The sequence below is a fragment of the Rhinichthys klamathensis genome, unplaced genomic scaffold, assembly GCF_029890125.1.
Source record: "Rhinichthys klamathensis goyatoka isolate OS25496 unplaced genomic scaffold, OSU_Roscu_1.1 h1tg000613l_1, whole genome shotgun sequence".
NCBI lineage: Eukaryota > Metazoa > Chordata > Actinopteri > Cypriniformes > Leuciscidae > Rhinichthys > Rhinichthys klamathensis.
The window spans coordinates 1,660-141,640 of record NW_026607066.1 but is presented as its reverse complement, the minus strand read 5'-3'; the positions used below and the strand labels follow the sequence as shown (position 1 = coordinate 141,640).

General features: G+C 38.2%; 3 protein-coding genes across 9 annotated transcripts; 2 read left to right on the top strand and 1 right to left on the bottom strand.

Moving 5' to 3' along the window:
• The first annotated feature begins 3,283 nt into the window (after window positions 1-3,283).
• dido1 (death inducer-obliterator 1) lies at window positions 3,284-31,992 on the top strand. Of its 6 annotated transcripts, XM_056240808.1 has the most exons (17): window positions 3,305-3,428; window positions 5,576-5,619; window positions 11,208-11,321; window positions 11,659-12,556; window positions 17,774-18,119; window positions 19,484-19,702; window positions 20,109-20,319; window positions 23,063-23,633; window positions 24,208-24,367; window positions 24,494-24,610; window positions 24,702-24,857; window positions 25,083-25,239; window positions 25,372-25,858; window positions 25,954-26,101; window positions 26,189-26,278; window positions 26,421-26,616; window positions 27,686-31,992. In XM_056240808.1, exons 3-17 carry the CDS (start codon window positions 11,240-11,242, stop codon window positions 31,477-31,479), a joined length of 7,632 nt encoding a protein of 2,543 aa, XP_056096783.1. In that variant the 5' UTR covers window positions 3,305-3,428; window positions 5,576-5,619; window positions 11,208-11,239; the 3' UTR covers window positions 31,480-31,992. The 6 variants fall into 6 exon arrangements, with proteins under 6 accessions (XP_056096782.1, XP_056096781.1, XP_056096784.1 ...); XM_056240810.1 differs by lacking the exon at window positions 11,208-11,321; XM_056240807.1 differs by lacking the exons at window positions 5,576-5,619; window positions 11,208-11,321 and having other exon boundaries at window positions 3,284-3,428; window positions 19,487-19,702.
• Window positions 31,993-32,636: 644 nt separating this feature from the next.
• LOC130075957 (serine/threonine-protein kinase pim-2-like) lies at window positions 32,637-35,095 on the bottom strand. Its single transcript, XM_056240801.1, has 6 exons — window positions 35,003-35,095; window positions 34,274-34,324; window positions 33,794-34,172; window positions 33,422-33,598; window positions 33,091-33,179; window positions 32,637-32,952 (listed from the first exon to the last, which is right to left on the bottom strand). The coding sequence occupies exons 1-6, from the start codon at window positions 35,063-35,065 to the stop codon at window positions 32,941-32,943; spliced, it is 771 nt and encodes a 256-aa protein (XP_056096776.1). The 5' UTR covers window positions 35,066-35,095; the 3' UTR covers window positions 32,637-32,940.
• A 28,061-nt stretch (window positions 35,096-63,156) lies between these two features.
• On the top strand, window positions 63,157-111,707 carry fgd5a (FYVE, RhoGEF and PH domain containing 5a). 2 transcript variants are annotated; one of them, XM_056240781.1, is made up of 21 exons: window positions 63,157-63,744; window positions 65,157-67,843; window positions 74,151-74,268; window positions 76,633-76,691; window positions 77,141-77,171; window positions 83,958-84,109; window positions 85,121-85,277; window positions 92,713-92,803; window positions 95,521-95,571; window positions 95,673-95,731; window positions 96,029-96,100; window positions 96,272-96,340; window positions 102,414-102,497; window positions 102,621-102,700; window positions 102,793-102,886; window positions 103,652-103,789; window positions 104,603-104,705; window positions 105,312-105,448; window positions 105,593-105,694; window positions 111,157-111,311; window positions 111,441-111,707. In XM_056240781.1, exons 2-21 carry the CDS (start codon window positions 65,229-65,231, stop codon window positions 111,475-111,477), a joined length of 4,404 nt encoding a protein of 1,467 aa, XP_056096756.1. In that variant the 5' UTR covers window positions 63,157-63,744; window positions 65,157-65,228; the 3' UTR covers window positions 111,478-111,707. The 2 variants fall into 2 exon arrangements, with proteins under 2 accessions (XP_056096756.1, XP_056096755.1); XM_056240780.1 differs by having other exon boundaries at window positions 105,593-105,721.
• Window positions 111,708-139,981: the final 28,274 nt, after the last annotated feature.

Sequence of the window (139,981 nt, the reverse complement as noted above, 5' to 3'; positions counted from 1 at the left end):
ACAAGTGTTTTGTTTTTGCCACAATATGTTTGTGGTGGCTTGTTGCATAATATTTTGTGAATATCTCTGTTATTATTGCTGTCAAATCTTGTATCAATTTGAAGACTTGCTGGATCTAAAGGAAGGTAATAAGGCAAGACCGAATCCAATGTTTGTGTAATAATGTAATGTGGGGTGTACTCAGAAACGAAGGAGGGTTGGATCCGATTCCAAATGCTAATAAGGTTTATTAAAGGAAACAAATGTAAAAGGAACCAAAATAAACAAAATAACAGACTCCAGGAACACATAAATGGAACAGAACTGAGCACGCCAACAGATACTGTAGACTTGACAAAAAAACACAGGAAACACGTGTTTATATACACAACATAACAAGGGACAGGTGTAAACAATGAATCACTATGTAAACTAATGTGGGTAACTATAGAAACAAACGCAAACAAAGACTAAACACAGGAAGTGAAATACTGGAACTATGGGTACAAGGAATTCTGGAAACAAGACAGGAATCAACCAAGCAGATTCTAGACTCTCCAAAAATAGAAACAAGAGTCTAGGAGGGTGATGGAGCGGAGGCAGAACAGGGGAAGGATGGAGGACCAGGCCCGTGGAGTGGTAAAGGGCCTGGAGACTGAGACAGAGCAGATGGAACTGAAGACCACCAAGGCAGACCTGGAGACCACGGCGGGGTATGGAAGCACAGAGGGTTCAGAGGTGGCCTCCTTAGCCATGGCGGGACATGCAAAGGGGTTCAGAGACAGCCTCCTTGGCCGTGACTAGGCAGAAAGAGGGTTCAAGAATGGACGCCGCCGCCTCTGGAGGAGCTGAGAAAGTATGTGTGGCCCAAACACACAAGATGGCGGTTGCCATCTCAGGAAGTGCGGCAGACAGTGGAAGAATCTCCAGGACCACCGGACTTAGTTGGGACCACCAGACTCGGAAGTGCTAAGACCACTGCTCCTCGGTGCTCTGTCACAGCAGCAGGCAGAGATAGATACAAAAGTACTCATGTCTCATTTAGAGAACTTAGGTTTCAAAATTAACAAGACTAAAAGCTGCTTGGTGTCCATACAATATATAATCTACCTAGGTCTCAGATTAAACTCACACCTAAATAGTCAGACCTCAGATCAAGCATTTCTGTTGGAGGAGTGCATCAGCTCAATTCACGGCTGTTTATCCCTTTTTCAGAAGGGGAAGAAGGTCCCATTCAGACTGTTCACATCTTCTGAGACTGATGGCCTCAACCTTCACATTTATTCCACTGGGACTGTTGTGAGTGAGAGGGTTTCAGAACTGGACAGTGGCGCTGGACTCTCCATCCTCAGGTAGTGAGCCAGTTGTGGAAAAGATTTTGCCAAGCTGCTGTAGATCCCTTCTCCTCGCACAAAAACACTCATTGCCCTCTATTTTTCTCTCTGGCGAGAGACTGTGGCTGTGGAGGCTTTAGCGCAACTACGGCCAAACGCATTGCTTTACGTGTTTCCTCCACGTACCAACAGTCTGATCGTACCAACACTAAAATATGAACGAGAATGCGGTCACTCAGTCATACTGATCGCCCCAAACTGGCCCGGGAAATTGTGATAATCCAGCTCCTGTGTGACCAGCCCTGACCTCTCCTGCTGCACAGGGACCTCCAGGGATTTTTTTCACCCAGCCCTGGACAAAGTGACTCTTTGGGTCTGGCTTGTGAGAGGTTAAACTTGAGTGTTACGGGTTTGCCTTCAAGGGTGATTAAGACTATTCAGAATACCAGGGCGTCTTCAGAGTGCATATGATCGGAAATGGAATGTGTTTGAGCAATGGTGCACAAATTAAAACAAATTAAGTTATTTGTTTCATGGCAGAGGGCTCAGTCTACCAGAAGTATGGCTACCTCATGGGCACTATTTAAGGACACATGTGCAGCAACAAGCTGGGCTTCGCCTCACACTTTTGTCCAATTTTATTGACTGGATGTCACAGAACCATAACTGGCTCATTCCATCCTACGTGTGTAAAAAACACTTATTCATGAGGTGTTTTTTTGTTTTTGTTTTATTCAAGAATTCCTCCTTGCAGTTGCACAGAGATATGCTGAAAATGAAGTGGAGACCGCTAGCAGCAATATATATTAAGGAGGCGGGAATCCTGCATCACTGTCGTGATTGGTCAACTGACAGATGTGGTGTAATTGGTAATTCCAGGATTGGTCACGCCTGAGGCATCTCCCATAGTGCAATACCTTACTTCTGTTCACAGAACCGTGGTTAAGTACGTAACACAATGTTATTTTCATTAAAGATTATAATTTTAAAATAATAATGATGTGCACGGAAAAATAATTTATAATAAAATTGCCAGCAATACTCCATAAAATATTAGAATGGTCAATTCTGATTTCATGGTGACTTTAGCTGACAAAGTTCTGCCAGTCATAGGGTCTGTCCTCTGCACTTCTTGTCTGGTTTGGCCAAATACTTTAGAAAGAAGAAAGATTGTGCACTGGTATTACTATGAATGGGAGAAAGTGCAATGCATATGGTGGAATAAGTCCCACCTTCTAAATGAAAGAGCCAATCAGCTGCTTTAGATCCTGTGCATTGGCTGCTCCTGCCTGAAATGAAATGACTTGCCTGAAAGGGATTGGTTTGGCTCAGCTACCAATTCAGACCTCAGAAGACTACAGCGGATAGTCCAGACTGCTGAGAGAATCATCGGTACAACTCTTCCCACACTCCAAGAATGAGGAAAGTCATCCAGAGTGAGGAAAGGGGCTGGAAAAATCCCTCTGGACCTCTCACATCCAGGCCACTTCTTCTTTGAACTGTTGCCGTCTGGTTGGCGCTATGAGCACCTGAACAGCCAGACAAAAGAAAAGTTTCTTTCCTCAGACCATCTCCCTTATGAACCGTTAAATGCCCCCACTTTACAATAAAAACATGTGCAATACCCAACTCTATTTATACTTTTTGTAGTTTAGGATATCATACCTCTTATTCACATTCCCTTATAAAATTGGTGCATATTTATCGTAGGGCCTACATTGTCAAATGCCTTTTTTGTCTATTTTTATATATTTATTTTCCTTTTATTCTTATTACCCTTGTCTTAATTGTTGTCATTCTGACTGGACACTGGAAGCTTCTGTCACCGAGACAAATCCCTTGTGAGTGTAAGCATATTAGCAATATAGGCCTATTCTGATTCTGAAAAGTAGAGGGCGCACTTCTGCATGTCAGATATCTGAGGATGATGCAATTTCACCCCCACGACACTGCGTCGCTGTCCTACATTGTAACTTCAACGTCGAATGTGCTTCGTCTCACGCTATCTGGACCGGAGCACTACAGGCAAAAATTCGCCGCCATCATCAACAAGAAAAGAAAATGGAGGTCACACCGTTGCATTGACCGTACGCCAAACGACGTTAATGCTAACAAGTAAGTATGCATTTCCAGTTGTAATGAGCACTAGTGCATGCTATTTCGCTGGTCATTTGTGCTTAATAAAGGCAGAGATGCAGACACAGTTTGCCATATTTACATCAGTGCAACTCGCGCTCCAGTAATGGCGCCACGAGCCTCCGTATTTATTTGATATAACGTTACGATAAGAAAAGATTATTTCAGATGGAGAAAACCAACCCGGGACAGAAAAGTACAGCTGTATTTTGATTAATAGCTGTTGCAATGCGAGTTTAAACGCATGACTGTTTTATGAATTGGTAATCTTATTTTATTAAAATTTGACTGTACGTTATTGTCTAAACTATTTACATATTGCTATGTACCCGATTGCATTATTTACGTATTTATTTGTGATTGTTTTATGCGAATTTTAATGCAGTGAAGTTTTGATTTGTACTGTGTCGACAAAGTGGGTGTGTGCGCTTCTCTGCACTAACGTATAAGTTAATGTTGTGCACAATATTTTTGTGCTTTTATTTGGGTCTAATTTATTGTAATGTTAAGGTAGTTTATGTAACGTTATTTTGCTGCATGAATGGAAAGTTAGCCCTTGCAGATAATGATATGTGTGACATACTTTTAAAACCTTGTTTAAGTATTTTAAATCTTTAGCATTTATTCCATGATTTTGAACTCTCTCTAAATTATTTAGTCATTTAAATAATAAAAATTACGTGTAGACGATAACAGCTTCTCACGTGGCAGCTCTCCGTGACTGAAACCCACCAGTGCGCTTACTACATGCGATTCGTAAACGAGTCGGTATGATTCTCTCGCGACACTGGGGCACACTAAATAATATACACCTACAAACGCATATTTATCAATAACATAATAATCAGCAACATATGCGTACTTAATGTTTTATTGGAACGCCGGGATTTAGGGACCACGTGATGGCGTCATTGCTCGATGACGAAAAACGGCAGCAAGGGCTGTTCGAAAAAACCGATTCGCAGAAATGTTAGATTTAGCACCAGTAGTACGTACAGTCCAATCAGAACTATATTCAGTAATATTCAACGCCATATACACACAGCCTCGTATGTATAAGTTTTAGGAACAAAATAGCAGGAGTAAAATTATCTCTAGTGTGAGAGACAAGATATGGAGGCCGTGCGCTAGCTATGTGCGCTAGCTATTAGCTAAAGCTAACGGGCAAGTAACAAATCTCAATTTAATCCTGGAAAAGCGTTTGTTTTATCTCATTTTGTCGCCTTTTCTTTGTTACGCTTATGTGTATTTTACAGCAGGTAACGTTAGGGCTTATAGTTTTGCTTAGTTGCTCGTGTCAGTTTTGTTGGCGTGTAACTTAAGCTAACGTTAGCTAACGTTACTTGTTACTGTGGGCGGCCAATGCAGAGCACAGTATTTCTTATTTATTTAGTTTAAAACGACCAATGTAGTATGTAGGAATGCTGTGTTCATAAATATCACTCCTTCTGACAATGCATAATCTTTCTTTAAGTTAGGCCTACACTAGACAAGGTTAATTTTTATGCCTCAGGCACGTTTAATAACTAAGGCCTTGAGCACACTTGTAATGTACATTTTCTTTTCATTATTTGTTTTGTTTCAATATATCTCAATATTTTGGGTTAATGCATGACATGTTTTCAGTAATATTTGCTTTTAATATTTGGTCTATTGCAGTAGTTGATGAATATTTTTGGTGTTTGTTTGAGCTACTAAGTAAGGAGGATTCAAATATATGGCATATTTATTTATGTATAGAATGTCCATTTGCTTATTGTATTCAGGTAAACTGGTTATTTTTGAAAACGTATTAACTGTAGTTTTTTTATTGATTTGTAGACATAATTAGCAATTTGTCACTCATGGACATCGATCTAATGTTTTTTACCTACAATGTGCAAAATTGTGACAAACATGCAGATTTTTGTTTAATTGATCTTGTGTAACAGTTTTGGTACATGGTTGGAGAGCTTTTTTTTTCTTTTTGTATAACTTGGACTAAACTGGCTGAATAGGAACATAGATTACATACAGAAAGAGTTATGTTTTGCTGAAATGACAACCTAGCACATTGAGTTAACTTCTTAACATGAGAGGTCAAGTTTTCATTGCTAATTTTTAACTATTCTTTTCGTTGTTTATAGATCAGTATCTTAAATAGAAGAGTTCCAGTCATCATAGCAAACAGGTACAGCATTTCACTACTGTTAGTATGAGAGACGGCATGTTTTTTGACAACTGAAGTCCTACTGTTACTGTTTATCGTAGTGAGAATGGTAATTGTGTCCTTGAAACTTATAAATATGACTTATGCCACTTTACCTGTTAGAGGATGCCAAATGTATGTTAGAGAATGCAGGTGTCTTCTTACAGCAGATCTGGTTTTCTCTAGATTGTATTGTTAAAGATGTATACAGCCTTTATTTATTGTTATTAATGCAGCTCTTGCCATTGAAATATCTTCATTGTGATATGCTGCATCATGCTGAGTTCTGTATGCCTTAAACCAGATATATTTGATATAACTATCACGTCATACTAAAGTCCATCAAAGATGGCATGCAATTGTATGAAGCCCCAAATAATCAAAAGTAGTTTTTGCATAGTAATATGAAATTAATTCCTAGTGTGTAAACATGTCAAATGAATTAAACTGAATGATGAAAATTCAATGCATTGACTGTAATTCAAAAGTGCATTATAATTAGACTACTAGAATAATACTCTATGTAATAAATGTATTACACTGTTGTATGAAACTTAAAATACACAATTCAATGGTGGAGGTTTTCAGTAAAACTTGATATATGCATGTCTATTTATGTCTACTTGAAAGAGTGTATTGCTTAGTCTTAAAGGGTTAGTTCACCCAAAAATGAAAATTCTGTCAGTATTTACTCACCCTCATGTTCTTCCAACCCCGTAAGACCTTCGTTCGTCTTCGGAACACGAATTAAGATATTTTTGATGAAATCTGAGAGCTGGATCACTCCTCCATACTAGTCCATAGGCTTCTTCAGGGATTGAACTTGCCGGCCTCGAAAAGTTATTAAAGACATCGTTAAAATAGTCCAGGTGACTACAGTGGCTCAATCTTAAGTTTATCAAGCGACGAGAATACTTTTTGTGCGCAAAAACAAAACAAAAATAACGACTTTATTTCAACTATTCATTTCCTTCTCTGTGAGCCTCGAGTCAGTTCACTAGGGGTGTGCAAAAAAATCGATTCACATTTGAATCGCGATTCTGAATCGGTAAAGATTGAATCGCGATTCAAATGTGAATAGATTTTTTTTTGGATTCATAGATATATTTTTTTTAATGGCGTGCACGGGCGGAGTGGCAATCGGGTGAGTCGGGACTTTTACCGGTGGTCCGGTAGTGTTTCGAGGCTGCGAGGGCCGGTCTGATAAATAGTTACATTGCAAGTTCTTGCCGCCTGCTGGTCAAACTGTGCAGCCTCTCTGCTCAACCCGTGAATAAATGCATCGATCTCGATCCGCAGATCTTATGTTTGAGTTCTTAATGGTCTGTAGATCTTTTGCCAAGCGTGTCAGAGGTTACGGGTTCTAAACCGCACTCGTATAGTTTTTTCTCTCTCTCATCATGATAACCGAATATGTTCATCACGTTTGTCTGCATTTTATTTTGTGATTTTACCGGAGTCTCCACAACGGCGATAGATTGAAGCGCGCGTCCGAGTGAAGACTGCGCGAGCCACAGAGAACACTGTATCCATGACACTGATAGCAGCGGCAACGAGCGCACAGCTTAATTTAAAAAACAACAGATCTCTTATTTAATAGCGAACTGAATGAATGCTCTGCTAGTTAACTGGAGATACCCGCAAATTACGCCTATGAACGACTTCACTGGATCTAAATAAATCAATCTAACCATAGATGTTACCAGTAGCGGTGGCTTTTTAAAATCTATTTAAAATTATTTCGCAAGGGTTCTATGACATTAGTATATTTTTAGGAAGTTCAATGTTCACATTTCAACAGTCAACCTGGTAGCTGAAGTAGTCCTTAAACCAAATTTAGCATTTGTTTGTTTGATCTGACTACAGCACTGTTAAGCTAAATGTAAAAGCTTTTTATTTGAGTTTTATTTTAAACTTGAATTAAATGTATTTGAAAGCTGGCCAAAGCTTGGCACTTTGCACTTTTTAGTTGCTAAAAAGTAAAAAAAAAAAAAAGTAAAAATAAGTTTTTATTTTTATATGAAGAAATAGCCTATAAAGTAATATCAAACTACATTTAATTTGTTGTGTTTTTTTTCTTTTAAATTGTGTCTACTGCAATCAATCACATAGGAAAAAGTAAACTACATTTATATACTGCGAATCGTTTTTTGAATCGAGAATCGTTTTTGAATCGAAAATCGTTTTTGAATCGAATCTTGAGACAAAAAATCGGTATCGAATCGTGACATTTTCTGAATCGTGCACCCCTATGTAATAGCGTAAGGGCCCTTACATAGTCAACGCATCGGTACGCATACGCGTGCGCAAGGCTACACATCGCTACGCTTCGGCCGCCATTATGCGTGGATGCGTAGCCAAATGTGTCATCCTAGTTTTTGATACGCGACGCGCCGATGCACGCAATACTATGCGTTGTCGGTGGGGGCGACATTGCAAGTAATGTACATAAAAAGGTATATTATTATGTTTACAGAAGAAGAAGATTTGAATACAATGGCGGGCGAAGAGGAAAAGTAATGTGAGCTTGTTCGTTTACATCCTTTGTTGCCGCCGATGTAAAATCAGCAATATGTAGGGGTGTGCAAAAAAATCGATTCACATTTGAATCGCGATTCAATCTTTACCGATTCAGAATCGATTCATAGAATTCCAAAAATCGATTCATATTTTTTTTTTTTATGGCGTGCACGGGCGGAGTGGCAATCGGGTGAGTCGGGACTTTTACCGGTGGTCCGGTAGTGTTTCGAGGCTGCGAGGGCCGGTCTGATAAATAGTTACATTGCAAGTTCTTGCCGCCTGCTGGTCAAACTGTGCAGCCTCTCTGCTTAACCCGTAAATAAATGCATCGATCCGCAGATTATGTTTGAGTTCTTAATGGTCTGTAGATCTTTTGCCAAGCGTGTCAGAGGTTACCGGTTCTAAACCGCACTCGTATAGTTTTTTCTCTCTCTCATCAAAACCGAATATGTTCATCACGTTTGTGTGCATTTTATTTTTGAGATTTTACCGGAGTCTCCACAACGGCGATAGATTGAAGAGCGCGTCCGAGTGAAGACTGCGCGAGCCACAGAGAACACTGTATCCATGACACTGATAGCAGCGGCAACGAGCGCTGTCAGCGCTCAGCTTGATTTCAAAAACAACAGATCTCTTACTTAATAGCGAACTAAATTAATGCTCTGCTAGTTAACTGGAGATACCCGCAAATTACGCCTATGAACGACTTCACTGGATCTAAACAAATCAATCTAACCATAGATGTTACCAGTAGCGGTGGCTTTTTAAAATCTATTTAAAATTATTTCGCAAGGGTTCTATGACATTAGTATATTTTTAGGAAGTTCAATGTGCCCAGTCGAGTTCACATTTCAACAGTCAACCTGGTAGCTGAAGTAGTCCTTAAACCACATTTAGCATAATTGTTTGTTTGATCTGACTACAGCACTTTAAAGCTAAATGTAAAAGCTTTTTATTTAAGTTTTATTTTAAACTTGAATTAAATGTATTTGAAAGCTGGCCAAAGCTTGGCACTTTGCACTTTTTAGTTGCAAAAGTTTTTATTTTTGTATGAAGACAAAGTAATATCAAACTACATTTAATTTGTTGTGTTTTTTTTTTCTTTTAAATTGTGTCTACTGCAATCAATCACATAGGAAAAAGTAAACTACATTTATATACTGTGAATCGTTTTTTGAATCGAGAATCGTTTTTGAATGGAAAATCGATTTTGAATCGAATCTTGAGACAAAAAATCGGTATCGAATCGTGACATTTTCTGAATCGTGCACCCCTAATATGCACTCCTCTTCAGTTGCCATTTTGATCTGAATATTACGTGACCCGACTCTAGACTCTTCTACCCCCTGCTGCGCGATCGGTGTATTGCATTTCACGCATCGCCGGTGACGCTTGTGTACTATGAAAAGGAGCGCGTAGCTCGCGTTGCTTGCTCGCGTTGCTCGCGTTGACTATGTAATGGCCCTAAGCTTCTGTTGTTGTACGTCACACGCATCACGCACATGACCAGCGTCGGCCAATAGTGAGCCTACGTGTGACGTAGCTCTACGGAATCACACTACGTTAACTGACTAGAGGCCCAAAGAGAAGGAAATGAATAGTTGAAATAAAGTCGTTATTTTTGTTTGTTTTTGCGCACAAAAAGTATTCTCGTCGCTTGATAAACTTAAAATTGAGCCACTGTAGTCACTTGGACTATTTTAACGATGTCTTTAATAACTTTTCGAGGCCGGCAAGTTCAATCCCTGAAGAAGCCTATGGACTAGTTTGGAGGAGTGATCCAGCTCTCAGATTTCATCAAAAATATCTTAATTCGTGTTCCGAAGATGAACGAAGGTCTTACGGGGTTGGAACAACATGAGGGTGAGTAAATACTGACAGAATTTTCATTTTTGGGTGAACTAACCCTTTAAGTCCTTTTCAGAAAAAATATATTCAAACTCAAAATGCACAAACTTTTTATGATGAAACATTTGTCTATAAATTAAGTAGATATGTTTTCAACTGATCCTGCTTATTTTTTAAGAATAAAATAATTTTATGGAATATTTTCTACTACTATTCCACTGATGTGGTATTTTATTCTAATTCTTGTTGTGTGTTTGTGTGTGTGTGTGTGTGTGTGTGTATAGACTTGAAATAAGTTGTTCACCAAGGCTGCATTTATAGTTGAAATAAAATATAGCCTAGTTAAGTGTAATATTATGAAATATTACATTTAAAATTATTGTTTCTATTTTAGTGCAATTTAAAATGTAATTTTTTATTCTTGCCATGGCAAAACTGCTTTTTTTATCAATTCAATGTTTCCTTGCTGAATAAAAGTATTAAAATATTTTTTTTAATCTTTAAAAAAAAAAAAAAAAACTTTGAACTTTAGTGTGTTCATATATGTTCAGTTCAGTGTACCTATTTGATGCAACACTTACACAATTCATAAACTATTTAGTTTTACTGTATAATTGACAATGCTGTGAGTAAAGTTTGGAATTTACATGTGGGAAATGGTTAATATTAGTATTATTTGTATATGCAAAGTTGTGTATTTGGTATACAGTTTGAACATGTTCTAGATATTAATTATATTAAGATATTTAGAAATATTTGTTTAATGTGATTTAGTTGAGAGAAGCCCAGTGTGATTTGTTTAATGTGATTTAGTTGAGAGAAGCCCAGTGTGCACTGTATGAACAAGAAGAGAAATAGTTTCCATCAGTGTCATGGTTTTGTTCTTGTCGTCTAAATGGTTTAGAGAATATTTTACACATCCTTAAATTTGTATATAGTGTATTTTAATTTGACTACACCCTGAATGCAATAGATCAAGGATGGAGCACTTTTAGACATCTCAAGCATGTTAAATCCTTTTTTATAGGCCTCATCAATACAATTTACTAAATGCATGCATGGCACATCCAAAGGAAAGACTCATTAGCACCTTCTACTAGGATTCCACAAGGCTTCAGCTGAGAAGACTATTCGCTTAGGAATTTGTAATACTATTTGGGAGTTGTGCTCTCCATTAAATCTTTGTTCTTTCTTAATTATAGATATTCTGTTTGAAAAATAGTGTCTCTCTGCTATGGAGGAGAGTGTGAGCCCTGAGCTGGCTCAAGCCCATGAGCCTGAGCCCAGCCAGGATCCTGTGGATACCAGTTCACAAGGTACCCACGGCCCACTCCACCATTGACTCCAATCAGGATTTCAAATTGGGAAATAATTGAAACAGGATGTAATCATTGAGATTTAAGAGTTCCTATCTATTCTGTGCATGCACTGGAAAGTATTAAATGGCTAAAAGCTTTTTTTTAAAATCTTTTTTTCAATGTGTGGTGTGACGTCACATCACCAAATCAATTAACATGTTTTTACTGAAATTGCACCTGCATTTTGATTGATTTATCAGCTTGGATGTACATATCACAGTTTTGTGAATCAAATTGCATATCTCTAGCATTTAAACATTTATTGTCAACTAATTTTGCTACGTTTCACACACAGAACCAACATCGGTCTCAGACGAAGTCAAAGATCAAAAAGACCAAGGTGATGTTAGTGAAGACAAAGTAGAGGACCCTGACAAATCCACAAAGCCCTTACGCGAGTTTAAGAAGACTTGGGGCTTTCGTCGGACTACCATTGCTAAGAGGGAAATCCCTGGAGAAATGGCAGCGGAGACTCCAGAGGGCAAGGGCGCCCCAGTGCGTCGTAGCGGCAGGCAGGCAAAGCGCACGGACAAACTGGAAGAGTTTCTGGTCACTGTGAAGCGAGGAAGAGGAACGGGCAGGAGAAGTTGTCCCTCACGACTTGAGGGAGGGGATCCTCCATCCCAGACCCCAACCGATGCTGAAACTGCTTCCGAGGCCAGCTTTGACGGAAATGCCGAAGCCAAATTAGAGGAACAGAAAGTGGCCTCACCAGAGAAAAGGGGCCGGGGAAGGGCGAGGAGGGCAGTGACACCTAAAGCAGGCGGAGACTCAGTGAGTGATGATGGCAGCTCTGAAAACGAAGATGAGGCTGAAAATGAAGTAATGAAAGAGACTGAAGAACACGTTGAGACTGAGGCCAGTGCTGAAGATGGGAAGGATGTGGAAGCAAAAAAGGAACAAGCGATGGATGTGGAGATGAAAGAAGAGGAAGATGTGGAGGATGGTAATAAGAGCAAAGAGAAGTCCTCAAATGAGTCCATAAATAGACGTCCTACCAGAGCAGTCAGTAAAGATTCTAAAAGAGACACTAAACCCAAAGTAGGAGTGAAGCTCCGCAAAGAGAAGAAAGAGAATGAGGAGGACGATGACGATGACGACGATGATGATGAGTCGTCGTCCAGTGATTGCGACAGTGATGGTTATGACCCTAATGCACTTTACTGCATCTGCAGGCAGAAACACAACAAAAGGTACGTGTCTTTGTTAAAGGTGCATGCAGGGTTCCCACGGGGTCTTAAAAAGCCTTAAAAGCATTGAATTTATGAATGTGGAAATAATACCTTAAAAAGTCTTAAATTTGGATGTCTGGGTCTTAAAAATTGTGCTGTATGTCAGTGTATTTCATTGACGAATATAATGCCGAAAACTTTTCTTCAACGACATTCTTCACTGACGAAAACGAGACGCTAGTAAATAAAACCTAGCTTTGAATGACGAAAATCATTGACTTTTTCAATCGTTGACATTTTCATCAACGAATAAAAACTAGATGAAAATGTTAGATAGTGTCGATCTGGGAAGCGATCCAGTCAGAACTGATGTCCTGCGTGTGTGCTAGATGCACACATTTGTACTGTAACGTGCTGATCTACCCCGTGGTCTCATAAAATGTTAAAAATGTAAACCAACCTGAAGCGTGGTGCAGCCGTGCACATAGACACCATACAGCCAGTGGCGGCGCCAGGGGGGGTCTTGGGGGGTCTCAGGCCCCTCCCAAAAAAACGCTTTGACCCCCAATTTGACCGCCCACTTCCTTCCTGATTAATAAATATATAAAGATTTAAAAATGTTTCTCTTCAAACTACGCAGAACAATAGTAATTAATAATTTATTCGACATATAAAAAAATATAAACATAGAATCACTGCGACGGCCCATGAACGTCGCTGCGCCTTGCGTCATTGCGTTCAAGGCGAGCCCGCAAGAGCTGCTACGCCACAGCGGGCACGGATGGTGGGAATCCTGACGGCTGAGTGGATTTAACGGGGGATTTAAGCCATGGCCCAGCAGAGAAACCAAGACAGCCTCAACTAAAATCATACCCGCGTCGTTCTTTTGGATCGCAGGGGGAGCTAGCATCCAGGGGTTTTAGTTGCTCGTGATTCAAACCGTACCAGTGGCTTGAATAGGCTATTCTGTGTCAAAAGACGCGGCTTTTTGTTTTGCCTGTCGTCATTTTTTTTCACAGTGTGCATGGATCTGGTGGTCACTCATTATATCCAGTCTCCTCAAAAAGTGTCAATTTTAACATGCTATATAAAATTATCTGTGGGGTAGCCTATTTTGAGCTAAAACTTCACATACACACTCTGGGGACACGACTTATTTTACATCGTATGAAAAGGGCATTATACCAACCCCTTTAAACTTTAGGTTTTTTTTGTGAGTATAAGTATTTCAATCCTGATTCAAGACAATTCTGTAATTACAGCTACAACTTTAGCAGGCACAAGACAAAATTTACGAAATGGCTGAGACATCAAGATTAGACCGAGAGAAGCTTGAAAAAAGGAATGAGGTGATCTGTTTTATGACACAGATTAAACACTGTTAGGTACATTACCGTTCAAAAGCTTGGGGTCTGTAATATTTGTTTTATGTTTTTGAAAGTCTCTCATGGATCACCAAGGATGCATTTATTTGATAAACTGTAATATTATAAAATATTATAATGGAATTTAAAATAATTAGGCTATATTTTAATATATTTAAAAAATGTAATTTATTCCTGTGATGGCAAATGGCAGAGAAGAAGACAGGAGGAGACTGGACAGAAGTAGGGTAATCAAAAGGTAGTGCGAGTATGACAATAGATACTATTTTGTAAATATGTTTTCTGTCAGGGGTGTGGCTATGGCAATTAAAATTCGAGCATATTGTTTGCAAAATGCAATTGATTAATTAATTAAAAACAAAGTAGTTGATATGCTGTGTTGTTTTTGTTGTTAAGTAGCAGTAATATGCAGTTATTAGCCGTGTCCACTGTATTTTTTGTTGGTTTTCATGAGACCCCCCTTGAAATGACCAGGACCCCCCATTGCCCCCCAATCAAAATTGTCTGGAGCCGCCACTGCATACAGCGCGCGAGTACTGAACTGATGAGCTCTCTTTCGTGTCTGAATGGACAAATACAAACAACATTATGTCTAAATGTCCGGTATGGACAGTATTCATGTAAACTATGTCGGTTATGTTAAACAGTTGTATCGGGTGTGCATCAGTGCAATCGTATCCGCATGTCATGATTGGACATGTCTTAAAGTCCAAAGTCCCATTGGCCGATGTCTTAAAGTGACAGTGGCAATAAACATAATGCGGTCTGTGTCATTAATTTTGATCAAGCAACAAAATAAAAAGAGAAAAGCATTCACTGTTTGTTAATAGCTTTAATAAGGATTAATTATATTTAATTCATACAAATAATTGTCTACTTGAAAGAATAAAGGATGATGTATGTAAGTTGTTATAAAGAATGCATATATCATTAATTGAAAAGAAGACTGTGTTTTACTTTAGGAAAAGTGGTTTTATTTAATTTTAAGATATTTTTTTAAGTCACAGTAGTTAAATCTGTATCTGTATTGCATGTTCAAACTTAAAAATCATTCATATTAATAGGTTAATAAATGTTTTCTCCGGGAGTGTATGGGTTTGGAAATTTTAGAGAAATTCTAAATTAATGCATTACAATTTACCTAAAACCATTATATTTTAGTCGACTAAATCTACTCTAGATTTAGTTTACAGTAGATTTAGAAAATCAAAAAAACTAAAATCAAAAATCACTAAAATCTTGATGTATTTCGTCAACTAAAACTAGACTAAAACTAAAAACAATTCAGATGACTAAAATATGACAAAAATTAGTTTTAGTCATATTTTTAGTCAAAAGACTGAGACTAAAACTAAATCAAAATTTGCTGTCAAAATGAACACTGCATATGTAACTTCTCCGTATTGTATTTTTCCTCAAATTCATTTGTCAACCACGATTATTATGATTTTCGATGTTTATTGTTCAGGGGTCTCTCAGTTCCCCATATTCCCAGCATGGAATAAGTAGCTAGCTAATGTTAAAACACAACTTAACATTGTTCGGCAAACTTTCTTGTGGCCTACTGAAATGTTTTTATTTTTCACACCTGCTTGGCTTATCATCTTTTACCCATTCCACATTTGAAAAATAAATGAACACAAGTTGAAGGAATTTGTTTTTCTTTGCTGGTAGGGACGTGAAATAGGTATTAATTTTTTATATAAATGGTCTTAAAAAGGTCTTAAAAAGACTTGAATTTAACTTGAAGAAACCTGTAGGAACCCTGTGCATGAGATACTTTTTAGCTGATATGTTGTTTGCTGGATACTGGGTGAATTAAATTTTAACTGATGCATGTTGATTTAGAGGGAAAAAACGACCAAGAAACAATGTTTTTATGAGATGTAAATTATTTTAATAATATTTGTATATAAAATGTATAATTTTATATTAAAGTTATAAAATATCTTTAAATTAAAGTTATAAAATATCTTTAATATAATATTAATATAAAATATAATACATATTTTATACATATCCAAGTTATTATACATATACGTATTATAAAATAACTAAGCAAATTAATTAAATAATAAATTTAATAATATTGGTATACATATTAATTATATACAGTATATGTAGTTTGTTTATTATACACTTTAGTGTTAATGTATTTATCACTTGCATAAAATATTATATAATTAAAGAGATTTTACAGAAGTTTACACAGTGAAGTACGTACTAAACATAAAAGGAGCTCTCGTCATCAGCAGAAGATTGAGAGCACAAAGGAACAAAACTCGTGTTTTTATACCCTGCAAGTTTGTGCACATGTATCGCCTGGAGTATTTTAAACTAAATCATGAGTTTCACAGAAAGCCTAAACAGTCTTTTTTTAGGCCAAGGAGGAATCAATATAATGAGTGATAGTAAGTGTTTTGCTTGCTAAAACTATTAGGTCTTGTGCAAGTTATTGGTGTCATGTACATCTTAAAACTAAACTGTATTGGCATTGCCCATAATAAGTATGAGTTTGACACAAATGACATCTGTATTTGATTGACTTGTGCATCTGAGAGTTTTCGCACAGCAGATATAGTTTGATCTATGTGGGGCTCACACTGTACGTGTGTTGCATTCCAGTACAGACATTTCCAATAGGGATGGAATTTTTTTCTAAACATGCTCATGATTAGCAAATATACACAACAAGCTTTCATTACATCTTGAGGTATTCTTTTAGTAGAAAACATTTAACAATGTGTGTAAGCAAAAAATATACAGATCGAAAGCATTTAAGCAGAAGCAGACTGCGCCAGTTATCGTGCAGAACGTACATTTACACTTGAGTCAGCATATGGTTATTGTTTTTATATTATTATGTTGAGGAAAACGAATATCCTCATGCTTAGGTGAAAGTTGGCTCCTCAGTCTGATAACAATAAGGCTGGATGCAGAGAAAATGCGCTCCGCCGAAAGACTCTGCAGGGACACAGATAACGGTGTGCTAAGCAAAGTTTCTTACAGCACTTTGTGTTTTCTGTTCTTAAACCTGTCTCCCTCGACGAAACTTAAAGGAAGCATATGTCTCGGTAATTTTGCTATCAGATAAGTTATCTTCACGGCTCACTCGTTAGGTACAACTGTGCTTACCTGCAGTTGTGAATGTCTTTACTCATTCGACTGATGCTTGGATTTCATTTGATTTCAGGATGGTGATGTGTATGATAAATCTGTTTCACCCGACAATGTTTCCACACGACGTGTTGATCCATTTGATCAAAAGTAATTCCATTTTGTAAGGTCATTTAGTAAAATTATTTTGATCAAAGACGACGACTTTCTGTGATCAAATACAATCAACTTAACCAGCTCTACAGCGCCACCCAGTGTATTTAGTTATAACTGAGTTTTAGCAAGGAAAAGCAACATGTAGCGCAATTCAAATAGTTTATTTCGTGCACACCCCTAATTTCCAATGATACATGACCTATACTTTTTAAGTTGCGTTTTTTACTGATTTCTATAATTGTTTCATAAATGATCAGCAGTAAGGAGTTTGTCAGATTGCAGAAAGTGTTTTAAGCCCAAGTTGAAAGGGTCAAAATTATGAGTATCCTGACAAGAATTATTGATATAGGTGCCACAATTCTGTATTGGTCCATCCAATTTCTTTGTTAGTAGTTAATTTAACACTTGAATAATGTTACACACTGTCCTTCTCAGGCAAGATGCAAAAAAGTGGCATGTGTTTGTTAGCAAGTAGCAGAGATTGTCCTTTGCTTGCTTTCTGTTTTTGTCAGCAGAGGTTCTGTCTCTTGTGGATTTAATGATTATTGAGGGTGTTTGGTCATTGTTTAAATCCTTATAGGTTTATGATCTGCTGCGATCGCTGCGAGGAGTGGTTTCATGGCGACTGCGTTGGCATCTCTGAGGCACGTGGCCGACTGATGGAGAGAAATGGAGAGGACTATGTCTGTCCAAACTGCTACACACAGAAGGGGCAGATTTCCAAGGCCGGCTCCTCCACAGCAGCTGCAGAGAATGGCAAACGGCCAGTAGCTGGCCTTCGTAAAACTGAGACCGGTCTCACTACAGCATCTAGCACTTCTGCAGCCACCACAGAGGACAAAACTTCTGATGACCTGGGTATCAAGGGCAGGATCGAGAAGGCTACCAATCCTAGTGGGAAAAAGAAAATAAAGATTTTCCAGCCGGTATGTCTACGTATGAAACACGTAGGTTTAAAAATACTGCACTTTTTTTTCTTTTTTTACATTTGATTTCATGGTGTTGAAGAATACAGGTTCTGGATACAGTTATCAATGCTTGGTGTTTCCATGCTTGAATTTCGACAGTTTTTCTCACAGGATTTTATTATCAGTGGCATTTTTAAAATGCTTAAGTTTAACTTTAATTTAATGTAAAATTGCAACATCAATATCTGATTCAGATTATTCATACACTTGCTTTTTTATGCCAATATTTGGCATTTAGCAGATTTTAAAGCTGTCATATCTGTGTGATTTTCAATGTTTCATTGTATAATATAAGCATGATAACCAGGTTTGGCCACATTTGTTTTAAGCTAATGTTGGGAAAACATCAAAAGGAAATCAGATGGCAGAGACAACATTTGAGAACCACACTTTTTAGCGCCATTGCAAAGCATGAAAAATGTTTTTATTGGGTTTCATGTTGTTTTCTCAACTGAATACCTTTCCTGCTAATATAAAGGGGGTTTGTAACAACCAAATCACTTGAATTTTACCTCCTAAAGGATTCTAATTATGATATTAAGATATGGTAAGTTTTCTTTTTTTATGAATGTAATAATAAAGAGATTGTCTCATTAACAATAAAACTAAAAGGTGTCTGTAAATGAGCCACACTTAAAATACATTTTTGAAATCAACAATATGCTAAGACTAAATACTATTATAGTCTAATAATTAATTCTAAATTATCTTATGTCATAATATTTGCTCATCTTTTTTGCTATCTTATGTATTTCCTATATCTATTAACAAGAATAGCAAAATTCTATTGTTTTTGTTTGATTTGTTATATTTTTTATGCTGAAAAAAAAATCGCTATTCAAAATATTCACAAGTCTTGTGACTTTGTTTGGGTTAGCATGCTACTATTACTATTGCTGCGGTATATAATATCTGTTCAATACCCAAATGAGCTACTTGAGTCGCCAAAATGTGCAGTATACAACTGAGCTTGTTGCTTTTGGATACTGTATTCTGCAATGCAATGACCTTTTATTTATAATGCCATGGATGACCTTGGAGTTAATATTAGCCAAAATCATCTTTGACTCATTTGATCAGGACACAGAATATTAAGACATTTTTACACAAAATTGAGTTTAAAATTATAAATAAGCATTTTTAACTAGATAGCAATGTATTGTTGTCATTTGACCACATTAAGTTCCATTTTTTAAAACTGACAGCGGAAAAATAATACTTGTTTAGCTTGCTTTAAAAAAAAAAAAAAAGACGCTACAAATGGTGTAGATCTACTGCCGTAATGTAGTGGCCACAGAGGTTTGACATCCATGAGTTTTTAGCAGGTGACTGCAGTTCAGGAATCTTCCCTCCCAAAATGCATCGGCCCTGGCTGTGAGAGAGATGCCCTCCCTGACTCTGTCTACTGTGGGAACGACTGCATACTCAGACATGCTGCTGCCGCCATGAAGATCATCACCACGGATGGAAAAGACTCCAAACAGAAGGAGAGGGGCAAACCCAAAACGCAGAAAAAGACCACAAATAAATCACCACAGAAGGTATTATTAATAGCCACCTAATAATAATCCAGCAATATTCATTTTATTAAGGCTTTAATGGTAGGAAATTATTTTACACATGGGTTATGGCTGGATGACTGTTATATGAGGATACACTTACATTAGTGTTTAGGTGTAAACTAAAAAGTTTTTAATCCAGTAGTTGCTAATTCAGGTGCACGATAAAACAGGAAAACAGGTATTGTATTTGCCCTTTTACTATAAAGCTATAGGTTATTTAAATCTTTAATTCTCTATTTTCAATAGATTTTGCTCTAAATGTAAAAAGTATTGTTGCATTTTTAGTAGTGTGAAATAGCTGTTTTTCCTCAATGTCTTAAAAAAAATCTATAATTTTTTTTTTTTTTTTTTTTAAGCTAACAATGCTTTCTGTTCTTGTCTATAGAGGAGTTCTGGACCAGAAAGGAGGTCCTCTAACCAAGGTGAGGAGGAGGAGTCAGAATCTGGGACTGAGGAAGAGGATGATGATGAAGACAAGCATGCAGAGGAGCATCCGCCGCCTCCGGCCATGTCATCCTGGTCCAGTGACCATAATTACATTGCAGTAACGCCAGAAAAGACTACACCCATATCAGCATCTGTGTTAAACAAAGCGTGTATGTATCTCTCTGAGGGTTTTCCACATTTTATTGACATGTCTCTACCAATGATGGGGGTGTTGAACTGTCAAGAACAACTGATTGAAATTGTTGCAGCCTAAGGGGATTTAAAAATAGCAGCTCTTTTCTGGTGTAAATTGGACTGAAATTGAAATTATGTGCCTTTAAAGGATATTAGCGCCAGCATTTTAGCACAGCTACAATTATGGTTTTAAGCTGGACACTCCGTGCTACATCTAAAATATTTTGGCAGTGTTTAAGTAACACTACAAGATGCTAATATTTGAAAAATACCTGTATCAGGTCATTCAGAGATCCAGAACAGGTAAGTTTAAAATAAGATATATATGGTAAGTATTTATGATCTAAACGCATAAAGACTGTATTTTACAGTCTATTTATAAGTACTTAATCTATTTTATCTAACTTTCTCCGGCACTAAAAAAAAGTGATCGAAAAATGTAGATCCTAGGGATCTGAGCCCAAACTGTAGTGCCTTGCCCTGATATGCTTTTGTAAAGCTTTCTGATAAACATCTACAATGTATGTGCATGTGAATTTGAGTTTCTCAATGTGTGGAATACCATTGCCATTTATCTCCAATCTCTGCCGTCATCGGGGCAATAACTTCATCCGAAACGCTGTACTGACCACACACCTGATCAGGTAGGTTTTGGTGTCTTTTTCTCCTGCCCTCCTCCCCGACTAAGAATAGAACATCTCTGATCACATGGACATTTGACTACAGTCCTGTTACACAATAATGAAAACATGTAACTTTTTAACTAACAGCTTTTAGTTTGATATTCCTTTGACTTGCATGCACTGCATTTATAAATCTTGAGTGGACAAAGTGGCATTCAAAATAAAGTGAAATTTCGGATAATACTCTGCTGCCCCTGTGCTTCAATTGTGAGAGAAGTCTGTTTATTGGATGACAACATGGGATGTCATGGCCTCTGCCTGGTTTTGGCCTTTGTCAGCCTCCCGCTAAATGTCACAGTGTGTTTTGCAATAAGAAGCCTACAGTCCTTGGAGCCGTCCTGAGAGAAGAACTGTGGCGTTTCAGAAAAGTCCAAGAGCCCAGAGAGTAAGCTGATGTATTGGGGAACCGTAATGAAGAACAGCTGAGGACATCATTATCACCCCACAGCAGACAACGACAGAATTCACATGCCTCATTATTGCAGCACACAGGGATATGTCAAGCTTTGTTTATACATATACACGGAATGTAGAACAATGCTGATACTCTTGTCTTATTGCATATTTAAATATGAACAAATTACATATTGAGAGGTTAGTGTACTTGTTGAAAGCTGAATGCAGTTGATTTGATGCAGAGATTGAATTTGGTTTTCTGCACTAGTAGGAATGATTGAGTACTGGAAAGGGCAAGTTTTCACTTTTCCATATGCAAAAACAAAGGAGGACACCTTAAACTTAATGTGGGGTATGTTTGATACCTGAAATTATGATTTAGAAAATTAATGACAATCATTTTTGTGCCTTTGTCCCTGCAGCTTTTTTAAAATGGGGTTTAGTCTTATGTATGTGACATTAGTTTATATAAGGTTGCCTTGGATTTTTTGTCTCTTCTGCTTTTTGTGTTGACCAAGATATGGAGAAATTTGATAAGAATAACACATGAATGGGATTACTCTGATGTTCTGTAGTACATTGTGTACCTTCACTTAAAAGTGCTATTTAAGGATGCATTACTGCAATACAAGTGAGCTTAGGTCCACTGGTTTATTGTACACTGGTTATATGGTCAGATCTCTAATCAAATTGGCATGCTTTTTTGTTATGTAGCTGGTAAAATATTAATCCTTTATACCCCTGGTTTCACAGACGAGGCTTAAGCCTAGTCTCAGACTAAAATGCATGTTTGTACTGAAAGCATATCTTAAAATGTTAGTGCTATTGTTTTCTCAAGATGCACACCAGTAATGTTTTTTTTTTTTTTAATTTTTTTTTTTTAAGGCAAGTTTACAAAAGCTACTTAAATGTCCTAAGGCCTAATCCTGGCTTAATGTAAACCCTGTCTGTGAAACCAGGCCATAAAGTCCTTATGTAATGTTTCCTTGAATTATTACATCAGGATTTCCATTTTTATGCTTTATTCACTAATTTCAACATTTTAATTCATATCATTGATCCCCCAAATATTTATTTGGGTTAGTGATATATAGGATATATAATCGAAAATTATTAAAAACAAGGCAGCAGTGAATCTTAATTTGGCTCCTGTGGTATGAACCCTTCATATTTTTCTTCAAATTTGCCAAATATTAAAAAATATACATGTAAATTTACATACCAAATAATAGCTGCTATGTGCTCCAGTTTGTTGGTACATATTTTATGCTACACAGTCACTTGCTGATTATGATTAAAAAATTGTTTAAAGGATGTAATTAAATATATACAAATACATCTGACTGGTCTGAGTCAGGTAGTCTCTTTCAGGTAAACTTTCTTAAAGATTATTGTAAAATATTTTCTAAAATAAAGTTTACATGTTCAACATTTTCTTGTTTGTGTCTTTAATCCAATTCTTGAACTGGTAATGGTGGTCTTCATATTCAGTAACTTGAGAAAATTATTAGAGTTTCAAGGCAAGGCACTACAATTGCGCATAACACACTACAATTTTTCTTTTACCAAATGAAGAGCTATTTTGAGTAATTTTGCTATTTCTGCATTCATGAATCCTTTTATTCCTTTTGTTGTCCAGCAGCTCCCCAAAAAGACAAAGAAAAGGAAGGCAATGAAGAGGTCAAACCAGAGAAGGAGACTGCATCCGCTGACAAGAAACCCCCTGCTACAAATATTGCTCCCAAAGGTGGGAAGAAGTCTCCTGGCTCCAAGGGGACAAAGGCTGCTGCTGCCACCTCTCCTCTTCCCAAAGGCAAAACAAATGCAGCTCCTTTGAGCAGTGGCAGAGAGTTAAGAAAACAGCCCATACCGCAGGGCAAATTGAAGAAGCCGGGACCTCCCCCACCACCAATTCCGGTTTTATCTCCTTCAGGCCCCCCTGGATCTCGCCACCATGCCTCTGGGGCTCTTCGTGTTGGCAAAAGCACCTTTACTATCCCCAAAAAACAGCCACAGGCAGGGCCAAAGGAGTCTGCAGAGCCTAGTCCCTCTCCTACCACTAGAACCCCACCTTCCCCAGTATCATCCACCCAACACCCATTGCCTAAACCAACCCAGCCTGCTGCCACTTCTGGCCCTCCACAGCCACCGCCCAACAACCAGATGAGATCCAACATCAGACGATCACTGACTGATATCCTGTATAAAAGGTGAGCGATGATTCAGATTCAGATTCAGATGATGAGGTAGAACGTTTACTTTGTGCTGATCATTTTTATCTCATGAACTATTGTAGCATCTGTTAATATCTAACCTGATGGTAAACATAAATACACATTAAAATGGAAAATCATTTAGATGAACTTCTAATTAAAGAAGGTTCTAATTAAATAATATTAAAGGTACACTTTGTAACTTTAAGTGCCCTAGTGGTTAATTAACAAAATGCATGGTCTCGTGTCACGCCGGTACTGGGTTACTCTGGTGTGGTTGTCGTCCTGTTCTGTCTAAAATGGTATGAATATAAACACTTATTTTAGGCGTACCATAGTGATTCAGGATAAGACAAAAACAGTTTGGAGATGTATTTATGATGTAATCGCTTATTATATAAATTGTGTACATTTTCAACAAGAAGTTACATGCTGTACCTTTACATTTTTTAAGAGGTTAAAATTTTTGCCTTTTAAATGTTCTCCTGAATAGTGATTAAATATTTTATATAAAAGGATTTTTAATATCATTCCAAGAATTTGCATATTTAAATTCATTATTGTGCCACAGAGTCAGTGACAGTGATGATCTCTCCATGTCTGAGAGTGAAGTGGGAAAGTTGGCCGTCAGCATTGAGAAGGAGATGTTTAACCTTTATTTGAACACTGATAACAAGTACAAGAACAAGTACAGGTCCCTTATGTTCAACCTGAAGGACCCCAAAAACAAGGTGAGTTACTTTTTTTTGTATGTTTAATAGAGACAATTATGATCAATTGTAATATACATATGCATTTTTAGTAGCTTTGTGAAATGTATCAATGGCTGTGTTTTTTTTTACTTGGCTGTGTGGCAGGGCCTGTTCTATCGTGTGATTGATGGCGAGATCAGTCCTTTTAGGCTGGTGAGACTGAGTCCAGAAGAACTTCTTTCCAAGGAGATGTCAGACTGGAGAAAATCTGAAATCTCTGAGGTAAAACTAGATAGAATTTGTTTGGATGAACTCCGATAAAATTATGCTGTTTTCATGCTCTTTGCTTAAACTTATGTACTTATTCCAAAAGAGTCTGGAGTTAAGTGGGAGATCCCAGCCCAAAAGTGGATCTAGACAGGAGGGTGCTCCCCCAGATGTAGACATGGAGGAAGCTCCTCCTCCTATGTCTGATGGAGATGTATGTATGCCTGCCACTTCCCAATCTCCCTACTTGGCTTCTGCTGCTGTAAGTGCTGGCTTTCTTGCTTTCCTGTTGTCTTCTTCCACACACCTCTCTGTATCCCGCTCTCATTTCATTTTCCTAAAGCGACTCCCTGAATGCATAATCTGTTCTCATACCTGCCAACTTGATCTTATTTTGTCTTTTCTTTCACATGGATGAGAATAGTATCCTAAAGTATAATATTGTTCATTGACCCTCTCATTCTATGTTTGTCCTTGTTTTGTGCAGGACTCCCAAGAGGACACACGGCCTACTTCTGCACAGCAAGCACCAGTCTCTGCTGGTAAAGGCAGCTCAATGCCAGATATCTTCAGTATTATGCTAAAAGACACTACAGCAGAGCATAGGGGTCATCTCTTTGACCTGAACTGCAAGATCTGTACAGGTGGGACTATATCACCAAATATAAAAAGTCACATACCCTTAAGACTTCTTGGAAAGTGCCTATTACTGTATTATATACACCTATGATCTGTCTAACAGCTAATAATTAAATTACATGTTGCTAATTTTTCAGGCCAAAAGTCTGCAGATGATGAACCACCATCTAAAAAAAACAAAATGTCTGCACCTAAAAAGCCAGAGCCGTCTTTTAAGTCTAAACCAGAGCCACGACCATCCAAATCCCCCGCTGATCTCCCTCACGTTTCCTCTCTCTCTGGTGTTGAAATGCCTTTGCCTGATTCTACATCTGTGATGGAGGATTCAAGCGGTGTATTTCCTGTGGTTCAGCCCCCAGTCACTGCTGCTGTACCAGCAGTCTCTTCCGTTACAATAACTCGAAGGGATCCTCGTACTGCTGGTCACCGGTCATCTGTGCCTCACATAGTCCCTGATATTCCTGCTATGCCAGCAAATATTCCTATCTCTGTTGAACCTGCGGTTGTAGAAGCAAAAGGTCCTTTGCCTATGCCCCCTCCTGCCCCAGCATCTCTAGCCAGACCTGTGATGCCAAAACCAGCCTCTTCACAAGATCTGCGCAATTATGGCTCAAGTACTACCAGGTGCAGCATATATGACATTTAGTGTAAAATGCTTTTCTTTCTACATTATCATTTTAGTAAGTAGTAATATTTGTAAATCTGTTGTATTTCCACAGTGTGTCAGAGCCCACTCCTGAGGGTGAAACCGCTTTGTTCTTGTCTGGACAAGAGATGATGTGGAAAGGATTCATAAACATGCACGCTGTTGCCAAGTTTGTCACAAAAGCCTATATGGTGTCAGGATCATTTGAGCATATTAAGGAGGTTTGTTTTTTAAAGATTCTTCATAGTAGGTTGGGTTCAAGTTGTGTTATCAAATCATTTTAACAACTGTTTTTATTTTATTTGCAGGACTTGCCTGACACCATTCATATTGGCGGTAGAATATCACCACACACTGTTTGGGATTATGTGGGAAAGTTGAAGACTTCGCTGTCAAAAGTATGAAAAGAAAAAACTAATTTCAGTTGCACTAGAATCAAATTCAGAACTTAGATAGTCAACCCAATTGAAATGGTACTTCACTTTATTCATGTGCATCGTAGTGAGTTTTGTTTTTTGATGCTGAGTTTTCTTTTTTCAGGAACTGAGTCTCATTCGTTTCCATCCAGCGACTGAAGAGGAGGAGGTGGCGTATGTTTCTCTGTTTTCTTATTTCAGTAGCCGTAAGCGGTTTGGAGTAGTGGCAAACAGCAACAAACGCATTAAAGACCTTTACCTCATCCCTCTGAGCTCAAAAGACCCACTTCCTGCAAAGCTTCTGCCATTTGATGGACCAGGTAAGCATGTACAAGGATACTATAAAATCTCTTTTTTTAAAGAATCATTTTAGTGTCTTCCCCAGACTTTTAATAAAAAACTGTTTTTGTTAACATAAGGTAAGCATGATTAAAGTCTGTCTGTATTTTAACTCTTTATTCTGTAAATGGAAAGCTTGTTCCACAATTTACAAAATGGAAAACGATTCTTGGCCATATCAAACGTGCTACAAAATGTAACTCATACAATGAGTTTCTTCCAGACAAAGTTTGTGTGCTTATTTTGGTGTGTTCTTAATTCTGTCTGCAAGTTGTCATGTATTTTATGACTTTCTAATAAAATATATCATGAATCCAAGTTCAATGTCCTAGATATCTGTGTCTTAGCCTTATTTTTTCAGGTTCATATTTCATTTTAAGAACAAGTGTTTAATAATGGAGTTGCTCAAAGTGACTACCCATATTTGTAATATATAACTAAAGGCATATAACATAGCCACATCACTGAAAATTACACTTCAAAATGAAAGTGCTGCCATTTATGCTGTCTGCTCTGTTGGACTAGCTGTAATATCATGGCAACCATGTTAAGTTATATTCTGGACATCATCCTGTCTTATAGCGAAACCAAGTAAATCGTCTGACCAGCCCAAGGAGTGATTATGATCCTGAGACAAATTGCATAAAATTTAGTCGATTAGAATTGTCATTATTGGCACAAGTTTGCCAGAGGAAGAAACTTTAGCAGTGTTGTTAATAATGAAAGGCTGTTCTATCTATAGATTTTATATAATTAAGAGCTTTTATGATGTGTAAGGGAATATTTATGCTAAATTAACAAAGCTTGTGTGGTAATTACTAATTTAATGTATCACAAGGATAATTTGGATGGTACAATAAAAAACTAACATAAGAATAAGTTTGGTATAGGTAAGTTTTAACAGTTCATGTTACCAGTTTGTATTATGTGGAACAAGCTCTCTTAATGTGTATTTCTTACCTCTTAACATTTATATAGGTGTTATATCCTAAATATCCCTTAATCTATAGAAAGCTTATTTTTGAAATAATGTTTCATAATTTTTTGCAGGTCTGGAACCAGCTCGTCCCAATCTCCTTCTGGGGTTGTTGATTTGCCAGAAGGACAAGAAGCGTCCTGGGGCCCCTCTAGAGAATGAGGAGAAACGTTCTAAAACTCTAAGAGATGATGAGACAGGCCTTCCAAAACCATCCATTATTGCTAAATCTGAAATAAAACAGGACAAAGTTCTTCGATCTAGTCTGGATGCCATAAGCACAACTCCCCCAGGCACCCCTCCACCCTTCAGTGCCCCTGAGTCTTTAAGTTCTATATCTTCTGTGTTTTCCATGCTCTCCTCTGTGAAAGCACCTGGTGTCAGCACTAGCACAGGCAGTAATTCTCCATCCTCCAGTGTCTCAGCACCATCTACAGCCACTCCACTTCAGACTATCCTGAAAACACTTTTTGGTAAGAAGAAGCAAGATTCTGATGTCTCGTTATCACCTTCAGATCAAAGTGCTGTAGATGTCTCTGTGCCCATGCTGGATCCAATTGTACAGCAGTTTTCTGTAACCAAGGGTAGAGAAGTAGAAGTACAGGACGATAGACCATATGATCCTGAAGAAGAATATGACCCAGGTGTTGGCTATGGTACTGAAAATACCCATAATACAACAAAAGTATCTGCTGTCATTAAGCAAACAGAGGTCACCTCTATGATAGATGATGTCGCTTATGACCCTGAGGATGACTCTCTTTTTAATGATGCTGGGGTTGATCCAGGTGCTAAAAAATTAACTGAGCATCAAAAAGTGCTTGAAGACAAACAAATTGAGGAACAGAAGCACGAGGATGCAGCTCATCAGCAAAAACCAGAGACTTTGATTTCTCAGCCTGTTACATCTCTGTTAGCTAACAGTCAATTGCTGCAGCTCGGTAAAAAGGTTGAAGAGTTGGTGGCAAAGAGTTCAGCTGCTCCAGTTATTAACCAGAGAAGAGACCCAAGGCAGAGTAGAGACCCTAGACAGGCAGCTGCAAATAGAAGACAGACTTCTGATTCCACAGAGACAGAGGAGGAATTTCCTGTTACTACAAATAAAACATTTCCACAAGAAGCTACAGTGATAGAGACATCACTAACACAAACTTGCTCAGCCGCAGATACACAAACTGCACAGCTGGACTCTACTGAAGATACATCAGTAGAGGATGCAACCGCAGATATTCCCCTTTTGCAAGTTACTGCCACCTTGGATTCAGTGCAACCTGCCATCCTGCACCCAGAAGCATCTAAGTCTGAGGAAGAAGGTGAGGTGGAGGAAGCAAGCAAGAGTGAAGTGGTGCCTTTTCTTGATATAGAGAGCACAGAAGTTTCTATTCCGTTACTAGGAGAAAAGATTGACCCAGAGTTAGTGGAAAGCTACATGGAAAACGAACCTGAAGAGGAACACAAAACGAAGGATGATCCTATTGAATCTGAGATTAAAAGTTTTGAGGAGGTTTGGCCTAATTCTGCCAGTATTTTGAAACCTGATTCATCCATTGGACAGTCTATTTTAAAAGCTGACCCAGTTTCATCCATTGGGCAGCCTATTGAGACCACTGCAACCACATATTATAACATTTCAACAATCAGTACTTTATCTACATCTGTACACTCAGGAGTGCCACATGATGTCATCCAAGACAACTCATCTTATATGGATTCTCACAGTTCCCATATACAGCATATACCAACAACAAACCCTGCTAACATTCCACCTCCAATGTCTTTTCCTCCTCCAATTGGGCCTCCACCTATTCTTGGTCCACCTCCAATGCAAGGCCCACCACCAATGACTGTTCCACCACCCATGCATCTCCCTCCGCCAATGCAGATTCCCTCAATGCAAGGTCCACCTCCTCCCCGTGGGGATAATGATCATTCTCAATATCCACTACCTGCATCATATCCACCTTTCCAGAATCAGTGGGGTAGCAGTTCTCAGTTTGATGCTGCTCCAAGAGGTCCACCACCTCCAAATTTTACCCCACGAGGACCACCTCCATTCCAACCAATTGGTCAGAGAGGTCCTCCTCCTCAGATCTTTGATAATTCTATGAATTCAATGCCTCCTCAGCATATTGGACCAAGAGGCCCACATCCAGGGCCTCCACTACCCGGGCCACCCCCTCCCAGCTTTGATGGACAAAGGTTTAATGGGCCTCCACCCCCCTTTAGCTTCTCTGCACCTAGGGGCCCACCTCCACCATTCCCCAGTCCCCCTCCAAATCCTTTTGTTAATAGAGCTCCAACACCATCCCACTTCCCAGGGCCAAGAGGCCCACCTCCGCTTCATAATATTGGGGATCATGGCCCTCCATCTAACATGTCAAGAGGACCTGGTGATCATTTTGAAGATGGTGGGAACTCTTATCATCAGGGAATAGAGAAGCCCCAGATACCCTCACACGGGCCTCCTTTTAGGGGACCACCACCAAACCACTTTGATGGACGAAGAGGTGCTCCTACAGGTGAAATGTCAGGACAGCGATTTCCACCTCAAAACCAATTCCGTGGTTCACCTCAACACAGGGGATCATTTGAGGAACCACGGGGAACTTCATCTCAAGACTTTGAAAGGCACCGGGGACCATCAGTTCAACAGTTTGGTGGCCCGAGAGGTCCACCAGTAGGACATTATGATAAGGAAGCTGTTGGCCCGCCAGCACGATTTAACTACAATGATGATAGCCCAAGTGATGTTAGAGATGTTAGACCTGTTCGTGGACCTCTGCTTCCAACACCACCTGAAGGTCCCATCCCAATACAGGGTCGTATAGGTGGACACAGCCCAGACACCCACCGCGATGACCACTGGAGACGTCACTCACCTGAAATGAGGAGGCGAAGCAGTTCCAGCAGAGACATTGCAGAGCCACATAACCGTCCAAGTAGATTTGATGGTGGTTCGCGTGACAGAGATGCCCCCTCAAGAATGTCTGAAGAGAGGCAACGTGACTTGTCTGAGGATAGGAGGAGAGACAGAGACAGAGAAGGTGGACATGGTGGAAGATCATGGGGCTGGAACAGGGAACATGAGCATGAACGGGGCAGAGAAAGGGATCGTGAAAGAGACCGGAGCAGGGAAAGAGAAAGGGAGCGGGGTCGCAGCAGGGAAAGGGAAGGAGAACACAGTAGGGAGAGGGATCGCAGAGAGTCTGACCGATACGGAGATGGAGACAAGAGGAGAGACCGGGATCGAGACCGTGGCAGGGAGAGAGATCAAGACCGAAAAGACCATGACCGAGATAGGGAGAGAGATCAAGATCGAAAAGACCATGACCGAGACAGGGACAGAGATCAAGACCGAAAAGACCATGACCGAGACAGGGAGAGAGATCAAGACCGAAAAGACCATGACCGAGACAGGGAGAGAGATCAAGACCGAAAAGACCATGACCGAGACAGGGAGAGAGATCAAGACCGAAAAGACCATGACCGAGACAGGGAGAGAGATCAAGACCGAAAAGACCATGATCGAGACAGGGAGAGAGATCAAGACCGAAAAGACCATGATCGAGACAGGGAGAGAGATCAAGACCGAAAAGACCATGACCGAGACCGAGCAAAGAACAGAGACAGAGATAGAGACCGTGACAGAGATAGAGACAGGAGAAGAGAACGCTCAAGGAGTCGGGATCGAGAACGTGGAAAAGACCGTGAGAGAAGAGATCGGGACAGAGAACGGGACAAAGACAGAGGCAAGGAGAAAGACAGAGACAGACGGGACAGAAGCAGGAGCAGAGAAAAGAAAGAGGAAAGAAAAGAAAGGTCTGACAACTCAAGGGCAAAGTCTACAGAATCTGAAAACCCATCATGAATGTTATTCATCTTGACTGTAGACTGACACATTTTTTGTTTCTTTCTAAATTTGCATGGGTTTGAACGTTGCGTTTGAAAGTCCCTTTTGTACTTTCCTTGCTGAATATTTTATGCTTTTTACTCACAAGTCCTTGTTGTTGATAACATCTTCAGGTGTACTTCTTATGTGGTGATAATTTTGTCAGCACAACATACTCGCCCTGTACTGCTATTTTAATGAAAACTATGGAAAACTTCACAGATCTTCAGATAAAAAAAAAAAAACAAGACATGTAAATATGTATGTTTGTGTATATACAGGTATGTTTTTAACTACTTTTTTTTCTAAATAGAGAAGTCATAAGCCATATAGCTTTAAAATTGTTTAAAGGAAATGTCTTCAAAAGGTCTTTATATGGTAAAAGCTTAACCACCGTTTCATGAATATGTCTGAAGGCTATTGTTATTGATTGACCTGAAGGCACTCCAAATGTTCATTTCATTTGTTCAATAAATTCTGTGATTGTAAAACCTATTTTTGTTTTCTTTTAAGATTTTGAGAAGTTTAAATAGTTTAGATTAGAACATTTTATACATGGTTAACTTGTATGTAGATTAGATTGTATGGATTAAAATAGCTTGCTCTTTAAATGGTTCTAAATTGAGTATATCAACCAGGGCATATTTAAATTCTTTACCATTTTTTTTTGCAAAAAATCATAATCCTATACTGACTGGCTAAATCTCACACTTATTTTTATAGGACAATTATTTCAGTAGATATGGTCAGTTTATGTATGACATTTAAAGCAACTTGCAGTTTAAATTGACTTGAGAACTAAAGTAAAAGGGTTAGTTCACCCAAAAATTTAAATCCTGTCATTTACTAATAACCCTCATGTCGTTCCAAACCCGTAAGACTTTCGTTCATCTTTGGAACACAAATGAAGATAGTCTTAATGAAATCTGAGAGTTTTCTGTCCCTCCATTGATGGTCTACAGAACTACCACTTTGATGCTTCAAAAAGTTTGTGAAGAGATTGAAACCTAATCCATATGAATTGAGCGGTTTAGTCCAAATTTTCTGAAATTCTCTTTATATGACAAACAGACTGAATTTAGGCTTTTATTCACATATAAACAGTCACACACATTAATTATGGTAAATGGAGGCTCAACCATGCTTCATAAGTCAAGTCAATGTAACCTGCAATGAAACTGCTGAAAAATCCCCACCAATAACACACAGACCATTTCTCAAGATCAGGTACACCAATATTATTTATATAAAATATTATTTATTGAACAATAATAGTTGATGAACAATAAGCCATTATACAAGAATAGGAGGAAGCAGCCAAAGACTGAAAATTCTGTGACATCCAGTGCAGGATCCTTTGGAGAGCGCCGTGGCAGAAGCAGCTTTCACAGAAACTTCTGGGGTGGCCAAGAGAGGAATTCTGACATTCCTCTTAATGTCTTATTCTGTGACCTGAAACAAACAAACAAAACAAAAAAAAAACAAGGTTATAGTCATAGATTACAATTAGAAGAAAACATTTTTAAAATCTCTAAAATGAAAAGTGAATATATCTTCAAAATCATTTGTAGCTGATCTTAAGCTCATTACCTTAAACCATTCATGTTGAAGGATTTTCCTCAAACAAATCCGTTCCCGTGGGCTATCCTTCAGGAGGGATCGAATCAGGAGGCAGCATTCTGTGCAGAACGAAAGAAGCGAGTCAGATTATTACCTTATACACCTGCTGTCTTTGTATTAAGCTGTAAGATTCGACTATTCAATACTGTATGGTCAGAAAATCAGGAAAAATTCTTGTATTATCCACATTATCTATCTTTTTTAAAGCCACTTGGCTCAGGTGTTACTTTTTCCTTGTTTCTTTGTTTTGTATGATTTAAATTACAGTTGGTCTTCTTTGTTGTGATGAATGCCATCTTACCGTTTGACAAGCCAGGCTCAGACCAGATGTCATCATCAATCATCTGCCTGTCTCTAGGTTCTGGAAAGCGTCCACACACCAACAGGAATAAGAGCACTCCCAGAGACCACACAGTAGCTGGTTTACCGTGGTACTTGCCCTCTGTGCAGTACTCAGGTGGGCGGTAGTTTAGAGTGCCTGCAGGAAAAAGATTTGTCTGATGGGTAAGTACCATAGCATGAAATACCATAGCGTGTTTTCTCTGTAAAAACATCTGGTGTTTTTAATTTAAAAAAATGCTGCCTCAAAAGTGATATATGGTTTATATGTTACTAATTTAACTAGTCACTAGAACTTAAGTCCCAAACTACAGGTTTGATTCATAATTCATACCACGGAATCTTTCATAGCCAGATTCCTGCAGGAGATCCCCACACCCGAAGTCAATTAGTTTGACCTCAAGCGTATCTGTGTTGATTAGCAGGTTCTCCAGCTTAATATCACGGTGAAACACTCCACGGCGACAGCACATATGAGCAGCCATTGTTGTCTGCGCCAAAATAAATCGTGCTGTGTCCTCATTTAGGATGCCTCTGTGACAAGTCCAAAAACGCCACAGATCTTTACAAGGTGAGGGACGCTCTAAGACCATAATATATTGGTCAGGCTGGTCCTGCCAGTCCAGCAGCTCAATGATCTCTGAAACTTTAGGGCCCCTATTAGCAAGGATTAATAGGCCGACCTCTAATGGCAAGGGTGCGGGATGACCAGGCTGGAAGAAAGATCATTGTTATATGAAGGTGTTGTCATTATGTTGACATGTTTTAATTTGAAAACAGTGAAAAAACAGCATAGCGAGTGTAGCCTACTTACAATGTAGATGTATTTCATGTTCTGCGGCTTTCTGGCAATTTTCACTGCCACCTGATCAACCAAAAAAATAGTTTTGTTACATTTCTAACATGTCAAATGCAGTAAATAGTGAAAAAATACACACTAAAATACTTGAAATGGATACAGTGAGACAAAACAATTTGTTGGCTAAATATTGTAAGAAAATAAATGACAGGAACATCTGTCTGTCTGTGTGTCTGTTATTCGCATATCTCTCGAACCTTTAGTCCGATTGATTTCAAACTTGACAGGTGTCTTGCTACGGGCACGAATAAGTGCAGTGCCAAGTTTGACGTTGTTTGGATTAGAAATGCAAAAGATATCGGTAAATATATCGGTAAAAGAAGCACTTAGAGGGTTGTGGTTTAAAAAGAAACATTCTGACTTAAAACACTGTCAGCTAAACATTACTGTTTACTTCTGAATATTATATTTTATTCACGGCCATCATTTGTAGTAGCGCGTAGCGTTTTTTCCGGAGTTCACTGTGTACCCTGCTCCCTGAATCGTGTACTTCAATTTTCCACATTTATTGTATGTCATTATGTCAGTATCAGTATTTGCTTTCTACCATACACAAATAAAAATGTCACTGAGCTGAACAATTTGGTGTGTTTTGGTGACACTCAAACACAATTAATAATAATTACTAAAAACACACAAAAACTGATTTTGCACGGGCACTTAGTTGTAAGAAAATGACGATACCTCAAGGCCATCCTCCAAGCGTTTCCCTTCATAAACAGAGCCAAATCCACCCTTACCAAGCATTCTGCCGATTTCATACCGGCTCAAAATGTTGTCTGTAAAAAGATTATTCATTTTAGTTGCATGGACAGCAGTGAGTTTAATGTTTGAGGTTATGGCCGTAAACTCACCCTCAGTTGTCACGTCTACTCTGTTGTTGTGACCTGGTGCTGGACTGACTGGACTGGGATGGACTGGAGCTGGAGGGGTTTGAACCTGCTGATCTTCAAGACCACTGGATAGAGCTTCCTGAAGACCATGACCACTGTACTGTAGAGCGTTTTGATCTAAAAGCAGGGAATATCAAACAAAAGCATGTTTCAAACAGTTACTACATTAATTCTTAAAAAATAAAAGTTCTGTTTAAATATTTAAGATAAAAAACAACAACTCAAAATCAAACTTTTGGATTTTGATATAGGTGTGATGGTGTTAATTTGTATGGGTTCCCATTAATGGATACTCATATCTAGCTGAAAATGATGTAGACTTACCGATGTACAGAGCACTAATACACATAGAGCATTTACACATTCTCAACTGGTCATTGGATTTACCCTCAGCGTGTCTCTCACTAATGGTTGCAGTGGTCTGATCCTCCACTTTCTGACCCTGACCTGAGCTACTGCTCCAGTGAAGAGTGAGGAGCTCTCCAGAACTCCAGTGAAGAGTGAGGAGCTCCCCAAAACTACTCTTCTTCCTCTGTCTCTCCTGACTATCACTTTCCTCATTAACAGGCTGATGATATATATAGAGCACATAGAAGAGATTTGACCTTGATTTCTTCCCATATCACAATAAACAAAGAACATTTAAAACAAATGCACAAAAAGGTGACAAAACTATCCAACTACTAATATATATTTAAATTAATTTGTAGCTTATTAGGGCCAATACCTTAAACCAAACCTGCTGGTCTGCAGGAGGAAGGACTTCAAGACCACTGGATAGAGGTTCCTGAAGACCATGATCCTCTAGAGCACAGACACTGTACTGTAGAGAATTTTGATCTAAAGCAGGGAATATCAAACAAAAGCATGTTTCAGTCAAATAATAATACTTATTAAACATTGGAAACTCATATTATGGCTATTCGTCCGTTAAAATATTTAATTTTTTTCAACTTTTATAGTTTTTTAAACAATCCTTGTTTAAATATTCATGACATGTCTTGTCAAACTTCAGTTGTATTTTGATATAATATGGTGTGGTAATTAATGACTCTTCAGTGATATTCTCCAATTGTAATTTGATTTACCCTCAAGACTTCTCTCATTTATCGGTGCAGTATTCTGGTCTGAGATGGCGCCGCTCCAATCACAGTAACGAAGCTTCACAGACCTATCCATCCTCCTCCTCTTTCTCTTTGGCATCTCATTTTCCTCACCAGCAGCACTAACGGGTTGATGGTTTTCATCCGCATCGGTGCTCTGATGAGATTCGTACACCTGAGCGCTAGAACTAAGCTTTCTCTTCAGTGCCATGATAACAGTTGTCCACTTGGGTAACTCTATCATATGAACTGCAGAATAAGCAATGAGAAGACTGAGAAAACTGACAGTATAAGGCGCCACACAACGTTCTATTTCTTTATGACGTCATCGCATACCTGAGTGACTCTTTTCGAATGCGCGTGACATTGTTCACAGCTGAGAAAAGGTTTGTTTTCTATTCTTACCTCAATTATTTGTTATGTAGGCTATATTTAGGAAATGTTTCTATTCATAGACGGAGCGTGTGTAAGGCTGGGGAAGGATTAGCCATGCCATGGGGATGGCTAATCCTTAATCAAAAATTAACTAGGGATTTGGGCAAAAATGCACCTGCACAAAACTAAATCTTGTATAGTGAAAATGGAAATTAAATGAAACGCGAGAGTTCTCGAGTTTTGTTCAGTGCACGAGCTGAACTCTGAATTCTGCACCCTCGCAAATACACTCATAAACTTATCATGAACTGAATTGGTTAACAGATTTGGAGATTGTGCTCTTGAGAGCGTCTACTTTAGTTGTTCTATTTACAACGGGTTTTTTTTTTTTTTTTTTTTTTTTTTTTGCAGCGTTGAGCAATGTAGCCAATCACAAACATACCTGATGATTTCTTGAACGCAATGGCCAATCAGATTCAAGTTAGAATCCCACATCGCCACTAACTAAAATCCTCGAGGGTTTTTTTCCAGTGAGTGCTTGAGATCTGCACAGTGCACACTCAAATCCATTCAGAATTTGAAGTGTAAAAAAAACGTGTGTTTTCCTGCATTAGGTAAGGCCAGGGTAAGGCAATAGCAGGCTATGTATTATTATTCGAACTGACTGTCATAGAATGCCAGTAACCAGATGGGCACCAATGCACCATTGACTTCCATACCTTCTTCCCACCCCCTCCTATGGAAGTCAATGGGGCAGAGCCCCACCAAAATATTCATCCAAAAATAGTACACTGAATTTTTTATTATTATTATTATTATTATTTTAAATCTAGATTTTCTAGACTATCTATTTTAAAAGTGAGGAGGATATATTACAATTAGCGCATGGGCAGGCATACATGATACGAGCCCTCCCCGGCTACAGCGCCGCACACATTTCCAATGTAAATCTGTGGTGAGAAATGGAACTGCAGCGCCACAGAGAGCATTCGAGCATTGGGGCAACTTTCTGACCAAGACGATATCAGTCCGCTTCAGCTCTGTCTGCATCAGGTCAGTTCTTCCCTATGTGGAGTATCAAATTAATTCGAGTATAAATATAAACCCTTTAGTTTAACGTGCTCATCTGAATAACGTTAGCTTTTACAGAAGGCTAGTTATGTTGTGTTTGTTTTGTGTTTCTTCTGAGATTAGACATGACTTGTTTTCCTCACTGGAATTTCTAACTTTTAATATTCTAAACTAACGTTACATTCGGACGCAATAAATACTACATTAAGTCTATCCTTCCTTTTGTCATGTATACTAACGTCTGTCAATCATCATCAGAGCGCCACCCTCAGGCTGAATAACGCCTGAATAAATAAATAGAATTCTGCCAAAAGTGTGTCTGATGTGTCCAGCGATTACGATAATATAGAGCTTACAAAATGTGTATCATTAACTAGCGCTAAGACCCAGAATCTGCCCTACCTAAATGTATGGCCAGGAGCCGCTACTGCTATCATATTCTTCAAAATATCTTATTTTGTGTTCAACAGAAGAAAGAACTTCATACAGGTTTGGAACAACTCGAGGGTGAGTCAATTATGACAGAATTTCTGGGTGAATTATCCCTTTATGCTGCAATATTTTGACATGGTAGAATGTTTTGGGAAATCTTGCATATTCCTCTGCTACACAATCAGTAGTCAGTAGTAGCCTATCGCTTTTTCTTCACAAAAAGAGTAGCCTACTTTATGGCGTAGTATAGTAGGCGAAATGAGTCGCAACAATTTCCTTCTCTTTGTAAGATTGTCACGACTCACTAATAGCTGATGCATTTTCAGTCATCTTAACCGTGTGCTTCTGTATAGGCCCACTTTATTTGTGTCACATACTGGCAATGCTGTTGTGTCATTAAGAGCTTTCTTCATTGAAAATGATCAGCACCATGGGATTAAACAAATGAAAAACAAAACAATAAAATGAGACACAATAGCCTACAGAAATAGATTTTCAAAATACAAACATTTTCAAACAGAAGTATGAATCAAAATAATTGAAAAAATATTTGATCAAATTAATATTTTATGTATCGTATTGTAGCCTAGAAAGGTCAGATAGGGACAGTTTGATGTGATGCTGCCACGCCAGAAAGACATACAGACAGTAGTAATCTAATTTAGACAGAAGATAATTACTACTGTGCATCTGCATCCCTACTAGGACATTTTTCCCATGTCACTGCAATAGCTCGTCAGTAGGTGGTGGTATATGCTCACAGAGGAAACTGAAAGAATGAAATTGCTCCACCCCAGTAACGAAATTAAATCCATCACCCAACAAACCTTCTTAATTTGCAGGTGTAATGTCCAGATGGTGTATGTTTTCATCATCTTTACTCAGTTTGATGAAAAGATAGGATACATCTTACTGGATTAATTATCACGTTGAAAAAGATGAATCTATAATCTCTGATTAAATTTAAAGAAGCAGAATGCACAAAATTCAGTAATTATCTAGCAATGTTTGTCTTTTTGCAAATGTCATCTTATGTATTTTGATATGTAACTGTATATCCTTGTAACAGGATTGTCTTTGTCCTGGTAGCAGCACAATGGCTTGTGATATCTATCAATCCTGCCCTTTTTAAGGTCTTTCAGAATGATACCCTCAATGTCATTTCAGTGCGGTTCAAGTGTCTTATCATTTATCACAGGCAGACTGTGTAAAGAGCAGCAAAAGGCCCACAGAATCCAGAATAAAATATAAACCTCTCCATCATTCTGTTGAGCTGAGCTTTTGTGGTTTGTCTCACGTAGATAGCTGCACACACACTCAGTGTGTGACCTGTATCTGTGCCTGCGAATGTGAATTGTGCCATGACATAGACATAGACAGTGACATTCTTTACTTTGTATTTTTACTATTCAGCATCTTAAAGTTATGTGGATATTATCATGTCCTTGGGGGACACATCAGAACGGCATTAGTGATGTAATTAAACACTGGCAGGATGTTCCCAGACATAATACATTTTTGAAAATGCCACAGAGTGTTTGTGTTTATGATGGTGATGGTTTTTGTTATGGTTTATCTTGCTGTTTTACCCCCATGTTTGGCCCTAAATAGTTAGTTACCCTTAATAATGTTTCTGGCCTTGGACTTGCTCCTACATCTGTGTTGAGAATAAAGGTTGATGATAAAGGTTAATGACCCCCAAAAACATAAAAAACAGCTTTAACCAGTCTAAACTAGTTTTCAGGTCTTTAAGGTACAGTAAGTGATTCATGAGAAACACTGTTGATATTTGAAATCAACCCAAACAAACACAACTCTCCCTTCATTTCTCCGCCCCCAAAATGAACAAACATGCAATGCAATAGTGGATGCCTCTTTATCATAGCTGATGCGAAGCAAAATAATCCTTCGTGAAAAATATAGCTAAGGTGACGAACAAACAAGGAAGAATAAAAAATTGAGGTGAGATACGGGTAAATTAGGGATATGTGGTGATATGGTTAGGTCTAAGGGTGGGTTAAGGTGTAAGTGAAGGGTTACTGTCACGAATTCTTTATGTCTGGGTCCATGGACATTTATTTTGATATTCTTTTGTCTTACTTTGTCTTACTCAAAATAGCAAACTTGACGTGTATTTGCAGTCTTGTGGATTTGCGGGGCTCATTTTCTCACATGCACCATTGTGAACTAGTGAATTGAATTTGTATGAATTTACCTTGACTATTTTATTGAATGCACAAATGTTTTGATTCACTGTTTGTGTTTTGACGGTTAAATTGATGTTTTGTGCCATCCAAGCCCCCATAGATAGGCACACGGCAGTATCTGCAATACAAATAATAATAATAATAGCAAGTTTGAAATGATCTGACACCTTTATTACCCATGGACACTGCAGGCATGCTGCTTAGGCCAGAGAGATGGGAGAGAGAGAGAGAGAGAGAGAGAGAGAGAGAGAGGAAGAAGGGCAGAGCACTGAATGATTGATTATTCTCTTATACCTTTGTGGTTTGATTATAGCGTCCATGATTTATCTGCACCACTCACAACATCATTACACCATGTACAGTATCTCTGTGTGTGAGTGTGTGTAATCTAAAGGTATATTGAATCGCATGCTAAAAATATCACAAAGGCCTGCCAAGAGTGTTTGCATAAATGGCTGTCCTCTCGATAAATATTCTCTCCTCTACTGACACCTAATTTTAAAATGGGAAACATCCCCTGTTGCGCATACTGCACATATTAGGTTATTTAATACTTGATGGATGTGTTTACTTTGAGCAGATGTTGCCTAGAGTGTAATCATTTAGCCCCATCAGTTGCGCATCTGGCCCACTTACATAGGCCTTTACTTCAGCTCAGTTTCATCATTTCAGGGAAGACAGATGTAGTCTGGATGGGACAATGGGCATCAATGCAGTCCCAATGGTTCAATGTTGTTTTGAATAACACTGTTACAATCTGGGGGTCCATGGAAAATTAAATGAAAATTAGATTCATGGAAAAAAGAATAAAAAAGATTTTATTATTATTGTTATTTAGGGCTTGATATTAAATATTTTAGTAGCTCATTAAACTCAAAGCTTCCTCGAAGAAAAACAGTTCCTATTAAGCAGCTTTGAGCCTAGATTAATTAACAAGTTCAAACAAGACAGACATTTAAAGGATATAATAGTGGTGTAATAATAATAATAGTGGTGTCCAATCCTGGTCCTGGAAGGGCCACTGTCCTGCGAAGTTTAGCTCCAACCCCAATTAAGCACACCAGTCTAGGTCTTAATAGGCCCACTATACTTCCAGGCAGGTGTGTTGAGGCGAGTTGGAGTTAAACTCTGCAGGACAGTGGCCCTCCACCAGGGTTATAATGACCATTCATCCAGGTATTTGAGGCCGGCGCTTTTTTCACGTCTCTCGTATCACACCGCAGACTTTCGCAGTCTCTCTCTCTCTCTCTCTCTCTCTCTCTCTCTCTCTCTCTCTCTCTCTCTCTCTCTCTCTCTCTCTCTCTCTCTCTCTCTCTCTCTCTCTCTCCTTTCATGCGAACGCAGCTGGTGCCATCTTGTGTATTAGTTATTGACAATTGCTGCCAGCCAATTCAGAGGCTGTATCCTTCAAAGTCTGTATTCGAAGGCCGAATGCGTCACAGTGGCGTCACGGAGGCTGCCCCAATTCGAAGGCTTGTTTACTCGTGTACTTTGAAAACTGGGTTTGCAACTAAACTCTGCTGGGGTGTGACTTTTGCACCCCTGGGTTAAACAGACAGTTCGCTTCATACATTCAGCTATGCAGGCATTAACAACAACTCCCCATAATCCGCACCTTGATAGCACTCAAATATTCCTACCCTTGCCTTTATCGCCTTTATGTGATTGCAAGCCTGCTGTTCCGCAACAGACTGAAGCTGCTTTGTGCAATATACCGCAATTTTCTGGTGTTGTGATTGGTCGAGTCAGTCTTCAGCCCTTTAATAAACGTTCCAACACACAGCCCACTTCAAATTGCTTTTAATCGATGCACAAATAAAAAAAGAACAATGCTATTGGGTGGGCAAGACAGATGTTTGGGTGGGCTCAGCCTACCTCTGCCCATGCTTAGAACCGGCCCTGTTTCTTGGCATGAAAAACTTCTGAACTTGATTGTAAAATTCCTTTTAAAAGCTCACATAATTCATAGTATGTCATTGCAAAGGTAAAAGATAAATGAAGACATACAGTATGTAATCATTTAGGGCTGTTCAATTTAAGGCCGAAGTAGGCCGAATAGATAAAAGATGTGTAAAAGTTTACGCTAAAGGTCTGTAATTGGCATGCGGGCAAGGTTGAGATTTTTTGTGTACTTCCCGATTGGAGGGGTGGGTTGTGGATGCTGGTTTGCACTTTGTGCTTCCTGTCTCTGATGGGCCAGGCCCTTCGGCACTTCCTGCTTGGAGGGGTGGAGGGTGTACTGTGACCTTGCCTCATGTTTTTCCCGCTGGGTTGTCCCATCGAGCCTCTCTAAGATGGAGACATGGCAGAACTGGCTGTTGGGGGAAAGGAATAAGTAATGGAGGAACAGGAGACATGGTAACACTGTATTTTGATGGTCCCTTTTGAACATTCTGTTGACATTAAGTAACTTTGCAACTACATGCCAACTAACTCTCATTAAAGTATTAGTAGACAGTCTGCTTAATATCTGCTAACACTTTATTTTGATGGTCCCAAACAGACACTCTGTAAGTAACTTTGCAACATCTCAGCTTATTCTAACTAACCCTAACCCTACCAGTCTACTAATACTCTACTAACACTCTAATGAGTGTTACATGTAGGGACAAACTTACTTATACTCAACAGAATGTGTTAAAGGGACCATCAAAATAAAGTGAAACCAAGACTTTTTATTCATTTAAATAGAAAATTAACATAAACTGTCAATTTCTTGCATGTATGTTGGTATATAGATACAATGAGATTTAAAAGTAGAATCACTAATTAGATAAACAAGCTAAATTACTCATGACATACATCATGTGTGATATCATGAGTTTTTGATATGGCATAATTATATTTATTTATTGTTTGTTTGTTTGAGTATTTGTTTGGAGGCCTGTTTCCATCTCAGAGAGAAAAGGTAGTATGCTGCATGATTTGTGGGAAAATCTAATTGCGTTCCCCCCCCCCCCCCCCCCCCCCCCCAGAAACAAATTGCGGTAAAAAAAGCTTTAGGTTTGCTGTGCTTGTTTGTATGGCTGCACAATTTGTCCAAAAATGTTGTGATTATATATCAATATGACCGTAAAATAATAATAATACAAATTAAATAATTAATAATACATTTATTTGAATTGTTATATTGTTTATTGTTATCATATTAAACAAAATAATAAATATTAGGTCTATTGTAACATTTCACTGTAAAATATTAATACAAGTATTATAGAAAAATAATATATAAACAAATACAGTTTTAATATTTATGGCTTAATAAGTCTTAATTTATTTTAAAACATTAAACCAAGCTTTTATTTTGGCGGAAAACAGCAGGGAGCCCTTAAAGCTTCCATATCACAAATTTCGGGTTTTATGCAGCCCTTAAAGGTATTAGCTTTGTTTATTGCAACTGCGACTTTGTTTCTCATAATTTACATCTCACAGTGTGACTATTTATCTTTATCTTATTACCTTTTTAAACAAAAACTACTCTGAGCCAGACTGCTACATGAAATACATTAGCTCTCTAGGATCCCGGTGCAATAAAAGTTCTAGAGTTCTGTAGGGCCAAATTTCCCCCTTCGCTATTTCAGCTCTCATTTATTCCTGCCTCTACTTCCTGTTTCCTGTCTCCCTCGGTCAACTTCCTCTCCCGCCTCACCTATGCAAGCCAGGAGATGTTCGGGATGATCCGCTGAGGAATTAGAGAAGAAAAAAAATGAAGGAACATGCCTTCTAAGACTTATTTCAGTTGTGCTGAATTAGATTCAATAACCCAAAGTATTTATTTTTGGCTTCAAACTTGAATTATGTTTTTTCTTAAAGTGACTAAATAAAAGTGTTTTAAATAAACCAAATGACCGCATACATGAGCACATTGATCGCGCTCAAGCATTTTGCCAAATCATACAGCACAATGCCAGCTAGTAGTGCTCTAACACACAGAGATCATAAAGGAATGCAGTGGACTTCCACTGTTGTGAAGGATCCCACCCTCAGGTTCATTCCTCCGGGACTCTTTAAGCCGAAATGTAATTCTCTCCTCTTCTTTCCCAGTGCGCGATATGCACGTGCAAGGGTGTGGAGCTCAGGGAAGTAGGGTATATCCTTCCTCCCAGTTGAGGACATTTTAAAGGGGGGGATGTTGGGTTCTGAACCATGGATAGAAATGGGGATATAGCTCTTTCTATTTCACATACCTATATATTTTACAGACACAAGCATTATGGTTCTGTTTAAAGGTTTATAAGATGCACATCAGGAAGTGAATGAATTGTGTGAAAAATACGGAGCCGGGTCAAAGTTTTTTTTTTTTTTTTTTAACATTAACCCATAAGTCATCCACAATAAGACCAGGAACATGCATTTAGAAGGTAAATAGTGTACTTTTCATCTTGACTCAAAATCACAACCACTTCTAAAAAAACACCTATTAGTCAATTCCATGTTTGCTTTTAAAATGCACATTACGCAGACACAGATTCAGAATATAATAGCCGACTGAGTGTTAAATAATGCACACACGCACACACACACACACACACACACACACACACACACACACACACACACACACACACACACACACACACACACACACACACACACACACACACACACACACACACACACACACACACACACACACACACACAAACTGACTCAATAAAACAAGTCTGCATAAATGCTTTCTCTTTTGCCTGAGGTAATATGAAATATCATCTTCCCCAACCCACCCACCCAGTAGCGACGAGCCCTTGTATTTACTCTCCTTATTACCTCTGTGGAGCATTTAATTTCCTGGGCATTTAGGGCTGTTATTGCTACAAGCATAGGCACGTCAGAGTTGGCAATCACTCTGGGCAATGCAGCATGACAGTGACACATGGCGACATCATTCAGTCATGGGAACCATCCCTCTCTCGCGCATGTCTATGTGTGCGTGTGCATTAACCCAGCTGCTTATTTTCCCTAAGTACACCAGCTACCATCCATCACTTCATTGATTTGTGTTGAGAAACACCTATGCTTGGGAAAATGGTCCAAATGAAGTGTGTGCCGTGGACAGGATTGATTTTAATCAAAGGTCCTCACAATCGTGCTATAATGAATATGTCATGAGCCACTGAGGAAATCCTGCACGCTGGCACTAGATTTGCTTTGAGTTCTCTAGGGGTCAGGCTGATGATCTCTCCCTACTGTGCTAACCTTAGTTGGAATGGGTTTCCCACGTGTGTAAACGTGTGTTATCTGACGGGCTCGTCCTCGTCTCAGTAGAAAATGTACCACAGCATTCTTAAAGACTTGATTCTGAGATGCATATTCATCTCTTAGAGAAGACCAGCACGGTTATAAACAACTCCAACACTTTTAAGTATATATTATAATTTGAAGAGGTTAAACTGCAGTCAGCCTGTTTTGAAAAAGTAGTCAAAATAGAAACCAGGTAACTAAACTCAAAGCTTCTTAAGGGGCAATTCAATGAATGAACGAATGAATGCTACCATTCGAAAACTTGATAAAAAATAATATTGTTGTATTACATTTTTAAAAAACTGTTTATTCATATAAAATGTAGGCTAATTTAGTGATGGCAGAACAGATTTTTTAGCATCATTACTCCAGTCTTCAATGTCACATGTTCTTTTAGAAATCATTATAATATGCTGATTTGATACTCAAGAAACATTTCTTATTATTATCAAAAGAATTTTCCATATTCTTTGATGAATAGAAAGGTCAAAAGAACAGCATTCATTTGAAAGATAAATCTTTTGTATGTAAAAATCTTTACTGTCAGTTCTGAACAATTTAATGCATTCTTGCTGAATAAAAGTATTCATTTATTTCCCCAATCTTACTGACCCCAAACTTTTGAATGTTGAGTAAGTGTCCATATATTTTATAATTTATAAAAAACAAAACGGTTAGGTATTTAATGAATGACACATTAGGATGACAGTATCAAACTTGGGTTAGGGTTAGGTTAGGGTTGGGGTTAGGTAAATTTATATATAAAAAATATATATATTTATAATAAATATTAATAACAAACAATAATTTTGACAGTTCTAAATTCAACAAAAACCAACACAGTCTCATGAAAGTGTGTATCTATACCACGAATGTCATTTCTCGTGCCATTTACACGCCAAAAATGGTTTTTGCATGCATATGCTACGCACTGAAAACCTCTTGGGTAGGTTTAGGGGGGAGGGGGGTGGGGAGTGCGTGCGTATTACACGCCATATGGTGCGTATCATATGCACGCGAAAACTGCGTATCATATAGACGCAAAAAACATTTTTGGCGTATAAATGGCACGAGAAATGACATTCGTGGTATAGATACGCACTTTCATGAGATCGGGCTGACAAAAACACCCTTACATAACCAAATCAAAAACATGGTAGTATAAGAATAAGAATCGATTAATCTTTTTTTTTTTTTATCTATTTGTTTACCTAAACTCTCCCAACGAATTAATAAACTGAATGAATCAGACTTTCTCCCATTACACAGAGAAAAAATTATTTACCAGAATGACTCTCCAGCATATGAGAGATAGGACCATTTAGGTGAGTGTGTTTTGTTGGAAAAAGTTGCTTGTTACTGGAAAAGATAAATTACTTTGAAAATAGCTGAACTACTAAAAGAAGTTATGTTCGAATGCTGCTTCTTTTAGCTAGTTATTCCCCGTCCCCTTCACTGATCATTTTGTTCTCTGTTCCCGTTAATGTTTCGTTGTGATTAAGCACAATAAATACTTGAAGTGTTTAATATGAGACAATGATACTAACAACTTTATGTTAATGTCATGGTAAATGCTCATAGCTGACTAGAACATATTTTTATAATCCGTTACTTCTCTATTAACTTTAAGCGAGAACACATTAAATATTAAATAGAGTCATTGCTACTAATGAAAATAAAATGGGAAACACCTCTTTTCATTCTTGTGCTGTTCTAATTTAATGTAAGGAAATCTAAGCAACAATCCTGCACAGACACATCATTAAGCCTCATTAAGGGATGTTTATGATGTTTATAAGCTGTGATTTAGTTTAGTACAATACATTAGTTTTATAGTATTGATATGAGGTTTGCCAGTGAATGGATGAAATCAAGTCCTGCTTTATTAATCAGGTTTTTTGGGGGGGATAAATGATCTCAGTTTAACTTAAAAATGTCACATTGCTGAATTAAAATGGGTTTGCAAACTGCAGTTAACATTGCCTTTACATTTATTTTGTGAGAGAAAAACCCTTGACAGTGTTTCATAATTAGGTGATTATCTATAATGGATATTTTCTAACCCTCTTGGGTCAGTCACAAATACAATATATAGGCCTATACAGTATATATATATATATATATATATACTGTATATATACATATATACTGTATATATGGATGGATGGATAGATAGATAGATAGATAGATAGATAGATAGATAGATAGATAGATAGATAGATAGATAGATAGATAGATAGATAGATAGATAGATAGATGATAGATATTTTTATTATTATTATTTATTTATTTTTAAACCAGGAACAAACATATTTTTAGGTTGATTGTTAGTAACGGCTGGCATAATGAAAACACACACAGGCCCTGGAAAAAACAGTGTGAAACATGGTTAATGTTCCCAGTGTTTTGATGCATTTGACAGAAATGCTTTGGAGAGCATCAAGTGTCTTATCGCAGAACAGTTTCCTGCCATGAAATGATGCAGCCACACTCCATTTGCAGGCATCATAACAGGACACCACAGTTATCTTTCGTCTGTCTCTCCTATCTGTTCGGTGTCATGACTGATGACGTTCAACACCGATGGAGACAAAAGGCCTTTGGCTTTCTCTGTGAACACCACCACGACCCACTAAATCATCACAGCCGTGGATGTGGAGGATCATATGAGTCGGGGTTAGTGTGGGTATTGAGTGCAGAGTTGTGAATACTACAGTGGCTGCCATCAATTTTATGATCACTGTATGAAACTATAAAAACAGCAATGGTCAGTGTAAGAAGCTATTGTAAAAGAATGCTGCAAAGTAGGGTTGATCTCTGTAATATTTAGAAGTATTACACATTGGATTGTAATCATAGATCACTGTCAGAGGCGACAGTTAGTGTAAATCCATAACGGCTTGCTAGATTGTACCCTAGTACCCTTACAAGATTATGTTTCTGTTTTTTTTTTTTCTTTTAGCAAATGACCACGGAAAGGAGGCGCTAAACCTTGTTCATTCACTTCTGGAGGTCAAACATATCTAATATATCAACATATATCTAATGTATACCGTTTAAAACTCTGATTTCTGTGATTTTCTTTTTTGTAACTTTCCACCAATAAACATTAAATAAACATCAAAATAATGAATACAATTATTAAACTGCATAAGAAGTAAAATAATGTCAACACAAAGTTTAAAACTAATTTCTGTGATTTTCTTGTTGTTGTAACTTTCTACCAATATACATTAAACAAACATCAAAATTAAATATTTAAAATTATGAAATTAAAAAGAAAACTGTTTTAATAATTAATACAACTAATAAAACATATAAAAACTAAAATAACAATTTTAAATGTTATTCCATGCAGCTGTGTGCTTTGTCTTGTTTATATTGATACAAGAGGTCGAGCAGTGATGTTTTGATCCTCTATTGGTCAAAATACTATAATCTTTGATGAAAATGCGAAAAAATTTTGCACATGCATTCCACTGTTTGTCGAAGGTTATGACTGCATAAAGCTTGATTTTCAATACTTTGCATTTTAAAATAAACTTCTAAATGTCTGTTCAGTATGCAGACGACACAATTCAGTTATTTTAGTGCTTCTAAATAAGTGATTAAAAGCAGTTGCAGATATTGTACTGATCTTTGCACCAATAAATAGGCTAGTGCAACACATAGGCCTGGTTTCACAAACAGGGCTTTGATTAAGCCAGGATTAGTTTAAATAGCTTTTATAAACGGGCCCTAGAAAAAATACATTACTGATATATGCATCTTGAGACAAAACAATGGCACTGACATATTTTAAGATATTTTCAGTGTGCAAGTTGCTTTCAGTTAAAATAGCTCAAAGTTGCATTTTAGTCTGGGACTAGCTTAAGCCTTGTCTGTGAAACCGGGCATTAATGTTTTACAGTTAAATTATAATATCTGTTAACGTTTTCCTCGACATATCGCAGTTTCGGGCCATGTGAGTTCCTGAACATTATGCATTATGGTATACAGCTTAACTTGAGATAGTGAGGTTTAGTGTGCTTTAAGGCCACTGCATAACCTAAAGACTTTGATTATCTGGTTATGCTTTATTAGATTTAACTAACTGCAAGAAGGAGCATCTCCAGAAGCAGAAATGGGCATCTTGCTTTTTAATAAAGAAACAGCAATTTCTGTGTTATGGTTATGTTTGATCTGAAATTTACAGATGATGTTTTTGCGCTAAAAGTGATACTAAATGTCAGACAAATGTACCTTTTATTAAACTGCTGGAGCCACAAGCAGATTTCCATTTCAAATACAAATGAATAAATGATGAAACGGAGTTAGAAATTCAAGATTTATTTTTATCAACAGAAGAAAATTGGCCATCTAGTTATGAGCAGATACACATAAACATTCAAAATGCAGCGTTTTTGAGAAAACTACTAAAACATTCATATTATATGGTTTTTGATGTATACAGTGGCTTCAATGGCAATGCAATATTCAAAAACATCTTAAAGATGCTTTGTCCTACAGTGGATAAGATCATAAGCTGGATGGTCAGATATGGTAATTAATCACTTTAATCGTTAAATCATGATCCCCACCAGCCACCCACAGCATTTAGAAAATGTTGAATTATGAGCGCCCATGTGGTGATGGCTTAAAACACAGTCATGGCATTTTAATCTTTTATTTTTTCATGTCGGGGTGAAATACAGGTCAGTGTTGAATCAGAGCAAATCTGTCTGTGTGCAAATCCCAATTTTGTCTAATCTTTCCTTCGAAAAACACAAATATTTTACATTTCCTCAAATGTGTGTCACTGTGGAATATCTAAAATATTATTTCAGTCATGCAACCATAATCCTGCAATATCCAATAATTCTCCTCTGTGCTTTTCAACAATGTACAAACAACATCCACAGATCTGCTAAACATACAACTTTAATGCTCTGGTGATAATGCTACATGTGTGTGAATCAGTGTCTTTGTAGTAGTACACGCTCACTGTCATTCATTACCGACTTCTTGCTTGTAATAATAGTTTGAGGGTCTACTTGTCATGTCTGTGGCAGTCATAGTGGGGAAATATATTTAAACATGATGCTATTATCTTAATGTCACATAAACCTTTTAAGCAAGGTCTTCCAATCCAGTTTATGGTTGTCAAGTCAAGTCACCTTTATTTATAGCGCTTTATAAAATACAGATTTTCAAAGCTGCTTTACAGGGATAAACAGGAAAATAATGATTCAACAATGCAAAAAGAATTAAATTCTGCTGTAAAGCAGCTCTAAAAAGACAATCAGTTCAGTGTTGATTCAGTTCATTACGGAAGGAGTTTATTTCATCTGTAAAGCAGCTCTGGAGAAAACATTGATGTCATCATCCAGCTCAGTTCGGTTCTCATTCAATAGTGTCAGTGCAGTCAAGTCAATATAATTAAGTGTCCCCAACTAAGCAAGCCAAAAGGCGACAGTGGCAAGGAACCAAACTCCATTGTTGACAGAAATGGAGAGAAAAAAAAACCTTGGGAGAAACCAGGCTCAGTCGGGGGACCAGTCCTCCTCTGGCCAATGTGGGGTTTAATTCCAGGCTGCATCACAAGTCAGATTGTGGATTGATATCATTCAGAAATCAGAATATTTCATCCAGTTCCTTCTGCTTGAAGATGGGGATACTTTACGCCAGCGTTTGGTGGGAGCCGAGGGGAGTTGATGCTGGCCATAGGCCTAGGGTCTGTGCAGAAATAGTCTGGTTGTAAAAGAAGTGAGTGCGTGTAAAGATTCACAGTGTGCTTAGAATCAGGTTGAAGTTAGTTTACAGCAGATCGATCTGTAGGAGCCATATATTAGTTCCACTCATCATCTTTATGTTTGTTTTCTTCTTCGCTTTCATGATGATGAATTCTATTGGCCACAGTCGTCAATACTTGTTTGCAATGACAAATTTGATCTTTTTTTTTTTTTGCCATTAGTGCTATGATATATTTGATAAAATACTATATTTTGCACTAAAATATTTCAATCTGTTTTTAAGATTTACACATTAAAATATATATGAAAAAATCATTTAAATTGAACCAAGTAATGTTCAAATGGTTTACATATTAAATCATGTCATATTATATTCTTTACAAACTGTACTGCTCTGGTTGTAAGTCTCTTCTGCTTAACATTATACCTCACCGCATCATAACATGGTTGATTGATGTGAAGCTGAGATATACGCTATCATAACCACACAGTAAAGACATTCTCAGCTTCAGCTCACTGCGGACGCTTCATTCAGCAGGTAATTAAAACCATGGTATCTGTCTCAGACATCTTCACATACTGCAACACAGCTAGAAAGCCATTCATTTTCTCCTTTGTGCACTCCGTGATGTTATGAGGAGACATTGTTGATACATTCAAGCCTAAACCTGAGATCATGAACCGGCATAATGAAAGATGCATTTGGGTGCTAATGTACTGCAGTGGTCCTCCTTCCCATCGTAGATGTTGCCTAAAAAGAAAAGTTTGAAATGCAATGCTTTATGTGGCTGCATAAACACAAGCTGGAAGTGAGAATGGAGGTTCAATATCAGTTCAATGGACAGTATGCCATGAGAATGGTTTGTGTGCTTTTATGGGTTCTGCTCCCCTTAAGCATTAGAAGGAAAACATTATGAGTGTCATAAAATCATGCTGTTGTTATATACTGAGAGAGCCCCTACAGTGTTTTAACCAGCCTGGACAGGCTCGCATGCTGTTCTAAGAATTGGAAATAAAACAAAATGAGTTTGTCAAGTAAAAGCCCTTAGAATATGATTATGACTTGTTGTACATTTGTAATTTTTAGTGGTTTACTTCCATGTACTGGCTATTTATATTTTTTGCTTTCGCCTCCCTTTTGTCTGAATTTTATTTTCTTTTTCTCCAAATATCATAAATAAATACATAAAAAACAGGGGTGACTCTATTAAAGTTCACCCAAGACTTAAATTATGTCATCACTTGTCACTTCTGTCTAGTCTATTTCTTGGTTTTGTGACAGAGCCCTGACACTCCTGTTTTGTCTCGTCTGTTTGCCTTGTTTCCTTTAGTTTCATGTCATGTTTTGTCTTGTGCTGTGTAGCACGCAGCTTGTGTTAGCTGTGTGCTTTCATGTTGTCATGTTTTGTGTGAACACGTGGCTTATGAGTGTTCGCATTGGCTGTGTGTTCATGTCTCGTTTTGTGTGAGCACATGGCTTGTGATTTGTTTTACTGGCCATGTGCTTGTGTTTTTTCGTCATGGTTGGTGTGAGCATATGGCTTGTCATGTGTTTCCTTGTGCCATGTGCTCTCCTGTCGATTGTCTAGCCCCTCCCATCTTGTTACCTGATTATTGATTAATTTGCCCCACCTGTCCTCCCTCGTTACCTGCTTTGTTTGTTCTCCCTATTTATTCTCCTTGTGTTTTCAGTCCTGTGCTGGTTCGTGGTCTACTAAACCTTGTCTGTTGCATCATGTTTCCTGTCCATGCCGAGTCTAGTTGAAGTCTTGTTTTCCCCCACGGGGTAGTTTTTGTTTTCATTTTTTTTTTTACCTAAGTGCAGAACAATGGGTGTTTATTGAGTCCTCACTACTTTCACCTACCCAAACCCTGACACCTTATTCACACTTATTCATGTCGTTCTGAACCTGTATAATTTTCTTTCCATGGAGAAATTTTGAAGAATCATACTGATTGCTTATTTCCATATACAGTTCAAATGAAGTTTAAATGAAGCTTTATATTTGCTCACCTTAGTTTGGGTTGATATCAAGATTTTCAGTTTGTTCCTCACACAGGATCACTTCTATGCTGCTTTCATTTCCCAATCATTGTAATCAGTGTGATTTTAGTATTTATATATTTTTGTTAAAGGGGGTCATATGATGCAATTTCTTGTTTTCCTTTTTCTTTAGTGTGTTATGTAGCTGTTTGTGCATGTATAAGATCTGTAGAGTTACAAAGCTCAAAGTCTCAAACCCAAAGAGATAAGGTGTGTTCGACATCGGCTGTGGCTGGATGTAACCGATCGGGGAGAATTGCGGTTTAACCCCGGCATCCTGGCCAAATTTGCCCATTGGCCCCTGTCCATCATGGCCTCCTAATCATCCCCATACATACTGATAGTCTTCATCTCCCTGTCTCCTCTCCACCAGTAAGCTGGTGTGTGGTGGGCGTTCTGGCGCAATATGGCTGCCGTCGCATCATCCAGGTGGATGCTGCACAATGGTGGTGTTTGAGGAGATTCCTCCCGTTCTATGTAAAGCGCTATATAAATTGTAACAAATTATTATTATTTGCCAAAATATGCATACTGTATACTGAATTATTCCATAATTCCAAATCTGGATAAACTGTATAATCTGTCTAGAAGAGCTCACACACACATACATTTTGGACTTTCCAAAGAAACCCTACCCCCTACCCCTAAACCTACCCATTACAGAAAACGTTCTGCCATTTAAAAAAATTTTTACATAAAAAACAAACCCTTCTGTATGATTTATACGTGGTTTTCGTTTACCTCATGGGGACCAAAAAATGTCCCCACAAGGTCAAAAATGAATGGCATTACTATTTTTGTGGGGACATTTGGTCCCCGTAACATAGGGTTTACCAGGACCACACACACATACGATTAGTCCATGTGTGAGGTTACAGAGTAAGCTGTGTAAAAGCTGCCCCATAAATCAAATCAGACATGTTTTAGGTTGGGAAAAAATGGGGTTCAGGCCATTTCAGTAGCCCTGAATAATGTGTGAAATGAGCCCCAGTGCTGGCTCAGCACTTCCCCTGTGCATTGTGCAATAAACAGCAGGTAAATAATAGCCTTTCATGTATAAAAACTATTAACACATGATATGATTCCAGCTCTGAGAGACCTTAGTGGTGATAAGACGGTGGTTATTCATATACAGCCTGTGATTGCCCTCATCAGCATATATTTATTGTAGATTCCATATTACACAGATTTAAGTGATCCATAATTAATAGAACCATTACTGTGGTACAGCATATTCAAAGATGTTTTTGAGTACACTAATTAGCATCATCCAAACTTTACAGAGGGTTATTTACAGCTCATTATCAAGTTCACAGAGCATCTTTTTACTCTAATGGAACATATTTAGTGGCTGCCGGCTATGGTGTTAATGTCTTTAAGTTTATTCACTAAAGAAATAAACTAAAGAAATGCATTGCAGTCAAGTGGAATTAATCCACTTCATCATAGGGCGAGTATCATAAAAATGAAATAAAAAAATAATGAAAAAAGGCTTTTGGATGCGTGGCTTGTAATAGCTTTAAATCTTCCTGTAAGTGTTTGTTATTAAGCAAGCATATATGACAAAATAAAGCTGAAATTAATTTAATTGCACTGAAGCCACTTAACCTCAATATGTTGATTACATTATATTGTTACTCCATTCCATTAGTATTTCCATCCATCCATTTCTTGCATCACCTAATGTTAAAAAAAATGTAATGTAATAGCAATTAACCATGGTGGCTTGGATGTAAAATTGCACCCTAAATCGTTACAAATATTTTTTAAAGACGATGTATGAGAGTGTTGATTGAGGTTTACAATATCTGTGTCTTGAAGGTCAGTTTAGGTAAACGCAGCAGGAGTTCATGGCAGGTGAAAAGCCTCTTCACATGTCACATAGACCATCCCTCACAGAGACAGTCATGGACACAATTAAGCTTTATGACGGCACTTCATGAGCCCATGGGCCATTTGTTTAGATGACCCTCATCTAATCATCAACACTTGATCAAATTTGTGAAGCTGCCTCTTGTAGAGTTACACACATTTTTTTGATAACGTCCAAATATATTCAGAGCGCCCATGGGTCTAAATGAATTAGCAGTAGAGGGGTTATAAATGAAGTAATAAATGAAAGAGAGAGAGAGAGAGAGAGAGAGAGAGAGAGAGAGAGAGAGAGAGAGAGAGAGAGAGAGAGAGAGAGAGAGAGAGAGAGAGAGAGAGAGAGAGAGAGAGAGAGAGAGAGAAACTAAAGGGAAAGGGGAGCATAGTCATCCACTCCTGTGGTGCCCAGCTGGCACATATCTAATGCTTTTGTACTTGGGCACACACATAAAAACAAACATACAAAATTAATACAGTTATGTTGCACAAAACCTCTTTTGAGCATGTATATATATGCAGACAAACTCCATAAACTGTCACATGAACTCCCACAGCTACCACTGAAGCTCACAGCACATATATACTTTTATGGGTGGCCAAGGAGACGGTGGACTAGTTTTTTAATCTTACCTTTATTGTGTGGGGTCCTAGGTGTGGGATATATTTTGACAAGATGAACAACATAATAAAGCAGAGGTTTATTTTTATGTCATCTTTATTTCTCTATGTCAATTTCTCGTTTTGCCTTTGTAGCTGATTGACCGATTTGTCCTATTTGCTGAGAGTCCACTTTGTAAACAAATGAACAATTGGATAACATGTAGAGACTGTCTGTAGTTGATAGAACTCACTTTTAACCTGTGTTGCCATTGGGATGTAGGTTATAAAAAGCTTGTCAGAGAATGGAACAGGAAGATGATGTAATCACACTTCAGCATTTTGGTTATTAGTATATCCAAAAATGAAAATGATTTACTTGCTCTCAAAAGGGAGCGTTTTAAGATGCGGCCATTTCTGCAAAATTTTACAGGCAAAAAAGGTCTATTGATTACATGATTATGTGGATTCCTTTTAAAATGACTGGATTTTACTGAACGGCGGTAAATAGAAATACTTGATGACCATGACATCAAAAAGTTGTAACTGAAGAGGTGATACTCTTATAATAATGGATGTGAAATACTTTAAGAAGGTGTAAAAGTAAAAGAGAAACATTGAAAAACTGAAATAGTCTCTGCTGTGCAAGTCCAGCATGTCTATATTATTAATGGTTCTGAAAAAGACAAGAACATGAATAGAAATTCAGCAAAACCTTTCTGCTGATGTGGTGCAAGTGTGTTAATAAAGGATGATCTGTCATTGCCTGTTCATCCTTGACTGTATGTTCAAGCTGGAAAAAAGATGTGTGTGTTTAATGTGTATAAAACAGGCATGGTTTTTAAAGATGACCTCAGCAAAGGTTGTCCCCATCTCATTAAATGGACCTGAGACACTGACTCCTGAGGGAATACCAACAGAGCACTGGTGAGCGTCTCCTTACTTTACCTTCAGTATCTTACACTTTATCAGCTTCCAATCATCTCACCTCAGTTGTGTTTCAATATAGCTGACTGATTATATGGCAGAATTGAGTTTTGCAGAAAGGGACTTCTGATCTGAATCTGTCCTAGTTTCCAATGCAATGATGATAATGCCTTGTTTTGTGCTGTACTTGCTTACGCTGTCTGCTCTTGTCTTTCCCCCAAATAATTTTGATTCCAAAGGATTTATTTCGAAGAAAAAAGAAAAAAAAGGTTTTAAAAAATAAACCGAGCCTAACAATCACCAATCTGTTGCTTAACACTCTGAAAACCAGCTTTACAGTCTATCAATCAAAGCTTGTTTTTTTTTTTTTTCATGTGAACTGGGCAAAATATTATTATCTGTCCAATCTGTAAGAGTCAAAGGCTTTGGAAACAGCCAACCTCGTAAAAAAGAAGTGCATTTAATGTTCTCAATGAGCAATTGTAGTGCACTTCAAATTTTAAAAGTATATTTTAAACAACTGTACTTGCAGATAATGGAATATTAATGAAATACAAGTTCACTTTAGTGTACTAAAAGAGAGTACACTTTCATTTTTAAAAAGTGCACTTTGTAATAATGTGTTATTAAATTAGTACACTTTTGATGTGTTGACTAACATTCTAAAGCACATGTAAAATAGACTGATTATAATTGTAACTGTAGTTAAAGTTAATATATTTTAAATATACTAAATTGCATCTTCATCATTACAAATGTGTAATTATAAATATATTTAAGTACATTACATATAAGTTTCAATAGAAATGACATTAAGTATATTTTAGTTTACCCTCAATGATTGTCAGTACATTTGGCCGTGCACTTTAACCATATTTCAACCAAGACAATAGAAGTAAAAATAAATAAAAAATACAAATAATGATGTACTTAAGTCCTACTTAAAGTGAAAAAAGCAATCAAGTTCAGTTAACGGCATTTAATAAAAATTCACACTATAATACATTCATTTAATTGCTATGAATTATGTCAGAATTTAACAAAATTTACATTCAGTTCACACTAAGTAGGCTATATTATTTCCATAATAGGTAGTCTTTTTAAAAGCATGCTAAAGTGTCAATGCTAAACTTTTAACAAGGGATATGCAACAGCTATTTTATTTTATTCCATTTCCCATTTTAATGAAGTACCAAAAAAATAAAAAAATAAAAATGTACCTGATGCATGTCCAATAAGCTTTGCAGAATATATCAAGATGCTTTGTTTGCAATGAACTATACAGTTTCGTACGTGTCAATAAATTCACATCAAGTATCTATTGAGAAATGTGATTTGCCTATGATGGTGCCTGCCTAATTTCACCTTCATTGGTTAAGACTTTTAGAAAAAAGTGTCTGACAGCCAAGGCCAAAAGAGGTTAGAAAACACAGATATTTTTAAACTTAGTATCTGCATCCGTTCAGTCTCATTTGGCTGAAAGATGTTAAAACAGTCACAGGAAAAAGTAAATTCAGCCTAGGGGACTTTTTTTACACAGTGGTATTGTTCCCCTTAGGACCTGCAGAACGAAAGATCAGCAAATTGGTCTTGCTAATCAGCTTGGAAATTATTCTTTTGCACAGACCTGAGATCTTTTTTGTGTCTTGGATCAGAAGAAATATCATTGTGGCCTAATGAGGATGCAGCTGCAAGGCGCATGTGTTTGTGTTTGCATTAGAATAAGCAAAACAGAATGTGAGAATGAATGTGACGGAAAAGGGCAGCCAGGCACTCTGCACCATTTTTCAAAAGAAATCAAACTCTCCGGGGTCCATAAATCTATTGTGCTAAAGGCTATAGGCTAGTGTTTGACTGGCCCATTGTGCTGCGCTTTTAAAGGCCAAGCCACAAGTCTTTTTATGAGGCTTCTTGAGACTTTTATTTATGAACGGTAAATCGATGTTATTACAGTGCGGCTCTGAGGATTGTGTCTTTCTGAGGAGTATGGAGGCAAACAAGAGACTTGTTATCCAGAATCAAGACCTGCCCTCCTGCTTAGCATAACCTACCTGTTAGAAATCTCACTAATCACTCTATCTCTCCCAACGCAGTTACTTCAGTCATTTTTTTCCCCTCTCAACATCTGAAAATAGCAATATATCTCCATGATAATAATGCAGCCTTCACATAATATCGGAAATTTCTTCCCACTTCTGAAGTCGTGATTACGAGCTCATCGCGTTCAAGTGCTTTGTTGTTGGAAAGAATAGGAATGGCGGACATGGAGGACAACAGCTTTATTTATCCCTACATTTTAAATTAAATGAAGCGTGCATTCTTTGACAACTACTGTATATAAACATCATAAATCCACAGCTTGCTGACGATTCTGGAGTGTCGATCAAATACATGCTTTTTTCGCTGTGTATAAAACATACAATATGCTTCAAATTGTTATTCATAGCCTACTATGGACTACTTTAACAACAAGAAGCTGTCGTGAAAAAACTAATAAAGAATACCATTCACAGCTGTAATTGTTCTACTCTCCCCCAGTTTATGGCACGCACATCTCTAAAACTCTCCAAGTTTTACATTTAACGTAATATGACTTTTTTAGAGCACTGGATTTTAGTCAAATTTGTTTACCAGAAAGGTCTTTGAATTTTTTTTCTGGTTTCATATTGTTTTGAAAAGCTGACATTTTCAAGCAAAGTTTAAATTAAATGTCTAAATTAAATGAAAAAGTGTCATGGTTTAACCCATTAAAAATACAGTAGTAACATCTTTCTTCTAAATTGAATACGAGTAAATGTATCTTAATTATTATTTTATATTATATTCAAGGTAAAAAATGTCTTTTCATTTTTTCCCCATAAATATCAAGTTTCTTTTTTTCTGCATGTTGGTTGAATAATAATATATTGTTAAATATTATTAACATGATTAATATGAATATTATTTTTTTTGTGAAATAATAATAGAAAATTATGTCAACCTACTTAAGGTTTCTCTTTTCAAGAATGTATTCCCATATTGTGGCTTTTTTCTTCATTATGATATCATTGCAGTTGTGTCATCCTGACAGTTTCCGCTTAAAAAAAAATCAATTGATCCTTACAAAAAGACATTGACCCTATTAATGCAAATGAACACAAGGTTAAGAACGGCTGCATACAGATTTTCACAGTTTCTCTATAATCTTTAACTACACATATGCACTCTTCTATAACCCTGCATTGCCAGCGGTGTCGTATTGATTTGGCTTGAGAGGTCTTGGACTCCACAGGGAGAGCAGTCTTTGTTTGCTATTTTTGATGAAGTGCTGACTCCTGGCTTCACCTGTTTTTCTCCGGCAGTGTGTCATTGGTCGAGGGACTGGGGGGAAGGTGAGAGTGTTGTTTCTGGAGCTGTGCTTTTGAGTTGCCTAAGAGTGCTGATACCATTTTTCTTTCATGTTCTCTCCTATAGGGGAATATGACTGTCTGACACCTGGAGATCCCAGACTGGAGTGGAGCAATCTGTTTTCTGTTGTAGAGTACTCTCATATTAATGAGTAATTAAAATGATTGGTGCTAAAAAAAAGTTTCTTAATTAGAATAGCTTATAAGATAAATGGATGGTCAGTGAAGTGATCATCATTTTAAAAATGTAATCCATCAATGGACCCATTTCACATTTCCGGGGTTCTCAGAAAAGGAAATCGTCATAGTTGGGTAAACTTCGATAATTGGGAACAGGAGATGACAGCAAATATAATTTTTGTATTTCCATTTGCTCCAATATCAAAAGAAAAAAAGCTTCCATGCCTTTCCAAAAGAGGGGAAATAATATAGAGAGATTGATTATGTTGTCAAGTTTGTCAAAGATGTCAAATTTGACAACAACTGTTGTATTAGAAATATAATTTACTGACAATATAATATAAAACTTGAAAAACTTTGATTTGCAATGTTGATAACACGTCATCACAATCTGTGAAAGGGGTCCATATAGTTTTCTTGTTTTTTAAAACTAGCCAATATGTCCTAAATGTAATTATGTAACAGAATTTGACACAAATCAGTGAGACTTCCTTCTGTGAAAACATGTTGCAGTTTTAACTGTCCGAATGTACCTTTTTCAGTACAATAATACCCTGCTTTTTTCAGCTCGTCAGAATTTAGAAACATTCAGTGTGTTCTTTAAAAAGGCAGGTGTTATGAGAAGGGTGGTGAGAGACTCATGCGAGCTCTGGGAAAAAAGTCATTGACCCTCTTTCCCAATCAGTTTCCTGTTTAGGTTCAGTTCTGTGAATACATGTGTGTGTTTATGAGTAAAAAAGTTGGTTTCTGACATGTTTTTCCTCTTATCCCAGGCATGTGCCATAATGCAGCCGTCCAGGTGGAGGGGAACAGAGCTCTGCGGATCTGTTCGGTCAGAAATATTTGTTCACAGAATTCTAAAAACATGTTTTTCTCCTGTGCATATAGACCACATCTGCAGGGTTATTTATCCCAGGGCTATTCTTTCAGGCACCCCTTCAGTTACAATGCCTACAAACACACTCCGCTATGTGCCCGTCCCACAGACGAAAACACATTTGTCTGATAAAAACGCAAAAAAGGTCAAATTTAGTGCCATAGTATAGTTTCCAGTAAGGGACACAATTAGCACAGCAAAAGGCCAGCTGTATGCTATCTTTAGCTGTGGTTTGCCATTAAAAGAACAAAAGAAGAGGCACATTAGCTAGGAACAGACCACTATAGCAGATTTCAAAGCATCAGTCTAACGTGATAAAGCTTGAGTAATTTATATTGAAAATGTATTCTGAAATATCAGGTTGTTTTAAAGAACGCTGGAGAACAACATTTCTGTTAAATGTTGTTATTCGAGCTGTCGGACAGTTTACAGGAATAACAATGTTTCCTGTGAGAGCTCATGTGACGCTGTAGCTGTTGTAAATATTTGTTTTGAGAGGGGTCAAGGCCACAAAACAATTATTTTATGGTGTTTACTAATGTCACGCTCATAATTCAAGTTGTTTATGGACATTTGATGTCCATTTTCTGAAGCCAAAGAGAATAACAAAAGATGATGTTAATTAATTGCCATTGCAGGCAGTCATGTTTTTGAATTTTGAAACATATGGCCGGCTCCCTTGTGCTACACTCCTACATCTTAGCACTGCCATGCTATTGTCCATGGTGTTCATCTGACCTTCAGATAGAGAGAAAGAAAGAGAGAGAGAGATATATGAATATGAGTCCTGTGGAGGTATAAATAATATGTCCTATGGAGTTTGCCACCTAATGTTTGAGGGTTTGGCTTGTGATATAAGCTGTCAACATGGAGCCCCAGGTGGCTGACAGTTTTCTCTCCTGAGTTTCAGGACTGTTGTCTGCCCTTGAACACAGAAATGCAGCATCTCAGCTGGGGGTTATCTAGTCTTACAATTCGGTGTTCATTAGGCTTTAACAAAGGCTCTGTCAGAGAATACCTGATTTGGTGGATACTAGCCAATATGGCAAAGATTTGTTTGAATGGACATCTTGTTGTACAGGAGAAGCAATGTTGACTTTTTAATACTACTCATTTTAATCCTACAGAATGGATTTGATGTCATGTGTTTTGAGTCAGGCCCATTTCATGAATTTTAAATGCAACATCCACACACAATTTTATTTTTGATCATGATTATTGTAGGTAAAAGTGTTTTCCTAAGAAGCTGATTGTACATTCACATATCTAAATTTGTTCAGTCCAATCAAGTCATTCCTTGCAGACCGCTGTCATGGTGAGTTTTTTTTTTCTTCCTTCTTTCATGTTAGGTGAGTCAGGACTATCACTTGTGGGTTTTTAAAAAAATGGTGCATCCCTTGGACATCCCCTATTTTGTTTATTTATAAGAACAGGTTTAATCTAAAAATACTCATTGAATTTGTGCTCTCCTATTAGTGTGAAGTTAAATTAAGGGGGGGGGAAAGTGTGTTAACAGCAGCAGCACACTGGTTAATTTGTTGCTAAGGAAGCGTTGCCTGTTGTGCAGGAAAGAGGGATAGCAGTTTCCTGTTATGAAGAGAGGTTTTTAAAGAGCTGCTTTCCTCCAATCAGGCAACAGATGAGCAGAAAGGAAGCCTGGCTGAAAGCATTTATTTAGTAAAACTGTTTTTAGAACCGGTTTTAGGAACATTTGTTTAACCAAATTACATGAAATAGTCTTTGAAAGGCTACCAACAAAATTATTGCATTATTTAAAAGCCTATTTTTTAAACACAATTAAGTAGGGCAATTATTTAAATTTATTGACTTAAACCTTATTGATAGAAAATTTGGCTTTAATCGTCAGCTATGTATCCTATATGTAGGCTATGTCCGAAGTTTTAAGCTATACAACTAAATAGAATGACGATGTGGTAGTACAAGCGCAGTTTGATTAGATATTTCGAGTTATTTTCCTGTGAGAGCAAGAAATTCTCTCAGATATCCTCTAAATCGGATCCTGAAACATACCATATCGTTGCAGTAGCCTAATGGAGCAATTGTTCTTGAAAGTGCCATACGCCAACTGATGGTTATTGGCATTAGATGTTTTTCTCTGTGGTTTCGGTCATCGATCCTTGTATTCCCGTGAGGGAGACTCGCTGTACCTCCTCAGGAAGCGCGCGGAAAACACCTTCAGTCTCCACGCGCAGATTGGAGAGTTCGCGCATCTCTCTCATTCCTTAAGGCGGAAAGCGCGCGGATCTAAAGAGACCTGCTGCAACAGTCGATAATAAAACTGATATTTTTGTTGGCACGGCGTCGAATACGTGATGAAGTGTTTATTGTTTACTTCTCAAGCTTTATGACAAATGTCCCGGGAGTAAGTTCACGGCACCTCTGGATATATACTGTTGCTTCTGCGGAATATCAAGGAATAATGTGGAAATATTTCAGATGCCACGGTGGATGACATCCGACAATGTACGCAGGTATGAAACCAAATAGTTCTGAGTTAACTTTTCAATACTGTTAAATTGTTTTACTTTTGCGAATGTGTGAACTTAAGCATATAAATAGACAACATCCCGTTCTGTTCGATATTAAAGAGTATTGAATGCATGCAGGCTAATAGTGAAAAAAGTTTATAAGGACAGGAAATAACTGGGTTTTTTCTCATATACAGTTACACTGTTTTGACGGTGTGTTAAATTACTAGATTTTAAGAACTGTCATATATAGACATTTTTATTTTAGTCATATAGTTATTATGAACGGTGATGCTGTATTGAATGATTTTTTTTCTAACACTAATATATGTTAGTTCTAATAATATTTATAAATGCTCATAAGTTAATTTATGATTTTGTCACATTATGTTAATTCAGTCTTTCTGAATTATGTTAATTCAGTTTGTCCTGTTCACTCAGCTGGTAGGTTGACACAAATAAAAATGGTTGACACTTTAGTTAGAGCCCATATCTGAGATCATGCACTGATGGCTTTACACAGTAAAAGAGTTTGTTTCTCCCTTTATTCCTCCTATTGTGTTTAACCATTTGTTTTAAGTGAATTCTTGTTGCATAATTCATATCCTGTTATTTTGCCAAGGGGACCTTAGTTGGGATGTTGATGTTTCTCTTTTTATTGTTCTTCAACGCACTGAAACGTCCTTTTCAGCAAAAAAAAAAAAAAAAAAAACAGTCTGGGGGTTGTCAGGGGTGGGATTTATCACTGGACAGTGAATCATGGGAAGACTGACGAGAAGGATGTGTATTTGTGTTGTGCAAAACTGTGCTCTTGTAGAAAAAAAATGGGGAAGGGGTTCATGGAGGAGACAGGGTGCACTGTAATGTCCTTCCCCTTTGCACTTCCTGTCCGCAGTCCTTCCAGGAGAGTCTGCTGGAATAGTTAATTAGTCGTGTCAGGAAACAACATCTTAGCAGGGTGAGCACCAAGTGCACGGTGAGTTTAATAGGACGTGCGTCAAGGCAGGTAGCAAATAACAGGAAAAGACCAGGGGAGTATGAGTTTTGTTAAGAGAAAGGGTGTGTTTCACCAAAAATGGCCCTCAGGTTAACGCTTTATGAGAAGATGCACTTCAGAGTTAATTGCTGTGATGTTATTAAAATACATTATTTATGTGGCTTTTTTTCACTTTGTTTTGTGGTTGTCAAAATGATGTTCAGTGTGACTGGATTGAGCATATAATCACTTCATTAAGTTTTAAGTTCAGAAGTTGCTGTTCGTCAATCAAATGGTCAATGTAGATCAATCAATATGCTTCTTTAAAGGAACAGCTGAACTCATAATGGCATGATTATAGGTTCTTTCATTTATTTCTATTGCAAAGATATCCAATTCAACAATGAAATATTATCTTCTTTTCTCTTTCTATTTGCAGATTTTTAGCAGCAATTCCAAACTTCTCAACCAAAGACAAAGCCATTTGACTATAACTGTGTGCTCCACCCTGATGTCAAGGCCTTGTCCTTCCACCCGAGGTCCTAAACCTCCTGTGGCACCCAAACCAAGGCTAGCCTCTGAATTGAGCCAAATCATTGTGGGTAATGGGGACATAACATCCTCTGATAGACTGGAGCTGAAGCAGGACAATGAATCAGATGTCACACAGGATGAAACCGATGCATTCAGAGAAAACTGTACTGATGATCACATGGAGAGCGAGTTATCTGAAAAAGACTTATCTGACACTAACCATGACACAACTTATTATAATGAAATAGAGGGAGAATTACAAATGCCAGCAGATGAAACAGTGGGAGAGGATGACGGTAAAGATGATATTACTGAAGTGCCGCATGCAGCCTCTTCAAATTTGTCAGAAATGGTTGATGAAATTCTTGATTCAACAGATGAAGACCACAGCAAAAACACTGATGATACCAAGCCAGCTGAAAATAGAGAAGATTCTTATAATGTACTTGAGGACACCTGTGCATGTTCTGAGAATGAGACACCTACTAAAGATCAGCCTGCAGATGAATGTCAAAGTCCGTATGAAGAGATTGAGGAACAACCATCAGACAATTTTCAACGTGCCAATGATCAATATGAAGAGGACAATAGAGCAGCTGCAAACTGTGTTCATCATGAGGCAGAAGAAGATCAGACTGGGCTTTTTTCAAAGGCTACAAACTGCAGTCAACCCTCACTGTGTGAGGAATACCCTTATGACATTATTGGCACAGTGGATGATAACAGCACTTGGCAGGCTGAACGTGCAACCAAAGACCCATCTGGACGCTTCAGGTTTGCAGAGGAGACAGAAGATGCATTCGAGCCCTACTCTGTCATTGAGGTTGTGCCAAGTGATTTGACATGCACCTCTGATCCAGAAGCAAGATGCACTGATGAAGAATCCAGCAATGAGAAACCAATGGACTCAACAGAGGGAACATCAAATCAAGAACCTTACTACGTATCATCGGAGGATGTGGCAGAGTTGGAGGAGGAACAGGCAAAATTAGAAAATGGTGTCTTGCAACCTGTTTCTGAGGGTCAAGAGATGACAAAAAACGAAGGAGCGAATGACTATGCTGATATTGAAGACCATGATGGGGATGATCAGCAGGTGGAGTGTGTTTCATCTGAAGATTATGTCGAGATAGGAGACGAAGATGAGCCAGTCAACATGGAGAGGAAAACCAAGTGCAAAAGTATAAGAGAACGATCAGCTAGACGGGGACAAGGCCTCTTGAATCAGAGGAACAGCTGCCAGCCACGTCTGAGACTTTGCAACATCACCGTTCCTGCTGACTTAGATTTAGGCAGAACTCCAGAACTTACAAACCGTTTGGTTTTTGCCCATACCACGGAAGCATTTGAAGAGGACATTGAAGAGCTGGACTGCCATATTGTGCCTTTTTTTGAGGAATCGGACACAGAAAGTGATGAACACATTTACGAGGAGGCTGGCTTTGACTCAGAAGGTGAGAACTTTATCTCAATGGACAGGAAGAGCATTGTGACGAGATCTCGTTCGCTCTCTGGGAAAGTACCTGGATATGTTCCTGAGACTGTGCCTGAGGAGACGGGCACTGAGTACCAATCTCATGACTACTACACTGTGGCCTTGGATCAAAATGGAGATCCACAACCCAAGCTTTCAGGTGAAACAGAGGCCAACCGAATTATTCCCTCATTAAAGCCAAGGCGCTTTCTTCTTTCTCCTCGATCGCTTTCTGTTGAGGGCAGAGATTTGCCATTCTCAGGACACTTTGAGGGTGAGAAATCTCCTAGAGAGGAATGCAGATTGCAAAGAAAAGATGACACACTTTCTTTGCCTTGTGTCATTACTTCCTCTGGAAGCTTTTCTCAAAGAAGTCACCAGTCCTCCAGTGGTGTGTCGACACCTACATCTTTAGTCGATATCCCACCGCCTTTTGAGTTAGCTTACATAACTAAGAGGCCTGTGACCAAAAGCTCTCCATCTCTTCTAATCCAGCATGAGTCTCCTGACAACCCCAAAAAGAAGACAACATCATTTAAGCGTTTCTTGGCTTTAAAATTTAAGAAAAAATCAGAAAGCAAAGCCCGTGGAGATGGCAGTGTCCGCTCCTCAAGGTCATCATCTGAATCTAGCCACCATGGGCCCATTCGAGTACTGGAGCTTGATCGAAGAAGTACAAGTGGTTCCCCGCAGCTTCAGTCCCATGTGGGAAAGCCACAACACAACTCAGAAACACCTACCACCTTTCTGCTTTACAAAGAGAGGCAAAGAAGGCAAGGTGCACCCAAGAGTTACAGCAACAGGGGTATAGCCAGAGTGGAATCCTTTGAGGACCGCTCTCGGCCCCCCTTCATGCCCCTACCTCTCACGAAGCCTCGCTCCATCTCCTTCCCAAGTGCAGATACTTCTGACTATGAAAACATTCCTGCAATGAGCTCAGACTATGAGAATATCCAGATTCCACATGGGCGGCCCACTCGGGCAGTCACTATTACAGATTTCTTCGATGACCACAATCGGACAGCAGCACATGCCAATGAGAACGATGGCTATGTGGACATGAATAGTTTTGCAGGAATAGAAAACAAGACCACCACTCAAGAGCAAGACACTGAAAGGTATAGTCAGTCTTTTATAGAACTACATAATTAAAAATGCATATTTTCCACATCATGATAATTATAAAACGGATTAAAGAGATCTGAAATGAACTATAATAGCAAGACTTATTTCTGTTTAAATCACCAGACTGTAGCATAAGATTGTCTAGAGAGTTATATTTTGAATGCTGAAACCCCTTCCTCTGAACACAATGGCAATACCATCACACAAGTCTGGAGGAAGTGCTGGCCAAAACAATGTTAACAGGAAATTAGGCAAGTGTTTGGTCACTCTGATAGCTCAGCTTGCACCTCTCTCTGTCTCAGAACACTTTCTGTAATCTTCCTGACTGAATAAACGAGATTTAAATTATTACAGATATACTAGACGACTACATCATGAAATATTGGACAGATAGATGTACATACATTAGGTCTGGGGGGAAAAAAATAGATTTCTTGATTTTAATCGATTCTCATTTTTATAAACTGTTATCGATTCTTAAATCCCAAGAATCGATCCTTTAGTTTATCCTGTTTTCAGTTGATGAATGAACAGAACATTGTAGCGAGCCTCCCATCCAATAAATCACAATAAGCTCTGTGCTTTGTTACTTTTGATATGAAAAAAAGTGTCAGATTACGAAATCTGTCCATTTTATTATGCAATTCCAACAGTAAATACCGTTTTGGTGCTTTTTAATGTGGCGTGATGATCGGAGTTGCTGACTCAGATCAATCGAAGTGGCATCTCTTTCACTTTACTACTAGTTACACCATGAAATAAACATAAATGAACACTAGAAGGTATGATAAAAGATGCAACTTCAGAACAACTTTACGAAATCTGTATCATATAATTGCTCAATTAGTGTTTCAACCACGGAAAGATGTAAATAAATGAGCTTGTGAACAATCTGTCACATAATGTTACATTTACCTTGTAAAGCCATCCAGGGAACGTAAACTTGTTAGTTAGCTCAAAAAATTAACTTTAGAGAGAAGCATTTGCTAAATAGTGTATATGCACCATATTACGTCCATCAAGTTTTTACGACAGCCCTCTTCTAAATGTTTATATTTCAAAAAACATAATTGTAAAGTTAGTATTATAACTTAATTATTGTAAAAACTTCCTTGTGCGTAATTTAAGTGTTTGTCTACAAATCAGTAACAAATTACAGTTCATTTTAACCTTCAATATTACAGTAATATAGTTCCAACTGATTCCCTGTCTAGTTTAGTTGAGAGATTTTCTTTGAGAAAATTTGTCTTGTACTCTACCTGATATACATCCAAAATAATCAATATCGAATCGAATCAGAATCTATTCAAATTGCAAGCTTGTGAATTGAAATCGAATCGAATCATGAAATGTGTGTCATTATCCAGCCCTATACAGTATACTGGATTTTTTGGACAGATGAAGTTGCAAAAAAGTTGTCCATGTTCACTAGTAATTAAGCAATATCACACTCACAATTGTGAAATTTGGCTTGCATCCTTGCCGATATTCAGCACAATAGCATGATTGTTAATGTGTTATTGCTTTTTTGCTAAAGTTAAAAGCTGAATTACTTACATTTTAGACACATTATGGCCCAGTTGTGTTTTTAATTTTGCAATGCAAGATCAACTGGCTGGAAAGCCATTAACTGTTATATAAATTAATTCAATTCAATTCAATTCAAATTTATTTGTATAGCGCTTTTCACAATACATATTGTTTCAAAGCAGCTTTACAGAAAGTGCATTTCAGAAATGTACATAGAAGAATATAGTTAGTTAGTCATCATGTACTAATTTAGGGCATAACATATCGCCGGCGTTGAGTCGTCTCTTCACAGGCGTCGAGTCGTCTCATCGCAGGTGTTGGGGCAATTAATAAATTAGTGTATAATGAAACAAAATGACTTGCCAAACACTTACGCTGTGGGTGCTGTGTTGTGCATGTAGTAGTGGAGCAGCCTGTGGTATTGAGTTTCATTGGTTGAAAAGATGGACTATGCTTGCAGGGTAGCTTATCTGATTTTCTCATTTGCAGGATTTGATGGTACATTTGTTGAAGTACCCTATCTGTGTGATAAAGAATACAATGCAATAGTTCAATGATACAAATAGTATGGGAAGAAAGTGGATTAAACGTCAAGGCTATTTTTCTCCTTTATTGCAATGCTCTCACAGCCTGATGCAGCTGAGTGGAGGGGAATAGATGAGAAAACCGGTGGAGAGTTTTCTGTTCTCTGCATGAGCATTTTAGTAGCATGTAGTGTTAATAAACCAAATTCCCCAAGTGTTTTTCTTTTATTGGGCTTTTGGGAGATTTGAGGTTTTAGAGTGGTTTAAAGACAGATGACTTTCTGACCTTCTTTTGACCGTATGACCCTCTCTGCTCTCACTTTACCACCCTAGAGTCATCATTAGAAACCTCTGCTCGATTACCTCCAGTGTAGTCAAAGACCGTGACTGTTTCAAGTGGCCTCTGGGTTGCTTTTTAATCCGATTTTCAGAGAAACACATGGGAAATTTCCAGAATTGCTTGTAATGTTGTTATTCTCTCCATTGTTTATCACTCACATTCAGTTTCACATGCAGTACATGCAGTTTTTGGAAAAAAAATATTTTTCATGATTCTATCAGAGAACAGAAAAGATGTTGTTGCAAGAGGGAGGGGAATTTTTTTTGATTAAAGAATATGGGCCCTATTATAACGATCTACGGTCTAAAGCGCAGGGCGCAAGTGCACTTAGTCCTAAAAGTCTTTCTTGCACCAAAAGTCCGAATGCACTTTTGCTAGTCTAACGACGGGAAAAATGGTCGGTGCGCGCGGTGCATGGTCTAAAAGGGTTGTCCCTATTCTCTTAATGTATAATGGGTGTGTTTTGGTTAGGTCTTAGAGGATTTGCAGGTCTTTTACTTCAGTCTGTGTTTTCAGCTTTTACCAGTAAATCGTTATTGACTTATTTTTGAGTACTAGCCTGCTAGGGATGGTGTGAATACTCACTACTTTTGGATATTACCCCTGGCTAAAGTGTTTATGTGCCACACTTTTGAGCATCCTCTATTATTCAGAAGATGATATGGGAGCCAGGGACCTTTTTTCTGGTGACATTATTGACTCATTGCGTTGCCGTGCAATCTAACAGCATTGCATGCTTGCAAATGGGTCTATGTGTCTGCACCATTAGCCGCTCTGTGTCCCAAGAGAATCCTCCGTCACTGCTGATGTTCTGTCTGTTTTTGTTTGTCGTATTTTGAATGCCTGCAGAGAAAAATTGACATTGCCACTTTGGTGGATGGAGACACAATGACAGGACAGTGATTGATTGCAGATGTATAAAGAAAGAATATTTTTCATGCCCAAGCCAATCAGAGAAACGTTTTGTACTCTTTGCTGGTCCCAAAGGAGAGTGGGTAGAGTGAGAAGATGATTGAGGAAAAATTTTGAAACTCCTTTTTATAGTTATAATTAGCAACTATAGTGTATAATATTGACTATTGAACCTCCTATATTGTAGAAATATTCTAAATGATTAGTTTTCAAAAGTATTCATATACTAGAATTTAGTAATTAGAATCAAATCATCAATAATAATTAAAAATGTTTCAGTTAATTTTTTGTTTATTCATGCGTTTAGAAACTGCCGATTGTCTAAAGATCTTTGCAGCATATATTATATTATATTATATTATATATCATATTATATTTTGAGTTGTTTTTGACCCTTCATTCTCTTGATATGTCTTGATTATTAGTATTATTATGCACATTATAGAATAAGAAAATTAACAAACATACAGCAAGCATATCAAAGAAACATAAATGTGTTCTGAAAGCTCTCTGCATTTTAATGCTCACAAAACTTGGGTGTGGGTCTGGCCTGGCCTGGTCCGGTCCGGTCTGAGTTGGGCCTGGTGCCCAGGGCTCTCAGGTCATTGCCAGGTTATCCCAAGAGAAGACGCACCCAGCCAATGAGCCTCCACACTGCTGTTTACAGGAAATGCAGGACAAGGGCGAGGGGACAGGGTCAGTGGGATGGGGTGGAGACAGGCAATACCGATCTCCCAGACTCCCCTGCGACCCAAACAACAAGGCGAGGTGTGGCAGTCAGGAAAGCAAGGCTACCACAAAGATATTGTTGTTGTCATCGTTCCCAGCTTTCTTCGTGTCTTTTCTAATATTACAGTAAAGGCAGGGGTCACTGTTTGACTTGAATAATATTTACAACTTAAAAATGTAACAGATATTTGTAAGAAAGCAGATCCTTTGAACTGAATGTGACGAATTTAAAAGCATTTAACATTAAAGATAAATTAAATGATTCTGAAAAGATGACAAAACGAACAAATATCCCTGATGATGACAGAATTTTTATTTTTGGGCGAGCTATCCCTTTAACACCACCAAACTAAAACCAAGCAAGAATAGACATCTCTCGGTTCAACCAACACAAACCGTTCTTCACTTTCTCCTCATCTGCATTAAAATACGTTTTGTTAAATGAAGTCTGGTAATGAAGTCATCTCAGCGATGCTTATCTTCTATAATAGCACTATTACACAGATTCAGACAGAGAAACACCAGGGTTTCTAATGTATATTTTATTATCAAGAGTTTAAATCAATTGAATTACATATAACAAGCCTCAGGGAAGCATCAGGCAGTAGGACATATAGGTGTGTTATAGGAAATCATTGCACTCTCTGTGTAATTTTCAGCAGTAAATTTAGCTCATGGGTACCTTAAAGCAAACAGCTTAGAGAAGTACTTTGCTCTATAATTGCTCCTCATAAATGTTAATGTTGAAGAGTCTGGAGGATTGTGTAAATCGTCACTTTTGGCTGATGGAGAGATTATGTACAGTAGGGTGGCAGAGATGAATGCACATTTTACATACACTTGACTTCAGAATTTTCCAATGGCTTTTTGTATTTTTTGTAAATATGTAAATGTTTATATTTTATATATTACTTTTTATTTGTATTTATTCTATTATTTCTCACCAGAGTGAAAATGCGTATTGTTGTGTCGTGACAATACCCTCAGCATGATGCAAAAGATACAAATCATATACCAGTCTGAAAACCAGATGTTGATAAAAAAATCTATTTTGTTTCATCCTGGAGAGCTGCATATGAGCAATTTCAGTTCGAATTTATTTGAAAGACCTGTGTTTCAGATAAATAAATACAAAACAGCTTGCTTTGTCTTATGCTACCTTTCGCTTTCACTGAAAATGGAGTCCTCAGCTGGTGAGATCACTGAAGATTGTAGTGACGTCCTGCCAGAAGGCTCCTATATGCTTCATCTGGGGCCTTAAAATGAACTGTCACCTTAGCTCGCCCAGTTCAGCTGGCTATGAGCAATGAGCAATTTCCACTTCCACCTCCAGACATTGTGTGTGTGTGTGTGTGCTTTTCAGAAGCTTACAGTGTCCTTGAGTAGTATGACACCCAGGCCCAGCTGAGCACCTCTAAAGCGTTTATATGACAGTATACGCACACACTGATTTTTATTGCTTTTAAATTTGATTCCGTTAAACAATCTTTTAAAACCAAGAATGCAAAAGTCTGAGAGATTCTTGCTGTTGCCTCTAGATAAGTGTAGGCGCAAGTGCACTCAAAGTTTCCCTCATATGTGCCCTCCACGGTATAAGCAGCTTCATTGTGCATATTTGCATATCCTCAGGGCTGCATCTTCTTTTCGGCTTTAAGTGCTCACCACAGGATCACCAAGCCAGCCTTTCATGCCCAACCGTAAACGTCCTCGCAATCTGGCCCCAGCCATCCGTGTTACTACTGTAAGGAGGAGCAGGGGAGGAAAAAAACAAATTATTCTCACCAGGTCTTGTTTAAATGAAGAGGGGGAATTTGTTTCTCCTTGGCAAAGGGTAATTTCTGCTCTGCTGGATACCAAAGTGCCCTCTAATTCAAAACATTTTTTTGAGACGGTTTGTTCCGTTGTTTTTGATTTGGAGAGATTGGATGGTTTGTTGTTTGCCACATGCAGTGTTCTGATCGTAACAGTTAAGTTTCTCCTCTGGGCTCTGTTAGACACTGTAATGGTGGTGGACTTTCATTAGAGATTTAATGTTAATTTAAACGTTATTTTTAGTCTAGGAGGAAGGCTAAAAACTAAACTCAGCTCACGAAAGTTTCTGTGCATGTATTATGTGGACTCATAAGTCAAGATAAAAATTGGTGCTAATCCCTTTTCAAAACGAAATTAAAATTTGTGTGAAAGCCTATACGTACAGTACTAACTAATCCATAATGAGTATAGTGCATCAAATGAACTATCTCTCATGTTTTCATCTATTCTCAGTGCCTACACTGAGCCTTTTCCTGTTGGTCCTGTGTCTGCCACTGTGTCCAATGAGGAAGATCATGGACGTACATCTGAAGAAGAGGACGGTTGTGGAGACCACTGCCATGATCGACAGGTTAGCTAACAATTTTATCAATTTGCAAAGGCTTGTCAATGCTTACTAGTAGTGGTACATACACTACCGTTCAGGTTTGGATTTGATACGTTTTGTTAAAGGTGCATTATGTAATATTGACAGCTAGTGGTAAAAATGGATACTGCAGTCCAAATTCGAAATATTGGAGAGAGTTGTTTGCCCCGCCCCCTCCTCCTCAGGCTCAACGCTCACATGGGGTGCTAGATTGAGGACACGCAACAGCAACGAGCGCAATTGACAATGGAATGCAATGAGCCTTACACTCTATATTTATCCGCATTTTAGTATGTGTTTTAATATGCCTCTGGTCATAGACCTCTTTAGAAGGGTGCCGATGCTTTTTAGTTCTTGTAGACTATGCGTTCTTTGACCCAGTTCGTTTGCTGGCTTTCATGAATGCAATATGCTATATCTTCTGCCACCTGGCAACCTGCGGTGTTGAAATACTATTGGATTAATTGGCAGTGGGCAGGATCATACTGACCAAAACAAAAACAGACATTCTGACTCAGAATTCATTGTTTTTCGAAAAAAAAAAAAATTTGAATTTAGCATGTTTCCTAAATCTCTGCAAACATATTTTAATGCTTTAGTACAGTAAAAAAACAAATACTGTTATAAGAATCCTGTAAAAGTGTATCACAGTTTTAACAAAAATATTAAGCAGCACAACTTTTTTCAACATCTATAATAACAAGAGATTTTTGAGCACCAAATCAGCATGTTAAAATGATTTGTGTGATATGTGACACTGAAGACTGGAGTAATGATGCTGAAAATTCAGCTTTGCCATCAAAAGAATAAATATTGTATAATACAATACCAAATAAATGCAGCCTTGGTGAGCAAAATATACTTTTTTCAGAAATATTAATCTTACTGACCCCAATCTTTTGAATGGTAGTGTATTTCAAATTCAGGGCCTGGGAGTCTGCAGAAAAATCCAGAGAGAAATATTTCTGATTTATTTCAGAACAAGATATTACAATGTGTATCCTTTCAAGAATTTATTGTACTTGTAGGGAGTTTTTTAATACAGTATTCTAAAAAAACCTAATACAAAGTAAATACACAATATTTAATGTAATAAATACAGTTTACTATATTTGTATACTATATCACAAGTACCAAGTAATCGTTTTATCATCGCATCGCAATCCTTTGAATCGTAATCGAATTGTGAGGTGCCAGGAGATTTCCACCCCTACTAAGTATTATATAATGTATTAAAAATATCAGACATTATTTAATATTGCAAACATGTTGTTTTTATAATACTTAAAAAAAATTAATGTATAAATGTGTCTTTATAGTTTAACATATTAATCTGCTTATATTTTTTATAAATTTTAAGAAGGCTTAAACTCATCCTTTTTGTGTCCCTGATATCAAAAACGTTTATAAACTCTTGTGTTATAATAGCCCACAAAAATAATGTCTGTCAGTTTAATCTTACACTTTCCGATCTTGTATACACTTTTACTACAGTACCTCTTATAACCTTCCCTTACACCATTACCTGAATAATCACAGCTTTAAAGTATGTAAAAACAAGGAACCCTCCCTGTTGAAGTGGAATTCCCTGCGTGTGCAATTGTCTGAGATCCAGGTTCATACATCTCCTGGCAGTCAGTGTAGCGCTGCAGTGAGAGCCGGACCCCACCCCTTCCCTCTGCCACTGTAATATCAGCCGGGGCCCCGGCCTTGTGACGCCTGCTTCCTTGTTTTCTTCGTCTTTAAAAAGAAAAGAATATCTGGGAGTAACCTGTCCCGGCACAACAACAAGCTGGAAAAAAGCCAGCTGCACTTTACAATTTGTTTCATTATGGATTTTTATGCATGCATAAAAATGAGTTTAGCCCAGATTTTGACAAAACTATTAAAATCTAAACATAGATATGTAGAGTATTAGCAATTATGTTCCAGTCGTGTTCTCCTAAATATGTCCATTCAGTAGTAACACACGTGTTCAGACAGCTGTGATTAGCTTGCAAATCAATGGTGGATTTGTGCTTGCCATGAACGCAGCCTCTCATCCATAATGCATCTGTGCTTAAAGCGGCACGTTCAGGAAAGCTTTCTCATTTACGTTGTGGTTTAATGAAATAATCAGTCTTCTTTTGACAGGGTTGAATGAGAAATTAGATCAGAATGTCCATCCCTTTCTCACTCTGTCTCCATATATGTATCTATCAATACATTTATATACAGTATTAATATAATCTATTTATTTCTATTTACTCAGTGTTGTAACTAAAAGCTGCAAGTGTACTGCACTATGTACTCTTACAACACTGGGTCTCTTCATTTATCTCTCATGGCTTTCTTTTCTGTCACTTTCAGATTGATGGCCGATCCAGAGCCTACTACGTTGCCAAAGACCTGGTGGACTCAGAAAGAGAGTAAGTGTTTGTCTCTGTCTGGATTTGAACACATTTCAGATACAGACCAATTGTGTCTCATGTGATGTCCTTCAGGGATCTTCTTTATCCAGACCCTGTCCACATCTTTATCACTGTCTATTCTTGTTCACTCAACAGCTCCTCTGATACTCAAACTGACAGCCTATTACTGGACTGTCTGCCTTAAGTTATTGCATTTCAGCAGCGCCTCAATGAGTCATTAAGCGTGCAGATTTATTAAATGCGATCCGATATAAGCAAGCCTGCTTTTTCTCCTAAGCCCTTCAAATCTATGTGTTATGTATCTCAACTGACTTCATAAATTGACTGTTTAAATGTTGGTTTTACTTAGATGATCAGGGATATATCTGCTTGACAGAATTGGACAGGTGTTTTGTTCTGTCTTTAAGAGTAAAAAAATAATGTCACCTCTTTTCAATTATCTACAGACATGTGAAGGCTCTGAAGATTCTTCAAGAGGTATGAAAATCTGCTTTTTTTAAATATACATATATATATATATATATATATATATATATATATACACTCACCGGCCACTTTATTAGGTACCCCATGCTAGTAACGGGTTGGACCCCCTTTTGCCTTCAGAACTGCCTCAATTCTTCGTGGCATAGATTCAACAAGGTGCTGGAAGCATTCCTCAGGGAGTTTGGTCCATATTGACATGATGGCATCACACAGTTGCCGCAGATTTGTCGGCTGCACATCCATGATGCGAATCTCCCGTTCCACCACATCCCAAAGATGCTCTATTGGGTTGAGATCTGGTGACTTTGGAGGCCATTTTAGTACAGTGAACTCATTGTCATGTTCAAGAAACCAATTTGAAATGATTAGAGCTTTGTGACATGGTGGAAGTAGCCATCAGAGGATGGGTACATGGTGGCCATAAAGGGATGGACATGGTCAGAAACAATGCTCAGGTAGGCCGTGGCATTTAAACGATGCCCAATTGGCACTAAGGGGCCTAAAGTGTGCCAGGAAAACATCCCCCACACCATTACACCACCACCACCAGCCTGCACAGTGGTAACAAGGCATGATGGTTCCATGTTCTCATTCTGTTTACGCCAAATTCTGACTCTAACATCTGAATGTCTCAACAGAAATCGAGACTCATCAGACCAGGCAACATTTTTCCAGTCTTCAACTGTAAAATTTTGGTGAGCTCTTGCAAATTGTAGCCTCTTTTTCCTATTTGTAGTGGAGATGAGTGGTACCCGGTGGAGTCTTCTGCTGTTGTAGCCCATCCGCCTCAAGGTTGTGCGTGTTGTGGCTTCACAAATGCTTTGCTGCATACCTCGGTTGTAACGAGTGGTTATTTCAGTCACTGTTGCCCTTCTATCAGCTCGAACCAGTCTGGCCATTCTCCTCTGACCTCTGGCATCAACAAGGCATTTCCGCCCACAGAACTGCCGCTCACTGGATGTTTTTTATTTTTCGGACCATTCTCTGTAAACCCTAGAGATGGTTGTGCGTGAAAATCCCAGTAGATTAGCAGTTTCTGAAATACTCAGACCAGCCCTTCTGGCACCAACAATCATGCCACGTTCAAAGTCACTCAAATCAACTTTCTTCCCCATACTGATGCTCGGTTTGAACTGCAGGAGATTGTCTTGACCATGTCTACATGCCTAAATGCACTGAGTTGCCGCCATGTGATTGGCTGCTTAGAAATTAAGTGTTAACGAGCAGTTGGACAGGTGTACCTAATAAAGTGGCCGGTGAGTGTATATATATATACATATATTCAACTGCAATGGTTGTAGGTGAGATTTTTGCAAAAAAGTCTTACTTTCTGCTAACCTAAAAAAAAATATGGCTGGTAAATCCTTCCACCCTGATAAATCACTGTGTTTACAGGGTTTATCAATGTATACACATAAAATTATCTTGTAGTATCCAAGACCTCTGTGGTCACTAAATACATATGCCATGTCTCTCAATTCTGGCAATGTATATACATCACAGAGATGTTAAAAACAATCCTAAGCCAGTATATTGCTACCAGTCAGTATGCAGGTCATCTGATTTGCTCTTGGATCATACTGGCTTGTGCTTCAACCAGTAAAATAGTTTCACGAATGCAACCTTATTAGTTGATTTTTAAGGCAAGTGCCAGTATTACCATTGCTCATACTTAGGGTGCTACAGACTTGAAATACAAAGGTCCCATAGAAAGGCTCCTAAATTAGATCTGTGCTGGTGATGTCACTACCTGTGTCTTGGCAGCCAATTGCAAATGCACCAACATGCACATATCACATACATTGAAAGACACACACACACACTCAGGGTGGGGGGTTAGCAAACCTTTATCAGTGTTGTTTCAGTAACTGAGACTTCCTGCCTTTGACAACCTTGTCTTGAAAAAGTGAGCCTGTGAGTGACGCAATACCTACGCACCAGGCCTTTGTTTTGGGTATCTTCTCGTGAGCCTCGCCACTTATAAACATAAAAACACATCAGTTCTGGTAATAAGCCCCAAATAACTTTTCAAGGTTAGTGAATTTACTTAACTTCCTCCCTCACTTTTTGAGAATTTCTCAGTTTAAGACATTATTGTTAAGTATCAAAGTGGTTATAAAGGGATAGTTCACATAAATATTTAAATTCTTAAATTCGTCAACATTACCCTCATTTCGTTCCATAAATCATACATATTTAATTCATACAGACTGTAAATCATACAGTTTTTATTTTTGCTGAAATATATTTTGATGAATGTTTTAACTGTTTTTGTACATACAATGAATGTCAATGGAGTCCAAAACAACATTGGAACCTTTTGACTTGAATTGTATGGATAAAAAAACGAAAGAATTTATGTTTTTCCTTTATACGGTTTTCATTAAGACATTAGCTGTTGTTGCTTCCTATATCTCAGTGTAAAAGACTTCAGTGACGTCTAGTTTTACTGTTTGCCTGTATGCATGGGCTCTTTACACTGTACTTAATATTGCTCTGTGATGTACTGTTTCCAATTCATGTTATCATTTGTTTTCATTAGCTCTCCCTTTCTGACAGCCAAAGTGTCTTTCTAACCTGGTTCTCTAGGGCTTGCAGATTTGTGCATGGCTTGCAGAGTCAGTGAGAGTGATGGAATTAGCCAGAAAAAAACCTATTGTTTTAAATATTGTCCTCTAGACTGTTACCTCATAACCAGATTTAGCGCTTATGTTTTCATGATTAATACAATATGTATCCTAATTATCAAGTCAAGGCTGGGCTGAAGGAGCAATTTAACACAATCCAGCAGGAACCAAAGTTCTTCATACACCGCACCTCATGTAAATTACTATACTTCATATTCACCATTTTAATTGCCTCATTTGAATAAAATAAGCCATAGTCAATAGAATCGCTGTCCTATTAACGACTAAAGAATGCTAATCATATACATGCCTGTGTGTCTTGTATGCATATGGTGTATTGCATTACAGTAGAACTGTAATTATAGTTCCCCTATTCTTACATAATGCCATAGATTTGCATTGAGCAGCATAAGCGGGATGGATTTTGAATGGAGCCGAATGAATAGGCCCATCAGAGCAAGTGCTGCAGTAGTATTTCATGTCTAGCTTTCACTTGGGAGAACGTTTAGTTTGATATTGATGTGCTATAAATATTTATACTGCATTTAACAATTAGTGGGGTACGTGGAAAAGATAAAGATGTCATTAATCACTCTCTCTGTTCTGAATGTTAATGAGTTTGAGGATCTGAGTCACCTTGATTTTCTGTCCACTATATGACATCATTAAATCAGTGTTTGGCTGCTGTCAACGGCGACTTTGAGGGTGTTACCTTCCCCGCTGTTGCATGGGGATTTGTGCAGTTTAGGCTCAGCATACATCTCTTAAAGTTGCGGGAAAGTACTTTTTGGTCCTATAGATGAAGAGGCTGAGGAAACAAAGCAAAATAGCACAAATAAAGCAAATGCATTCCATCTGTAAACGAAAGCTGACATATGAGATCTCTATAATATGTCATTTGTTTCTATTTAAAAGCAGTAAGATCAAATGGAGACTTTTGCTTGAGTCTCCTCCTTCTTAAATTTTTCTCCTGAGAAAAATAGCTGTGGTATCTGTCAGGAGGAGTTATAAAACAATGAAGCCCACGAGATAGGAGTAGCAAACTTCACCCACATTACGTCATTACATAACACTTGTTATAGTATTCAACAATCAATTCTTCTCATGAACACAACAACAGCTTAATAAATGTACAGTATATATATAAAATACGTGTATACTTTATGTATAATTTTTTTTATTTTCTTTATTCAGCATCCCTGCTAAAAAAAGTATTCATTTATTTCTAATAAAAAATATTACTAACCATAAACTTGTGAACTGTAGTGTATAGATGTTGAAGGGTTCATTTGAGTTCATTTTAAAATAATTGTAAAATAATTTAAAAATACATTTACATTTGTTTTCATTAATATTCTACAGAAAATGCTAACTTTATGATCTGTTATAATCCCTCTTTAAAAGCCATTGAAAGTGGAGATTTCAACATGAATTCAAACATTTCTCATCATATTCTTTCAAGACCAAATTATCTGTCCTATGTTGTCCAAATTCATCTTAGAGCTACATACACCTACTTTGTCAGTGGTTGTCATGTTTATTTATTTTTTATTTCTCATTACAAATTTTAGGAGAAACATCTGAGACAAAGTTGAAAGAGCGACACCTGAGTAAAAATATTTTCTTGGGTTGCTTATCCTGTCATTTGTTTCTCCCTTTTTATGTATATATACTTTTTTCTCTCTCACTTTGGTTTGTGTACTCTGAAAGTGAAAGCGTCCTCTATCAGAACGCTACAGGACAGAACATGTGGCCTATTGTTCCATTGTTTGATATTGAATAACACCAAAATATAAAGAAATTCCAAAACCTGTCCCTAATGGGAAGTTATGCTCTTAATTGTAGTGCAGGTTTCTAGGCATGTGAATAGGCATGAGATTGAGAAATTGCAGCTTGCTTAATTTTTTCTGAAATGAAAAGCATGCAGAAGCATAAACAATTACAATAAGACAAGTATCTCCCACCAGCCAATTCATTCCTGTGTCATTATGCATCAGACACTAGCTGAACTGTGAGAAAGCAATAAAAGTGTAATGAGTCTTATGAAGGCAACTGTAAAACAGAGCAATTTCATTACAATGAACATTTGGAAAGTTGTCAGGGAGTTTCAGCTATTGAGATGCTATCGGAGGAAACCAGTTTCATAGCACCTAGGAGTACTGTATAACAGCACTGAGTTATTTATGAGAGCATTGACAAATGCCGACGCGGCTGTGATCGATATACATTGATTCATTTGTGAAGCTCAGAAAGGAATTTTGTATCACCTCCCAGCATGACCGCTTACACGTTTGTGTGCACATTCATGACGGATTTTGTTTTATGTCATCACTTTCCTCATAACGGACACACATTCCCTCATGGCTTTGCCTGTGAAGACATTTCAGAGCAGATTTTACCCCTTCCTGGTGATTCATAAGGTACATGACATGTGTATGTATAATGGGACAAGTAAATAAATCCTCTATGGATCCTGAGCCATCAGGCTAGTGGACCCGAACAGGCCAGCTTATGACCGCTCAATTTAACTGTCTGTTATGGCCAAAACAAATATTCAGCAGAAACTAATAACATGTTCCCCTGACGAGTGGTATGTGGGCAAAGATTGTGTCAAAGCTGGAGGCTCGTGCGCAGGCTGCTTGGAGCTCAATCCAGTAGCTTAAGCCTTTGATGCTCATCCTGAGGGATAAATGTGGTCAGAGTTCAATTCAGAGGCAGGAGAGGACAAGTACAGATTATTTGATGTATTTGCACGGAAGCCTATGGGAGTTGGTATAGTTGTCACGAGCACGCCAGTCTCTACCTCGCCTTCACAGTCAACAGAGTACTAACCACGCACACCTGCCACTCATCAGCCCTCATGACCAGTACTAAAGCACACGTACACACACCATCAAATGTTGTCCTGGAAACTTACCTGGAAATACTACCTTAAGCTTTTGTGATCTTCTGCAACGCTATTACCTTGCTCTAAGTCGATTCAAAGTCATCTCTCAGTCATCCAAGTCATCTCCTCTTCTCGTCTGTTGTGTGTGTGTGTGTGTATGTGTGTGTGTGTGTGTGTGTGTGCCTGGCAACTCTTTAAGGGTGTTTCCACACTGGCAGTTTAGTTTGGAACAGGGCATGGTTCGCATAAAAAATCGCTAATGTGAACGTGGTCATGCGGACCCGGGTGCGCACTGGGGTACCGAACCCGATACTACCTGGAGGAGGTGGTCTGAGTTAGGTTGCACTCGTACCGTGCCGCTGTTCGCGTGAATGTGAAAGCAACACGAACTCGGGTGCGCACTTGTTCAGGAAGTAAAGTAACCTGCGCATTCATTTTAGCTGATTATGATGTATTTAGTTAAATAAAACACATGTAAGGGATGATAATGCTGATGATTTACCTTGGATACGAGCGAGAGTGAGCCTGCAGTGTATTTGTGCATAGCGCGTGGAATCAGGGCAACAAATGAATGGAAATCCACTATCTCCTCAAAAGAGTCCATTTGCAAGCACCAGAAAGCCACCTTATGCGACACACACACACACACACACACACACACACACACAGTAAACCTGTGCTGTTCACTCAGCTGCGCATAATAGCACTGAATTAATAAAAAACACAATATGTTGACCCGCGTTGTTTTCTATCATGCGCCGTGCACGTTTGCGATGAACGCAAACGCACCGGGGTTCGATAGAATCAAGTTTAGTGTGAAACCAGACCAGCGCTCGCGCTCGGACCACAGCAAACGAGCCCAGTGTGAAAGCACCCTAAGACAAAACCTGGTATCATCAGTCTCCATTGTTGCTAATTAACCATCTCTTCAGTTCTTACCTGCATTGGATTTTGTTCCTGCTGATTCTTACAATAAACATCCCATTTGTTCTTCTTAAATATCTGTCATCATCTTTGTGTCTGAGGCTAATCCAGACAGAAGTTCTCTGCATTTTGTTTCAACTTTTTCTTTTGCCACTGTTATCCATACAGACAGTGTTTTTTTCTGGGAAATTGTCCTGTGGAATGCATTTAATTGACCAATTATGTCACTAGTACACTTTTATTGGCAGCCAAAACATTTTAGATTTATTAAAAGATTTTTAATAATTGTTTTGAAATATTTGATATTTGATTCCTCACACCAACTGACTTTTTCTACAGGACTTCAGGGGAGCAGTGGAGTCAGCAGTAGGAAATGATGAGGAACCTCTGTTAGAAAATGTGAAGCTGGACGAGATCATGAGCACTCTTCCTCAGGCCTACCATCTGCACAATGAGATCCTCAATGAGCTGGAGACCCGCATTAAACAGTGGTGAGAACACTCAAGCACTTTACACTGATGCACACTATACTAATGCACATCAACATAGACGAAATGTACACATGCTTATGCACATATTTTATAGCATGGCATTCCATAAAAATTCCATACATAACATGTGCATCATTTACAAGGTGCTAATGCATGCACTCTCCACATATGATGTTTTATAAACAAGGTTCGGGAGGAGCACGTTCAAATAAATCATTCCAATCAACTCGTCACTAAACTATTACATGTCTACCCTATCAGCACGAGAGGAAGCATATATAAATATCCACTGTCAACTCACCTAACATTCCTTGACAGTTTCAGCATCCCTCCACCACCCCGACTCCTCACTCCTGGCTCATTCTTCCACAGTCAGGAACGGGGGAGTACTATGGGTTCGGGCCGCATACCGAGCCCGGAGCCCTCTCCTCGGACAGCACGCCAAATATGCATTTATTCTATCTGACTTATTTGTAAGTGTGAACTCGTGAACTACTGTATGCATCTCCCACCTGAGCCACATGCTAATAAAGACGAGCTCAGCGGGGTTCCTCAGAGGAGGCACTGCCTCAAAACGTGTGTAAATTGTCACTGCCTTTATATATTATTTTGGAATAAATATAAAAATGCATAATTTTAAGATTTGTACTTGGTTTTAATAAATAGAACATTAATTACATTGTTAATGTAAAAATACAAAATAGAATTGTATTTGCTTTTTTTATGTTATATAAAGTAGTGTTTATTTAACCAGGAAAATGTGATACATGAAGTGTAACTAGTCCTAAATTTACATTTGATCTGTTAAAAAAAACTGTGAGTACTCATTTCAGAACACCACTGCACGCCACTAGACAAGCTGATGTGTTCTTGCTTGCTTACACAGATAGATCTCTTATTTTTTTCATAGCAGTACATGTGTTGTTGCAGTAGCACAATCCATTATAATGCCATCATGAATGTCCTTGGATGCCCTCTGAAAAGTTCTCGTTGTTTCCCATTCATCTTCAGGGAGGACAGCCCGTCAGTGGTTGATGTCATATTAACGCGCCGGGCTGAGTTTTCATCCTTTGCGACCTACATCTCAGACTATGACCGCAGCATGTCACTGCTGGAGGAGAGCTGTAGACAGAGTAAAGCTTTTGAGGATGTGGTAAAACAGTTTGAGGTGAGTTCTGAGATGAAAATGTTGGAATTTTGTGTGTTTGTTTGGGAATTAATCACAATTTGATGATTCCTTTGTCACAGTATGTTTCAGTTTATCTTTCAGTTGAAAAGACTGGGTGGGATGATGTTATGCCAAATTTATTTGTTGTAAAGTTATATAAAAAAAAAAGAAAAGATTTTTTCTTTTTGAAACTAGAAATTATTTTAAAGGGGTCATGGCATGTTTTTTTTTTTGCACAAAAAATAAATAAATAATATATATGCAGGAAAATTATTTTCCATCCTTATTCTGACCCTCTGCCTGAATTGATCCGTTTTTAAGGGGCGGCTCCTTTAAGGCTTGTCAGTAAAAGGCCACTGTTATGATCGACTAATGTCGTTGCATAGGAAACAGTATCAACAAGTGTTTTGAAAACATTATCCATATAAAACCGTCATTTACAGACAAAGCATGGTTTGTGATGCAGCTGCTGTAATATCAGTTCGCTGCTTCATCTTTTTACAAAATGTTCTTTGCAAACTCTTCTTTGTGCCTCGTTTACAAAACAAAATTATCCGAAGCAAACATATAATCCTCTGACGTGATCCAGGAATCCATTTATAAAAACTGTATTCCATTACAATTGTGGTGTCGATCGTGGTAATAAGAACCTGCCAGAGATGCTTTACTAAAATAAAATAAAACATTTGATGTATTTTTTCTTCTTCAGTATTGGTGGTGCTAGATTGTGTTTCAGATTCACTGTCTGATTGATTTTTGAGCACTTGTATGCATACATTTCTTTAGTTTATTTATTTGAAATTTAATTTAATTATATAATATTTGTCGACATTATATATATATATATATATATATATATTGTATTTATATACAAACAAATGTATTAACAATATAAATATAAACATAAATATGTGTTATTATCCCTTAATAATGTTTTTATTAAGTAATGCGATCAATTGCAAATTACTTTTTGATGGAAATAGTTGAGAATCACAAAATCTAGTAGCATCGACTGCTGCAGTTTTGGTACCTGGAGTGTATTAAGGACACAATCAGTTCACTGTACCAGCGATATTCATGACAGAGTGAATCATTTAATTGGTGGAGTCACTGACCACACATTTCTATGGTGATCGGGATCACCAACGACAGGAAGCCAGCTGTCCTCACTCATTAATATGCATGAGCATCTGTATTCAGAGAAGCCTCCTTGGGTGGTAGACTCAAAATTGGACCCTCAATGTATAGCAGGGAGAGATCAGGAAAGGGAGAAAGAAGGGCGGATTTAGCCGAATGTCCTTTAAATGTGTGCGTTGTCATCAGCTGCTCTCATTGAAAAGTGGGTCGATTTTTTTCTTATACTCATTAATTGAGTTTGCTCATACGTTTGTGAAATGAGTTAAAGGAGGTCTGTTTTATATTTTTTAGATCAAGGATTGCATCTTTAATAATGTGTGACAGCCTGCCATGGGTCGGTTTTCTCATGTGGCTTCACAATCAATAGCAGAGGCTTATGATCCAAATAACCCCAGAGTAATGAAATGAGATTAAGATGTAATTTTTGCTTATAACAGCACATATTATTCTTTTCAACACAATGTAATTCATTTCTGGGTGTAAAATGTGCTCACTCAGTCCTCTGTGAGTCCTGGTCAAACGCTTATAGGCTTTGACTGGGTGATGTATGTACTGAGCATCACTGGCTGCCTCTGGTCACTCCGCACTAATGAAACCAATAGAGCTGACTCTCAGTGTTGAACCACTGCACAAACACACAAGTGAACAACAAGATAGGCTTTTTCTTACATTTCTCTTAACCTGCCAACCATTATTCTAGCCACTGCTGACTTGTTTTATTCACCAATCTGTGCCGTGATGCTTCTCTCGGCTCATTTAATGGGAGAAGATGCAGTTGTTTTATTGATTGGGACCTGAAGGTGTACAAATCAGGAGTTTAAACGCCTGCTTGACTTTATCAGTAGCCTATATACCACCATTGTCAGCACATATTTCACCAAAAAAGAAAGAAAGAAATTAAATTATTCTTTAAAAAAAAAAGATGCCTGATTTAAGGCCTGTTCACACCAAGGATGATAACTATAAAGATAACTTAAAAATGCTGAAATTTGCCTTGATCTTTTGACACACGAGGTCTTTTACCATTAAAACTACCTCCAAGTTTTATAGCTTAAAACGTCTTCCTTATTATAAACGACATGACTGACATTTGCCTGCACTGGATATGAGAGTCACATCAAAAGCAAGTACCCATTATAATCACTGATGCTGTCTACACTGGATGGATACAGTATACAGATGCTCATTCAGTGTCTAAATTTTGTGTTAGGGGAGTCTGTCGACAACAGGACAAATGTAAGAGTGAAAGAACATTCGCTTTGACACATCCAGTCTTAACAGCTCGTTTGCGTCTTGTACAGATTTCAGAAGGATCTCAGCGTCGAAAACAAGTGGATGATTTATTGTAATGCATAGTGTAATGGATAGTTTGCAAATAACATTTTGTAGAAAGAGGATGCAGCCAACTGATATTACAGCAGCTGCATCACAAACCATGCTTTGTCTGTAAATTACAGTTATATTTAACATTATGAGTGAACCTCAAGGAATATATTAAAACAATGCAAAATATCCACATCATGACCCCTTTAGAATAGTTTAAAAAATAAAAAAATCCTTTTCATTTCTTGCCGTGTGACCTGGACATGCTTTTGTGAGATTCAACCAGGTATATAAATGTATCTATTATATTTATCTTGCACTGTAGAATTTACCACATTGGTTTCACTTGGCATTGACATTTTTGTATTAGCAGCATTCAAGCTTTTTGATAAAGGATAGTGGATGCATTGAAGATAGAGGTTGTATTAGGAATTCTCTTCTCTGGATCCGAGCTTGTGTAATCTTATTTTGTGCGTGCGTCTGTGTGCTGGGTTGATGACAGAGATGAAGTATCAACACTAGCTGATCTGATCACCGCTGTGGTCTGATAGGATTAAACCCTGTTCAGCTACACTGTTTACGAGGGGTTTTCACCACAAACGTGTGTGTGTGTGTGTGTTTATAAGTATCTGGGGGGGTGTGTGCAGAATGTGTAAGAAGGAAGGAGACGAAGGTAGGGTTCTCTGAAAGAAAGAGAGAGAGAGAGAGAGAGAGAGAGAGAGAGGGGAGATTGTTTTGCAAGCTTCATGTTTATATTCAACATTCTACAGCATTTTCATACCATGTCCTTTTAGCCCTTCAGTTTAAAATAAATGATCTGCAGAAGGTGTGACTTAATTGAAGGAGTGTAAACTCAGATAGATTCAGATTTATCTATTCATCTATCCATCATCCATCCATCCTTCCATCCATCCATTGTCATCCATCCATCCATCGTCATCTATCTATCTGTCATCTTCAATACTACACTATACTATACTATACTATACTATACTATACTATTATACTATACTATTCTATACTATACTATACTATACTATACTATACTATACTATACTATACTATACTATACTATACTATACTATACTACTATACTATACTACCAGTCAAAAGTTTGGAATAATTAGGATTTTTAGAAGTCTCATATGCTCATCAAGACTGCATTTTCTTGATAAAAATTACAGCAAAAACAGTGATATTGCAAAGTATTATTACAATTTAAAAGAAAAGTGTTCTATTTCAATATATTTTAAGATGTACACTTTATTCTTGTGATAGTAAAGTTACATTTTCAGCAGCCTTTATTACAGTCTTCAGTGTCACATAATCTTTCAGAAATTATTGAAATATATTGATCTGTGCTCAATTATTATCAATACTCAATTATTTATAATGGAATAATGTTGAAAACAGTTTTTGCCACTTAATGTATACTGTATATATAGTATATATATATATATTTTTTTATTATTATTACTTTTATTGCAGAAATACATACAGAAATTTTACAAAATACACATATCGACCAAAAAACAACAACACAGATAAACAACAATATAAGAATAGACAAGAAGAAAAAAAGAAAGAAAAAAGGTAAAGAAAGAAAAGAAAAGAAAAGAAAGACCTTTTAATTTTAATTGTAATTAACATCTTTTACCCTTTCTCTCCTCACCCCACTCCCCTCTCCTCCCAATCCTCCAAAAAATAACAATGATAATCAAGTAATACGATTTTATGATTAATATGGCTATCTGTGCACATCCCCGGGTGAAGGACGGTGCGCCTGCCACAGAACTTAATATTTTTGTCGAAACCATGATACATTTAGTTCATTATACTTTGATGAATAGAAGATTCAAAAGAACAGCATTTATTGAAATAGAAATCTTTTGTAACATTATAAATATCTTTACCGTCACTTTTGATCAATTTTATGTGTAAAGCTTTCCTGCTCTTCCTGTCATCACAGGAACATATAACATTTTAAAATAAACTAGAAATCAGTTCTTTTAACTGGTCATAGTATTTCACAATATTACTGTTTTGACTGTATTTTTGATCAAATAAATGCAGCCTTGATGAGCATAAGAGACTTCTTTCAACAACATTAAATCGTTCCAAACTTTTGACTGGTAGTATATATTTATATAGGATTTTTGGAAGATGCATTCAAAATCCACTTGACTCAAACTCCATATGAACATATAGCCACTATTTGCAAGCATGGTATTTCTGTGTGCATGTATCACTATTACACAGTGTTGCTCTTAAATTGTACAGGTGGAAAGGACAAGATAAAGACAGAACAAGACACTGACACACATGCACACTCATCTGGCAATTTGGGCAATGAGGTGGAAAAAAGCTAATTAGCCAAGCAGTCTTCTTAAACAACCCTCAATTAAATCAGCTGTCCACACAGGCGCTGCTTCAGCCGGACCAGTGCCTGATTTGTGTAGGCTGTCTGTTCTCTGGCACAAGCCACTGTTCCCTCTCTTGGCTGTATCCCAACTCGACTGGGGAGCTAACGCTAAATATCTACCCTTGCACACATACACAAAGACTGGCCACTTCTTCAGCACAAATGTCAATTGGATTGCAGTTTGGTGCAAGTATTCAGTGTGAGGCTGTTCATTAGGTCTACTGCCTTTAACAATGGAGCCATGTTGTGCTTAAACACAGGAATCTGACAGGCTTTATGGTCAGGATGAGGCTCACTGCAGTGAAGAAACGATACATAGAGGAAGTAATTAGATAATGGAAGACAGGTGCAATGATATTTCGAATTGAAGAGTGAAAGGCTACATTCACACAAAAACCTTAAAGTGTCTAATGTAGACTTTCTGCTCTAATCCTTTTAAATGTGGTTCCAAAAAATCACTCCTCAGCAGAACATCATCAACACCTTTCATAATCTTTTAATATGATGGCATATTATCATATTATAAGTCTGTGCATTAGCATTACATTTGTAACTATTACTATATATATATATATATATATATATAATACATCAATATATCTGCTAATATAGATTTAGTGCATCAGTATTTAAAAAAAATCAGTATAATATACTTCATAATAGTGCAATTTACTGAATATTTTGAATATAATTAATATTCTATAAAATAAGACATTTAATTTAATAACTGAATACTTTAATATTAAATATTTTATTTATATTTTATTTTATCATTTACTCAATGTAATAGTTTATAAAATATTAAATTGAATAGAATTTTCCATAATTTAGCTTTTATTCACCCCAATTATTTAATTTAATTGTATTATTTAATTTAATTGTATCATTTAATTAAATTTTAAATATATTATAATAATAATATGTTGTCACCATTGTTGTATTGTATAAAGTGCAATATAAATAAATGTGATTTGACTTAAAACATTTCAGTTCAATTTAATATCTTATAAAATATTATATTGAATTAAAATGTTGCGCTCTGTTCACCCTTAGTATATTATATGAAATTAGAAGTTTTTCCATTATCATTAACTTTTTAATTTGTATTAGTAATGCATATTTAATACACCAATGTAACTTTTATCAGTATGTATTTTAAACAAATCACTTTACAGTGGTTACATTACATTAAATATTTTATAAAATATGTTTTATTTAATATCGGAATATTTTAATTTTGAATGTTTTATTCCATTAATTTCAATTCAATATTTTATGAAATATTAAACTGAATTAAAATTTTGGCATAATTTCAAGTTAGATTGGTGTATATCTAGTATTTTAGATGTAGTACATCATTTGAATTTAACAGTCACATTCTGTGTGATTTTTGATGTTCACGTTATCATCCAAATAACAGATCTGTGTTACATGTAATACAAAAACTGCAGTGTGAAGAGAAATAAGGAAAGTAATGATAGAACAGGTGAATTGTGATGATGATGAAGGTTACAATACAGGTAGAGACAGGGAAACTGAGAGAGCTGGTGTGAAAGAGATAATAGTGTCTATCAGAGGTGTTGTGGGAATGATGTTGTGGCAGGTGTGCAAACTGGACAGTCTCTGTCTGTTCCTTTATCTTGAAGCCACTACTCCCTCTGTTCATACTCCTCACACAAGGTCGTTTACGGCATTTCTGTTCCCCTTTTCTCGTGAAAGATCTCAAGCATTGTCCCATGTCTCTGGGTGTCCAGAAGTCTTAAGTTATTTGCCCTTTTCTACCCTCTACTGACCTCTCATGTCCCCTAAGGCTCCTCAGAGCTCGCATGAACAATGACGTGTCAAAGTCAATTAGGCCTTGATTGATTTCTTCTCACCGCGTGTTTGACTGATTCACTTGTTCACTTTTTCTCCCAGTGATTGATATAATTGGGTTGGAATTGGATGGAATGAGGCGTACTCAGGTTTTTGTGTAAGGGGAAAGGGAAGGTCAATGAATAACCTTGAAACGGGCTTTTCTAAGTGGGGCCATTGTGATCTATAATACTGTATCTTGTGGACGAAGAGAGAGCAAAGGTGACATACAGTACCTCTCGTTTGTGTATGATTGTGCGTGTTTGAGTTTGTGATTGTGGTTTTGGGTTGGAACAGTGTCGTGTTTATAGATCTTTTTGTGTCTGTTTATTTAACAAAGCAAATGAAATTACCGTAATTATGAGTTTCTGGCTAGTAAAAATGGTTCACATCTTCATTAAACTCGTGAATTTCTCTTACTTTACATCATGTAAAAACAACTAAAATGGCAGCTAAAATAGATCATGTAAACAACTAAAAGGTAACTTGAACAGTTTAAAGAGTGTACTATAAAAATAGTTATTTTGTAATTCCTGTGTTACATGAACGCAGCATTAGTGTATGATATTGCTAATCATAATGTTTTGTGTATATTTTATGTCCTCCTTTTGTGTGCCTTCAGTTATAATATGTTTTCACACATTGTATATTGTGTTTCATGTGGCATTTCTCATTTGCATGTGTTTTTGTGTCTTCCAGACGGAGAATCCAGAAGGTGTTCGTGTTCCTCTCAAACACCAGCTGATGCGGGTCATTGTGCGTGTGCTCCAGTACCGCATGCTGCTCACAGGTGAACACCTGTGATTCAAATATTTAGTCCTGATGATATTTTTTGTGCAGTTAATACTTTAACACATTCAGTCCCTTTTCAGAGACTTTTTTTATTTTATTAAAACAAAGCGGAAATAAAATATAAATATTAGATTAAGTATTTACAGAGCCCTGCACATAACATACGGATATATATATATATATATATACACTCACCGGCCACTTTATTAGGTACCCCATGCTAGTAACGGGTTGGACCCCCTTTTGCCTTCAGAACTGCCTCAATTCTTCGTGGCATAGATTCAACAAGGTGCTGGAAGCATTCCTCAGGGAGTTTGGTCCATATTGACATGATGGCATCACACAGTTGCCGCAGATTTGTCGGCTGCACATCCATGATGCGAATCTCCCGTTCCACCACATCCCAAAGATGCTCTATTGGGTTGAGATCTGGTGACTGTGGAGGCCATTTTAGTACAGTGAACTCATTGTCATGTTCAAGAAACCAATTTGAAATGATTAGAGCTTTGTGACATGGTGGAAGTAGCCATCAGAGGATGGGTACATGGTGGCCATAAAGGGATGGACATGGTCAGAAACAATGCTCAGGTAGGCCGTGGCATTTAAACGATGCCCAATTGGCACTAAGGGGCCTAAAGTGTGCCAGGAAAACATCCCCCACACCATTACACCACCACCACCAGCCTGCACAGTGGTAACAAGGCATGATGGTTCCATGTTCTCATTCTGTTTACGCCAAATTCTGACTCTAACATCTGAATGTCTCAACAGAAATCGAGACTCATCAGACCAGGCAACATTTTTCCAGTCTTCAACTGTAAAATTTTGGTGAGCTCTTGCAAATTGTAGCCTCTTTTTCCTATTTGTAGTGGAGATGAGTGGTACCCGGTGGAGTCTTCTGCTGTTGTAGCCCATCCGCCTCAAGGTTGTGCGTGTTGTGGCTTCACAAATGCTTTGCTGCATACCTCGGTTGTAACGAGTGGTTATTTCAGTCACTGTTGCCCTTCTATCAGCTCGAACCAGTCTGGCCATTCTCCTCTGACCTCTGGCATCAACAAGGCATTTCCGCCCACAGAACTGCCGCTCACTGGATGTTTTTTCTTTTTCGGACCATTCTCTGTAAACCCTAGAGATGGTTGTGCGTGAAAATCCCAGTAGATTAGCAGTTTCTGAAATACTCAGACCAGCCCTTCTGGCACCAACAATCATGCCACGTTCAAAGTCACTCAAATCAACTTTCTTCCCCATACTGATGCTCGGTTTGAACTGTAGGAGATTGTCTTGACCATGTCTACATGCCTAAATGCACTGAGTTGCCGCCATGTGATTGGCTGCTTAGAAATTAAGTGTTAACGAGCAGTTGGACAGGTGTACCTAATAAAGTGGCCGGTGAGTGTATATATATATATATATATATCATGGCCACTCATTAAGAATTTGTTCTCTCGATTTAGTTAAATTGTGGCCACGAATTAGGAATCTGTGCTCTCATTTTAGTAAATTGTGACCACGTTAAACTAATTTGTACCCTCATTTTGATATAACTAAAACAAAGGAACAAATTATTACAATGTGGCCACGATATACATATTGTTTCCCCCGCATGAATTTGTGGGGCTCCGTAAATATTAGAAATTAAACAAAATTAAATGAAAAAAAAAATGCTGTTCACACTTGTTCAGTTCTCTGTACTTTTGCTTCAGACCTAAAAAGAACTTGATACAATAGTCCTGGTTCACTTAGCGTTCACAATATCATTTTTGGTGTATGAATTTCTTTCTTCTGCTGAACACAAAAGAAGATATTTTAAAGAATGTCTGTAACCAAACAGTTGTCAGTAGCCATTGACTTACAAAGTATGGAAGAAAAAAAAATGATGCCAATGGGGTCCCTCAACTGTTTGGTTACCGACATTCTTCAAAATATCTTCTTTTGTGTTTCAATGTATGAAATGTATGAAATTCATACAGGTTTGGAACAACATAAGGGTGAGTAAATGATGACAAAATTTAAGTCGTAATGAAGAACATTCGCTTTGACACATCCAGTCCACAAGCTGGAGTAAATGATGACAGACATTTTTGGGTGAACTATCCCTTTAAACTAAAAATATAAATATAAAATAAAAGCTTATTTAAAACATTAACATTCTATAATAGTATAGAAATTACGCTAAAATAACACAGATGAGTTCTGTATATGTGGATGACGCAAATATATGCATATCTACTGTATATAAAGATACTGGACAGAGGTTAATTTTTGTCTATATTTATCAAACTGCATCAAAACACAGGAAATACAGTAATTAAATAATAAAACTACTTTCTCAACAGTTCATGGACCTAATCTTATGTGTAGAATTGATGTTTTGCTGCTGACTTGCAGTCCTCGTGTTTGCATTTTGATTACCGGAATTTCACTCTTGAGTCACTTTATGAGCTTTGATGATTAAATGTGCTTATAATATAAATTCAATGAGCTTTAATGTTACATTGAATAAATGTGTTAAAAAGAAAAACAACTTTGTTGTGAGCGTGTATATTGTTTTGCGTGAGAATAAGGCAGGCTGTTATCATTTCAACCTTGAGGGTGTGTATGTGGGATCCTGTACAAAACAAAACAAAACATAAGAGTGTGTATAAGAGGCATGAGCCTGTAAAAATAATTTTGTCTTTTTTATCCTTCATGTGGTTTCCATCTCATTCTTTTCAGACTACTTAAACAATCTCTCCCCTGATTCGAAAGAGTATGAAGACACACAAGGTATTGTTGTCTGTCTTCTCTGTCACACAGTGATGAACACTGACCATGTTTGATCAGTGAAAACACTAGTCGTGCTTGTAACTGCAACTTTTTATCAACAGCTGCGCTGGTAATCGTGTCAGAAGTCGCAGACCAGGTTAATGACAATCTAAAACATGGGGTGAGTTGTCTCTGTTTGTGAGAGAGTGTATTGTTAATACATAAAGAAAAGGGAGCAAGGGGATATGATGTCATCAAAGTGTTCCAGGTGTCCAAAACAAAGAGAGCAGTGTGAAATCAGCGGGACAGAGAGGCATCCCCAAACACACACACACACATTTTCTCAGACAGACAGAATCCTTCTCTATTATTCATTTCTTAACAGCTTTCTTATTCTCATCCACATATGAGAAATAATCATTTTCATTTTCTATTTCTGTTTCTCACTCTTTTATGTCTTTCTCCCTCAAAATCGCAGGAGAACCTGCTTCGTTTGGTTCATATTGACTACAGCGTTAGAGGAAAAAGAGACCTTCTCCAACCAGGACGGGTAAATTCTGCTCCATACACTGTATTTATGGTTTCATGTTTACAGTTTACTACCGTTTTTACTGGCTGTAAAACCTGAAAGATCAGTAACAGTTATTAGACATCAAAGGTTTAAGTGAATAACACATTTACCCATAACTCACCTGGCCTCTGACACCTGTGTGTTTTGCAGGTTTTTGTCAAGGAGGGCACCCTGATGAAGGTCTCTCGTAAAAGCAGGCAGCCCAGACACCTCTTCCTGGTATCGTATCATGCTTCTGTACTTCTCTTGTGAAAAAGAAGTGTGCTCAATTGTACTGAATGTGCACTTGTAGTGTACTTCAAATCTTAAAGTATATATAAAAAACTGTACATGTAAATAATATAGTATTAATAAAATAAAAGGTCACTTGTGTCTTAAGTATATTTAAAACGAGTACACTTTCATGACTATGTTTCTTAACACACTTAAGTTTTAAAAAGTCCACTTTGTAATCATGTCAAATTAAATGTTTTACTTTAAATTACATTTTGTTTGCTTGTCAGTACTTTCAGTCTTACACTTTAACCGTATTTCAAAAACAATAGAAGTAATTATGAAAGTACATATAAAAATGTACTTAAGTCTTACTCAAGTCAGTCAAAAAGCTAATAATATATATTTAAAATTTAAATATAATACATTTTCATTTACTGTAATTGCAGTTAACATGTAATTAAGGCCCTGTTTACACGAGAACGCTCGCGGGTGAAAACGTAAAAATATTTTATCGGATGTGCCTTTCGTTTACACGGCAACGGCGTTTTTGGGGCTTAAAAACGCAAAAAAGTGAAACCACCCTCCAGAGTGGTAATCTTAAAAACGCTCCACCGTCGCGTTCCCGTCTAAAGGGTAAAAACCGGTAAAAACCATAGACAGTAAAAGAAATGGACACAGCGACCCCATAGACTTCAACGGAGAAAAGTGAAGTCAATTAGAAGCACTCACTTCCTGATTGCCAAGCACACTGCGCAGGCTCAAACTGAGCTTGACGACGTAGATGTGACGTGAGCAACTTGTACGTCTTCTAGTAGCTGTGCCAAGAGGAATCTGAATCATTCCCTTCTGAATCTTGCAGAGCCGGAGTTCGTGAGTATTAGCTGTCCATGAGCTAGCAGCAGGATCAACTTTATGACTCTCTATGGGCTTCTCCCTTGACTTTATGCCTCCACGTCGCCCCCGATTGCGCGCGAGCTTCTACTTCTGTCTATACGGTAATTTCTCTACTGTGCGACAGAGAGTCGCGTGTTATGACGCAATCGTTAGCCTATTTTTACAAAAACTGCTTCTACAGGGCCATAACGTAAGATACAAGGTAATGGAGCCTTTTATACATTGTCGTGTTTCTTTAGAAATAAACAATGGACAAATGGAGTCTTTAAATGCCTCAGATGTAAAGTTATTCGCTGTCAAAGTGACGCAAAAATGAATGGGAGTCAATGGGATGCTAACAGCAGGTGAAGGCTTGTTAACCAATGGCGGCCCCTGGGGAGACTTCAGTTTCCGTCTGGTGGATTACCCCCTTGGTAAAAACGCAAAAGTCTGCTAGACAGTGAAGGTTGTACGCAGGCGCGTGGACTTGGTGTTGTTGTGTGGCAGTGCTTCACATTGCCACCTAGCCGCCTGGAGTGCATAGTTACTTCATCGAATTTCACACACTTTTGCGTCACCATATGCACGCGGATTTCCCACCCATAACGCTCGTCTAAACGCAGAATAAAAAGTGATAACGCAATGCCACTTTTGCGTTTTCTCTTCAGATCGTTTCCGTGTAAACATAGCCTAAGTATCTGAAAACAACATTTAGTTCACACTTAAGTGTTTTAAGGTATATTATTTCCGTTATAAGTACTCTTTTTAAAAGTATGCTAAAGTATACTTCTTTCTCACAAGGGTTTGTTTACATGCCTTAGAACTGGTGGCTTCACTGTCATTTGGAGCTCACATGACTTTGTTTGTGTGTTTGGTAAATACATGTTTTCAACAATATTGATCAGACCAATTGGCAGAGCGGGAGCATTAACAGCTTCTCTTTCAGTTAGACTTGAATGGCTTCTTGCGTTTCAGAAATGTGTCTGATGGCAAGTACGTGTTGCATTCTGATCATTAGAAAGAGTTGGATTTAGCATAAACTTTTCTTCTACTGTCAGTTTATGCTTTAAAACCAAATTCTGTCATTGCAGAGCAACAGTCTGAAGGGAATCTTGCTTGGCAAGTTTAGTTAAACTGTCAACATGTTTACAGCTAGCTGCATTACACATTCAGTTCAGTGACAGACATTTGAAGGTACCTTTATCGCCCCCTTGAGTACTGAGTTGTTATAGACAGGTATCGCTGATATTTGGTCATTCAAAACACGCCAGCCAGTTTCTTAGAGAGTAAGTGAGCCGGTATATATGTGCCATAAGTGTTCACCAGACACTGGAGGCTATGTTAGCTGTAGCACAAGGCTACCCCCACCCGTCTCTGTACCGCTGTTGTTTTCGAGGGTCGTACTTCCACTCAGGATGTCTGTTGTAGGTCAGTGGATGCCAGCTTCCTGTGCTGGGACTGTACTGACAGCACACTGAAGACAAGGCCCAGAGAACAACAGATCAACAACACTGAGCCACCACAGCTGAAAATAACACTAAAACCATTAGACTGAGCAGTCAGTTGTTTGCCCTGCGTGGAGTCACTGAAGTACCACTTCCTGGTTTTCTGAATGTCTTGATGAGATTTTAAGAAAAGTGCTGTACAGATTTGAAATCTAGGTATTGTTTAGTTTTGCTAAGATGCTTTAAATATTGTCAACATGCACTATAATTTGAGTTATCAGTACAAATCTTTATTTCAGCAAAGATGCATTAAATTAAAAGTAACATGTTACAAAAGATTTCTATTTTAAATAAATGCTGTTCTTTTGAACTTTCTTGTTTTGAATATATATATCATGGTTTCCACAAAAATATTAAGGAGTTTTCAACATTGATAATAATAATAAATGTTTCTTGAGCAGTAAATCAGCATATTAGAATGATTTCTGAAGGATCATGTGACACTGAAGACTGGAATAATGACGCTGAAAATTCATCACAGAAATAAATTAAGTTACAATAAATAAAGTACAATTTAAACTATATTAAGAGTTATTTTAAATTGTAATAATATTTCAAGATATTACATGGAGCTTCCTATAGCTCAAACAGTAAAGCATGGTGCTAGCAATGCCAAAGTCATGAGTTCGATTATTTGTGACAAATTGTGCATTGTGTGATTCACAACGTCATATACGAGATGACCTAGTCTCTTGGCAAAACTGCACTTGCCAACAACAAAAATACGTATACGTACAGGAAACTTTTCTGAATTCGTGACACTCTTGGCTCTGAATACCCTAGATATTGGGTGGCTTTTTTCATGGTCTTCTTTCATCTTTCCTGCTGCTGTTCTCTCCTTCCTGCTCTCTTGCGCTCCTTGAATCGATCAAGCTCTGACTGATGTTTTTTTATGAGAGCTCGTGACTGATGTCATAGACTCCAGCACTGACTGGGTGTAATATGATGTCAGAGGGTCCTCTTGTAATGATGCCTCTTTGAGATCTGGATTTAATTTATGGAGTAATAAGTGAATCGGCTCAAAAATCCCGCCAACAAACCATTACTCTCACACTGATGCTCGAGGGGCATTTCCTCCGTTAAAACCACCCATCACTGCCTGTACTAATCTGCCACTTCTTCCCTACAACAGGGAAGACTCAAAGCTGTCAGTGTCTTTGAAGAACTACCTCTGGTTCAGAAATACACCATCATGGAAAACATGTCAGGGAATTTCTAATTTTGTGATTTACAGTGTTGCACGTCATTTTTGCTCATTGAAATAAAGCTGAAATAAAATAAAATATAAATATTAGATAAAAAAGTAAAACTTAAATGAATATTACAAATGCTGCTTTGGTGCTAAAATTAATTTAAAAAAATTAAAGCTAAATAAAAATATTACAAAATAAAATGTACATCAAATTACTAAAACTGTAAAAACATTTAAAATATGAACAATTCTATTATAGTATATAAATAATACTAAAATAACTGGATTTACAGGCCTGGAAAAGTGATTTAAAACGATTATTTTGTTTTTATTACTATTATTTGTAATTTGTGTAAGCTACTAATTTCAAGGAATTTTACATGACATAAAAAAATATGTCCATAAAATGATCAAAAATCCTTATCCAGTTATCATAAACAACTGGAAAAGTCAGAGTAAAATTCACTGTTCAAAGGTTATAGGAATCCTATTGTGACATTCATCTGGGATAAGCTTTATTGTGTGAGACTTATACAATTTTAGTTAAGTAACATTGTGGTGCAGTTTTTTCAGAACCTTGGCTACTGTAATCATATCAGATCACTATGGAGGTTTTACGTATAGGACCAGTTGTTTGTTGGTCCAGTCTCAAGGGACACGCGCACTAGTTACATGAGAATCTGTAGCATTTTCGTTAAGGACAGTATTGTTGTGTCCATTACAATCTCAGCTGTTTCGGGGTTGTTGTGGCTGTTAGTGTTGACGTTTTTGTTGTCCCTGTCTTGTTGCCTCCACCCAAAAAAGCCTTTCTCAGGAGCGTCCCGACTGAATTCCTGGACCTTGCCTGTGAACTGCGGATGTTTGGGGCACGCACATTGCATATCTGATGATGTCACCACTTTTGTTTGGAGCTTTATATGTCAAGCAAACACAATGGTTTGAAGTTTTAGGGCTTGTCTGTTTGTGGGCGTGAGCTTGTGTTCCTATCACGGCTACTTCATTGTCAGGACTGAAGCGCAGAAAAATATCCCATAAACTGTTTTTATAATACACAACCTATTGAATTGAACATGTGAATTGCTTTCTTGAAACCGAACGTGCTACACTTGTGGAAGAATGTGTATTGCAAAGGCAGGAATGAAATACATTGTGTGAAAGCTATTTTAAGCAGTGATTCTCAACCAAGGATCCAGGGCCACTAGGGGGCCTCAGCAAACTTCAAACGAAGCCTCAAGATTACTAAAATGTTTTAAAATAAGACAAAACAAGCTCTAAAATAAGCTACACAACAAAAAGGTCATTCTAATTTTGTTTTATTTTTTATGATCTTTAATTATTTTAGTTTTTTTACTCTTTATTTTAAGGTGTCCCTCTTACAGTGTAACTATACAAATAAGTACTGAGTAATATTAATTCACAACCTGAACTTGATATAGGGTTAGGATTAGTGGGTTGTAATTATGCATAGTTTACTGTTATAACTATAGTAAGTACATGTGTAACAAGGACTCTATAAAAAAAGTGTTATTGTTATTGTAATCTATGGGCAATCTTAATTTCTGTAATTTAAAGGGGCACTTGGCAACTCTAGTCATTTCTTCGCTGATTTTCACTTTTGTTGTCGCATGTTTTCTCATCGAGCTCCCCCTACATCTGTGCGGCATATATTTTCACAACACTGTCATAAAAAAACTCACTTGCGGCACCTTCCTCCCGCTTTCTACCGCTGGTCATGTGCATTTGTTATTATCGGAGCCGGCCAACTTTATCGTGTGGAGCTATGTCTACCGAGTGGGTAATACATCATACACACAGTATCATAGAATTATGTCGAATTGCCGTAAAGCAGTTCGTGTTGCTCGCTCGTTCTCGCTCAATCTCGCTTCTCACGAGACTTCTATTTCCAACTTACCGGGACGTTAGTCCCCATGTTGCAAGGTTGGTTGGCAAAGTCACCATTCTCTCCAGAACAGGTTATTGAACCATTCAGATGATTTCTAAACGGTTTTATTAAGTTGAAATAGTTGCCAAGTGCCCCTTTAAATAGGGTAGTGGGGGGTGTGGACAGGTTGAGAACCACTGATTTAAAAGCTTTTACTGCCTCCTTGTGGTGAAAATAAACACAACAGAATAATAGAAGGAAAGCATCACTATTACTTTTGCACATATATAAGATTAGGGGTTATAGTATTGTTATTGCCTATAGTAGTAATAATGATGCTTATATTTCTAATTAAAATGAAATAATTGAAATATCTAATCTAAAGATTATCATGTTAGTTAAATAATAAAGCTCTCCACATCACACTCATGTTATTTAGTCAGCATGAAACAGAAGTTGTAACAGTCTTTTCTTTTCTTTTCCCTAGTGTGATGTATGTCCGAGTAAAGTAGCATGTCGATGCAAGAGGGAGGGGAATGGTTTAACAATAAAGTAAAAAAAAAAAAAAAAAGTATAAATCTCTGGAATTGTCCCATTTTAGCTAAGTGAATGTGTGTGTTGCAGATGAATGACGTGATGCTGTACACCTACCCTCAGCAGGATGGTAAATACAGGCTAAAGAACACACTGACTTTAAGTGGAATGAAGGTAAGAAAGCAGCACTTCTCAGAAGATCAGTTTAATTTTTTTGTTTATCCAACTAAGAAATAAAATGGTTGACTCCATTAGATGAGGTGTGATTCAAATGTATGTGTTTTCATGTGTCTGTAGGTCAGTAAACCTGTCATAGACAATGTGCTCAACACGCTCAGAATAGAAGTCAGCGAGGTTACCATCACCCTCTCAGCAAGGTAATGAGCATTTCCATAATTCTTTGCATGTGTCTACTGATATCCACTGTCATTCAGTCACTTCAAGCATGGCTTCTTTCTGTCTCTGATAGTTCTTTAGGAGAGAGAGAAGACTGGTTCCACACGTTGAGCCGGGCTATAGCGGATCACGCTGCAGGCCTCAATACCTTCAGCTGCTCTAGTGAGGTGTGAGGATATATAACCTACACTGCCTCCATAAAAACATCTACAGTATGGTCCAGTTATAAAACCAGCAACAGAAGGAACATCATCACAAAGCTTTTGTTTATTGCATTAGTATTCAGTATTAATAATATGCCCTTTTACAAAGTCTTGCTTTTGTTTTTGGGGTCTACTAAAATAGGTTTTCATGCTTGACTGTTCAAAAAACATTATTTTTCACATATTTTACATTGTTGCAGCACCTTTCCCAGTCTGTCGGTAACACTCTTTTTAGTTCCTTTCTCTATGAAGCCCCTCTGCCTAAAAAGCACAATGTGCTCTGATTGGTTGGCTGGACTAGTGTGTTGTGATTGGTCAAATGCTTCAAGCTTGTCTGGAAATATCACGCCCTTAACCGTGTTAGATCCAGATCCAGGGCGGAAAAAGCAGCGTCTCTTAGACATGGCGACAACACACTACTAACGCAAATCAACCAGGCCTCACCCCGGCTTATTTTGTGTATGCCTGTGATGTGTGCGTTCCCAGAAGAAAACTCAAGACTACAATCGAGGTGTTTCAGGGAGGTCAGAATCAGTGCTTACTGATATAGAGAATAACTCCCTTTTCAGTGACTTTGTAACTTTGCAGACCATATTCATGCTCAAACAGCAACATTACACACTAAAGAAAGTTTAAAATGTATAAAAAGCATAATAGGTCCTCTGTAAAGTACCTAAATAATGAAATGTGTTAAAATATCACATTCGCTATCACTGTCCATGTTTCCAGGCGAGAGAGAAGTTATGGATGTCTCTGGGAGAGGCTGCTCCTGTTCTGGTTCCTGTGTCACACGTGATGATGTGCATGAACTGCACGTCGGACTTCAGCCTAACACTGCGACGGCATCACTGCAACGCATGTGGAAAGGTAAAAGATCTGTAACGTGTATTTGGTCAGTTAAAAGAAGTGTCAGCTCCCTCTTGTGTCAGGAAAGAGTTTTGTTTATTATTTAGTTGATTCACAGTAATATGTTGACTTTATAGTGCACAGTTATTATCATAATCTATTACATTGCACATCTTAGGTAGTATAATCTGACTACTTTTTGATTACTTTTAGATGTCTTTTGACCTAACTTTTTTTATAACATTGGTTTGAATAGTATAATCTTGTACCATAATGATAAAAAATACAAAGAGAAAGGAAAACTATTCCCTTTTTTTGTTATCAACAACATGAAGTACATTAAACATTACATGACATCAGGGTTTCCCATACTAGGGTTTGGAAAGAAACAGCAGGGGAAAAGCTAATAATTAATAAAATAATAAAAAAGTTCAATTAAAATAAATAAATAAATAAAAAATAAAAAATCTAAATAAAGCACTAACTAAAACAGATTAAGTGTGAATATTAGTAAAACTAATATTGTGAAATATTATTTAAGTTTAAAATAAAATGCGGTACTCAAAAACATTTGTTAAAATGTTGAATGAATATAAAGTTCAAAATAACAGTATTTATTTGAAACAAAAAAGATGAGTAACATTATAGATGTCTTAACTGTCATATTTGATCAATTTAATGCATACTCGCAGAATAAATGTATTAATTGTTTTTTAAAAATCTTACTGACCCAATCTTTTAAAAAGTAGTGTATACTAAATATCAGCATTAAATTGTCACCCTACTTTCTAGTTATTGACATTAGCATCTCTTCTTTATTCATATGATTTTTAGGTTGTGTGTCGTTCCTGCTCGCGGAACAGGTATCCTCTAAAGTACCTGAAGGATAGGATGGCTAAGGTCTGTGATCACTGCTATGCTGAGCTCAGGAAGAGGGGTAAGACTGCAAAATTATGCAGTGTGTTATGCAATTTAGGATTAGAAATTCTACAGAAATTGTTAATCTAAACTGATCACTTTGATTGGATGCTAATCTGAACCCTTTAAAGGGATAGTTCACCCAAAAATGAAAATCTTGTCATCATTTACTCACCCCCATGTTGTTCCAAACCTGTTTGAGTTTCTTTCTTCTGCAGAACACAAAATAATATATTTTAAAGAATGTTGGTAATCAAACAGTTGACAGCACCCATTGACTTCCATAGTATTTTGTTTCCTACTTTGGAAGTGGAGGGACTCATCAACTGTTTGATCAAGAACATTCTTTAAATATCTTATTTTGTGTTCAGCAGAAGAAAAAAATGGATACAGGTTTGGAACAACATGAGGGTGAGTAAGTGAAGACAACATTTTTTGGGTGAACTATCCCTTTAAAACGTAGTTTTTTTTTTTTTTATATTATCCAAAATTAAATTTATTTCTCAATATTCATCATTATTCATCTGCAATTGATTGTTTAAACAAAATATGCTATTTCCATTTGAAACATTTAAAATAATCTTGATTTCTGTCTAGTTAATGTCAGTGTATGATGTCAATGTAGGTGGTAATATTCCTGGATCATGTGGGAGCGCTAGTCCCCGCACAAACAGGGCCAGCAGGCCTCTCTCTGCTGTGTTCCAGAGCCTACAGCCACCCAGCCTGTGGAGGAACAGAAAAAGCAGCTCAGCTCTCACACAGGTACACACACACACACACACACACACACACACACACACACAAACTCTCCCCTGCTCCTTCACTTCCACATCTGAATCCTTTTATGGAATTTTTTTGTCTAAAACTTGATTACACAATGTATATAAAAATACTCCATGTGTGCAGGTATCTGTGGGTGCAGAGGGGTCCACTATCAGTGGCAGTCTGCAAAGGCGCAAAAAGAGCAAAAGGAAGTGGAAGAGGCTGTGGTTTCTGCTCAAAGACAAGGTGCTCTACACCTTTAAAGCACGAGAGGTGAGGGGACCCAGAGTCTCCCACACCAGCACAGACACTAGATTACGTGCACACAAACACTCATATGCACACATCACAATCACTATCATATTTTTTTTAAAGCTCCAGTCCGTAACTTTTTTAAGTTAAAAATAATCCAAAATAATTATATTAAAAAAAACTTATTCTGCCAGTGGTCAAAACTATCTGCTTGCCTTAGCTAGATTCAAAACAGTTAGCTTGTAATAATGATTTTAATTCCAGTGGTACTGGTGGGTTTCCGCGGGAAATTCGAGCATGTCTTTGCATCATTACCTCACACCCGTACACATAAAGAAGGAGTTTCGGCTAGCCGGCTATACTGCGCGTGACGAGATGTTTAGATGTATAGGCTTTTCTCGCAGCACTTTACATAATTAAACTTATGGCATCCAGAAAGATCCAAACAACAATCATCAGTGTCAACTGGAGATTCAGCAGTTATAAAACCCAAAAGACTTCGTACTTCGGATTTAAGGTGGCTAGAGAAAGAGAAAGAAACCGTCTCATGCGAACACAAGGATTTAAACATCGGCGGGGCTTTTGAAAAGTGCGTGAACTCCGTGTTTTGAAGGGGTTCAAAACGGAAGAAGAGACGGCTTTTTTCTGCTGAACAAGTAAGACATTTCAAAAGTTCAATCGTGTAACAGTACGTTTTCTTAATTCACACAGTTATGGAGTTTCCTTTGTTGTGCCTTTCTCGTTTTGCTATTATGGAGAATATGAATTCTGAACTACACAGGTAACCATAAAACACATTAAATTTAACATTAGTCACGCAATGCTGATGTGATGTTGTTAACATGAACAATTTGAGAACAAAGTAGGCTATATTGCACGGTTGCTGTAAATCGCGTTGATTAAATCTAACGAAGCTTATCATGTCGAATGCTTTTTCCCCCTTAGTTGGTCAGAACAAAAATGGATTTTACTTACTTGTTCAGAAGACATTTTCTTATGAAAATTCTTATGTTGGTCAAACTTTCAAAAAGTGAATCTGTGATTCTGTATGACAGTATCCACACAGCGCGGTGACTGACAGCACCACTCGCCTCAAAACACTGTGTTCATCCGCGCTGTTTCATGCCGATTTACAACCCACGTAAAGATGATAATTCCGCAAATTACTGCAGTTACAGATTTCGAACAGAGAGATGGCGACAAAGAGGAAAAGATACGGACTGCAGCTTTAAACAATTTTATTTTCACCGGGTCTTTAGTGACCCATATTTTAGTGAACAAACTGCATTAGGGAGCAACGCATTCAAATAATCTATCCAATCAGCTTGAGAGGAGGCCTATATATGCAGCCGATTCACCTATGTTCCTCGACAGTTTCCCCACACTTGCCTGGTTACTATCCTTACCAAAGACCCGGGGGGAGTACTCTGGGTTCAGGCCAAAATAGAGAGTTTGGACACCTCTCCTCAGATAGCACGCCAAATAAGCATACTATTTACTCTATCTGATTATTTGTAAGTGTGAACTTGTAAGTGTGAATGAATTGTGCGTTGGATTGATACCAAAATTTGGGCTTTGATAAGAGAGCCTCTGGTATGTTTCATCATTACTAATAGTCCAGGTGATATGTGCCAATTTTAAGGTGATACTGTATGTTCACTTTTTCATAAAAGCATGAAACTTGGTACTCTTGTACAGTTTGGGGCCCTGAACATTTTCAGAATTGGAGCCATCTCAAAAAGGCCATTTTACTTTCCACCAAATGATGTATTTTGTATCATATCTCCTGAATCAAACATGATAACACAGAAACGATTATGTCTACCTCTGTTTTGATGGTCAAGGATTACAATGATATCATATACAACATCATAACTGTTCAGGTGAATAGTTAATGGTGAATTCAGGGTTGTGAAAAGGAAATCACAGTATCTGAGAACCTAGGCTAGACTTAATAATATCATGTATGTTGCATGCATGTTGTGTAGAGTTTAAAAAGCTTAATCCTTTTGTTCATTAACCTTGACAATACAGTAACTGTAAAGAGTAGAATATTCAATATGACCTTAGCAACATAGCTTAAAAAGAATGCGTCAAACACAAAGATTTACTTAAAAAAATGTTTGTTTGTTTGTTCACAGTCTCCTCCACACTGACACAGAGCTGTGCACTTTAAGGAGGCTTTTTTGCATTTGCAATGCCAACGGCAGACTTTCTTGAAGCCACAACTTTAGAGTTTAAGGATGGACTGGCTTGCCTGTGGAAGAGTTGACCACAATGGTCTCCAATCGCTTGGGTCCATCCAACCCCAGTCTGTTGGAGATGGCATATTTGGTGCCACCTCAGGTGCTTTTCTCCAACAGTGTCCTTGGTATACTGCTCTTTTGAGGTGCTGCACTTTGTAAACAAAGACTATGGTCCGCGCATTCAATGCATTCAAACGTGCATGCCTGTGGACCGAACACGTAATTTGCATGTGCATATGTGCATCGCCTTTTTCACCGATTTACGTTTTTGAAGTTTACGCAGAAATGAGAATGGTATCATTTTCGAAACTCGTTTTAAAGAGCTTGCACTCTGAAACCTATTTTGGGGTTTGCTCTTTCGGGCCACCAGGGCGCTGTTGTCGTGTGGATGAATGGCTGGAGTGCATTGAGGGTTTTCTGTTTTCAGTTGAGAACGCTGTTGTGTAAGCGGCCCCTAAGTTAATACCCAATGATTTTTACAATGGAAATGAATCAATAAAAAACTTACTTAAACTGGACAATGATTTACTCCTAGAGCTGCTGTACGGCCAAAACAATTTTTGTTGAATGAATTTCCTATTATCGCTGTAATGCTGCTTTAAATCAATCTATATTGTAAAAAGCGTTGTATAAATGGTGACTTGACTTGACTTGACTTGACTCCACAAGTGCATCCTTAGTTGGGGGGATTTGCTCCACTCCTCCTTCCTTTCTTTGTGAACAACTCAAGACGAGCTTGATCAATGTTGAGTTGGCTGCTGATGCGATCGTAGAGGAGAATTGTGAAGACCTCAACAATGGAAATTACCTCCTCTGGGATGCTTTTTGGAGTCTTTGACAGAGCCATGAAGGCCTATGTTGCAATTTCATCTGCATTCCAGGTATCTCATACTGCCGCCTTGCCCCTGGTTGCAAATTCAGAGACTGTGTCACAGCCAGTGAAGGCATGGAACACAGGAAGGGCCTTGGATTTGTCAGGACCCAGAGACTTGGCAATCTCATGGGCAGGTATGTTCTTGTATCTGAAGTTCTTGCCAGTCCTAAATCCCACCCACAACTCCTTAATGTCCAGCTCTGACACGTGTGCTATGGCTAGAACCACAACAGTTAGTCCACAGTGCCCTGGGGGATCTTTTTAAATCCTTTTCTTGTGGCATCCACCGCATGGAGTAGCGTCCTTGTATGTGCCTCTTCATGTGTGCAAGGTGTAATCTGATCTGATTCCTGTGGGTGAGATGATTGGGTCCGTTAACCATTTCAAGTTTCTCTTTAATATAAGGTATGAAGATCTTGCTGGAAAATTAATTGAAGGTTTTAGCTACGCCTGGTTTCAGCATGTTGATGACTGCTGACCCATATAATATTTAGACCTCACTGTCTGGGGCACTGCTTATACCGTTTCCCAGGCAGATAAAGTCTTGTTTCCCAAGCGTAGTTCACCATGAAGTGAGAGTGATGGAATGTAGGCCTGATTTCCGTTTTTGAAGAAGTTTTCTTGGTTCCCATCACAGGTCTGACAGGCAATGTAGAGTTTGGAAAAGTTTTGTCTGGGACTGTCCTCTTATCGGAGCTGTTTTAAAAAGAGGGAGCTTGTTCCTCTTCAAATGGACAGTGATCCGTTTTGTGCCCTGCATCCTCTCTGCTACAAAGAGTTTGTACTGCTCTTGTCTTGGTCCATCCTCTGCAACTCGAACAGCATCCACAACAGCTTTGTCTGATAATTCTCTTGAGTTCAGCTTCAGAAGGTTGTTGCTGTCCTCCGCGAAGGGGTTTCCCATTTCCTCAATCACGTTAACCAACTCAAATGTCTTGAATTTCAGCTGGACACTTTTGGCCTGTTCATGATGTCAGTTTTCAGAGACACCCTTACTGCTGAGCTCCATGGTATTCTCAAACTCATCACTTGGTACACACTACACTACAAGATATTTGGGGTGATTTTGAACCAATTTCTCCCCTTCTGCCAGGTAAAGTCCCGATTATCTTGATGGTTCTACAAATTATCTTATCAGATTTTCCTCTGGTGTGAGGTGTGTTATCTGCTCGGAAGAATGCCGGAACCGCCCCAATCTCGAATCGAATCAGAAATCCTGTTGTGCTGGAGGAACCCCGAGGACAAACGCGCGCATGCTGTGAAGATTATCACGTGAAACGAAACAATACCCAATCAGAAAGCGAGCTGAAGGAAGACTCACCTCCAGCTCATGCTGTAACATGTAAAGTTCATGTTCACACCATCTCCACGATTCCATCTAACTTTTTTCCCCCCGCACATTTTCTGTAAGGGTAGGGACACACCCAACCCACGTCAAAGAACGAGCGCTTATGAAAGCCAACTGTGTTGACTAGAGCCAACGGAAAACCTAAGTCGGCCGACCCTCAAAAACTGCCCAACGGCCGACCGCCGGCTTGGTGTGTCCCTGGCTTATAAAGCAATCCGTACACTATAAGCACCATTACTTTGTGCCAGTTGTCTGCTATGTTTGTTTACTTTAAAGTCACGTTTGATGCAAGAGATTTTGCGGGATTTCCCGTGTTCACAGACGGGACTCTGTTGTCTGTGAATGGAATGTGGAATTTTGTAAGTGGCTCCATTTTTGACAATGTCCAGGGCCGCAAACTGTACATGTGTTCTAAGTTTCATGCTTTTATGAAAAAGTGAACATAATTTTCACATATCACCTGGAGTATAAATAAAGTTCAAAAATACAGTAAAAACAGTAATATTGTTATATATTATTACAATTTAAAACAACCGTTTTCTATTTTAATATATTTTAAAGTGCAATTTATTCTGGGAGGGCACAACTGAATTTTCAGCATCATTACTGATGTCAGGTCAGGGGCATAGCCATCATTTCAGAAGTGAGGGGGACACCATATGTCAGGTGTAATACCAGTTTATTCCTGTGATCAAAGCTGAATTTTCAGCATCATTACTCCAGTCTTCAGTGTCACATGATCCTTCAGAAATCACTCTAATATGCTGATTTGGTGCTCAAGAAACACTTCTTTTTATTAACAATGTTTATTTATTCAGCGTTATTAAATAGTACATTTAAAAAAAAAAAAATCTGACTCACTGAACTGTAAAAGCACATTTTTCATGGGTCAGGTACTGAAATATGCAAAATAATGATACTTTTTAGTACCATGTAGCATACAACCCCCTGCACATATTTGAACTGTCTTTCTCTTCTGTGTCTGCAGGATAAAGTGGCATCTGAAAGTCTTCCTCTGCAGGGTTTTACTGTGAAGCTGTCTGATCGATCAGAAGAGGAAGACACGGACAATGTTTTCCAGCTCTACCATAAAAAAACTCTGTATTACACCTTCAGAGCAGATGACCAGCATACTGCACGCAGGTATGACACACAAGAGTCATGAAAACACTCCAAATATCCACACGTTTAGAGAAAACAGACTGAGATGATGCATTGTTTATTCACAAATGAAATCAACAGAAATATGTTAAAGAAACTGTTATTTTGCAGGTGGGTAAACGCTATGGAAGAGGCCACAGTGTTATAGTATCCAGCTATCTGCCCAGATGACAAAAGGGCTCTGGGCAGGGTTCCCCAGACAGCTAAACCCATTATGGGCTTACACCTATGACATCAGAGTCACCTGTGCCTGAGAAACCAGCGGAATCACACCACAAATACCTTCGTTTTTTAAATCTCTATCTTCTTTTTGGCTGCTGAATTTAAGGACAGTCACACAAGGCATGTCATGCTCGGTGTTTGTTTGTCCTGTGCCTCACCTACTTCACAGACTAATTAAAAAAGTGCCAAATGTAAACAAACAAAGTGCAGATCAGTGAATGATTGTTCTGAAACTACTCGTGTGTGTCGAATAAAGGAGAATGTTCGTTTTTTAGAAACTGTAACTACCTTTCTATATGCAGATATAATTCAGTGCTGTCATTTTATACATTGTAAAATTAAAAATAAATTAAGTACAAGGCATTTGTTATAGTTTGGATGAGTATGATTAAGCAAATACAGGCTTGTTATAGACAATATATTGTTAATTTCATTAAACGGCTGAATGTTTAGCATGCCATATCCTACCATCTCAGATTTAAAAAGTCAATGTTTTATATACAAATGACATCATGTGATTATATATATGGATTTGATATAGAATTGTATAGCCTAACTGGAACGAGCTGTACATTTTACAATTCCGTAATATATTTAATTTGCAGCTATATTAAGATATTGCTATCATCTGCTGTGATTCATTTTTATCCTCACGTTTGGTAGTTATTTTACATCTGACTCTGTACCCTTTCAAACATTACCATGGCAAACATTGTTTTAGCTAGAATACCACTACAGTTGTTGTTACTATTGTGAAGCTGTGCTAACTTTAGCCACCATTGACATCATAAACATAACACAGTAAACATTAGCTTTAATATGATCCTATAGCCTATGAATTTGTGATAAATAACAGCGTATGGTTCATATTCGCATGCATTTCCACAGCGCATGCTTTGGCATAGTCCAGTAAAACATCGATGTAAATCAGTATGGAAATGTTGTAGTATACATCTGTGTCGGTTGAACGTTTCATTAAAAATAACTGCTTTATGTAGAGTATCGACCTTAAGCAGTTTTGAAATTGGGCCATCGTCGAAAGCCGCATTATTCCACAAAAATATGTTTAAAAATGTCAGTTTTTTAAAAACATGAACATCATATAAACGCTCAAACCTGCATTTTTGAATGTGTTGAGGTGAGTTTTGTTGTAGCCTATATAGGCTATTCATCTCTCTGGAAAGAAACTGCATAACTGAGCATTTTTCTGTTTCTATATTTCTAAAATGCCAAGCAACACATGTTCGTTTTTTATTTGTCTTTGAATGTTACATTTGAAAAATGCTGTATTCTGTAAAACAGAAGAAAAAAACTCCAGTAGGGGGACAGTGGGGTGAGAAGAGCCATTTTTATTTATTTATGTGCTCCTCAAGATAAGAGAAAATTATGCAGAAGTACAATGAAAGTATCTAAAGAAATTTCAGGATGTTTACAATCGTTTTAAATGATCAGAATACATCTATGACGAAGGGTTTTAAAAATATGGCTTATAAAAAAAAAGTGTTCATGTGGCTCAATTTACCCCAGGTTTGGGGTAAGTTGATCCTAGTCAGTGGGTAAGTTGCACCATCTGGGTGTAAACTGACTATATATATTAATTGATTCAATACATAATAGGCCACTATGGACTACAGATGGAAATATATACATATATATATGATTATATTGTGATCTGGTGAAATAGCATCTTCTAGTATTTGGTGTAATTGTACATTGTTCCTATCAAATAAACTTAAACTAAAAAAAAAAAAGATAAACTAAAGCAGTTATCAATGTATTACATTGAAATTATACCAGTTTATAGGCTACTTCAGAGATTTAACTTAACTGCCTTATGGTGGGGTAAGTTAAAATGCAGGCTCAATTTACCCCACAGCATTTGGCTCACTTTGCACCATAGCTTCCATTTTGTACAAAACTAGCTAGCTTATCGATTCAGGCTAATATTTAGCTAAATTATTTGAATGGCTAAATCACCCATATGGATCATGAATATTTTTAGACCTGGACAAATTTGCTTTGATGTAACAGCCATTACATCTCTTATGCTAAAATTTTACTTTGACAAGCCAAAAACAGTTTTCAAAGTAAATGTGTGCCTTCCACACCGTGTTTTTTCACAATCTGGTCAAATGATGGGTGGTTCCAAAATATATGTTCACATGACAATAAAAGTGTACTGTTGCCAAGATTAAGGGGTGAATTTACCCACGGGCTTATCTTACCCCACTCTCCCCTATTCATTCTCAGTCATTTGTTTCCATATTCATATAGGCTCAATATTCCCCAGCATAGACCCTATTCAGTGGTTCCCAAACTTTTTGAAAGCATGGCACCCCTTTGTAGCATTTTCCCCCATGGCACCCCAACCCAATTAAACTAAACGTAAATGCACATACATGTTTAATATTATTATGAAAATAGCATATAAAAGATCAAATTGACTTGTTCTATCAAACAACTTCTTGAAAAATAAGAATATTAAAAAAAATATTTAAATTTTGTGTCATTTCACCACTTTTTACACCCACTGAAGTTAGCTGAGCAGGTATAGTCCAGTCATTTTATGAAAAAAGGTTGAACAAATTGCAACAGAAGCAAACTCAACTGATTTTGTATCCTCAATATGTCCTGAGTAAGGAAAAAAAAAAGCCCCGAAGAATCCCATTAGGGGAAGTTTAGAAAAAGACCCAAATATATCCCATTCATACCCCTATTCATTCTTTTTCTCACGTGAAAAGGGTAAAAATTTTAACCTTTATATCATCATGAAAATCACTGAGTTGATTACTTACATCAAGACAAACAAAAAATGTATTACAAGTTTTTTTTAAATTGTTTGTTAACATGGACAAACGGTGCATAATATAATTACGTATTAGCTCATTTGCATAATTACCCAAACAGATCTAAACATTGGGTATAGCAGGTGAATTTTTTTTTTTGAATCTTGTTGACATATAACAGTAAAAGTTAAAGTTAAAGTTAAATGGAACCCATTTAGGCTACCCATGAATATTAATACAGGAAGAAGTACTTTAGAAACCAGCCTTTATTAATTATTATTGCAGAGATGGGGTTTGGGCATTGAGTGCATTGTGTATCACTGATTCTTGAGATTCGGGACAAAACATGTCTAATTTATAGCAAAAATTAAGAAATTCATCATGTATGACATACTTACAAAGTTAAATCTAAAGGAATTGTATACCTATCTGATTTTTAGAAGAAACTTTTTTGTCTTTTTGGGGAAAAGTTGTTTAAATGTATGGTCTGTGGTTAGATGGTCCATGTTATTGCACTTGTCCTCAGCAAGAGGTTACAATATTAACCATCCCAAAAAACTTTTAAAAAGCTCTACAATTGTGAAAACATATATATCAAATAAAATATAAGGGGTATAAATATAAAAAACAATGCATGCAGTGAACATCAAACAATATTTTCTATAAATATCTGCCTATTAAAGTTGTGTCCTCAGTTTCTGTCAACTCCATCAGATTTTTTCCATAAAGCTCTTTAAATCAGGAAATAGCATGGTCAGGTATATCCTTGAGGACCCCTTTTCATCTCCCTGTCTGTGGTGAATGCAGCACTACCTCACATGCTCTGGTACGTTTTACATTTTTTGATATTTTAGACAAACAATGCCAATATTCCTTTGGTCACAGCTGCACCATGTCAATACCATCTTTCTGTTAAGATACTTTTTTTAAACCATAGTGGATTGAATTTAAGCATTTTAGTGAGGTTATTGGGACAGCTAGCAACTGAGGAAAAACTACCTAGATGCAGTGTACAATACATGTTTTGGCGGGAAAATACATCCCCTTACGTCAACTCCGTCAGATGTCAACTCCGTCAGGTTCTATGTCTGACGGAGTTGACCTATAAGCTGACGGAGTTGACAAATCCACCAATAACCTCTTAATGTGCGAATATAATATTATTTGTGAATATAGTGAAGGGTTAAACTGTTATTTCAGGGTTTTATTTACACATAAATGCACATACATAGCATGCATTACATTATTTAACCATACGCATGTCCGACGCCTGCTGCTCAAGGCATAAGCGCAGGTTAGACAAAAATGAAATCTTAAGTAAGCTAATTGAACCTGATTCTAAGCTACAGATTGTGTGGTGCAGTATTGTTGTCAAGGAATGTCAATTTAAGATCACACCCAGTATAAAGTAGGCAGTGCAGGCCAATCACACATCCAACACACCCAAACACACACACACACACACACACACACACACACACACCCTTTAAAGTAAAATGGCTACTTACAAAGGAGGAAAGGAAGAGGAGAAGAGGTGGATGAGGAAAAAGTAGAGGAGGAAGTGGTATAGGGGAGGTAGATGAAAACAGAGGGGGAGGAGGGCCCCTGGTTTCCCTTATTGTTTGTTTTTTTAAGTTGGAAACGGTGTAATTTACAATAGTTGGAAACGGTGTATGTGCTTATAGTTTGCTTTACAGTAAGTTCAATACTCTAATAACAAGGAGTAGTTTTAGTAGTTTAAAGAGCACATCTGTTCAATAATCACAATGCACACATATTTTTTGTCAACACCGTCAGTTTTTCATCAACACCGTCAGATCTTCATCAACACCGTCAGTTTTTCATCAACACCGTCAGTTTTTCATCAACACCGTCAGATCTTCATCAACACCGTCAGTTTTTCATCAACACCGTCAGTTTTTCATCAACACCGTCAGATCTTCATCAACACCGTCAGTTTTTCATCAACATCGTCAGTTTTTCATCACCACCGTCAGTTTTTCATCAACACCGTCAGATCTTCATCAACACCGTCAGTTTTTCATCAACACCGTCAGTTTTTCATCAACACCGTCAGTTTTTCATCAACACCGTCAGATCTTCATCAACACCGTCAGTTTTTCATCAACACCGTCAGTTTTTCATCAACACCGTCAGTTTTTCATCAACACCGTCAGTTTTTCATCAACACCGTCAGATCTTCATCAACACCGTCAGTTTTTCATCAACACCGTCAGTTTTTCATCAACACCGTCAGATCTTCATCAACACCGTCAGATCTTCATCAACACCGTCAGTTTTTCATCAACACCGTCAGATCTTCATCAACACCGTCAGTTTTTCATCAACACCGTCAGTTTTTCATCAACACCGTCAGTTTTTCATCAACACTGTCAGATCTTCATCAACACCGTCAGTTTTTCATCAACACCGTCAGTTTTTCATCAACACCGTCAGATCTTCATCAACACCGTCAGTTTTTCATCAACACCGTCAGTTTTTCATCACCACCGTCAGTTTTTCATCAACACCGTCAGATCTTCATCAACACCGTCAGTTTTTCATCAACACCGTCAGTTTTTCATCAACACCGTCAGATCTTCATCAACACCGTCAGTTTTTCATCAACACCGTTAGATCTTCATCAACAGCGTTGGATGTATGTTTTTGTAAATTTTTTGAGGAAGAAAATGTTCTTCCTTCAGTTTATGTTGTTTTTGTAATAAAGGACCATCTGATCTACATCATCTTATGTTTTATTTATTTAAGGAATTTGTTTTTACAATATTGAAATTAAAATCAAAGTTTGGAAATGCAAATATTTAGAAATCTGAGTTTTCAGAATATTGTGAAATCACAACTTAAGTTTATATATTGTATTTTTTTTTTACATATCAGAATAACTAAACACTATTACAATTTACTTCAGAAATGTTTATTCTTTTTGGATTGGAAGAATTAAAATTGTATACTTTTTAGTGTGTTTGACGGAGTTGACACAAATCCAGTTCTGAAAGGAAACATGCTTATTTGTTAAAAATGTGTTTTTATTTAGAACCTGTTCCTTTACATGGTTAAATAGCTAAGACCTTTCTCTGCAGAAACATACAACTCTAATTGATATAGTGTGTATTTTTTTTTAAAGTTTTTTAAAACGTGTTTTGTCACGACTCTCAAGAATCAGTGATATGTAATTAGATTTTTTGATCCAGACACTTTTTATTTCACCTACCTTTTGTCTTCTGCATTTTCCTTACCCATGTCTCCTGTTCTTCCCTCAGACTCATCCCCCAGAAACAGTCCCACTGACCCAGCCCCAAACCCCATCTCTGCCATAATAATTAATAAAGGCTGGTTTCTAAAGTACTTCTTCCTGCATTAATGTTCATGGGTAGCCTAAATGGGGTCCATTTAGACCTTAATATTACAGTTTTTCTCGATTGCTTAAACACATTTCTTGAAACTATGCCTCGTATTCTCAAAACAGTAAACACAAATCCATAACGTCTCACCCAATTCCCCAAACATCCTATTTTCAGGTCAAAATGAAGCTCTACACTCAAAACCATTCACTCTTGCTGAAAAACCAAACTTTGCCCTCAGACAGGACACACAAGCCCTCAAAAATACACACACTACAACATAGTCTTACACACTGGTGCTATAAATTCAAAACAACATTTCCAAAACTGGTAATTCATGTTGCTTGTGCATGTTCCCCGCCCGCCCTAATCTTTTTTTTCCTCTCTCCTACTCTTACGTAAGATGTGTGTGAGCATCATATGACAGTAAAAGAGCACACACAAACCTTATTCAAATCTGGAATTGTATTGGAATGGTAAAGAGTGTTGGTATGCCTCCACTCAAGGATACAATATGATGAACAAGTCTAAGAATGTTCCACATATGGTTGAAATACCATCATTGGCCTAGAAAGATAACATTCTGGGAGTCAAGACTATAAAGGAGAAAGGATGCCCTCCCTTCACTGTCACACACACTCTGTGTGACTGTACGACTGCTGGCCTTTTCTTGCAAGAACATAAACCTCATCAAAGACAATTGGAAATGTTTGTCTCTTATTCAGTGATAGAAATGTGTTTGCCACCACACCTCCCTGAAGGTTCTGATGATGGAGGCGACGGTGAAGCGACTCAGATTTGGCTGTACTCGTTGCCCAGCCTCCCTCATAGTCATACCATGGACAAGGACATGGCCAACTAAAGTGGCTTGAATTTCATCCAAGACTGCTTGTCTTCTTGCCCTTCCTCCTCCTTCTCCTCCTCCGCCTCTTCCTCCTATTCCTCCTATTCCTCCTCCTCCTCTCCCTCCTCCTCTTCCTCTTCCTCCTTCTTCTCCTCCTCCTCTTCTTCCTCCTCTTCCTCCTCTCCCTCCTCCTCTCCCTCCTCCTCTTCCTCTTCATCCTCCTCCTCTCCCTCCTCCTCCTCCTCCTCTCCCTCCTCCTCTTCATCCTCCTCCTCCTCCTCTCCCTCCTCCTCCTCCTCTCCCTCCTCCTCCTCCTCCTCTTCCTCCTCCTCCTCCTCTCCCTTCTCCTCTCCCTCCTCCTCTTCCTCCTCCTCCTCCTCTCCCTCCTCCTCTTCTTCTTCATCCTCCTCCTCCTCCTCTCCCTCCTCCTCCTCCTCTTCCTCCTCCCCCTCCTCCTCCTCCTCTTCCTCCTCCTCTTCCTCCTCCTCCTTCTCCTCTTCTTCCTCTCCCCCTCCTCCTCCTCCTCTTCATCCTCCTCCTCCTCCTCCTCTCCCTCCTCCTCCTCCTCTTCCTCCTCTTCCTCTTCCTTCTCCTCCTTCTCCTCCTCTTCCTCCTCCTCCTCCTCCTCTTCCTCTCCCTCCTCGACATATTGCTTAATTTCTCTGTGGATCCATTGTTCCAAAACTCAGTAAACTGATTTTTATCTTTTATAAAATATTGTATAACCTTTTATCTATCTATTGAAGGATCTGACTGATGTGTGTTCAATTTTGACTCTTAGTGTTTTCACCTGGGTAATTGTGTGCTAACTGAGCTGAAACTGTGCTGACTTGAGTGAACAATATTGAATGCTAGTGCTTTCTAAATGACCACGTGGTGTAGGCAATGAGAAATGAAGGGATTTGTGTGTAGAGTTTTGCTTTGACAGTTCAACAAATCTGACTAATGTGTCTAAACAGGGGAATAGTGTTTATAGTTCAGTGAAATGGGTGTGCTTTTTGATAAATGGCATTATAGTTTTGAAATTTTAGTTCAAAAGCCTGGTTATAGTGTTTAAACAATCGAGAAAAACTGTAAATAGCTTACTGTTATATGTCAACAAAATTCTACAAGACATTTTCACCTGCTATATATTTGTTTTTATTTGTCTACCAATGTTTAGATCTGTTAGGGTATTTATGCAAATTAGCACATATGTAATTAGATTACGCACCATTTGTCCATGTTAACAAACAATTTTAATAAACTTGTAATACATTTTGTGTTTGTCTTGATGTAGGCTAAGTAATCAACTCAGTGATTTTCATGATGATATCTAAAGGTTAAAATTTTTACCCTTTTCACGTGAGAAAAAGAATGAATAGGCGTATGAATGGGATATATTTGGGTCTTTTTCTAAACTTTCCCCTAATGGGATTCTTCGGGGCTTTTTTTTCCTTACTCAGGACATATTGAGGATACAAAATCAGTTGAGTTTGCTTCTGTTGCAATTTGTTCAGGTTGACCCCCATTTTGGCTTAAAATGACTGGACTATACACATCATGCCAAAGAAGTCACATATCCAGTCAAAGAAAATGGTATAAAACGAGAAAAACACATTTCAAGAGATGTATCATTGTACTTCTATGTGTGTAAATGTTTGTTAATTTATCATAAAACCTCAGAATTTCATTATTTTCCATTATGTTCATGATGACTGAGTGATTCTGATGAGGACACCAAAGGCACTTAATAGTGATTTTGACCCATATATAAAATTAAATCTAGATGAGCAAACAACAAATGAAGCATAAACAGCAGCATGAATTTATTATGAGTGCATCACAACAGACATCCGTGTCCTAACCTTACAGTCTATGGTCCTAACCAACCGCGACGGCGAGTCGGCGACAAGCGATGATTCTATTTTAGAAACGGTTTCTATTTTTCGGCGACGTCGCGGCTGGAACAACAACAGAAAGTATTATAATCTCAGGTAGGCCTACTGTTTATGTGCTTTATTTAACGATAAAAGCGTCTGTGTGAGTTTGAATATCATTTGGTGTGTAGCCTATTTATAGCCTTAGGCCTACTGAAAGCAACAATTCACCTCAGATCTTCAAAATAAATAAAAGTGAACAAGAACGTTCAAACTGTCAACTCATTGTTAACAGACAAGTGTATTTTTATGACAACGATTGTTTCAGTTAGTAATTTGAACCAATTACTTTATGTGCGAATCATTGAAACAAAACACATTTAAAGATCGATACTTAACTCTTTAAATAATAGCTAACCAACTCCAATTATTTTTTTTCTTTAGTTTCTCATTTGCTTTGTTTAACCCTGACCTTATAACTTAAAAAAATGAAACAAAAATATCTGTGCATGGAACTGCTTCGCGGGCATTTTAATTGGATACATGTGCCTTCTTTTGCGAGCACAGGCTCTTGATACGGGGGTAGCTGCTAGATTGATGGTAGTGCGACTTGATCGTGCTCCAATGACAGGCGCTCCCTTTTTCGTTTTTTACGTAGGCTATGCCAGGAATAAGAACTAACGTTAACTCCATATTTGCCCTATCCTGTCGTGAAATATAAAATTGAGCGCGCACTACAGAGGGCGGAGCTGAGCGGAGCGGGCGATTTAAACTTTAAATATATTTGAAGTAGATCATTGTCGTTTCGCTTATTTATATTCGTTTGGACATCCTCATATGTTTTATACATTTTTAAATATATGCTATAAAAAATTATTATATGGTAGGATAGTTTATTTTAGGCTGTTTAAATTGGAAAAAAGCTGAGATTCTGCGGCACCCTAGCCAGTTGCAGGCACCCACTTTGGAAACTACGGCTATAGACGACCATCCCCCTTTCCTCAATGCATTTTTTTTTATTAAACAAAGACCCCGCATAAAGGAAAATAAAGAGTATAAAAGATAAATATATTAATTATTATACAATATCTATGTATTAATTTGAAAGACTTTCCAGCTATTCATATACAGCCTCTAGGGGGCGACACATACTTAAACAACGAACAACCAGTCACGCTTTTAGTCTGTGATGTGGTACTAAATATAAGGTCAGGTTTCGATACCATTTTAGTTTCTCCCCGTTATCCTACTGTTATCAGGATCTTTGATTAATAATACAGATTATTTCATTACAATATGATCAAACCTAGCAACGGACGACGTAACTGTGATGATGATATAGGGTGCTTATTCAAGTCAAATGTGTAACCCTTTCATCATTATCTCAATAATCTTCCTGAGTGTGAGCTCTATTATCAAACTGCAGCCTAGTAATGCGATATAACTAGGTTAAGATAATTAGCTTTAATAAAGTGGTCTGTGGCACTTCGGCCAAATAAGAGAGGTTGATTAAGCAGCAGAATGCATAAATAATTGATATGACAGAAAAAAGAAGCAGCACAAAACATTTCGCCCTATTTCTTTTCATCCTTTGAAATATTAATGACGCACTGCTATTGTAGGCCCCTCTGTTATTTTGACACTGATCTGTTTGACACTGATCAGTTTTCTAAACTTAAATAGACTATAAAGCTGTAGGAGAAAAAGCACAGTACTGATGCCAGATCAGCAAACATTTCATTAATAGTCTCTGTTGTCGGGACTAAGTAGACTTCATTAGACTGAGCTTTACTGGGTCATCCAGGACAGGATACAAAGGATATAAAAGAAGATAGAAAGCAAAGGACAGGAACGAAGACTGAAAAAGAGGATCCAGGGAATATCACAATAAAGTGGTAATGAAGGTGGTGATATGGCAAGAAAGAGAAAAAGGATGTTAAAGAAGGAAAGTGAGATAGAAATGGGACTGTTCTAGTTGCCACACTCCCTTGAGTTCCCCTGACCCACTAATGAAAGAGTAATTGATAAATTCGAAGCATTTAATTGCTTGAAATGTCATTTTTATTAGATCGGGGACTGCATTTTTGTTACCATGTCGGTTGTGGCGAAGTACGTGTACAGGTTGATGAAAAATGAGCTCATAACCAAGTTCAGACACAGAGACATTCAACATAAAGAACAAACTGCCTTTATGTCTCCTCTTCCTCTCTTCAAGTGTCTGTACTATGACCAACTAACCAGTACTGTATATACAACGACAGCCTATCCCTCATTTAATAGGTTACTGAACAATTGACATCATTACTGTAAAAGAAATTCTATAAATACCCTTCAATCTTTACAGACCCAGAGACCACCCACCCCGACCCTTCAGTCAAGTCGCGGACTTCTTATAAATAAAGTGCATTCAATTTTCTCAGGAACAGTTTTTCAGTGACTCTTTCTACCCCCCGTAGGTGGTTACAAGACATTTACTTGAAAGGGATAGTTCACCCAAAAATAAAAATTCTGTCATTAATTACTCACCCTCGTGTCATTTGTTCATCTTTGGAACACAAATGAAAATCTCAAGAACACAAGTGACTCCCGGACGAAGGCTTGTATGCTGAAACGTGTCGGAGTGTTTTAATAGTGTTGATGACCAAGCCATAGAAATAAAGGCTTTTTAACTTTTCTAAAGAGAGTGCCTTGGATGTTCCTGATGATTTCTACATGTTTTTTCTATCCAAAGAGCACCTCAAACTTATTCACTTGAGTCCAGGAAGCGCTTCTCTATAGACATTTGTTTACAAATGAAGATCTTTTTGATGAAATCTGAGAGCTTTCTGTCTCTTCATTGACAGCTACGCAACTACCACTTTGACACTTCAAAAAGTTCATAAAGAGATTATAAAACTAATCCATATGAATTGAGCACTTTAGTCCAATTTTTTTGAAGAGACTTGATCGCTTTATATGATGGACAGATTTAATTTAGGCTTTGAGGGTGAGTAATTAACGACAGAAGTTTCTTTTTGGGGGGAACTATCCCTTTAAGAGTGCTTAATTGAATCTCAAACGATTTAAAACACAGATTAATTCACGAACTAAACAAGTGGCTCCCTGTATCTGAATATGCCTCCTTCCCTAACATATAGGCAAAAAACAGTACATGAAAACAGTGTCCGAATTCAGAGTATTCACAAATAGTATGTGAAAGGTTCCTGAATGACATACTTCAGGTGAGATTCTGAGGTGAGGCATTGAGTCCAAAATCAAATACTTCCCTACTAGCATGTGAAAAACAGTATGCCAGCAGAGCATGTGACAGTGACAACATGGCGGATGTGGCACGTCTGAATTTCATTCATATACAGTACTTACATTCGTACAATATAATTTTTTTATATATAGATTCAAATCAAATGCGGTATAGTACTATACAGTATGCGATTTTGGATGCAGCAAGGTTCTTCAGAACCTCATTGGTTCTTGCGTATAAAACAGCTGCAGTTGATCTGCGTCCGAAATCGCATAATCTCTTGAGTAGGTACCGATTTTGAATAAGTAATTACTTCATGACCGCTAAAAAGTATGTTCTATATAGTATGAATGAATGTAATCTGGACATACATTTGCCATGTTGTCATTATCATGTGACCTATACAATTTACTGCCATTTACAAATCCTCTCCCGTGGCCTCATGGGATAGTAAAGTGTCCATCGTATGCACACTTCAAAATCTCGCCGGAAGAAGCAGGTCATCCGGGAACTATTTACCTACTCTTTTATGAGTACTGTGATAGATATACTTCTTTTTACCACATACTGTTTTTCGCCCACTACAGTATAGGGAAGTATGTGTTTCCAGATGCAGCAAACGTTTTTCCCACATTAACTGACGAAGCAAAAATAACTGGAAATTATTTTTAATTTTTTTAAAATAAATTTTTAATTTAATTAAATTATTTTTTTAATAAAAATAACTGGAAATTGTGTCTAAAATGTAAGTTGCTCAATACTGACGTCTTGTTTATTGAATCGTTGTTTCATAGAAATGAAGGTGTTCGTGTTGCAAGTACAAGGCCGCAAGTAATCACGGTCGGTCATGCTATTCGAACCAACGGCTTAAATGTGAATATTTTTATATTTTTAAAAATAATTCTATATATCAGTTAATGGACCCTAATGATACAAATTTAATTGAAGCATGATATAAAGTGGTCATTGAAGTTCTACAATGGAAATTCTGAGAGGATCTAATAATATCTACAGTACATATGAATCGAGAACAGTGAACCTCAAACTGAAACAAAAGTTACCCACACACAGGTGTCCATCTGTTCCTCAAGACCTAATGCACAATGGGCTTGAAAAACATAAGATCCATTAGGCTCGGGAATAGGGGTGGGAATCTCTAGGCACCTCACGATTCGATTCGATTACGATTCAGAGGGCTGCGATTCGATGCTAAATCGATTATCAGAATCTTTTTTTTGTGTGTGTGTGACTATAAATACTTTGCTTTAAAAGTAGAAAGTAATGACCCATAAAGAATTAACGTACAATATATTTTATTAACATTGCAAAGAACCAACAGGAAAATACATGTGTGTCTGAACTAGCAGCAGCATATTTGTAGTAAATTAATAATATAACAACGACCGGTAACGTTACAGCCGAGTGTTTTTCCTCCTCTGGCTGGAAACGTGTCATATGGCTTCTCATATGTGTCTTGTTTCCGAAATATTTTAGTTTTACTCTACAAAGCTTACAACTAGTGTGGCTCTTGTCCAGCTCCTTTCCCCCTTCAACTTCAGAAGCCAAAATATTTCCACACGTCAGCTTTTAACGAGGAGGGTGTTTGAATTTGGCGCTCAGCCATCGCGTCCGCGTCTGTTACGTGCACGCCACAGACGGTCCGGCCACTGCACTTCCGCGCTTCAGAGTTCCGTCTTTCGCGTTCCGTCAATATTACGTTATTATAAATATATATCTAAAATTTTTTTAATTTTTTTGAAAATCGATTTTTGACAATTGTGAATCGATTCAGAATCGTCCACGTCCGCATCGCGATGCATCTAAGAATCGATTTTTCCCCCCACCCCTACTCGGGAAGCATGACCTCATGTTCAGCAATACCTAGCTTTTGTGTTTTCATGAATGAGCTTCACTTTCATTACTGGCTCCAACTTCAGAACTTCAGAGTTTGGAGTGCTCTGTTCCTTTGTGCATTTGCCTGTTCGAAATACATTTGAATAGTAAATGAGTGTCTTTTGTTTACAAACAGTCAGAGGTTCTGTTGACACTGCTCTCCCTAACCAAGATCATGTATTCCAGGATATTAGCAGGATATTTATTTCCTGGTTTTACGTCACCCTCGCACATGGCCAGATGAATATGTGCTATTTATCTCTTAGGTGGGAGGGCAGATTTCCAGAGCGCTATCGCTGAATTCATGAGGCCACTGCCATTATCAAGCTTTCTTTTGGAGAACACAGCCTGGACATTAACATTCCTGTCTACTCTTTAAGCAGAGAACAACATTTAACAACAGGGTACAACATTTACAAACCAGTTTATATCACTGTAAAAACAAAATGCTGCCTTAATTTTTTGAGTACAATCAACTTAGATGTTTAAGTCATTTCAACTTAAATTACATTAGGCTGACTTAAAATTGTTGAATCTTGTATAACTTATACAAAAAAGTTGAAAATTGCTTAACTTATTTTGATGAGTTAAAGCAATGTAAAAACATATGTTGTCATAACTTATTGATCATATAATTTATTTTTACATAGGCCTATGTGTAGCTAGCTACCACTTATTGAGGTTGGAATGTCTCAGAATAGAATCCTACAGATCATTTTTGTATGATTCTTTGTTTTAGTCATGTTTGTGTTCCGTACCTAATCAACGTGCTCCGTGTCTTTTCCTTTGGTGCCAATTGTATGTAACAGAAAGATAGCAAAAGGGACAGAAAGTAAGAGAGACAGAGTGAGGAATAGATAGCAGTCGATAACCAGACATGTTATTTTGGGGGGTTTCCTCTTTCCTCCCTAGCCTACTGGGTTCCTGTCATTACTCACAGACTACTGTTTGCCCTGGCACTGCGGGGAAACTGGCACTGAGTCCACCCTCTGTCAGTCATTCCACTGCCCAGTGATCAGCCTCACTAACACACTAACACAGAGAGTGTCTCCACCAAGAGCTTATTAGTTTAAGCAGGACAGTCAGGGAAGCCATAACTATTAGAGCCCTTCTTGTTACTGTTACGACGGAGACAGTAAAGATAGAAACTACTGGAAAGACAGTGGTTTTTAAAACATTAAAACCATTTACTTTGTAGTTAAAATCTAGTTTAGAACCGCTTCTGAGAGTAACAGATTGTGTTCAAGATGTGATCAAATGAATATGGAGATCACGGATGTGCAGAGAGTTCCTCAAGGGCAGGGGCTCAAATGTAAAAAAAAGGGCATATATATATATATATGTATATATATGCTCTTTTTTTACACACACACACACACACACACACACACACACACACACACACACATACCTACTTAACCACAATGTGAGGACGTATGACTGGGAACCCTACCTTTAGGGACACCCCTTTCTGAAGGGTCTAGAGACAAAAGAAAGACATGACTGCACTTCTGGAGAAGCTGTCATCACACTTATCACTTGATTTTATTAATAAAAGTCTTCCTTAAAGACCTGACATTTTGCCTTCACTTTAGGGACAGTATTTTTTATGTCCATTTTGGGGACATTAAACACAAACTCTGATCAAGTCATACTTTGAGGACCATGGTGATACACAGACTCTGGTTAAGTCATACTTTGAGGACCATGGTGATACACAGATTCTGGTAAAGGTATAATATCAGGACTTTGTTGAGATGGTATATATTTAGTGAGTAAACAGTTTTTTATTTTTATTTTTATTTCGTCAAGATCACAGAAAATGGGTAGCCAACATTTTTGTCTGATTTGTAGCTTGAGATGAAGTGTCCTTCACTGCTCAGTTGGGGAATGACAATTAACATTCAGAAATATTATTCATTTGACTGTATTTGATTGATTGACTATCAGAGAGAACCAAAGATGGAACTGAAGACAATAGTGTCATTATTCAGCTCAATTCTATTTCAACTGTAAAACAGCTCTACAGAAGTCATTTAATAATTGCTGAAATTTTACAAGTTATGTGCCTGAAGTAGAGGTCAGCACAGGCTTTAAACTTAAGCCCAAACCCGGCCCGTACCCGAAATCATTTAACCTGACCCGAACATTACGGTTATATTTTAAGCCTGAGCCCGACCCAAACCCGAGGTCCGTTTCTCAGTAAATTGCTTTTTTTTTGTGCAATATGCTGTATTTTATGATTGCTTGCCACGATAATTAAAAAAATAAGCTACATGTACAAACACCGTTTCACCAAGGCACATCGGCCCCTCATCAGTCAGCACACAAGAAAAAAAAGAGAAAAAGCACAGAACTTACTAATTACGAAACTTTGATGAGGTTGAAAAGGTGAAACAGTCATAAATTCCCCTGGAACCCAAACATTAAACTTCATAAAGTTTGCGCAGTTGCACAACTATTTACACAAATATAGCCTATCCTTCTCAGTCCGAGTTATGAATGAAGGGAACAGCATCGCGAGCTGATGTTTCAGCGCATCCTCTGACTGCGTGTTGTGACTGAAATTGTGTGTGCGGGAGCACATGCACAAAAAAGTTTTGTAAAATGATATATGATAAAATAAAAATGATTCATATATCATTTTACAAAATTGTTTTGTTTGTTATTTCGATCACATCACAATCAGAGGAGGACGGCTGAAACTGCACACATCTACTTTCTCTCTCGCGTGATCGTATAATTACGATCACAACACAGCAAGCAGCCGAGCACACGGCACGCAAACTAATATATATATATATAGCCTAAATAGTTTTTCTAAGACCACGGCCTGCATCCCTCTAGTTAATTTAGCATCGACTGCAAAATAATCATTATCACAAAAACATCTTGAGTCTTTGGCTACTCACTGGTAGCCTGGTTCTACCAGACTCTCGTACATTTCATTTGTACAGAGAGTCTGGCCTCGCTCCATTGAGAAACGTTTACTTCCTTGTAGGCGGGTTCTCTGTTAAAGTTCAAAACTATTGGATCTGCCCAGCGTCACTCAGGATCTGCCATAGCCAATCGCTAACGTGTGGTCGTGACGTATGTCATGCGCCGTAACCGGCTGGAAACAACAAGTCCGAATTCCATATTCATAAATCTAAATATCTAAATGCTAAACCTCTCTTTCTTATATTTGTGAAAGAATTTTAAAAATACCTCTTTTCAATTAAGTTGTCTGAGAACAAAAAAAGCCTTAAAAACATTAACTGTTTGTAATTATTTTCCTTTTTCAGTGTCATGTAATTCTCTTAACTTGTTCATGTTTATTTTATATTATCCTCCTACTGTTTTATTTTTGTTTTGTTTTTATTATTATTTTTTGTTTGTTTTTGTATTATGTTTTCTGTTATTACTTGTGTATTGTTTTAAGCAATAAAAAAACAAGTCCGAATGATCAGAGGATTATGTTTAGAATAAGATGTCTGTCAACGAGAGCTGCATGTTTTGTTCATCGAATTTAAGAGTTCAAGGAACAATTCTAAATTCTAAATGTTTATTTGACACTAAGGACAGTGATGTATTCAGTCAACTGTCGAAGCTGGGTGTAATCATTAACAATACGCCGCTGCGGTCGTTTCGGATCTGCCGCAAATGCTGTACAGTGATCATCGTGCACGCCGAGCTGCCCAGCACCAACTCCTAACCTTTCTGCCTCCCTCACTTGGTCCTCCATTAGTGCAACAAGAGGAGACGACAACAACTATCGGCTTTGCATCCTATCGTTCGCCTTAGCTAACTCATTCACCACTAGCGGAGTGAGCTGGAAAATTAAACTTTTCCCGAACCCCTTGGGGAGGAGGGCCACAACATCATGGCCACCAACAACACTTAGCAAACATTGATCTTGCTCCGGCTTTAACTTCTGGATATTCGGCAGTTTTGCAACAACGGACCGAATAGATTTTCTCACGTCTTTCTCCGCTGCCATTACTGAACTCCAACTCAAACTGACGCGCTACATCAACGTCATCGTTCTCAGCCACTCCCTCTGTTCGCTGATTGGACCGGTAAAAAAATTATTTCTGGAAACCAAAGTCTACAGCACAATCCCAGACGTAGTACTGAAGGAAAATAAAATTGAGCGGAAGTGCGTAGGAGGGCGGAGCCAGGCTAACTCACTGGGGCTTTAACACATTAGTCATGTTCTTCTGTAAAGTGTAGTAATTGTCCAAAAAACAAACAAAAAAAACACACACTTCAATTAAATGACTCTTTGGGGACTTGATAGACACACACACACTCCGATTAAATGACTCTTTGGGGACTTGAGAGACACACACACTCCGATTAAATGACTCTTTGGGGACTTGAGAGACACACACACTCCGATTAAATGACTCTTTGGGGACTTGAGAGACACACACACTCCGATTAAATGATTCTTTGGGGACTTGAGAGACACACACACACTCCGATTAAATGACTCTTTGGGGACTTGAGAGACACACACACTCCGATTAAATGACTCTTTGGGGACTTGAGAGACACACACACACTCCGATTAAATGACTCTTTGGGGACTTGAGAGACACACACACTCCGATTAAATGACTCTTTGGGGACTTGAGAGACACACACACACACTCCGATTAAATGACTCTTTGGGGACTTGAGAGACACACACACACACTCTGATTAAATGATTCTTTGGGGACTTGAGAGACACACACACTCCGATTAAATGACTCTTTGGGGACTTGAGAGACACACACACACACACACACACTCCGATTAAATGACTCTTTGGGGACTTGAGAGACACACACACTCCGATTAAATGACTCTTTGGGGACTTGAGAGACACACACACTCCGATTAAATGACTCTTTCGGGACTTGAGAGACACACACTCCAAGTAAATGACTCTTTGGGGACTTGAGAGACACACACACTCCGATTAAATGACTCTTTGGGGACTCGAGTGACACACACTCCAATTAAATGACTCTTTAATATTAACAGTCTTGAACACATTGTGTTGAAAGTACACATTGCAGTTAATGACAGAAATTCAAAAACATAAAAAAAAAAAAAAAGAACAATGAAAAATCAATTAACTTGGAGGTGGGAATGATTCTCAGTGCACAACCATCCTCGATATTTCCTCCATCCACCCATCAAAATCTCTACCTCCTCCTTTACCTTCACTCCTCCCTCTTTACCTTCACTCCTCCCTCTTTTCAACCTCTTTACCTTCACTCCTCCCTCTTTTCCATCCTCTTTACCTTCACTCCTCCCCATTTTCTCCCTCTTTACCTTCACTCCTCCCTCTTTTCCATCCTCTTTACCTTCACTCCTCCCCCATTTTCTCCCTCTTTACCTTCACTCCTCCCTCTTTTCCATCCTCTTTACCTTCACTCCTCCCTCTTTTCTCCCTCTTTACCTTCACTCCTCCCTCTTTTCCATCCTCTTTACCTTCACTCCTCCCCCATTTTCTCCCTCTTTACCTTCACTCCTCCCTCTTTTCCATCCTCTTTACCTTCACTCCTCCCTCTTTTCTCCCTCTTTACCTTCACTCCTCCCTCTTTTCCATCCTCTTTACCTTCACTCCTCCCCCATTTTCTCCCTCTTTACCTTCAATCCTCCCTCTTTTCCATCCTCTTTACCTTTACTCCTCCCTCTTTTCAACCTGTTTACCTTCACTCCTCCCTCTTTTCAACCTGTTTACCTTCACTCCTCCCTCTTTTCCATCCTCTTTACCTTCACTCCTCCCCATTTTCTCCCTCTTTACCTTCACTCCTCCCTCTTTCATCCTTTACATTAGCTGTGTTGGACATGGGCTGTGGCTGGATGTAACCGATCGGTGAGAGTTGCCGTGTGGAGGCGGGAGGAGCTGAAAACTGAGACGTGAGTTTGACTCTTTCTGCTTCCCGTAGTGACGCTTGCGCTGTGTTTGCATACTTTACCACAGCTGAAGTGGAATAAATGCATTATTTGCCAAATACACCGATATTTCAGAGACATTTTGATTCAATACATGTACTGCTTAATACAGCGTCTGTTTGTACAAGAATATAGTTCAACATAAGCCTAAATCCCAATGAAGTGGGGTCTACATTGTATCAGTTTTATTTTGATAACCATGACAATATAACATCGCGACTACATGAAAAGAGCTTTCACTGTTATAAAAAACAGATTTGTGCGGTGGATTCGGCAAATCGTGGATCAGTTGTGTCGTCATCAGAGCTCGTGAGTCGCTCTGGAGAAACTGCTCTGGCTGAGTCCTGCTCTCGAATCGCTCTCGCCGTACTCTGAGACCATACGTCACAGTCACGGGGCGTCGCTGTCTGAAGCCGTACACAAGCTCTAACCGTCATGCACTGCTCAAGTCAGCCGTCTGTGCAGCGCTGTCCAACAAGTTCAACAAGCATAAAGCTCTCCTCCCTCTTTACATCATCTTTATATTCTCCTCCCTCTTTACATCCCCTTTACATTCTCCTCCCTCTTTACATCTTTTACATTCTCTCCTCCCTCTTTACATCCCCTTTACATTCTCTCCTCCCTCTTCACATCCCCTTTACATTCTCTCCTCCCTCTTTACATCCCCTTTACATTCTCTCCTCCCTCTTCACATCCCCTTTACATTCTCTCCTCCCTCTTTACATTCTTTCCCCCCTCTTTACATTCTCTCCTCCCTCTTTACATCCTCTTTACATTCTCTCCTCCCTCTTTAAATTCTCTCCTCCCTCTTTACATCCTCTTTATATTATCTCCTCCCTCTTTACATTCTCTCCTCCCTCTTTACATTCTCTTCTCCCTCTTTACATTCTCTCCTCCCTCTTTACATTCTCTCCTCCCTCTTTACATTCTCTCCTCCCTCTTTACATTCTCTCCTCCCTCTTTACATTCTCTCCTCCCTCTTTACATTCATTCTCTCCTCCCTCTTTACATCCTCTTTACATTCTCTCCTCCCTCTTTACATTCTCTCCTCCCTCTTTACATCCTCTTTATATTCTCTCCTCCCTCTTTACATTCTCTTCTCCCTCTTTACATTCTCTCCTCCCTCTTTACATTCTCTCCTCCCTCTTTACATTCTCTCCTCCCTCTTTACATTCTCTCCTCCCTCTTTACATCCCCTTTACATTCTCATCCCTCTTTACATCCTCTTCTCCCTCTTTACATTCTCTCCTCCCTCTTTACATCCCCTTTACATTCTCTCCTCCCTCTTTACATCCTCTCCTCCCTCTTTACATTCTCTTTATATTCTCTCCTCCCTCTTTACATTCTCTCCTCCCTCTTTACATTCTCTTTATATTATCTCCTCCCTCTTTACATTCTCTCCTCCCTCTTTACATTCTCTTCTCCCTCTTTACATTCTCTCCTCCCTCTTTACATTCTCTCCTCCCTCTTTACATTCTCTCCTCCCTCTTTACATTCTCTCCTCCCTCTTTACATTCTCTCCTCCCTCTTTACATCCCCTTTACATTCTCATCCCCCTTTACATTCTCTCCTCCCTCTTTACATTCTCTCCTCCCTCTTTACATTCATTCTCTCCTCCCTCTTTACATCCTCTTTACATTATCTCCTCCCTCTTTACATTCTCTCCTCCCTCTTTACATTCTCTTCTCCCTCTTTACATTCTCTCCCCCCTCTTTACATTCTCTCCTCCCTCTTTACATTCTCTCCTCCCTCTTTACATTCTCTCCTCCCTCTTTACATTCTCTCCTCCCTCTTTACATCCCCTTTACATTCTCTCCTCCCTCTTTACATTCTCTTCTCCCTCTTTACATTCTCTCCTCCCTCTTTACATTCTCTCCTCCCTCTTTACATCCTCTTTACATTCTCTCCTCCCTCTTTACATCCTCTTTACATTCTCTCCTCCCTCTTTACGTTCCCTCCTCCCTCTTTACATTCTCTCCTCCCTCTTTACATCCTCTTTATATTATCTCCTCCCTCTTTACATTCTCTCCTCCCGCTTTACATTCTCTTCTCCCTCTTTACATTCTCTCCTCCCTCTTTACATTCTCTCCTCCCTCTTTACATTCTCTCCTCCCTCTTTACATCCCCTTTACATTCTCATCCCTCTTTACATCCTCTTCTCCCTCTTTACATTCTCTCCTCCCTCTTTACATCCCCTTTACATTCTCTCCTCCCTCTTTACATTCTCTTCTCCCTCTTTACATTCTCTCCTCCCTCTTCACATCCTCTCCTCCCTCTTTACATCCTCTTTACATTCTCTCCTCCCTCTTTACATCCTCTTTACATTCTCTCCTCCCTCTTTACATTCTCTCCTCCCTCTTTACATCCTTTACATTCTCTCCTCCCTCTTTACAATCTCTCCTCCCTCTTTACATTCTCTCCTCCCTCTTTACATCCCCTTTACATTCTCTCCTCCCTCTTTACATCCCCTTTACATTATCTCCTCCCTCTTTACATTCTCTCCTCCCTCTTTACATTCTCTTCTCCCTCTTTACATTCTCTCCTCCCTCTTTACATCCCCTTTACATTCTCTCCTCCCTCTTTACATCCTTTACATTCTCTCCTCCCTCTTTACATCCTTTACATTCTCTCCTCCCTCTTTACATCCTTTACATTCTCTCCTCCCTCTTTACATTCTCTCCTCCCTCTTTACATCCCCTTTACATTCTCTCCTCCCTCTTTACATTCTCTCCTCCCTCTTTACATCCCCTTTACATTCTCTCCTCCCTCTTTACATTCTCTTCTCTCCTCCCTCTTTACATTCTCTCCTCCCTCTTTACATCCCCTTTACATTCTCTCCTCCCTCTTTACATGCTCTTTACATTCTCTCCTCCCTCTTTACAGTCTCTCCTCCCTCTTTACATCCTTTACATTATCTCCTCCCTCTTTACATTCTCTCCTCCCTCTTTACATTCTCTCCTCCCTCTTTACATCCTTTACATTATCTCCTCCCTCTTTACATTCTCTCCTTCCTCTTTACATTCTCTCCTCCCTCTTTACATCCATTACATTCTCTCCTCCCTCTTTACATTCCCTTTACATTCTCTCCTCCCTCTTTACATCCTTTACATTATCTCCTCCCTCTTTACATTCCCTTTACATTCTCTCCTCCCTCTTTACATCCTTTACATTATCTCCTCCCTCTTTACATTCCCTTTACATTCTCTCCTCCCTCTTTACATCCTTTACATTATCTCCTCCCTCTTTACATTCCCTTTACATTCTCTCCTCCCTCTTTACATTCTCTCCTCCCTCTTTACACCCCCTTTACATTCTCTCCTCCCTCTTTACATCCCCTTTACATTCTCTCCTCCCTCTTTACATCCTCTTTACATTCTCTCCTCCCTCTTTACATCCTCTTTACATTCTCTCCTCCCTCTTTACATCCTCTTTACATTCTCTCCTCTTTACATTCACTCCTCCTCTTTACACCCCCTTTACATTCTCTCCTCCCTCTTTACATCCTCTTTACATTCTCTCCTCCCTCTTTACATCCTCTTTACATTCTCTCCTCCCTCTTTACATCCTCTTTACATTCTCTCTTTACATTCACTCCTCCTCTTTACATCCCCTTTACATTCTCTCCTCCCTCTTTACATTCTCTCCTCCCTCTTTACATCCTCTTTACATTCTCTCCTCTTTACATTCTCTCCTCCCTCTTTACACCCCCTTTACATTCTCTCCTCCCTCTTTACATCCCCTTTACATTCTCTCCTCCCTCTTTACATCCTCTTTACATTCTCTCCTCCCTCTTTACATCCTCTTTACATTCTCTCCTCCCTCTTTACATCCTCTTTACATTCTCTCCTCTTTACATTCACTCCTTCTCTTTACATCCCCTTTACTTTACAGATGTAAAGAGGGAGGAGAATGTAAAGGGGATGTAAAGAGGGAGGAGAATATAAAGATGATGTAAAGAGGGAGGAGAGCTTTATGCTTGTTGAACTTGTTGGACAGCGCTGCACAGACGGCTGACTTGAGCAGTGCATGACGGTTAGAGCTTGTGTACGGCTTCAGACAGCGACGCCCCGTGACTGTGACGTATGGTCTCAGAGTACGGCGAGAGCGATTCGAGAGCAGGACTCAGCCAGAGCACTTTCTCCAGAGCGACTCACGAGCTCTGATGACGACACAACTGATCCACGATTTGCCGAATCCACCGCACAAATCTGTTTTTTATAACAGTGAAAGCTCTTTTCATGTAGTCGCGATGTTATATTGTCATGGTTATCAAAATAAAACTGATACAATGTAGACCCCACTTCATTGGGATTTAGGCTTATGTTGAACTATATTCTTGTACAAACAGACGCTGTATTAAGCAGTACATGTATTGAATCAAAATGTCTCTGAAATATCGGTGTATTTGGCAAATAATGCATTTATTCCACTTCAGCTGTGGTAAAGTATGCAAACACAGCGCAAGCGTCACTACGGGAAGCAGAAAGTGTCAAACTCACGTCTCAGTTTTCAGCTCCTCCCGCCTCCACACGGCAACTCTCACCGATCGGTTACATCCAGCCACAGCCCATGTCCAACACAGCTAATCACTCTTCACTTTATCATCTTTACATTCTCTCCTCCCTCTATAACAGAAATATCAAAAAGTTTAACATGACATTCCATCCAACTTCATTGCAACTGAACAAAGAAAACTGAATAAATGAAATTAGACTATATTACTATCCTCTACTTCTTCATTAGCTTTCTTATACTCTAACTTTTCACTTTATATTCTGTTTCATTCCATCCTCAGAATATTTCTACACCTTTATCCTCATTTCTTTTAATTAAGCTCAATTTCTTACAAAAAGAGCATAATATGCAAAGTGTTGAAGTGTTGATGGCTCCCTACAAACCACCCTTTCTTTTAAGAGTCGTGATCCTGTTCCGCACATAATTTTTCACACCAGTCCATGTTCGCTGCTTCAAAGCTTCTGGCTCTGCGTGAATGCATCTTTCACAGTCTTGCTTACCAGGAACTTTGCATGTCTTGATGAACTTCATCATGTGTCTCTCTACTGCTTTTACCTCACTGTCCTCCCATTTCTTTTTTGGAGCGTGTGAAGAACCTATGAAATAGTTAAAAAGTAAATTCTCATTACAACTAAATCGGTGAGTAAAGACCAAATCAAGATTGTGTCCTCATGTGTTGATTATTTGAATTTGGCTGGATATTGCTGCTTGGAGCTAATTCATGTTTATTTGATTATTGTTGTTTGTGCAGTTTAGAGATTTTTCTTACATTGATCCACCTGTGAAACAGATTGATCAGATTGAACAGGTTGAACAGGTTGATCAGATTGAACAGGTTGAACAGGTCGATCAGTCTCTGCTGGTGCTGTTGTCTGAGATAGGTCACTGTAGTCCTCCTCATCACTTGACATGGAATCACCTTGGGCCTCAAGTTGCTCTAAATAATTAAATGACAATAAAATTAACACTATATTGCTTATACTTAGTATCTGTGACATGATGTGTTTTGCAAATAAGTACAGCACAGATACACACAGACTAAATATACTCATACCATTTGGGTCAATTTCAATGTCATCAAGTTTCTTTCCTTTGTAGTCAGACAGTGTTCCTTTCTCCATGGCCATTAGGACTTTACTCATTTTTGCCAGCTGCAGTGTTCCCTCTGGTAACCGGTAATACTGTCTGTGGATTCTGATATCGTGACCAAGGAAATCAGCCAGTTGGTCTGCTTCATTCTCATCAAGGTTAAGAATTTTAGACATGGTTGCTATGTGTTTCCTGAGCCTAGTTGATGACAGTGCTTCAGGGTTCTTTATGCCACATTCGCAAGCAGCTTTGTTGATGCACTCTCCACCTCTGTAGGCTGACATTGCTCCACATCTGGCAAACATAAAGGGATTCTCTGCTGGAACACCACAAAGCTCCCGCGTTTCAACGAGCAGCTCCATGGCAGAAACCATGGAAGGCTTGAGGAGCACAGGAACCTTTCTGCCTCGTTTACCCCGGATCTCAACTCTTGTGAAGTGCAGACACAGCTTCCTCTCAAACTCAGACAGACAGATGGCAATGTCTTTGTGTAGCTCAGAAGAATCCCTACTTTTAAAAGCTGACAAAAGCATCCGGGATACCTCACCTTCTCTCCTTCGGTTGAACAGGATGACCTGGGACAGTGTGACCTTGGCTAGAGCAGAGTAGCTGTCAGCAGAAGGGCAAGTTCTGAGCTTACTTAGGAGCCCATCGTGTTTCTTTTCAAGATGTGTGTGCAGGACTTTGACATCCTGAGTGAAAGGAATGATCTGTGGTGTGTTCCACTTGGCTTCTTTCAATGTAGTTATAGCACCAGCAGAAATGTACTCATTCCACCTTGCCTGGTGTATTTTCCTGAAGTCTCGGGCGCATTCAGCACGATCATGATCTCCATACATCATGGCATTGCTCTCAACAATGCTACAGACCTTGTTTAAAGAATGCCCAAGTTTGAGAGCTAAAGAAGGAATGCGGTAGGAGTTTTTCTCTTCATTGTAGCCACATAAAACTTTAACAGCTGCTATGACATGTTTGAAGTTTGCTGGTATGAAGAAGTCTACCATTGTTCTCAGTGGGGTAATCTTCCTTGCTTCAAGAAGAAGTCTGCCTACTTCTCTCATCTTCTGTCTGATGTAGTCATGTTTGGTCACATCAGACCCCATCCTGTTGAACATGTGCTCCCCCAGCTGCATGATGCATCTGTCAGTATGAACTACACGCGAAACTTCATCATAGTTCATAAAGGACAGTATTTTCTTGAAACCTTTGCTCACTTCTAAGCCAACTGGTGTGTTTAAAGCACACAGAGATCGAACTCTTTTCCTGCCCTGGGCATCATCCTCTTTAGGTTTAAGGGGACAGTTTTTGATATGCTTCCAAAGGCTATGCTTGTTGTAAAGCCCTTGGCAGTAAATGCAGTGAATAAATTCTTTGGCTCTTTGTCTATTTTTTGGACGGTAGCAGGCAATCATCTCCCCATGTCCTTGTCTCACCACATCTGTGTTGTGGGCAAAGTTGCCCCTTTTTCTAAGGAGGTTTAACTGGACTTGTCTTTCTTTGGAATGTTTTGGAAATGCTATTGCCTTTACAACCCCCACTTCGTTGCGATGGACAAATTCAAGGTGTCTTGCCATTTTTGAATATGGCTTAGAGCAATAAAGGCAATACTGCTTCTTGTTGTACGCCTTGCGTTCCTGCTTTGGTGATGGCATTGACTGAATAAAAGTCTTTTCACCAGACAAAGTGTTTGTCTCTTTAGATTGGCATTTCATCTTTTTTGGTGATGGTGCGGTCATAAATTGATCAGATGAACTACCTGCCTCGTTGGGAGATGTTGGATGTATCAAAGCACTTTTGACCATGTCATGTCCAGAAGAACTACCATCCGATTCATCGGAGCTGATTTTTGGTATGTAGTCAACATCGCTGTAGTCTGTGACATCGCTGTAGTCTGTGTCACAGACGGAACTTCCGGAATACTGAATGAGAGAATTTAACACTTACTCAAGGCAGTGGTTGCTGTAACATTACGTTTCATCATATTGCGGATACTATTATGCAAGCCAATTCATAATTATGCAAAAAAAAATTGCATATAAAGTATCACATGGCAAGTCACATACCTGTCTTTTTCTTGATGGCCTTAAAGAGGATATCTGGAAGAGGATGAATACAAACCAATATAAATGATATATAATTTCATATAATCTATTGTTAGTTCTACCAGTGCAATACACCCCGACCATCCCAATAATTCAGCAAATGAATCTACCCACCTCCCATGAGAGTGTCTCAGACACCTGTGATGAGTGAACCACTGGTGTTGACACAGCACAAGGTGAAGATAAGGGTGGAGCAGGCGAGGATGAGGATGATGAATGCTGCGCATAAGGCGATGAGGGCTTCACAGGCGAGGATGATGAAGGCTGCACAGGCGAGGCTGATGAAGGCTGCACAGGCGAGGCTGATGAAGGCTGCACAGGCGAGGCTGATGAAGGCTGCACAGGCCAGGCTGATGAAGGCTGCCCAGGCGAGGCTGATGAAGGCTGCCCAGGCGAGGCTGATGAAGGCTGCCCAGGTGAGGATGATGAAGGCTGCACAGGCGAGGATGATGAAGGCTGCCCAGGCCAGGCTGATGAAGGCTGCCCAGGCCAGGCTGATGAAGGCTGCCCAGGCGAGGATGATGAAGGCTGCCCAGGCGAGGCTGATGAAGGCTGCACAGGCGAGGATGATGAAGGCTGCCCAGGCGAGGATGATGAAGGCTGCCCAGGCGAGGATGATGAAGGCTGCCCAGGCGAGGATGATGAAGGCTGCCCAGGCGAGGATGATGAAGGCTGCACAGACGAGGCTGATGAAGGCTGCCCAGGCGAGGCTGATGAAGGCTGCCCAGGCGAGGATGATGAAGGCTGCCCAGGCGAGGCTGATGAAGGCTGCACAGGCGAGGCTGATGAAGGCTGCACAGGCGAG

Excerpts from the sequence above, each read along its gene's own strand:
- dido1 (XM_056240805.1), top strand. The coding sequence starts at position 3,299 with ATGTGCTTCGTCTCACGCTATCTGGACCGGAGCACTACAGGCAAAAAT. Across the intron at positions 23,634-24,207 it reads ACTGATATCCTGTATAAAAG|AGTCAGTGACAGTGATGATC; the intron begins GTGAGCGATGAT and ends ATTGTGCCACAG. Across the intron at positions 24,611-24,701 it reads GAAAATCTGAAATCTCTGAG|AGTCTGGAGTTAAGTGGGAG; the intron begins GTAAAACTAGAT and ends TTATTCCAAAAG.
- LOC130075957 (XM_056240801.1), bottom strand. The coding sequence starts at position 35,065 with ATGCTTGGTAAGGGTGGATTTGGCTCTGTTTATGAAGGGAAACGCTTG. Across the intron at positions 34,325-35,002 it reads GCTTGGAGGATGGCCTTGAG|GTGGCAGTGAAAATTGCCAG; the intron begins GTATCGTCATTT and ends TTGGTTGATCAG. Across the intron at positions 33,599-33,793 it reads TGGCTATGAAAGATTCCGTG|GCACTCTAAACTACCGCCCA; the intron begins GTATGAATTATG and ends TTTTTCCTGCAG.
- fgd5a (XM_056240780.1), top strand. The coding sequence starts at position 65,229 with ATGTCAAGGCCTTGTCCTTCCACCCGAGGTCCTAAACCTCCTGTGGCA. Across the intron at positions 92,804-95,520 it reads GTACCGCATGCTGCTCACAG|ACTACTTAAACAATCTCTCC; the intron begins GTGAACACCTGT and ends CATTCTTTTCAG. Across the intron at positions 102,498-102,620 it reads TGACTTTAAGTGGAATGAAG|GTCAGTAAACCTGTCATAGA; the intron begins GTAAGAAAGCAG and ends ATGTGTCTGTAG.